At 46.6% G+C, this 144,179-nt stretch overlaps 2 protein-coding genes across 8 annotated transcripts; one reads left to right on the top strand and one right to left on the bottom strand.

Annotated features, from left to right (window-relative positions):
* Positions 1 to 23,605: 23,605 nt before the first annotated feature.
* LOC146338668 (uncharacterized) lies at positions 23,606 to 106,015 on the bottom strand. 3 transcript variants are annotated; one of them, XM_084814255.1, is made up of 15 exons: positions 105,743 to 106,015; positions 65,487 to 65,569; positions 59,481 to 59,654; positions 57,171 to 57,320; positions 54,546 to 54,587; positions 53,508 to 53,592; positions 52,775 to 52,852; positions 50,997 to 51,063; positions 39,628 to 39,816; positions 37,936 to 38,111; positions 36,109 to 36,270; positions 34,332 to 34,441; positions 33,394 to 33,583; positions 30,285 to 30,402; positions 23,606 to 27,969 (listed from the first exon to the last, which is right to left on the bottom strand). In XM_084814255.1, the coding sequence occupies exons 1-15, from the start codon at positions 105,827 to 105,829 to the stop codon at positions 26,288 to 26,290; spliced, it is 3,393 nt and encodes a 1,130-aa protein (XP_084670381.1). In that variant the 5' UTR covers positions 105,830 to 106,015; the 3' UTR covers positions 23,606 to 26,287. The 3 variants fall into 3 exon arrangements, with proteins under 3 accessions (XP_084670381.1, XP_084670380.1, XP_084670382.1); XM_084814254.1 differs by lacking the exon at positions 105,743 to 106,015 and having other exon boundaries at positions 59,481 to 59,622; positions 65,487 to 65,572; XM_084814256.1 differs by lacking the exons at positions 65,487 to 65,569; positions 105,743 to 106,015 and having other exon boundaries at positions 57,275 to 57,320; positions 59,481 to 59,498.
* A 103-nt stretch (positions 106,016 to 106,118) lies between these two features.
* Positions 106,119 to 139,701, top strand: LOC146338667 (uncharacterized). 5 transcript variants are annotated; one of them, XM_084813376.1, is made up of 4 exons: positions 106,119 to 106,656; positions 110,077 to 110,217; positions 110,690 to 110,798; positions 111,756 to 111,817. In XM_084813376.1, the coding sequence occupies exon 1, from the start codon at positions 106,198 to 106,200 to the stop codon at positions 106,624 to 106,626; it is 429 nt and encodes a 142-aa protein (XP_084669502.1). In that variant the 5' UTR covers positions 106,119 to 106,197; the 3' UTR covers positions 106,627 to 106,656; positions 110,077 to 110,217; positions 110,690 to 110,798; positions 111,756 to 111,817. The 5 variants fall into 5 exon arrangements, with proteins under 5 accessions (XP_084669502.1, XP_084669499.1, XP_084669498.1 ...); XM_084813373.1 differs by lacking the exons at positions 110,077 to 110,217; positions 111,756 to 111,817 and adding an exon at positions 137,171 to 139,701; XM_084813372.1 differs by lacking the exons at positions 110,077 to 110,217; positions 111,756 to 111,817 and adding an exon at positions 125,448 to 125,553.
* Positions 139,702 to 144,179: the final 4,478 nt, after the last annotated feature.

Genomic DNA, 144,179 nt, shown 5'->3' with positions numbered 1-144,179 from the left:
TCCTTTTCCAGTTTCCACAGTGCTTAAAGTCCCGGCTTAGCATTGCTGTAGCAAGGGGCTCTGCTGTTTCCACTGTGCTCTAATTGAATTATTTTCTTGATGGCTGGATGGAGTCTGAGTGGAGTCTGGGTTGGGTCTGATTACCTCATCAGTGTTCCTGCCTCCTCCACCATGTTTCCAGGACAATGGAAGGAGAAGCTAATGGAGGAGTACGGGATTTTTAAAAAGGAATCAGCTTTGCTGTGAAGAAAGGCTCCCCCCCCTTTCTCCTTTCCCCTGAAGGTCCAGATGCACCTGCATTTCAGGAGCAAGCCTCATTGAGCACAATGGGAGTTAATTCCAAGTAGACACACATACTGAGAAAGGGGGGGGGAGACCACAAAGAGGGAAACTAGCCCCCATTTTAATCCGGAGGACCTCGTTGACCACAATGGGAGTTACTTCTGACAAGACAGTAATGGGTTTGTTGTGGGCAAGAGAGCAAAACCAGCCCCCATTTTAACGCACAGGATCTGTATACAGAAGCTGTGAATGAGTTATGTCCTAAGGCAATGAACCAAAGCCTGAAGATCGCATTTAATCGCATTTAAGGAACTGGGCTTAAAAGTGTGCCATCTGAATTGAGGGAGAATCTCTTTTAAGTTCTGATGTAGGTATTCAAAGGCAAGCCTCATTAAGCACAATGGGAGTTACTTCTGAGGAGACACTAATGAGTTTGTTGTGGGAAAGAGAGTAGCAAAGACAAAGACGGAATTCAGCCCCATTGTAACCCGCTGGAGGGCTGTAACAAAGCTGCAAGTACTTTCTTCCTAAGGCAACGCATTTAAGGAACTGGGCTTTAATGTATGCCATTGGGCTTTAATGTATGCCATTTCAATTGAGGGAGAATCTCACCCTCATCCACCACAATGGGAGTTACTTTTGAGGAGATACGAATGGGTTTGTTGTGGGAAAGAGAGCAAAACCAGCCCCCATTTTAACACACAGGATCTCTATATGGAAGCTGTGAATGAGTTACATCCTAAGGCGATGGACCGAAGTCTTGAGATTGCACTTAATCGCATTTAAGGAATTGGGCTTTTATTTCTGTGGTCATTGAGAGGGCAAGCCTCATTCAGCACAATGGGAGGAAAACAAAACCTGACTGGAGTTTGCACATAAAAGAATGAGTACTTTTGAAAAAATGCACACAACCACACTTCAGTCAATGGGAGAAAATGTGTACACTTAAAAAATACATACATTTACTTGTACAGTTTGGAAAATGCACATGAAAATGTGCACAAATCTTCATCCTAAAGGATAAAAGCAAATCTGACAATCTGACATGGACCGGGTCAGAATGAGCTTCAATGTGGAATTCAGAGAACCTCAATGAGCTCACGTTCTGCTGATTCACACATCCCAACTGGGCCCTTAGGAATGTCTGAAAAGGGCTAAAAAGGGTCAAAGTCGAGCAGCGATGTCCAGTATTTTTGGTAAGTGTGCTACAAATGATATTAGCACTCTGGGATGCATTACAGAAGCCCTGCAATCCTGACTCCCACTCCCACGGTGTCATTTGCCTCTAGTCTACAGTAACGGGCAGCGGGCAGCAGCCATGGCAAGGCAAGCTGAATGCCAGAGCGAAGCTCACGGGTTCTCCTGCTCCTGTCCAGGCATGCCACAAGCTCCCAATTCCTATCTCCTGTGGCACCCTTGCCGTAGATTGCGATACACTATAATGCAGGGGAGGCAGACGAAGGCATTGCTTACCACAGCAGCGCCAACAGCCATCTTTCCTTTAAATCTAGTTCCTATATTTAAAGGAAAATATAATTATATTTTTACTATAAATCTATAAATCACATTCCTTCCGGCCTAGGCCTGGAATGAAAGCATACTCCCTTCCTGGTCCTGTTCTATTTTAGTGAATATATGTATATATACTCCAGTGTAGCTGAGCTCAGTTTCCTGGCAGGGTTGAGAGAGGGTGTGATAAGGAAATAAATACCCTGTTCTGGTGCTTGATTCAAAGAGTCTTTTTTGCGTTTTGGCCTTTAATCAATAACTACTTCCTCTGTTTTTTTTTTTTGCCTTGCAATTCCTAGAAACCATTTCCTTGGCGGCATGTTAAATGACACGAGGGAATCGGTACCCCGCACCAAGGTGTGCATAAACAGATATTGGCTGTAGAAGCAAAGGTCAGTAAAGGATCCTACCATGTGTAGCACTATGGAGTCAATGGAAGCATCCCCAAAGAGACTGAATAGCCAATAGGAAATGAGTTTCTGCCTGAGATGAGAAACGAGATTTCACGTCCTTTGCTCCAAGATGCTGGGGGACGAGGGCGGCAGTCCACGGACACGCCCTCTTTGCTGGGGCGGGAAAGAACAGCCCTTCACGGCTGGAATGCATTTCTTTCCTTAAATATGACCAGAGGGGAGACACTCACAGTTGGGTAAGTCCGTGAAGGAAGCTAGCAGAGAACAAATTCCTTCTGCATTGATGTCATGAAATTCATTCTGGAACTTCTCAGATAAACACAGTTAACCCTTTGCAAGGGAAAACGACTGCAGGCACAATATCCAGAGGGAAAAAGAATATGACAGAAAGTACTGTTTGAATCACAGAATATGAAAGAAAGTACGATATGAAGGTACTGTATGACACAAAGTACTGAACGAATGAATAACTTTATTGAATAAATCTTCTGACCATTTCAAACTTAATAATAGAAAAAAATGTTAAAAGACAACTTTACATTAAAATTAATAACATTACATTAGAATTAAACATTACATTAAAAATCAAAACATTATGTTGACATTAAAATATTACAATAAAAAGCACTAAAGGGACAAAAAAAAAAAAAACCCTAGAAGGCAGAAAAACAGCAATAAATAAAGCCCACACATTCATTTGAATCTATCAGCCAAACCATTTTTCCAATTCCTTTTTCCTTATACTGGCCTTGATTGCAAAAAGGGCAACCTGCTGGGACACAATGAAATTAGAGCCTCCTAAGAGAAAGAACCATTTATCTTTCGCTGACCAGTTCCTCATGTGGGTCAGGAATAAGGCTAAATACTGTTTCCTACAGCTTGAGTATAGATGACATTCAAGTAAATAGTGTGCCAGGACTTCAGTTACAGAACTACCACATATGCATAATCTGTCATTCAATGGGATGCCTCTGAATCTTCCCTGTGGCATCATTGTATCCATCATCTCAAATTGTAAATGTGTAAAGGCTACACGCTGGTCACTTTTCAGACCAAAAAACAGGCATTTCTCTTCATTGAATTGTGATTTGGCTTTGGCTAACCATTTAACTGCCCTTGACTTCGACAGGGCAGCTATATCCAACTAGGCTCTAATATCTGAAATCCTTAATTTGACTATATTTCTTAAATTGGTGCTAGAGATACTTAAAAGTGTTCAGACTGAAACCATAGCTTGGTCATATCTTTGTGAAGTTATGAAGCCATGATGTTTCCAAGGTTTTCGCCATCTGCTCTTGAAGACATTTCCTTGGAAGCATGGCTACACTCATCAGGCCCAGTTTGAACCAGTAATTAAATAGCCTGAAATGTATTTGATCTAAAACTGCCATGATTCTGAGTTCAGTTCTGAGAGCATATGCTGAGCAGATTGATGACACCCCTAAGATCAGGCGAAGGAAGCGATTTTGGACCCTTTCTATTTTCTTGCCATTGGACAATCCACAAACTTCTGCACCATATGTTAACACTAGCAGAACTTTTGCCTTGCCGTTGAGGACTGGCAAAACAGAACCGGGTTGTCTATAGAGCCTATTCAAAGATTGGGCACAAGCAGTTGCTTTCAGCTCATTTCTCTTTAGGTGCAGGGCCCAGAGCAGAGCAGAGCAGAGGAATCTGCTCCAGCTAGCCTAGAAGCAAGCAAGCTCCCAGAGAGCGAGCCATCAGAGCGAGCAAACAGGAGTTGGCCAGGGGAGTTGCAGTAGAAGAGGAGACAAAGGGAAAGAGTGAGACTCTGTTTTTAGCCTCCAGTGAGTAGAGGACCAAGCACAGGCTACTCTAGAACAATCAGAAAGCTAGACACAAAAAGGGAAAAGAGACTATGGAAGGACAAGACTCTCCAGTGGCGGTGTCCTGCAAGGTGTGTGCAATGTTTGTTTTCTTGCCTGAGAACAACATGGCCTACATGTGCAACAAGTGCAAGTTGATCACACTGCTGGAAGAAAAAGTAAGAGGACTGGAGCGGCGACTGTCAACCCTCCAGGGAATAAGAGAACACCAAGAGTTCTTGGACAGAACAGTGGAACTACAGCAGCAAAGTGAAGAACAGAAGCTTGAAGAGCAACAGCAAGCTGAGGCAGAAGAGAAAAATGCTCAGGTGAGGAAAAATGCAGTAGAGGATACTCCTTGGACAAGGGTGACAGTTAGGAGCAGAAGGACTAGAAGCCACTCTGCATCAGTGGAAGCAGTGGAGCTGTGGAACCGATTCCAGGTACTTGTGGATGAGACTGGAGGACAGCCTGCAGAGGAAGAATTACAGGGGAACCTGCATGAGAGTGAGCAAGAAGCTGAAGGTCAGTCAAGCAGAGGCAATGAAACCAAGGCCTACAACAACAAGAAGAGAAGAGGCGTAGTAGTGGGAGACTCCTTGCTGTGTGGGATAGAAACCCAAGTATGTCGTGAAGACCTGTGGACTTGGCAGGTATGCTGTCTCCTGGGAGGATGGATTAGAGACATGACTGAAAGGTTGCCTGCACTCATAAAGCCCACTCCTTTCTTCTCATCCATGTGGGAGGATCTATTCTCATCCAAAGAGGGTCTGTGAGCCCTGGCAAAGGCAAAGTACAGGTGGAAGGGGCAGGATTGCAGCTTGAGATTGATAAGCATATGGTCAAGGAACACCTTATTACTTTGACTAAGTTCAAATCTCCAGGGCCAGATGAACTGCATCCTAGAGTAATAAAGAAACTGGCAGAAGAGCTCTCAGAACCACTGTCTATTATCTTTGAGAAATCATGGAGGATGGGTGAAGTGCCAGATGACTGGAGGAGGGCTAATGTTGTCCCTAAAGTGCCGCATGATATCCTGATGAGCAAACTAGCTCGAAGTGGGCTAGATGAAACAATGATCAGGTGGATCCACAATTGGCTACAGAATCGGACTCAAAGAATACTCATTAATGGGATCTTCTCAAACAGGGGAGAGGTAACGAGTGGGGTACCGCAGGGCTCAGTCCTGGGCCCAGTGCTCTTCAACATTTTTATTAATGACTTGGAGGAGGAGGTGCAGGGAATGCTGATCAAATTTGCAGATGACACAAAATTGGGGGGGATAGCTAATACTATGGAAGACAGAAACAAAATTCAAAGTGATCTTGATAGATTGGAGTGCTGGGCAGAAAAGAACAGAATTAAATTTAATAGGGATAAAAGCCAAGTTCTGCACCTAGGAGAAAGAAACCAAATGCACAGATGGGGGATACGTGGCTCAACAATACTACAAGCGAGAAGGATCTTGGAATTGTTGTCGATCACAAGCTGAAAATGAGCCAATAAATGTGATGTGGCTGCAAAAAAGGCCAATGCTATTTTGGGCTGCATTAATAGAAGCATAGCTTCCAAATCCCAGGAAGTACTAGTTCCCCTCTACTCAGCACTGGTTAGGCCTCTTCTGGAGTACTGTGTCCAGTTCTGGGCACCGCGCTTTAAGAAGGATGCAGACAAGCTGGAGAGGGTTCAGAGAAGGGCAACGAAGAAGATCAGGGGACTGGAAACAAAGCCCTATGAAGAGAGTCTGAAAGAACTGGGCATGTTTAGAAGACTGAGGGGAGATAGGATAGCAGTCTTCAAGTACTTGAAAGGTTGTCACAGAGAGGAAGGCCAGGATCTCTTCTTGATCATCCCAGAATGCAGGACGTGGATTAATGGGCTCAAGTTACAGGAAGCCAGATTCTGGCTGAACATCAGGAAAACCTCCTGACTGTTACAGCAATACGACAATGGAACCAATTACCTAGGGAGGTAGTGGGCTCTCCCACACTGGAGGCATTCAAGATGAGGCTGGACAGCCATCTGTCAGGGATGCTCTGACTTGGATTCCTGCATTGAGCAGGGGGTTGGACTCAGTGGTCTTGTAGGCCTGTTCCAACCCTACTATTCTATAATTCTAAGTTATTCTTTCTCTGTGGAATAACCTTGGGTGGCTGGTGAAGATCAGGAAGAGGGAGCAGGAGGCTGTGTTATGCCAAGAGGCTGCCCTAAGACCTTGCCAGAGGAAGGTTATACACGCAGACAGTAAAAACCCAGAAGCAACCAGGAACACAACAGGAGGACCTTGGGCGTCAGAGGAAGACTCTGTGTTAAAACTGCACCTGGTTGTAAGGGTGTTTGGCTGGGGTGGAGGTTTAGGGAACTTGGCCTGTGGTAAAAGAAGCCATTAAGAGGCTTGTATTAGCAACAGGGTATCTAGAGTCCTTAAGAATTGTCACTAAGCCGTCTTTTGAAACCCCCAAAGTAAATATTAGTAATCCCTTATGTAATAAATTACTTGTTTAATAGTTCATTTTGTCTTTAGTGTTGATGCCCATCTCATGCCTATGTCTTATACCAAGCTACTGGGTTTTGAAGTATTCTAACTGAACTGGTGGCAGCAGAAAAGGGTCAGCTTGTGGAATTCTGAGTTATAGCAGCAGAGAGTTCCGTAGGGCCAGAAATATAAGAATTTGTTCTTAATAAGAAACCCCGTAGGTGGGATTGCCAAGTGAAGGAGCAGTGTTCCCAGAGGCGGCAGGAGTGGGGAGAGGAAATCCACACACACACACATGCGCGTGCAAATACACACACACACACACACACAGTGCGGGGTGATGGTGATGGTGTCTTCCCACACCCCTACATAGATATTAACATAAACAACATGAGAGATATTCAGGTGTTCAAGCTGCAAGCCACCATCCTACAGAGCAGTTCCACTGACCTTAATAAGGCTACACTATCTAGGGCCACTTGAGATTTCCAAAAGAAACAATACAACAGGAAGTAGAGGTGGAAGCGATTCATGCTTCTGGGAGACATCCAAAGGGATAGATGCACTTTCCGACCCGGATCAAGAGAAAAGGCATTTCTCCACAGAGGAAATGCTCATCTCCCACCCTTTCCAATGAGACCTAGATGTTGTCTCTAGGAGAGGAAGGGCAAGTCACTGATGCTTCTGCTCTCCTTGCTAATTCTGTTCACTGTCCAACTCCTCCCCAAAGTCTCCCTCCCACTGCAGGCTTCCATAAAAATGGTCTTCTGCCTTCGATACAAACTGCAAGGCAAAGTGACGGTTGCAAAGCTTCTATTTCATAAGATTTGGTGCAGAGGAGAGGAAGCCAGAAATTGGGTGAGGGTGGAGGTCAGTGTGACCTGTGCAGTGTCTCTTCATGAATTCCAGTTTCTCTCACTTTTTTTATTCTCAGCCTCGCCAATTAAAAGGGACAGCGAGATTTTAATCTGCAGTTACACCTGCATGGATGAATCTATCAAATAAATCTCGTTAAAGCTTGTAGCTCAGCTACTTTTTAATGGGAACGGGAGGTAATGGGAATGACCTGCTCCTACAGTCTATTATCATGACCTACACTTGGTTCAATAGCTCTTTCTTTAATAGCCTTTTCTAAAATAGTGATAATAAGAAATGAACAGCACCCTCCAGTCAAAACTGCACCCCGCTTCAGCACATAGGTCATCTTAAAAGCCAAAGGCCTGTCTGAATAAAAATGTTGTTGCCTGCTGGCGGAAGGACAGCAGAGCTGAAGTTAGTGTTGGAAAGCTGCTTAGGTGGCAGGGTGGGGCAGGAATGTTGGCCTCATTCCTGCCCTCTATCTGCCCACCCAACCAGCGCAGCCTTCCTCAACATGGTGCCCAGCATTGGCCATGCTGGCTGGGAATGGCAGCCCCACACATCTGGAGGGCTCCAGGTTGGGGAAAGACGGGATAGAGCCTCTGTAAAGAAGATGGGATGACTGTGATGGGCGCAGGGCCAGCAGGCACAATCCAGACCCCTCTTTCCCCGTGCAATTATTTCCCTTGGATCTGTCATCCACACAGGGCTATTGTGGGAGGAATTGCCCCTCTACAGTGGCTGCACTCCTTCAACTGGCATTCTACAGACAATGTGGATGGAACTGACAGTTCGCATTCCCATCACTTCCCAGCCAATCAAATCCACATGTGCACATGCCATGAAGGATTCTGATTGAAAGTTGCTTACCTGGAATGGCATTTGGACTTGCTGAGTGCTTTGCTGATAGCAGCAGAAGCCGAGCGCCTCCTTTGAACGATGGGCTTCATTTTCTGCGAGAGGAAAGTCCAGATTGGATAAGTATGCCACCAATGATCTACCTTAACATTGCTGAGGGCTAAACTACACTATGGAAAAAAGATGTGGTACAGTCAGTCCTTCCCAGGACTAAGGGCTCCACCACACCAAGCTTTTTATTCCGCAATTTACTGGGGCTTCTGCTTCCAGTTTCTATGCATGATTAAAGATCAGCTGCTTACACAACATGACATGTACTGCAAATTCAAGACAGCGAGCCGTGGATCCATGGGTTTCCCAATGGATCCAAGGGGGGGGGGTGTCCACAGTCGATTTGCTGAGAGCTCCATTTCAAGGTCCTTTGGGGCACATGACATCATGGCCATCCTGTAGCCAACCTGGAGCTTTTTGTGGAAAAACTGGATTTCTTGAGACTACTTTAAATCTGATTCTTTTCCTTAAGTTGGGTTCTCCATGGTATAGTTGTTGTGTGCCCCAATTCTCACATTTAGCTCGGGTATGCTAGCCCTGCCCAGGGTGTGCCTTTCACCATGACCCCTTTCAATGGGTGTTTCCTGTGTGTTTCCCATCCCTGCACAAACCAGTTAGTGTCTACTCAGAAGTAATTCCCACTGTGGTCAATGAGGCTTGTCCCCTGAATGCGCACTTCAGAATTTACAGAGATTCCCCTCAATCAAAATAGCACATTTTAAAGCACCAATTCCATAAAGACTATAAAGCGCTGTCTCAAAGCTGCGATTCTCTGTTTCTTGTCTGTTGTTTTTTTCCTTTTAATTGTCCTTTATTGTATTTCCATTACAATACGTGTACATTACCTAGCTGTACAACTTTTTTCAACAAATGCATAATAAATTGTACATCAATTTACAAGTTATCCATGCTATTAACAATTATAAGATGTACATATTTTATTCTTAAGAACAAATATATAAACTAAACTAAACCTTTGCTGCGATTTTTTATGTTTGAAAACATGCATTACAGTTTAATACATATACCTTCTTATTTGTTACTTTAATCATGTATAGTACCTTCTTGTGTTCTTATGATAACCACAGAGTTTTGTAGTAGGAGGGAACACTCCATCTTTTCTCTGCATTTTGTATAAACCATAAAATTGTACCATTCTTCCATAAAACTGTCCTTTTTTCTTTGTCCTTTTGCTAATTTAATATTATTTGGCAATTTTTCTAATAACACAATCTGCCATACTCTGTTGTACCATTCTTTAAGTGAGATTTCTTTTGGGTATTTCCATTTGCTGGCTGTCAACAATCCAGCTGCAGTTGTTTGAAATCTTATAAGCTTTTTATAAGGGCTGCCTTTGAAAACAGCCTGGAAACTTCAGCTAGTCCAAAATAGGGCAGCAAGATTGCTAACAGGGATTGGCCAACAAGATCACATTATACCAGTACTTTTCCAGCTGCATTGGCTGCAGGCCATTTCCGGGCCAAATTCAAAGTGCCGGTATTAACATTCAAAGCCCTTAACAGCTTAGGGCCAGGTTATCTGAAGAATTGCCTCCTCCCATATGTGCCTGCCAGGACTCTAAGATCATCTTCAGTGGCCCTTCTCCATGAGCCCCTGCCAAAGGAAGTGAGGTGGGTGGCTAACAGGAAAAGGGTCTTTTCTGCTGTGGCACCCTGTCTGTGGAATGAGCTCCCTAGAGAGGTTTGCCTGGCACCTACATTGTATTCCTTCTGGCACCAGGTGAAAACCTTTTTATTCTCCCAGGCAGTTTAGCTTCCTAGTCTTTTAGCTTTGGTGTTTTAAATCAGTATTTTAAATCTCTGCATTGAGTGCATTGCTGCTAGGTTTTATTCTGCTTGTATTATTATATTGTGGTTTTAATGCTTTTATATTTTATATTGTTTTATCCTGTGCTTTTTGGTTTTAATTTTTGTGAACCACCCAGACAGCTTCAGCTACTGGGTGGTATAGAAATGAAATAAATAAAAATGAAATAAAATTATGTAATAAATTCTCATTATTACCTTGAAATATTCCCAGTAATGCTAATTCTGATGTTTTTGATATGCTTCATCCTGTTATTTTACTAATTTCTAGAAAAACAAAGTCCCATATTTTCTTCACTTTCCCACAGTCCCATCACATGTGTTGTGTAGTGCCTAGCTCTTTACATCCCCTCCAGCAAAATTTATTGTTGTCTGAGTAAGATACGTTGTTTGGTTTATTGCCATTCGGAAGTAACTAATTTGCACCTTCGACTGTGCACAGCATCGGGTTAGAAAGGGGGCTGCTTTCCCATCCCTGTATTCCCAAAACAAACATATGTGTGTCTACTCAGAATTAACTCTCATAGTGTTTAATGAGGCTTGTCTTTGATGTTTACTTCTTTCTTTTTGGAAGTAATTAATTCGCAGCTTCACCCCTTTGCAGCATTGCATTGGGAGCTTCGGGGGAAAGGAGAAAGGGGATTAGAAAAAGGTCTGGTTGGAGCTAGGGTGCTTCAAGTATTCACAGGGTTAAGTCTCCTAAAGGCTCTGAAGTGCTTTGCCAGCTGTAAGGGAGTAGTTAATGGGAGGGGGGTGGAGAGAAGGAGAGTGCTTTTGGCAAGACACAGGAGGAAACCTTCCAGGATTTTTTAGAAGGAGAAAGGTGGGGGAAAAAAAGAGCCTGGACAGCGGGGAGAGCCTCTCTTATTGGTTGAGCAGCCCCTGTCAGTCAGATGACATTCACTCCAATCCCTACCTGGAAGTATGTTCTGTGAAATGACTTCTGCTGATGTGGTACACTCACTTGTGCAGCTCTGCATAGACCAAAGCACACCAAAGCCGATTCCTAGGAAAATCTGGTTAATCCTCCATTTGCTTGTCCTTCCATTATCATGGAGAAACCCCCCAAGTATCTCTCTCTCTCTCTGCAAAGCGGCACAAAGCTTCGTTGCTGTCAGTTATTTACATGGGGGTGGGGGGTCACTGTCATCTTCTTCCTTTCCCACCAGCTCTGCACTCACTTTGAGCCTCTCCTAGCCCAGCCAAGAAAACTCTCCCCCCAGCCCAGGTCAACAGGCAGACACATTGGAAGAAGGGTAGTGGGGGGAAAAGAGGGCAGTTGTGATTTTCCTGGTCTGGCCCAATGGCTTCTTCTTCCGAGGCTGTGGTTATAGTGGAACCGCACAATTACACATGGCCATTAAAGCAGATTTACATTTAAATAGTGCATTTTCTTTAATATTTTAAAAAGCAGGATAAAGTAAAAAAAAAAACCCTGCTGGATATGCCCTTGAGCTTGACAATATCATGAAGAGGACCAACAAACTTCTGTGAGCAACTCACCACGAGTGCACGATAAAATCCTTATGTGAAGGAGCCCACATTTGAATCATGCCCCACTTCAAAAACTCCATATCCATGGGAAGCTAGCCTGTTAGGGAGAAAAGTTATTTTCTCTGGACAGGGAGTTTTTATGTTGTTGTTCAGTCGTTAAGTCATGTCCGACTCTTCGTGACCCCATGGACCACAGCACACCAGGCCTTCCTGTCCTCCGATCTCTCTCGGAGTGTGCTCAAGTTCATATTCATTGCATTGGTGATGCCATCTAGCCATCTCATCCTCTGCCATCCCCTTCTCCTTTTGCCTTCAATCTTTCCCAGCATCAGGGTCTTTTCCAGTGACTTTTCTCTTCACATTAGGTAGCCAAAATATTTGAACTTTGGTTTCAGTATCTGTCCTTCCACTGAGCACTCAGGGTTGATTTCCTTTAGGATGGACTGATTTGACCTTCTTGCAGTCCAGGGGACTCATTTATTTTTATTTATTTATTTATTGCATTTATACCCCGCCTTTCTCCCTCTCGCAAGGAACTCAAGGCGGCTTACATTATCCTCCTCCTCATCAGAGTCTTCTCCAGCACACAGTTCGAAAGCATCAATTCTTCGGCGCTCAGCCTTCCTTATAGTCCAGCTCTCACAGCCACACGTTGCTACTGGGAAAGCCATAGCTTTGATTAAACGGACCTTTGTCGGTAAGGTGATGTCTCTGCTTCTTACTATGCTGTCTAGGTTGGCCATAGCTTTCCTCCCAAGGAGCAAGCATCTTTTAATTTCATGGCTACAGTCACCGTCTGCGGTGATCTTGGAGCCCAAGAAAATAAAATCTGTCACTGCTTCCATTTCTTCCCCTTCTATATGCCAGGAAGTGATGGGGCCACATGATCTTAATTTTTTTAATGTTGAGTTTCAGACCAGCTTTTGCACTCTCCTCTTTCACCCTCAACAAGAGGCTCTTTAGATCCTCTTCGCTTTCTGCCATTAGGGTGGTATCATCTGCATATCTGAGGTTGTTGATCATTCTCCCAGCAATCTTAATTCCGAGCTGTGATTCATCCAACCCGGCGTTGCTCATGATGTACTCTGCATATAAGTTAAATAAGCAGGGTGACAATATGCAGCCTTGTCGTACTCCTTTCCCAATTTTGAACCAATCGGTTGTGCCATGTCTGGTTCTTACTGTTGCTTCTTGGCCCTCGTACAGGTTTCTCAGGAGACAGGTAAGGTGGTCTGGTACTCCCATCTCTTGAAGAATTTGCCACAGTTTGTTGTGATCCACACAATCAAAGACTTTAGCATAGTCAATGAAGCAGAAATAGACGTTTTTCTGGAATTCTCTTGCTTTCTCCATGATCCAGTGAATGTTGGCGATTTGATCTCTAGTTCCTCTGCCTCTTCGGAACCCAGCTTGTACTTCCAGTAGTTCTCGGTTCACATACTGCTGAAGCCTAGCTTGTAGGATTTTGAGCATAACCTTGCTGGCATGTGAAATGAGCGCAATTGTACAGTAGTTTGAACACTCTTTGGCATTGCCCTTCTTTGGGATTGGAATGTAAACTGACCTTTTCCAGTCTTGTGGCCACTGTTGAGTGTTCCAAATGTGTTGGCATATTGAGTGCAGCACTTTCACAGCATCATCTTTTAGGATTTTAAATAGCTCAGCTGGAATACTGTCATCTCCACTAGCTTTGTTGTTAGTAATGCTTCCTAAGGCCCACTTGACTTCACTCTCGAGGATGTCCGGCTCAAGTTCAGTGACCGCACTATCATGGCTATCAGGGCCATTCAGATCTTTCCTGTATAGTTCTTCTGTGTATTCTTTCCATCTCTTCTTAATGTCATCTGCTTCTGTTAGGTCCCTGCCTTCTTTGTCCTTTATCATGCCCGTCTTTGCACAAAACATTCCCTTGAGATCTCCGATTTTCTTGAAGAGATCTCTAATCTTTCCCATTCTATTGTTTTCCTCAATTTCTTTGCATTGTTCATTTAAGAAGGCCTTCTTGTCTCTCCTTGCTATTCTGGGGAACTCTGCATTCAGTTGGATATATCTTCCCCTTTCTCCCTTGCTTTTTGCTTCCCTTCTCTCCTCAGCTACTTGTAAAGCCTCATCAGATAGCCACTTGGCTTTCTTGCATTTCTTTTTCTTTGGGATGGATTTAGTTGCTGCCTCCTGAACACTGTTACGGACCTCTGTCCATAGTTGCTCAGGCATTCTGTCTATCAGGTCTAATCCCTTAAATCTATTCCTCACCTCTACTGTATATTCCGAAGGGATATGATTTAGGTCATACCTGAATGGTTTAGTGGTTTTCCCTACGTTCTTCAATTTAAGTGGAAATTTTGCAACAAGAAGCAGCTCATGATCTGAGCCACAGTCAGCTCCAGGTCTTGTTTTTACTGACTGTATAGAGCTTCTCCATCTTTGGCTGCAAAGGACATAATCAATCTGATTTCGATATTGACCATCTGGTGATGTCCATGTGTAGAGTCGCCTCTTGTGCTGTTGGAAAAGAGTGTTTGCTATGATCAGCATGTTCTCTTGGCAAAACTCTATTAGCCTTTGTCCTGCTTCATTTTGTACACCAAAGCCATGCTTGCCTGTTATCCCAGTGATTTCTTGACTTCCTACTTTAGCATTCCAATCCCCTATGATTTAAAGGACATCTTTTTTTGGTGTTAGTTCTAGAAGGTGTTGTAGGTCTTCATAGAACCGATCAACCTCAGCCTCTTTGGTTGGGGCATAGGCTTGAATTACTGTGATGTTGAATGGTTTGCCTTGGATTCGTACTGAGATCATTCTATCATTTTTGAGATTGTACCCCAGTACTGCTTTTCCCACCCTTTTATTGACTATGAGTGCTACTCCATTTCTTCTAAGGGATTTTTGCCCACAGTAGTAGATATAATGGTCACCTGAATTAAATTCTCCCATGCTTGTCCATTTTAGTTCACTGATTCCCAAGATGTTGATGTTCAATCTTGCCATCTCATGTTTGACCACCTCTAGCTTACCTTGATTCATTGATCTTACATTCCAGGTTCCTAAACAATATTGTTCTTTACAGCGTTGGATTTTCTTTTCACCACCAGACACATCCACAGCTGAGTGTCCTTTAGGCTTTGGCCCAGCAGCTTCACGCAAGCCCCTTCGCCACAACAAGGTAGTGATCCATGAAGGGGGGGAGTTTTTATACCAACAGGCAATCAAACACAGAACCCCCACCTGCATTCTGAAGTTGCAAAGTTTCAAGGAATAAGACTAAATCAATAATGGGAAGACAATATGTGCGACGCCAAGGCTAATAGAGTTCTGTCAAGAGAACACGCTGATCATAGCAAACAGTCTTTTCCAACAGCACAAGAGGCAACTCTACACGTGGACATCACCAGATGGTCAATACCGAAATCAGATTTGTTATGTACTTTGCAGCCAAAGATGGAGAAGCTCTATACACTCAGTAAAAACAAGACCTGGAGCTGACTGTGGCTCAGATCATGAGCTGCTTCTTGCAAAATTTCGGCTTAAATGGAAGAACGTAGGGAAAACCACTAAACCATTCAGGTATGACCTAAATCATATCCCTTGGGAATATACAGTGGAGGTGAGGAATAGATTTAAGGGATTAGACCTGATAGACAGAGTGCCTGAGGAACTATGGACAGAGGTCCGTAACATGGTTCAGGAGGCAGCAACTCAATCCATCCCAAAGAAAAAGAAATGCAAGAAAGCAAAGAGGCTGTCTGATGAGGCTTTACAAGTAGCTGAGGAAAGAAGGGAAGCGAAAAGCAAGGGAGAAAGGGGAAGATATCTCCAACTGAATGAAGATTTCCAGAGAATAGCAAGGAGAGACAAGAAGGCCTTCTTAAATGAACAATGCAAAGAAATTGAAGAAAACAATAGAATGGGAAAGACTAGAGATCTTTTCAAGAAAATTGGAGCTATGAAGGGAACATTTTGTGCAAAAATGGGCATGATGACAAAGAAGGCAGGGACCTAACAGAAGCAGATGAGGTTAAGAAGAGGTGGAAAGAATACACAGAAGAACTATACAGGAAAGATCTGAATGGCCCTGATAGCCATGATAGTGCCGTCACTGAACTTGAGCCGGACATCCTCGAGAGTGAAGTCAAGTGGGCCTTAGGAAGCATTAGTAACAACAAAGCTAGTGGAGATGACAGTATTCCAGCTGAGCTATTTAAAATCCTAAAAGATGATGCTGTTGAAGTGCTGCATTCAATATGCCAACACATTTGGAACACTCAACAGTGGCCACAAGACTGGAAAAGGTCAGTTTACATTCCAATCCCAAAGAAGGGCAACGCCAGAGAGTGTTCAAACTACCGTACAATTGCGCTCATTTCACATGCCAGCAAGGTTATGCTCAAAATCCTACAAGCCAGGCTTCAGCAGCATGTGAACCGAGAACTACCGGAAGTACAAGCTGGGTTCCGAAGAGTCAGAGGAACTAGAGATCAAATCGCCAACATTCACTGGATCATGGAAAAAGCAAGAGAATTCCAGAAAAACGTCTATTTCTGCTTCATTGACTATGTTAAAGTCTTTGATTGTGTGGATCACAACAAACTGTGGCAAATTCTTCAAGAGATGGGAGTACCAGACCACCTTATCTGTCTCCTGAGAAACCTGTACGAGGGCCAAGAAGCAATAGTAAGAACCAGACATGGAACAAACGATTGGTTCAAAATTGGGAAAGGAGTACGACAAGGCTGCATATTGTCGCCCTGCTTATTTAACTTATATGCAGAGTACATCATGAGCAATGCCGGGTTGGATGAATCACAGCTCGGAATTAAGATTGCTGGGAGAATGATCAACAACCTCAGATACGCAAACGATACCACTCTAATGGCAGAAAGCGAAGAGGATCTAAAGAGCCTCTTGTTGAGGGTGAAAGTGGAGAGTGCAAAAGCTGGTCTGAAACTCAACATTAAAAAGTGAAGATCATGGCATCTGGCCCCATCACTTCCTGGCATATAGAAGGGGAAGAAATGGAAGCAGTGACAGATTTTATTTTCTTGGGCTCCAAGATCACCGCAGACGGTGACTGTAGCCATGAAATTAAAAGTCGCTTGCTCCTTGGGAGGAAAGCTATGGCCAACCTAGACAGCATAGTAAGAAGCAGAGACATCACCTTGCCGACAAAGGTCCGTCTAATCAAAGCTGTGGTTTTCCCAGTAGCAACGTGTGGCTGTGAGAGCTGGACTATAAGGAAGGCTGAGCGCCGAAGAATTGATGCTTTCGAACTGTGTGCTGGAGAAGACTCTGATGAGTCCCCTGGACTGCAAGGAGGTCAAATCAGTCCATCCTAAAGGAAATCAACCCTGAGTGCTCAGTGGAAGGACAGATACTGAAACCGAAGCTCAAATATTTTGGCCACCTAATGTGAAGAGAAAACTCCCTGGAAAAGACCCTGATGCTGGGAAAGACTGAAGGCAAAAGGAGAAGGGGACGGCAGAGGATGAGATGGCTAGATAGCATCACCGATGCAATGAATATGAACTTGAGCACGCTCTGGGAGAGAGCGGAGGACAGGAAGGCCTGGTGTGCTGTGGTCCATGGGGTCACGAAGAGTCGGACACGACTTAACGACTGAAAAACAACAAAATATGTGCTAGATGGAGGAGATTGTCAGGCTGCTTGGCCATAAGCAGCCGAGAGTGCTAGGTTGGCAGGAAGCGCAGGAACCAGCAGTCATGAGTCCCTGGGGAACGTAGCAGGCCAGTTTGTGAGGAAGACTCAGGGATACATCTGTTAAACCAACCAGACAGCAGCCTCAGTGGCTAGTTAAAAGTGTAAACAAAGCTGAAAAAACCCAATCAGTCAATGGGAAGTATCTTCTGAAAAGCCACATGTTCACATTTTGAGGCAATGCCTTCAGTGATTAAGCCTGTGGTGTTCCTGCCTTCTCCTAGTGAGAATCCCCTTCTCTAAGGCCTTTCTCACCCCCAGCAGGAACCATCTTCTCTCTCACACACCGGATTTCGCTACCACCAGGACCTTTACGACTCAGGCCTGTGAGGATACACACAGACTTTACTTCTAACCCTTTATACCTTCCCGTTACGTAGCCCAGGGCAGAAGTTGTAGGATATATAAAGAAAGAAAGCTTTATTGGTTATGGTTATAAGTTGTTAAATAATGAACAGGTAACTCTTAATGGCTCTATTAATGTATGTTCTCTCATATACCACACGCTCAAACAATCACTTCGCAAATCACCACAGACTTCTCTGTCTCTCTCTCAGTTCTCAGTCCTAAAATCCTGGCTCTCACAAATCCTAACTCTGATCTAAACCATCCCACATCAAACCCCTATCTCTGTCTTATCCCTCAGGAACGCGATCTAACTCTTTCAACCCAGAACACAGTTTTGTATTGCACATGTGCTTCCCCCGCTTCACTTTTTCAGCCAATCAGCTGCAAATCTACCATTGTTCCTGCCAGTCATCCCTCTCTCACCATAGATACACTCAGCATAAAACACAGGGATATAACAGAAATACCAAACCACAACCATGGACTTATAGCAGGAACACGTTACCATACTTTTTGTACGTGCTTTTTGGAACTCATTCACTCTGTCAGTAAATGAATGGCCTTTAGCTTTTTCAGACGTGACAAAGAGGTCAAGTTCCTGAACTACTCGGTTTCCTACTTGAATGCATGGCACTTTTCCACATGGGGTCATGTATGTTACGTTTGCCCTGCCAAACATGTGGACTGGCAGATTGTCAGTCTGCACAGAGGCCTTAATCATCCCTTTTAGAGTCCCTTTAACTTGTTCTCCCAGGCCCTCAGGTTGTGGGTTGCAAGCAGTAGATTCCAGTTGCTTGTTTCTGCTGTGCTTCCACACAATCTGCTTCTTGGTGTTGTCAGAGAGGGAATTTCTTGTGGTAAGGCCTGGTCCCTTATAGATGGTAAGCTATCGTCTGCACCTCCTGTTTGAATCCATTTGCCTCACCCCTCTCTCTCTAGGCAGTTAGTTTGGTATCTGCCCCCATGCCCGCCTTCTCCAGTGCATCAGCTGCTTCAGTGTTCCTCCTCTGCGACTCAGGCACGGAGCCTGTCAGCCCCGACACGTCGTCGCTCCGCGTTAGTGGGCTCAGGCCGGCTGCTGCCACACCACCCTCCTGACCTGTAGCGAAAATATATATTTTCTCTGCTGCTCCCATGATATCTCTCTCAAGTACAACTGGCTCGTCCTGGTCTGAATTCACTCCCATACTGTAAATCCCTTCCTTTCCCCTCCATGGGATCTTCACCTTGGCCAGAGGAATCTCACTTGGACTCCCTCTGACTCCTTTTATTTTCCCTGACTCATGGGGAATTGTGTTTGCTGAGGTAATTAAACCCTCTCTGATCAGTGTGATTTCAGCACCTGTACCCAGAATTCGCAGATATCTCTTCCCCTCCACCGAAACGTCTTCTTTTAGCCCAGAGTCAAAGTCTTGGGCCCTCTCAAAGCTAACCTGACGGAAATGGACTGGATGGTCTTATAGGCCCCTTCCAACCCTACTGTTCTATGATTCTATGAAATGTACATTCTGTACAGTGTCCAAATGGTTTTCCACAGTTTTTACCATTCTGACAGAAGATGGTGTAGGAGGGTTTTGTGAGCGTTCAGTACAGTTAAACTGTAAATGTCCTGTCTTTCCACACTTTTAACAAGTTCTTATTTCACTTTTATAGGTTTGTTGAAATGATCCTGTCACATTCTCTTTAGGCCGGGGAGTTGATCCCTTATCTCTCACTTGCTCCCTTCTCAGCCCCGTAGAGTGATCCCCGAACCCAGCTTGTTCGCCACAGTTTTCTCTGCGGAGTCTGCCCCCCCCCCCCCGTTCCGAGCTAGTTGCTCAGCAAAATCAGCCGCCTCACCAACATTTTTAGGGGTTTTATCTTTCACCAACAACCGGATTTCGGCAGGAAGCTTGAATAGGAATTCATCTAGAATCAGCAAATCTCTTATTCCCTCTGTTGTGTCTGCTTTGGCACTGCTTATCCATTTATCCAAGATCAGTGAGTTTAGTAGCACCCAACTACACATAAGGCTTGCCAGATTGTAAATGACAGGACCTAAACTGTTTTCTGAAGTAATCTGCTCCTAGTCTGAATCTTTTATAGACAGCTTCTTTGCATTCATCATAGGTCAATGCACGATCTGAGAGAAAGCTGTTATAGACCTCTGCTAATTCAGCTTTTATCAGACTGCAGAGATATTTCAGATCTTCTTCTCTAGGAATGTCCCACACGTGCTGCTTTTTCAAATGTTGAGAGGAAAACTTGAGGATCTTCACCTGCCACATAAGCAGTAAAATCCCTGGGAGTTATTCTTGGGACTTTAAGACTTTCTGCCTTTCCTGTTCTCCCTGCTGTTCCTTCCACCTCTCCTCAGCTATGTTTTTTCCTCTCAAATCTCAATCTCTGCCTCCGTCTCTAATTTCATTGCTTCTAATTTGCGCTGCTTCTTCCGGAAGTAACTTCAAAGTGCACTTTGCTGAGTACCGGTACAGAGGGGTTGGGAGGATTCCTCTGCCTGTTGTTATAATATTGAGCATGGGAGTGGGGAGTGGGAATGATGGAGAGCAAGCCTCAACCCTGCCATTTTAAAATTATTTATCCCTACTTGGAAGGAACGTGCCCTCTTTTGCAGTTCACCACCCGCAGGGGGTGAGGGGAGAGTGGCAGAGAGCAAGCTTCAAGCAGCAGGAGAGGGAACGAAGGAAGGAAGGAAGGAAGGAAGGAAGGAAGGGCCTTCCGCTTCTTCCTATCTGCACACTTTTAAATATGAATGGGGCCAGTTCTCTCCTTTCTCCCTTTGCCTTTCTTTGCCTTAAGGAACGAGGAGCTGGCATGAATAACCATGTCTACTCAGAAGTAAATCACATCTTTTCCATGAGGCCTACTCCTGAGAAAGTCAGCAGTTTGCTTTTGGGTTCTGTGTGTGTGTCCGTCCGTCCATCCGTCCATCCACACAGCATCCTTGTCCTTTACAGTAATTCCTGCAGTAACGCCCTTCTCCTCCCCCCTTCCCAATTCTCAGATAGCAGAGCTTTATTGATTTTAAGAGCTGATGGCCCCCAGATGACCCCTAATCCCACCAGGATGACTTCTTCTTCTTCTTCTTCTTCTTCTTCTTCTTCTTCTTCTTCTTCTTCTTCTTCTTCCAGCTGCTGCTCAGTCATTCACAATATCACTTTTCCAGAGGAGCACTGTTGTGCATTTATGGGGTGCCACTGCCGCTGCCTGAGCAAGAAAGAAGGGTGGGAGAATGTTTGCATGTCTATTGGGAAGTAACTTCTCCATTGCACGGGAGCAAGAAGGGAAAGCCTGTTTATTCAAAGCTGCAGGGGGGGGGAGCAGAGGGCTAAAAAATAGAGATGTGCAGATATGCAGCGCTTTATTGATTTTCAGCTGATGGTTCGAATGCATGCATACATGAGCTCAAAAAGTGATCATCCCCACCACCCCCAACCCCTCTCGTCCATTCCACTTGACTGAGCATGGAAAGGAGAACGGGGCGGAAGTAACTCGGTCTCCTCTTGACTTAACAAAGCATGGGAAGGCGGGGGGTGGGGCAAGCCTGTCTGTCACCATGTCCACAGCAATTTAATTCAAGTAATTTAATTCACCCCAATTTTCTCGGAGAGAGGGAGCACACAAGGAGAGGTGTTCACTAAATGTGCCTATTCAGAAGGAAGTCATGCACGTCGATTGCACTTGGCTGAGCAGGGAAAGGAGAACAGGGAGAGCAAGGCCCCGCTCATTTGCTGCTCTGCACCTACGTTATTCATGACGTTGTTCTATGTGGCCAATGCGGTCTCAGGTTCCCTTTGCCTAGTGCAAACGTTTTTTGGTGTTTTTTTAAAGGTATACATCACTTAACTGTCTACCATGTGCCACCAGAGAAGCAAACTGAATTAAGGAAACTCCGGATTAAACTGGATCAATGGATCATGTGGATGAGGCCCAGGGCTTCAGGCAGGGTTTTTTCCAGCTCTACCTGGAGAGACCGGGAACTGAATTTGGGACCTTCTGCATGCAAAGCAGGTGCTCTTCCACTGAGCTACAGCCCCTCCCTAGTCATAGCTTTGGCAATCTCATACTTGTATCCTGCAGCATGTCTTTGACTGGGTGGGATGTGCTCACACTAGTGAGATAAAAAGCAAATTCTCATACGGGGAGGTCTATGGATAGGTTCCCCTTTCAGGCTTTGGGCCGGACGCCCCCTTAGCATAATGCAGCCTGTTCACAGCTCGCCTTCCATCTGCAGTGGCAGTTTGCCTCCACCTGTAATGTGTGCTTGCAGCTCGTTGGCTAATGCAAACGACTTAGTACCACAACTACAGGACGTGAATATTCTAGTGAGCCAGGCACTGTGCAGAAGTAGCACCATCCCTGCCCAGAGCAAGGAGGTTGGGATTTACTCTGCAAAGACTTTACGCCACTCCAGTAACGTAGGGAGGGCCGAACTTGCTTGTCCTGCTGGCACCTCTGGCCTGGTGCTTCTTGGTTCTGATTTCTGCTTTTTCAAAACAAAATAAGACGGCAAATTGCCAGGAATTCAGATCAATGTTCTGTGAGCTTTTGTGGCACAAAAAACCACAGAATAAACAGTAACGGGGTGGGGGAGGATAACCCAAGTTCTGGAAGAGAATAGCAAGCGGGATATTGAAGCTCTGCCAAAATAGATCAGATCCGGTGACATGAGGCTGTACGCGTGGTGTGACAGGTTCAGGCGCCCTGAACTAACCGTCACCACACCCAGCCTACGTGAGTTTGAGGTGTCATCTCTGTGGAGGCCCATGCATGTGCACCCCAATGCATGTAGGCTGTTTGCCTTGCAAGATCATGGACAGACTTTTCTCAGCATATGTGTTTAATAAGGCTAAGGGGTGTGTGTGGTTCTCTTCCTACTGGAACAAGTTGGGTATGGAGCCCATTCTAAAACACCTCAGGCTGTTTTGACCACTACTTGTTTATAGGGGGAGTCAGCCTCGCTGATGCAATTCTCCAAAGGATGAAAAAAAACAAGTCTTCTTCCATGCCCTTCCTAGGAATACCGCTGCTTGCTTTCTAAAAACCCTCTTCTTTTGCATTATAACATTGCACCAGAAGAAGCATGAGCCAATTCAGTTCTAGCCTGGACTTATCCATTGGAGCAAGATCTTCCATACTAAAGAATCACTATAGATTAAGACCAGACCAGGTTTGTCTACATCCTATAGAATTAGGTTATAAAAAAAAGTTTTCCCAGAAAATAAATTGTTGGGGTGGGGGGAGGGGGATTAGATCTCAGCATGTGCGCAACAGATGCTCATTCTATGGGGCTGTTCCCAAACATTTGCTGCCTGGGTTGAAGGACAAGATCCCTCCACCCCATCCATCTACCAAACCTGACTAGAACGCTAGTTGAGTGATTCAGTCCAGCTCCCTTATGGACCTTGTCCTGCAAAGGCTTGTCCTGCTTACTTCTGGGTAGTCATGCAGAGACGTGCCTTGTTTACTTGTGGGACATAACGTTCATATCTACTTCTGAACAGAAATGGTGCTTGGGGTGTTATCTGAAAATGCTACTGAGTGATTCAGTCCTGCTTACTTCTGAATATATACTAAGAGGTTTGTCCAGCTTACTGGGGAGTTGACAGGCTGCTTATGCTTACTTATAGGTAGACATGTTTCCTACTACAAATTGGCAACAATGGAATTTGGGGGGGGGGGTTCAGCCCTGCCCACTTTTGATTGTGGGCCCACCCACCACTGGATTGTGGCCCCAGAGAGCTTCTCCAAACTGGAGCCCGGCCCTTCGGCAAAAAATGGTTCCCCACTTCTGCTGTAGCCATACACCTCTCCTTCCTCTCACTTACTAAGACTTGTGACTCTGTCTAGGCTCAGTCCTCAGTGATCTCTGAATGAACAGAAGGTGTCAGCATGAGGTCTTACAAACCAGCATCTTTAGCTAAGCACTGAACAAAAATGAGCAGGCATTTTCACAACTAAAATTGTGTTTATTTTATTGAATTATTTACAACCATAGCTTAGAAACATTAAAGAGAAGGAGACCACCTCTTTAAGGCGTTTATGTGCAAGAGAAATGACTGTGGAGAGCTTATACTTGTCCTCACACAACAGCCACCAACCAAGTGAGGCAGGAATTAAAACAAAAACAGAAAGGAGTGGCAGGGGTAACCTTTTTCTTCCTGTTTAAGATTCAACTGGGAAAATCTAGAGCAGCCAACCTGGTGCCCTTCAGATGTGTTGGACAGCACCTCCTCTGGCTCCCAGCCAGCCTGTCCAATGGCACCACGTTGGAGAGGGTGCTCTAGAGTGACTTATATGGACAAGACCGTAAGGATAGAGAGATCCTTCATTTGCGTTTAGGTGCAGGCTTGCAAGAAAAAATGCTTCTGAGGAGCTCATGAACATTATTCGGGATGAAATAAGGCTGCCTAAGTCAACAATGTAAGCAAATAAACACTTTTTATGGTCCAACTTTCTTTGTAGTATAGTCAAACTCTGAAAAACCTTGCATAACATTTGAACAAAACTTACTTCATAATCTTTCCACCTTTGCACATTTCTCAGTTTATACAATAATTATTTTCCTTCTTTCTTTCCACCAGTCCAAGATGGTTTCCTCTTTTTCTGAAAGTGTGGCCAAGTCATCACACTTAAGTGATGCAGGCTTACGCAGCTGGACTTGCTCCTGAGTAAACAGGCACAGGATCACCACGCTCTTACAGCACACTCACAGATTTGCTGCAGCACCACACAATTCAAATTGGGGAGCCACTGATGCTGTTCCCCTGTCAGTGTATCAGCTTGCTCATCCTGGCAGCCACCGCTTCTATTTTCCCTGAAATCAACACAGACTGTTCTCTGCACTGGGGGTCAGTACAAGCCAGTTTGCAGGATGCCTATCAAGAAACACCCTGGGGTATGCCAGACCTGTTGCTGTTAGTTACAAATTTATTTCAGATTGTCTCAGTACTGCTTTTGTATGATTTCTGTGCATATGTGTTTCTTCTTCCCTGGATTGCAGGATATAGATTGTGTACAAATACAACCACCAATAACTTTGATGTAACAAAGTTTTTAAAAGGTGAGGGGGGGCCTTGAGATACTTTTATAGCACAGACAAATAGTGAGGGTTGTAGGAGGTCAGAAAGAACCCCTCTCATCCCCCTTTCCTTTAAGAAATTAGCAGAAGAAATTGTGTTGTATAAGTGACTGTGCAAACACAATTTGATGGAGGATGAAAAGGAGCATGGTTGAAAGGAAGGACATTCTGAGACATTGGTCTATACTGTAAAAAGATGGAACACCGTGAGAAAATTAGTATCTGTTTAACAAAGAACTAATTTCCATATGAAGCAACCCAGAATCAGGGCAAGCTGTAATGCAGGCTGTGCAAGTCATTTACAGTGTTTCCAAGTATTACAATTCACAAGACATTTGGCCATCTGGAATACCCCAGGAGAGCATCAATAGGCTTACCCCACATAGAAAACAGCCAGCTCATTATACCAAGATTAGCAGACCAACAAAACTCTTACTTTGTCACATACTCACATAACTACTTTCATAGGTCCTTCAACATTATGCAATACCAAACCATTCTAGGACCTCAAAAAAGTGATAAAGAATTAATTTGCATCCTCACCCAGAAAGGACAACACTGAAATGTCAAACTCCCACCCACCCCTTCAAAGTTTTCCTCATTGCGGCCACAACTGGAATAAAAATGTCTTATGGAGAAAGTATGGAGGAGCCACACTGGACATCCTATTTCAGAATGAGAACGGGGTTGTTGTGAACGTGGTGCTCAGCTCATAAGAAAAGTCAGTGAATATTCAGCTCTTTGAGATTCCTTTGAAAATCCTAGGTAAAAAAGTGAAGAACATACCCACTGGGATGTAAATTCCACTAAAAACTATGGGGCTTGCTTTCATGCAAATGAGTTCAGGGTTATTCATGTTGACATTCCATATTTAGCCCACCTTTCTCCCCATCATGGGCCCATGGCAGGTTTTACCAATTCAATAAAATAAGAGCAGTTTTTTTAAAGCCACACAATTAAAGGCAAAAGCTTGCAGCAGCAAGCAAGATTGAATGGAGAAACATAAATGGGAAGAAAAATTTGGGAGCTGAGTTGTAGTGAATCTTTTATTTCAGTTTCCACGTAACACTCTATTAAAAAGCAAAATATTAGCAACATATTTGTGGCAGGTTTCAATGTGCTTTAAAAATCAACACCTTAAAAGGGCGATTGTATTAGTTTAGCCTCAGTGTTCCTGGGTTCATGGAGACTTTTGAATGGAGCTGAGCAAAAGCTTTCATTCTAACTGGTGCAGCTTTTTCCTACCTGCTCACCTCCCTGTGACTTGAAGCTGGAATGCTGCATGCCGTCGCCAGCAGTGCATTTCAGGCTTTGTGTGGAGTCCTGCCTCAAGCTAAAAAAAAACTTATTTTCCTGTTCTTTGGTTTGTGCAGAAAAAAAAACTTAGGTGAGAAGGAAAGCTACAAATGACATATGTGGCCGTCATTTTACACCTGTGCTGCTGACTGAGGCAGCCTGTTCAGTTCTTCACATCTCATATTTTACAGGACACTTCCACATACAACCCTCCCTCCCTCCCTCCCTAGAAGACACAAAGCTGTGGCGTGGCGCTCCTAGACAAATGTCTCTTCGGCAAACATTAAGCTATTATGCTCCTCGGCTGGGGCGCTGGGACAAGGCTGGCTTCTGAGCCACTCTGCCCTGCTCCGGAGAAGTTCCTTCTCCACTGTTTCTGCCCCAGTTGTGCAGTAGTCCTTGGAGCTGTCCTGACTGAAGTACTCCCGGACCGTGTTGCGAATGGCGGCCGGGAGGAAGAGGTGGAAGGTGTGGCTGAACGCACTGCTGCTGTCCTTGCTGGCTGGCCCTCCTTGCTGAGCTGGGGACCCTGGCTCTTCCACAAGACGAGCACTTTCAGGAATCAGAACCTGTGCTGGCTGGCTCACTGGTTCATGGTGGTACCTCCTTGAGATGGACTGGAGGACCAAAGGAGTGTTTTGCCCATAAAACACTGTCTGGGGAACATGAACCCTTACAGCCTGTAGGCTCTTGGGAGCACTTTGGCTGCTGTCGCTGCTGCCACCGGAGCTGGCACTCCTGTTGCTGGTAGCCACCTCCTCCTCATCTGGTCCCACTGGGGACTCCCTTGGGCTTCTCTCTTTTGGGGCCATATATACTGTTATCTTGGTGCGCTTCAAGCTTTCTTGACTGTGAGAGGCAGTTTCAGGGCATTTTAGCTCTATGTGCTTCACTGATTTCTCCCTCTGTACTTGCTGGTTCATCAGAGTAGAGCTCTCGGTATTACAGACAGAAGTGCTGTAGTCTAGGTTTACGGAAGAGCGGCTCCCAGGAGCGTGAGAGAACATCTCCGCGTGTCTTGCCTCTTCCTTGTCTTCGTCCCAGTTACTGTCACTGAATGGGCTTCCGATGGCCCTGATGGGCACAAAAACCCTCCCCTCCCCTCTGCTGCAGTCGCTCTCCTGGTCCTGCTTCTCCATGCAAAAGTCCACACTGCAAGACCCTGGAGGCAAAGGAGAGGTCAAGGGCTTGTGCCATTCCTTCAAGGCCCTCTTTGCCACCTTTGGAGACAAGGCGTGGAGCCTGGTGGAAGTGCCAAACATAAAAGGCAGGGCTGAGACTTCCGTGGGGCTGAAGGCAGATGACTCGGAGCAGTAGGAGAAAGCGCTGTCCAAGGAACTTAGCGAGGAGGCTGAGGGGGAGGTGGTGGGGGATGACAGGCTGGAGAAGCTGGACCTGCTGGAGAGGCTCACTTTCTGAGGGCTGAGCTTCTTGGGCATGTTGCTGCTTGGAGGGGATCTCCAGAAACTCTGCCTGGCTCTGCTCAGGTGAGGGCTCAAGCCTTCCTCAATCAGCTTCTGGCTCTCCAGCTGCAACTGCTTCAGCCTGCGGATGTAATCGCCGTGGCTATGCATGATGGTGGCATCGCAGCTGGACTGCCGGGCCACTGGCTCGTGGTCCTGGGCGGGAAGCTGAGAGCTCAGGCAGACGCTGGGCTCGGAAGAGCATCGGTCCCTTGCTGGGCTCAGGGAGCAGAAGGAGCCCCCCTCCTCCTCCTCCAGGAGGCCATAGCTGTCAGCGCTGGCATTCTTCCTGGCTTCGCTTTGGTAGCAAGCCGTGATCTCGCTAAACAGGTCCCAGTCTTCTTGTTCCTCACTGAGGAGCAACCCACTGGACACGCCAAACAGGCCATTCTCTGCTTCAAGCGCATAATGCTGCTTTGCTCTTTCCTGGTAGGAAGCAGCATACTCCATCTCATCCGAGGAATCATTGTGCTGAACTGTGGGGTGAAGAAGCCACATCAAGATCACTTGGAATGTGCATCTTCATCACCTAGCCACTTAAGGTTGTCAAGGGTCTCACCACCAGATCATCTCTTGGATCAGGGTGCAGAACCTCAGGCTCAGCATCCAATCCAGCCCTCCTGGGGTCCAAATCCAGCCCTCTGGACTTCCCCAGAGGGCTCCACCCTCTTTCCCAAGACCACCCATCATTCATGGTTTCCCAGCTTGCACAAAATTCCCCTCCCCGCTTTCTAAAATGTTGAAATGCCTCCCCTAAAGCTTTGTTACTGGCAGTAACTACTTCACACTAAAATATCTTGGTATTTGGAGGGTTTGACCCCACCCCTTTTGCCTTCAGTCACGTTCATAACTGGAATGTGGCTCCTGAGATCTTCTCCGAAATGGAATTCAGCCTGAAAAAGATTCTGCACCCCTGTCTTGGATGCTATGATCTAGATCCAGACCAAGTTACTTCGACTTGGGTCTCATTGAAATCAACAGGACAAGTTCGTTTTTAGGGGTTACATTTAATGGTAATTGTATAACCAGTTCGCACACACACACGGGCAGGATGGCATCAGAGCAGCTTCCCTGTGATCTGACACCACGCTGTTGGGAAGCGGACATGAATTAAGCAGTGATGTGGGTAGAGCTGATCATGGGATTCTTTCCTATCCAGTTGGAATCTCTCCCTCCTTCCTGGCAGAGTGCTGATTGGATGGGAAAGACTCGCGCAACTGGCTCCCCTCCACATTCACAAACAGTTTCCAGCAGAAGGTTGTGACATTGACACGTGACTCCTCTCGCACCTGGGGGGTGGGAGGTGGACTTCAGTGTCCAATTATATATACATTACTCATTTTTTTAAAAATGGAACATTCTTTATTTTTTTAAAATGTGTAATCCAGAACTTGTCTCTGGTAGCAAAATTCCATTTTTTTATGATACTGGCAGCCTCCTTACATTAATGGAAATATTTGGGTTTTATTTTGCTTACTGCTTCTGTCAGTTAGTTATGCGAATACAATCATCATGGGCAGAATGCTCATTTGTATTACAAATGCCTCGCCTCTTCTCTTCCATTACTATCAACAACCAGACATTCAAGAGGCTCTTTCAACCTTGCACATGAAATGCATGAAGGGCCAAACTACACAAGACATGGAATATCCATAAGTAGATCATCTGCTTTAAAAGTCAGGAGTAGGGGGCTCCGAATTTGACAAGAGCAACGGTGGTGGGCGGAGAGGTGTTTAATTCTTCCCCTGACTCGATTTCCCTAATCTCAGTTGCACCCCACAAACTGGTATTTGCCCTACTGGGGGGGGGGGGGGAGGAATAGAGGTACAGATGCAACTCAGATGACACAGTGGCTGTGGCACACAACTGTTGCGCTACCTGTACCACCTCCTAAGAGTAGCTCCCCCCAAACTGCCTGTTTAATGCTACTTAGGGAAGGTGATGTATGGATGCAACTGAGCTCAGACCAATTGTCCATCTAGACTAGGACTGTTAGAGCATCTGTCCAAATTCTCAGCCTCTACTACACTTCTTCAAATTTTGCAATGCAATTCTCTGCTCAAAATCTGCATACAAAAATGTGCATTTTGGAGAAAAATGAATGCACACATTTTAAGGACAAATGCATACAAAAATGTGTATTTGGGGGAAACGCATACGAAAATGTGTATTTTTGTGGGAAATGTGTACAAAACTCATATATTTAAGGGAAAATGCATATAACTTCAATGTGATTTTTTGTGCTTTTTTAATGGAAGAAAATGGGATAGAACAGACTTATAACTGAATACATGCAAAACTGAGACAGACCAGAAACAGACTGATCCCGCTTAAGCACCCAGATAATCTAAACACTGTTGTGTTTAGATTATCTGGGTGCTTAAGTGGAGTTATCCCCAGTAGCTGGAATGGTGGAGACAGACAGTAAAAGAGGGAAGAGTTCCCATTCTTGCCCTGCTCCTCTCTTCCACTGTCCACAAGAAGGTTTCCTTTTGACATGTCTAACCTTGTTCTGTTTTAACCTAACCTAACCTAACCTAACCTAACCTAACCTAACCTCACCTCACCTCTTCCTCATATTGAGGCATGTGTGAGGAATACAGGGTTTACTGCTATTTGGTTAATGCTTATCAGGAATGATTATACCACTGCCAGTTTGTTTCTTGCTGGATTTAGACTGTTGTGGATTGATATATATTGTTTTAAGTTTTGGACTTGAGATGCTTTGGGCATCCTGCAAAGATGGAATCTAAATACTGTAAATGACTTAATATCACAGCCATGGCCTTACCCAGTAAGTCATCCACACTTTTGGACTTCTTTTTATCTGGCCTTTGGAACAGTGAAGCAATGTCCCCTCCAAAGATGTCAGATGAATTTTCAATTAGGAACTGCACCAACATGGCCACCTAACAAAGGAATCAGTTGCCAGGGTTAGAACAGAGAAAACAGCTTTGCACGCTGTACTTGGGATAGTGATTTGAAGAAGACAACGTAATGCCTACAACAGCCTTCCCCAACCTAGTGCCCTCCAGATGGGCTGGACTACAACTCCCACCATGCCCAGCCAGGATGGCCACTGATAGCAAGGACTTGTAGTCCAACACATCTAAAGGGCACCAGGTTGGGGAAGGCTAGTCTAAAATTTAGCGTTATTTTAAGCCAGGGTTCCTAATGTTTTTGGACCTGTGGGCACATTTGGGAATTTGAGGAAGTGCTCACCATAAAATGGCTCCCATGGAGGATGAGCCTACTTACATAATGGCTGCTGTGGGGGCCTGGCTATTTATTTATTATTTGTTTATTTGATTTGTACCCCGCCTTTGGGGAAATAGCAAGGCAAAGGGGTACAGGGGAGAGAAAAAAAGTGAGGCTAGAGGCTGGGAGTGGAGAGAAATAGCAAGACGAAGAGAGAGAGAGAACAAGTTAAGGGATGAGGAAAAGCTGAGAACGAGCTGAGGTTAGCAAGGGATGCTAAAAGCAACAAAAAAAAAGCTTTCTTCAGCTACGTGCATAGTAAAAGGCAGAGGAAAGAAATGGTGGTTCAGCTATTAAATAAGGATGGCAAAATGATAACAGATGACAAAGAAAAGGCAGAAGTGCTCAATTCCTACTTTGGCTCAGTCTTCTCCCGAAAGAGGGTCTATGACCCCCCTGGCAAAGGCTGAAGGGGCAGGATTGCAGCTTGAGATAGACAGGCATATGATCAAGGAACACCTAATCACTTTGAATGAGCTCAAATCTCCAGGGCCAGATGAAACAGAGTAATAAAGGAACTGGCAGAAGAATTCTCAGAACCACTGTCTATTATCTTTGAGAAATCATGGAGGACGGGTGAAGTGCCAGGTGACTGGAGGAGGGCTAATGTTGTCCCTATCTTCAAAAAGGGGAAAAAGGAGGAACTTGGGAACTACAGACCAGTCAGTCTGACATCAATCTCTGGGAAAATTCCGGAGCAGTTGATAAAGCAATCCATCTCTAAGCACCTTGAAAACAATGCAGTGATTACTCAAAGCCAACATGGATTTGTCAAGAACAACTCCTGCCAGACGAATCTGATCTCATTTTTTGATCAAGTAACCTCCCTTGTGGACTGTGGGAATGCTGTGGACATAATATACCTCAACTTCAGCAAAGCTTTCGACAAAGTGCTCCATGATATCCTGATGAGCAAACTAGCTCAAAGTGGGCTAGATGAAACAACGATCCGGTGGATCCACAGTTGGCTACAGAATCGGACTCAAAGAGTGCTCATGAATGGGATTTTCTCCAACTAGGGAGATGTAATGAGCAGGGTACCGCAGGGCTCAGTCCTGAGCCAAGTGCTCTTCAACATATTTAATAATGACTTGGAGGAGGAGGTGCAGGGAATGCTGATCAAATTTGCAGATGACACAAAATTGGGTGGGATAGCTAATACCCTGCAAGACAGAAACAAAATTCAAAGTGATCTTGACAGACTGGAGCTCTGGGCAGAAAATAACAGAATGAAATTTAATAGAGATAAATGCTAAGTTCTTCACATAGGAAAAAGAAACCAAATACACAGTTACGAGATGGGCGATACTTGGCTCAACAACACTACAAGCGAGAAGGATCTTGGAATTGTTGTAGATCACAAGCTGAATATGAGCCAACAGTGGGATGTGGCTGCAAAAAAGGCTCTTTTGGGCTGCATTAATAGAAGCATAGCTTCCAAATCCCAGGAAGTCCTAGTTCCCCTCTACTCAGCACTGGTTAGACCTCATCTGGTGTACTGTGTCCAGTTCTGGGCACCATAGTTTAAGAAGGATGCAGACAAGCTGGAGAGGGTTCAGAGGAGGGCAACGAGGATGATCAGTGGATTGGAAACAAAGCCCTCTGAAGACAGACGGAAAGAACTGGGCATGTTTAGCCTGGAGAAGAGAAGACTGAGGGAAGATATGACAGTGCTCGTCAAGTACTTGAAAGGTTGTCACGGACAGGAAGGCCAGGATCTCTTCTCGATCATCCCAGAGTGCAGGACACAGAAGAATGGGCTCAAGTGAAGGGAAGCCAGATTCCGGCTGAACATCAGGAGAAGCTTCCTGACTCTTAGAGCAATACAACTATGGAACCAATGACCTGGGGAGGCGGCGGGCTCTCCCACACTGGAGGCCTTCAAGACGAGGCTGGACAGCCACCTGTCGGGGATGCTCTGACTTGGATTCCTGCACTGAGCAGGGGGTTGGACTCGATGGTTGTGTAGGCCCCTTCCAACCCTACTATTCTATTATTCTATGAGGCTGGGGGTGGAGAGACAAAGAGAGAGCAAAGGGGAAAGGTCTGAGTGGACAGAAGAAGATTGGGAGGAATCAGGAACTCTTTCCTTCTCGTCTGCTGAAAGCAACTTTTTCCTTCCTGCTTGCTGAACAGCTGATCAGCAGCAGGTTCAGGAACAAGAAGGAGAAGCTGGCGCCCTAATGTTTTTCAAGGTTTTTAAAATTAAAAATAACATCTTGAAGGAGGCAAGGAGTGCAGAGCTTTGCAGGTGCTGTTGGGGTCCCCGCAGGCACCACTGCACTGAGGACCCCTCTCTTAGGCTTTCTTCAACTGCGTGGGTGAGGACTGAATCGCACCATCAGTGGGCTCATATTCTAAGGCCTCCTCTCCAATATGCTATTTTTATATGTGCAGAGTTTACCAGGGGGTGGGGGTGCTCAAATGTCCGATGGCCCCACCTGCTGTCTGGAGCAATACAGTCCAGCAGTGGCTGCATCATGTGGCTGCCAATTGCCTGTTTCAGCTTTGAGGAAAGGGACCATAAGATTAACAGACATTTTGGAATCTGATTAATCATAGTTCACAACCAGTCATTTGTTTTTGGAACCAAAGGAAAAAGAAGCTTCAAAAGGGGGTGGAATCCCACACAGGGAGCTTGCCTTCTTTGTACACTTGCTTTCCTCCTCAGGCCCTGTTGGACTGGGAAGCCAAAGCATGTTGGGAGCGATGCAGAGGGCCAGGTTAAAGGCATTCATCTGATTCTCGGCAGCATTCTGCTCAATTTGATGTAAGACTCCAAACAGGTGTCTGAGCAAGATGAGGTTGGCTTCTGGGAGCTGATTCACTAAACTGCCCAAAGAAAAGAAACAAAGGTGATGCAACGCACAAACCAGCCTTCTCCAACCTGGGGAATGCTGGAACTTGTAGTTCAACACTTCTGGAGGGCACCAGGTTGGAGAAGGCTGACATAAACAAAGATATAAAAGAGTTCCCTGGGAACTCAGGTACAATTTTCATGGCATAACCACAATTCAGAGCAGGGTGCCTAAATGTATTTTGCCTGACATTCACACATTGATTGAGAGTTGGAAGGAATATTTGCCAGTAATTTTGAATGTAACCTTTTGGAATTGGGAATTTGAAACCTGGTTGATTTGACTTGGGTAGGTGTTTCCAGATGAAGGATTGGGTTCAAGTTTTCATTTCCCCAGAATCCACAGGGGCTCATTTGTAGATCAGTTTATATGAAGAGCTTTCCCTGAAGGTAAAAAGCTTGCAGGACAGTCAACTAGAAAAACAGCAATAATTGTCCCAGAAAGCATTAAACTAAGGCCCACACTGTGGGGTGGCATGTTTGCCATGACTGATGCCTTCACAGTACAGTCTTGCAAGAGATTATGCATGTTGTGATGTCACTGAGCTCAGAGCACAGCCTCCCCTTGCCTCAAGCAGAAGCCCCTGGGGTGAAGCATGGGAACTCTGAGTGTGATGATGTCTCATGAAATGCACACCTGGACATTGTTCCCTGCAATATCCAATTTAGGCCGATAAACCTACATATATTGCTCAGTCTCAAGGCGGACAAGCTGGAACAAACCTTTTGATTGCTTCAATCTTATGTGCTCGCTTTTCCTTATCCATGGCTTCCATCCACAGTCTGTGCATGTCTGAGGATAGAACACTGTCAGGTATATTTCGCAGAAAATCCTAAATTAAATATACACATGCAGAGTAATCTGGTCAGTCGTGAAGAGTAATTGAGTCAGTTTTGAGCTTTGTTTTATAAATAAGCATAAAATACTTGTTTGCTTTTAAACTCATCGTTTAGAATGACAGATGCATCATAAATGTGCTCCATGTGGTCTGGTGTCACAGAGTTGCGGGCAGTACTATGCAGATGGAAGCATTCCATCCAGTGCAGTTGTTGCTGAATACACCCTTGGTGTCATTCTCCAGGACTCTGTGCCCTGCAGGCTTAAGATATCCTGAAGACAGGGACACCAACTCTCATGTGGGAGACAGTGCTGTGATGCTCACCGTCTTCAAGTAAACATATCAGGTGCCTCCATAAGAACAGGTTGCACTACCATGGGAGTGACGAGTACAGAGTCTTCCCTGATCTGCACAGAATGGTGTGTTAGGTGTCTCTAATCTTTCTACACAAATTCTCCCCACTTCACACTTGTTTACTGTTGTAAAATATACTGTTATCTCAGGTCTACCCAATTGTGACGCATCAGCTCATGTTCAGCATGAACAACAGCCTACTGGTGGTTTGATATATCTCTTGTTTTTCTGCCTGCCTGGGACTTTCAAAATGTGTTGAAAGTGTGTGTGTGTGTGTGTGTGTGGCAGGGGAGGTTGTAAGTGCCTGGCAGGCTCAACTACATGGCTAGTGGGCTGTGTTTGGCTTGGCAGGTCAAAACATGCGTAGGCTTGTATTATCTCCTGTCATTTGGACACAAACTGTGATTGCTTTTTTCACCTTCTTTTTCCATCCACTTTGAGGCCATTGCCAAGCCTTGTCACTTCTTAGCCAACACCTCCAAGATCTCTCTTGTCTTTCTGTTGTTCTGCCAAGATCCTTCTCGCCCATCATTGCTCTTGCAACCTCTTTCTGCCCTCCATGTCAGGACAGAGTCACACAACATTGGCTGCCTCTCAGCCTGAGGCAGCCAAGGTTTTCAGCCAGCCCTTCTTGACATCCTCCCTCATTAGCCTGAGTACACTGCTGCCAGGACCTGAACTCAGTGCAACTGGCTTTTGGCACACCAGTGCAAGTTACGATGTGTGGCTTTTGTAGCATTTGGCCCCAAAGCTGAGCCAAGCTGAGCTGAGAGGGTTGCGACTGGGGCGTGTACACAACTAGGGCTGCAATGACCCCCCACCCCCGCCACCGCCCTCGAAAAATGTTCACTTGTCCTGATGTTTTGCCAAAATTCACAGCAAAATTTGTTTTTAAAAGTGAATCTTGGTGGCAAGTTATGATGTGTGGAACACCCCCCTCCCCAACTTCCTGGGCCAATTAATATAGCTAATCTTATAGAAACTATTTTAGTTTTCCTTGAAATTCCCAGGATGTTTCACCCAAGCAAGAACACCCAAATTTGCTCTGAGATTTTAAAAATCAGAATTCAACAATTCTGCACAGAATCACCTTGCCGTATGTTGACGATCAGCATGGGCTGACTCAAAACCACTATTGCCACAGGCAGGTGGAGAGGATTCTGGGAATCGATTTTCCATTCACTCTGCTTCCTCTACTCTTTAAGTCTTTGCATCCACTCCCTGTCACTCTGCACAGCAACTTTTAAGTTCCTACCTAGTCCTTATATTCAAATGCTATTGAGCACTGATTGTATGGACTAAGTTACCGTTATGACTGCCGCTGCCACGAAGACAGATTCCCCATCCACCTGGACGTCATCTCCAGAGTTGAGTTTCTCTTTCACTTCCTTGCAAATCTTGGCATTGGCTGAACGCCTGAAGATGCCCCTTGTGGAGGGACCTTCGTGGTACAAGAGTTGGAGAATATCCTGAGGGTGGTGAAGGGAAGGCCAACGCAGTCAGAGGAAGGCTCACCAAGGATGATTATCTGCTTTAATTTGCGACTTAGACAAATTGGTTTAGGCTGTCACAACAAGCTACAGGGGGATGTGGCTCATCACTAATCGCGAAGGTTTTATCTAAGGATGGCACAGAATTCCGCCATGGATTCCAGTGAGGCCAGATTCTTTAGACTCTGGCCCCCCGGAATCCATGGCAGAATGGCATCCTGCCCCCCCCCCCCCCCACGGATGGAACTAACCTGGGGCAGATGCAGCGGATTCGGTGGTGGTGGCGGCGGCTCTGGCAGCTGGTCTCCTGGCCGGCCGCGGCCAGGCTGCTGTGGCTGCCATTGGCGTCCTTCCAGCTGTGACAGGCTACGTAAGTATTTACGTAGCCTATCACGGCTACCCCCCCAAAAAAAACCCCAGCGTATGCAAATGGCGGCAGCTACGGCGGCCGCCATTTGCATTCCCTATTTTTCGCCGTTCTAGCCTACGTAAATATTTACGTAGGCTATTACGGCGAAAAAAAGGGGGAACGCAAATAGCGTATTGGGCACTATTTGCGTTCCTTTTCCCCCCCGTCGTTCTAGCCTACGTAAATATTTACGTAGGCTAGAATGGTGAAAAATAGGGAACGCAAATGGCGGCCGCTGTAGCCGCCGCCATTTGTGTATGCTGGTTTTTTTTGGGGGGGGGTTAGCCGTGATAGGCTATGTAAATACTTACGTAGCCTATCACGGCAGCCTGTCTGGACGCAATGTCCGCAGCAGCCCGTCTGTGGCCGGAACTCCGGCTGCGGACAGGCCTGGCCGGCTGCTCCACGGAGCTGCCGCGGAGTGGAGCCGGCCAGACAGGATTCCAGGGGGGAGGACCGGATCGCCTCCCCCCCCGTCGAGGATTCTGGGGGGAGGGACGGAGCACCTCCCCCCCCACCGTGAACACAATCCGCGGAAAGGTAAGTGAGTTTCGTACATCCCTAGTTTTATCAAGGAGGCCTACGTGATGGAAGAGAGAGATCAAGGTCCAAACTATATGTGAAGGCCAAATTCATGTGGTTTGCCCTTGAGTGCCAGATTTTTCTTTTGGAAATAGCCAGCATGGGGAGTGGGGGTGGGCGGGAGGCTTTAACCCTTCACTCATTGTGGACCCTGTCTAGATCAGACGCTGTCCCATGCCTACAATTTGAACAAAGAGCAACAAAAGCTACACTGCAGACACACCCATCTTCAGGAATACTTGAGCATTGCTTGAATTGCAGACTAGGTCTGCCTACCTCTTCAGCTGCTACCACCAGGGCTATTGACCACCCAATACAACGATGCTGGCGGTGTATGTCCTGGCTTTCATCTTTCCTTATGACACAATGTGGGCACACAGCTTTGCAGACATGTGGCATCCTTAGAAAACATGGAGGCCAGGGCTTGTGTGCTGGCAACTACCCCAAGCAGCAGAGAAACAGGCATGGGGTCCATGGGAGATGGGCAAAGGAGGAGAGGGTTGAGGAAGGGACAACCTCTTGGACAGTGTGGTGAAGACCCTCAGAAGTTTGATGTGGCCTGAAAGCCTCCTGATCAGGACAGAAAGAAAAGGGGCCAGATAACATGACTCCGAACTGGTATGTGAGTCTGTATGTCAAGAGTCCCATCTCACCATAATTGGCTTAGGAAGACTTCCATCAGAACAAACAGATGTCAGCGACAGGCCAAAAAGCTTCCGTGGCGTGGTTGGGGACTGTGACACTGGGCTGCCAGTTGGGGTGCTGATACTTCGGCGGAGAGCCCAATCAATCAAAGATTTCTTCCTCTTGGTGTGCTTCTGCAAAGTTTCTGAAAGCGGAAATGCCCCGTGGATTTCAGGACCAACCTTTGCAAGGATGCTCAATAACAAGACAGACATGGCACACGAACCACCATCAGATCCCCAACATTTTTAAAAACTGAAAACCAGCCACGGGGGGGGGGGGGGGGGCCCTCTCAGTTTGATTGAGACAACGGTGCTGAGGGAGGGAGTGTCCAATCTTCCCCCCACGCCTTTCCCACATGGAAACCTTCCTACCCCTGAAGCTGTTGTTTACCCCCACTGAGGAAAGAAACCAGGCCTCTGTATCATGCCTTTTTCCCTAGAAGCCGGGGTGGGGTGATTTCGATCAAGAAAAGGGTGTAGGGGGAAAGAAAGAGTTCAACACACACACACAGCACTACTGACCTACTGTTTAAAATAAATGCTGGGAGACCTGTGGTCAGGATGAGTCTCCTGCATGACATCTGTAAGTAAAAGGGTGCCTGATCTTTCTGTTTCTCTTATACATAAATTATTTGTGGCCAAAACTACACATTAAACAGCCAAGTTGTCTTTCCAAATCCTGGCTGCCAATGTTCTGCTGCAATGAAGATGTGGCGGAGGGTTATTTGCAGCTGATCTCCCCCCCCAATATTTCCACTGCAGCCGGGGGAAAGGTTAAACAGTCCTTTTGGTGTCACATTTGGTGCCACTTTTCAGAGTGGAAGTACCAGAGAGAAGGATCACGGCTCAGTGGTCCAGTAGTACACACCTTGTGAGGTCCCAGGTTCCATCCCCGGCATCTCCAGTAAGGGGTGGAAAAACTCTGGTCTGTAACCCTGGAGAGCCATTGCTGCCAGTCGGTGTAGACAAGGCTGAGCTAGATGGACCAAGGGTCTGACTGGTATAAGGCAGCTTCTGATGTTTCCAGCTGTGGTTTCATTGCATGAAGCAACCGGGTAATGGGTATGAGGTGGCATTAGAAGGAGCAGGCAGAAGTACTCCAGAATTTGCATGAAAAAAGTCATATTTATTTTCTAATTTGATTCACACACTCCACCCCAACTATCTCAGTTCTCACTAGAGGTCGCAAAGGCTTTTGGCTATATGCAGTACAGCCTTGTTATGTTCGTTTATCTCCAGCAGCAATGATGCTATTGGAATTTGGTGAGTTAGTTAAAAAAAAAGAGAAGTGTGTAAACAGAATTTGAAAAGATGATAATCTTATGGCTTTAATTCACCAGAAATTTTAAAAAATCCAGTGAAGTATAATTTCAAAAGCAACATTTGTCCAAATTTCAAACAACTGAATCTGAATTCTGAAACTGCTGGAATGTGAACCACTGAGAAATGTCATTTCAGTACTAAAATGTTCCTCTAATAGAACCTGTGGAGGTATTATAGCAGCCTTCCCCACCCTGGTGTCCTCCCATGCTGGCTGGGGATGACTAGTGTTGTAGTACAATACATCTGGAGGGCACCAGGTTGGGGGAGGGTGTGTTATAGCAAAGGGTGACAAGCTGAGTTCCCTATGGACCCTCCCAGCAACTCCAGATTGTTTACCTCCTCGCAGTTGCACTGGAGCATGGGGCCTGGGTCTCAAGATGAACTGACATGGTCTATCCCTGGGGTGCTGATCCAAGAGGGAAGTTTCATATTCATCAGCCAGCAGCATATTGTTGTTGGATACTTGAAGCTGGTCCACAGAGTCTCGCAGGCAGCCAAGAATGATGCTGAAGGGATGCTCATGGCCTATTGCAATGACAGGTAAGAAGAATCTGTTTGCAGCATCTGCTGGAAGTTGCCCCTCACTAACCTGGGGATAACTAAGCTTGTGAGATGAAATGCTGTGAAAGAACTTACCTGTCAGGACTCGAATCGACAGTGGGTGAAATGAATGACCTGGGGGATGTCAGGCAGGAATGTGTCCTATGCCCACCCCACCGGGATTGCAGGGATGACCACCACACCAGCCAAAGTAGCCTCCGTACACCAATAGGCCAGAGCACATTGGCTGATAGTTTCTGAGTCTGGTTTGCTCACTGGTCTGAGCAACTAAAAGGCCTGTTCTTGTGAACTTCAAACTGCTCTGGCTCACCCCAACCTGAATGTCACGGCATCAGACTTACTAATGTGTACAGTGTCGAATGGCAACAGGGGCCAATTGTCACTGCAGCTTTTGACTAGGAGTCCAAAATCAGTCTGATGTTCAAGAGGGAGAAAATCTCTGGTTGATGCCCATATCTGCCTGATCCTTGTAAAGCAGATAAGAAAGCACTGAGTGCCCAAGGTGTAAATACTAGTTTGCATCCCCATCTTAACCTTTGCAGAAATATAACGGAGATATCCTGCTCTGGAACCATTCCTGTAAAAGGGGGGCTTCCTGCAGTGTTATCCTGCAGCTCTAAGGACGGCCCCAGGGTCCCGCTTATGGGCCCAGTGATGGTCCCTCCCTCTTTCATCCGCACCAATGGCTGCGCCAAGAAGGGGAAACGTTCAGGTGCATCATTGCCAGTGGCTGCTGTTGTGCCAGTGCTTGGGCCCAGCACCCTTCCACCAGGGCGTAAACAGCCTTGGTTGCACTAGTAGCTGACTTAAGCCAGGGAACTGGCCTGTGGGGTACTGCAAGGTTCTGTCCTGTCCCTCTGCTCTTCAACATCCACATGAAACTACTGCGGGAAGTGATTTAGCAGTTTGGGCTGGAGTGCCCTCACTATGCAGACAACACTAATCTCTGCCTCGTTTCCATCTAATGATCCTAGGGAGGCTGTTGCATGTCTGACCCAGTGTCTGGAGGCAGTGTTGAGACGGACGAGGGCAAACAAGCCGAGACTTAATCCAGACAAGATGGAGGTACCATGGGTAGGGAAACAGACCAATCTGGACAGAGGAATACATCTGATCTTAGATGGGTTGCGCTCCCCCGGAGGGCCAAGTGTGCGGGTGTGCTCCTGGGCTTGGAGCTAACTGGGAAGCTCGGGTGGCAGTGGTGGCCAAGAGTACTTTTGATCAGCTTAGGCTAGTATGCCAACGTGACCCTATCTAGTGAAGGAGGATCTCGCCTCGGTCATTCATGCTCTGGTGACATCCGGGCATGACTACTGTGATGTGCTCCACATGGGGTAGCCTTTGAAGATGGTTTGGAACCTTCAGTTGGTGCAGAATGCAGCCAGCCGGATACTGGTGGGGGCTGGGCAGACTGATCATATGACACCACTGTTGTGCTAGCTGTATTGGTTGCTAGAGTGTTTCTGAGCCCAGTGTAAAGTGCTGCTTTCAACCTTTACAGACTTAAATGGCTCAGGCTCAAGTTACTTGAAGGGCCGCCTTCTCCCATACCAGGCTGCCCACGCTTGGAGGTCATCAAGGGAAAGCCTTCTCCCTTGCCCGCTGTATTGGCCCCAGGAGTGTAGCCAAGTCATTTGTACTGTTAGCGGGGCCTAGAGATCCATAATGTTTGCTTAAGTTCACTACTGGTGCAATTCCCATGCTAGTAAGCCTCTGAGCATGTGCAGATGAGTCAAAAGGCCGATAACAGCCTTCTCAGAACATTCCTCGCTAATGAGGAGAATGTCTTATCACTGATGTGCCTGAGAAGCAGAGCTTGTTTACCTTAAAGCTGCTGGCCGTGCCGAGAACCCAACACTGCTGGCCTGTGCCGGGAATGGACGCCAGGGGCGCGTGCTGCTGCTGTGCTGCCTCATTGCGACATGTAGAGTATACGACCCATTGTGCCCAATGGCTCGTGGTTCAGAGAAGCTGTCTGATCCAACCATTGGGTATGCCTGTGTGCTGTAAATTACCCAATAAAGTCTCCTTGTAAGTGAACCTTTGAGTCTGATTTATCACCATCTTGGCACCTCTACCCTAAGAGTTCAACGCCCACTGCAGGGGTGACACACCCGCCAGCAAGGACCGTTAGTCTGGTGAGTACAAGGGAAGGGGCTTTTCCAGTGGTGGCCTTTTCAGTGGTGGCCTTGGGCTTCTGCAATCACCTTGCATCAGGGTTTCACCAGGCCCCTTCTTTGCAGGTCTTCAGGGAGGCTCCGAAGACCCACCTGTTTTCGCTGGCCTTCCCAGAAGCTACGGGCTGCAGGTCTTATGGTGAAATCTGTTTTTATAATGTTTAATTGCATTTAATTGTATACTGATTTATTGCTTCTTTGTATACTTTGGTATGGTTTTCTTATCCTGTATGCTGCCTTGACAGGGTTCTACCCTTAAAGGCGGCCTAAAAATAATTTTAAATATATAAAGAAAAGAAAATTACAGTGGGAAGAACTGCCCTCCTATTCCACCTGGTCCTATGAAGAACTCATGTTCCAGGAAATTCTGTTCTATCTTCTAGCTACAGGTAGCCCTTGTGATTTGCACTGAAATAGTGGCCTACCCACTACACAGATCTCAGTTATTTGGATGAGTCTGGAAAGTTTCCACAGTTCGATTTTCTCTAAACGCTGCCACCCAGCCAGCAAGGGAGCAGAATTTGGAGAACAGAATCTGGCAAGTTATTGGCTGTGTCTTATGGGTATGGGTGGTAGAAAAGAAAAACGTTATAGAGCCCACTCAGAAGTTGACTGGCTTTTCACACCAGACTTTTTCTTGTTTTTCAGTAGCTGGCAAGCCTAGAAGATTGTGACCACCCAGGTTCACCCGGGGACTCCCTGGCAAGATGAAACCCTGGACCCAGATATCTCTGATCCAAGGCCAGTTTTCCTTATACCAGACCCACCATGGCTTCTCATGCATTGCTTCTTTTGCACCACTGGCTGCTCACAGGCTCAGGCCATTCACCTTTGCCAAGGAAAGTAATTTTGTCATACCCTAAATGAAATACCTGACTCAGTGTACTTCTGCAGTATCAGCGAGAGAACCAGTGTGGTGCAGTGGTTAGAGTACTGGACTAGAACTGGGGAGACCCGGGTTCTAGTCTCCACCCTGCCATGAAGCTCGCTAGGTGACTTTGGGCCAGTTGCTAACTCTCAGCCTAACCTACTGCAAAGGGTTGTTGTGAGGATACAATGGAGAGAAGGAGGATCATGTATGCTGCCTTCAGCTGCTTGGAGGAAAAGGTGGGATATTATAAAGGTAACAAACAAAACAAATAAAGCAACTATACTATAAAATTCTTATGATGGAGGGATCAGTTGTAGGCCTTGCAAGAAATATATTCTCCAACAGACTGGAAAAGTTGCTATGTGGCATAAATAACAGCCCAGCTTTCCTTAGGTGGTAACTACAATAGAAGATCTCTACCAAGTATTGGTATTGACCGGCCAGCTTTCTACACAAGTTAACAACGGGCATACAAGGGGACATGTAACATCCCCTGGTATCTTAACCACAATTAAGTGATCAAGCGCTTTCCTCCACACTCAAATTCTCCCTTCCTTCCCTTTTTAGTGCTAATCAGGGTTAATGTTACATCTGCACTGAGGCTAACACTAACTATGAATAGGTTGAAATCTACTTGGTTAACATTAACCACGGTTAACATTAACCACGGTTAACATTAAAGTCAGTGTAGATGTAATGGGGGGATGTCTTCATGGGAGATTTCCTGCAGATTGGGAGCGTTTTGAGATCATGTTCAGCACATGACGTTGTGGCCAGTGCACTGCCACCCAGCAGCTTCTGTCTTGAAAAGCCACATTATCGGAAAGTTGTTTTACTCTGTGTGTGTTTTCAGTGAAAGCGGTTCCCAGGCAGCTCCTGTGCAACATTCCTTCGCATTAACTCCTGGGCGTGCCTGTGTGACCTGGCAGTGACATAGTCAAGGGGTGGGGCTGCCCCTTCCCCTCACTTCTTTCCTTTTTCCCCATTGGCACTACTGTCCCCAGGGAGAGTAACTAGAGTAACTAGCCTGCTTTTCCAACACATCAAAGCGCTAGAGCCCTTTTTCAAGCCTTCAGAATCGTGCTGTGCTTCTTTTTCCCAGTGGGAATAACAGCCTCCATTTCCCCATTGAGATGCATGATTGTGCTTCTCTGATGTTTGCGTTACTTCACTTATCTGATGTCTTGTTAATTCCCTTCCCTGATATTGCGTTACTTTGCTTCTCTGATGTTTGCTTTACTTTGCTTCTCTGATGCTTGCAGTAAAACTGGTTTGGAAGCTATAACTCTGTGACAATTTGCAGGGATGGGGCAAAATTGGGGTGGTGAGGTGCTCTCATGGGGAGCCTTCACGTGCTGCACTGGATAATTGGGGATTTTGGCTTCTTCATGGAAAAGTGTGCACATTGGGGAAAAGGGGGTGGGAGCTATAACTCCCTGACTGCTTGCTGGAATAGGGTGAAATTACGCTGTTGGGGAGCTCTCAGGGGGAGCCTTCAGATGCTGTTGGGGATTTCAACTTCTTCATGGAAAAGTGCACATAACATTTCTGAACTGTGAAGTAGTTATTTTCCCATTGATAATAACATGGCAGCAAGGGGGAGCCTGGACAGGGGCAGGACACAAGCCTCTCTCATTGGTTGAGCAGCACCTGCTGGGTTGATAACGTTCAGGTCTACTCCACCCACCTGACCGTGAAGTATGTTGATTCCAAGCACCATGTGACCTGTGAAAAGCGAGGGTTTAGGTACGGTATACTCTGCTTGTCTGACTTTGTGTGTCCCTGACAGTCCAAAGCCGATTTCCTGAAAATGCGGAGAATACCCTGATGTGCTTCTCCTTCTGTTGTTGTGTAGATGGCCCCAGGGTTAAGCAATGAAAAGCGAAAGGTATTTGAATAGGAGGAAGGAGCACGAAGTGGGAGGAGCATGAGGAGAGTGAAAATTACATCTCACGTGGCTAAAGAGAAGGACAGGGAGAGGTTTCAACTTTCCAATTTCAACTTTTTTTTCTTATGGAGGTGCATTCTGTCATGCGAGTTTCAAGTGGTACAGCCCTGACATAGGTTTACCACTACTGTGAGAACTAGCTTAGGCCATTCCTTTCCTGGTAAGGCCAACCCTACAGCTTGAATATAAGGTTACATGCAAGCTTTTGGAGCTTGAAGAGCCAGCGAGAGAAAAGGATTCCGACACAAAGGATGTGATATGGGAATACATGCTGTGTAGAGGCAATGTAAGTATAAAGTTGCTTTGGATTTATGCTGCAGCATTGCTGTTATGTTTTGTGTGTGTGTAGAATTCGGCTTCACCCATTCGAGACTCTCAGTGGACATGAAAGGGCATAAGAGGAAGTCTAAAAGATGAAAGCAAGAGGAGAAGACTGTTTGGAACAGCAAACAGAAAGAAGTATGGCTGCTGTAAAGGGAGACCCTTTCGCCCTGGGAATTCTCTGCTAGGTTTGCTGCTATTGCTTTGATAAGGGATTCTGTGCAGGAATATACAGCTTGTTTGGGGGATCTCAATATGGGCTGAGCAGGCTGCTGATTCAAAGTCCCAGGCCCAGACATTCAAATGGCCATCTCTCCTCCCAGAGAACTCATAGCATTTTTTGACAACAGATGTCCTTTGGCAGATCCCTAAACTATCCAGAGGTCGCTGCCTTGGCTATGGAACTCTGACAGTCATAAAACTGTCCTCAGGGCTTCCCAGAAGGAATTCCATGGTGCAGGTCATTTTCCTCTTGGCCAGAGCTATAGATTTCATCAACAGGAAAGGCTTCTGGCTTTTGGTTTGTTCTGGTAGTGTTGCTAAAGAACAACCTCTCTGTTCTCTTTCAGGCCATGTGATTTTGCATAAGTCTAGTTCATATGGTCACACTGTACCATTGACTTTAATTCAAGGCTGTATGACAAGGAAGGGGAACCTGTGGCCCTCCAGACATTGCTGGACAACAACTGGTCAATCCCTGAACATTGGCAATGCTGTAATCTTAGGGCTGCAGAAACAAGAGTGTATCGGTGAGAAGGATGCAGTGTATCCTTCCAGGGAACTTCCAGGGAACTGTAGTCCTTCCAGGGACTACAGAAGCAAGCAAGCTCCCAGTGGTAGAAGAGACAAAGGAGACAGAGGCTAAGAGGTAAGTGGGCTGCAGGAAGCCCAGGGGGCTGCCCTTTATCCTTCTGAGTGGCTGTGAGCTCACCAGGTGCTTCTGGGAGCTCCACCTGAATTGGGTGTGTGTGGCCTGAGTACTGCCAGCAGCTGAGTGGGCAGGAAGCTTCAGTCTGTTTCCCGCCTCCCAGCTGAGCAGAGCAGAGCAGAGTGTGCTGCTCCAGCTGGTCCAGGGACTACAGAAGCAAGCAAGCTCCCAGAGAGTGAGCCACCAGAGCGAGCAAACAGGGGGAGCAAACAGGAGTTGGCCAGGGGAGTTCGGCAGGGGAGGTCAAGGGGGAGGCCCCTAACTTTTGTTTTCTTTTTTAACTAACTTTTTTTTTCATTTATTTGTCTTGTAACACACACTTCCACACCAGTGGGACTCTGCTTTTAACCTCTACTGAGGTTAAAACAGGCTAGTCTAGAACAATCACAAAGCTAGACACAAACAGGGAAAAGAGGCTATGGAAGGACAAGACTCTCCAGTGGTGGTGACCTGCAAGGTGTGTGCAATGTTTGTTTTCTTGCCTGAGAACAACATGGCCTACACCTGCAACAAGTGCAAGTTGATCACGCTGCTGGAAGAAAAAGTAAGTGGACTGGAGCGGCGACTGTCGACCCTCCAGGGAATAAGAGAACACCAAGAGTTCTTGGACAGAATGGGGGAACTACAGCAGCAAAGGGAAGACCAGAAGCTTGAAGAGCAACAGCAAGATGAGGCAGAAGTGGGAAATGCTGAGGTGAAGAAAAATGGAGTAGAGGATACTCCTTGGAAAAGGGTGATGGTTAGGAGAAGAAGAAGTAGATGCCACTCTGCACCAGTGGAAGCAGTGGAGCTGTGGAACCGATTCCAGGTACTTGAGGATGAGACTGGAGGACAGCCTGCAGAGGAAGAATCACAGGGGAACCTACATGAGAGTGAGCAAGAGGCTGAAAGTCAGTCAAATAGAGGCGATGAAACCCAGGCCTACAACAACAAGAAGAGAAGAGGCGTAGTAGTGGGAGACACCTTGCTGCGTGGGATTGAGACCCAAGTATGTCGTGAAGACCCATGGACTCGCCAGGTATGTTGTCTCCCGGGAGGACGGATTAGAGACGTGACTGAAAGGTTGCCTGCACTCATAAAGCCCACTGACAAGTATCCCTTTCTTCTCATCCATGTGGGAACAAATGATACTGCCAAGCGGAGCTACGAAGAAATCACGTCAGACTTTGAAGCTTTGGGAAGGACACTCGAGAACTTTGGGGCCCAGATAGTTTTCTCTTCCATACTTCCACTAGTTAGAAGAGGGATAGAAAGGGAACGAAAAATACTCCGGGTGAATGACTGGCTACGAAGGTGGTGCTGATGAGAGAGATTTGGATTCTGGGACCACGGGTTATACTTCCTGGAAGATGGGCTGTTGGCAAGGGACGGGTTACACCTCACAATGGATGGGAAGAATGTGTTTGGCCACAGCATGAAGAACTTCATCAGGAGGGCTTTAAATTGAATCCTATGGGGAAGGGAGATGTAAAGTTGGGGGTAACAATGAACGTAGGCTCATGCACTGCAACGGAGAGAACAGCTCTAATAGCGCCCAATAATAGTCTTCAGACACATGTAGGAAGAAAGCCAGACTATGAAGCACATGGTCTTCGATGTCTATATACGAATGCCCAGAGTATGGGAAACAAACAGAACGAACTTGAACTCTTAATACAAGAGGGAAATTATGACTTGATAGGTATAACTAAGACTTGGTGGGATGACTCTCATGACTGGAATACAGCAATTGAAGGATATAACTTGTTCAAAAAGAACAAGAGGAACAGAAAGGGAGGTGGGGTTGCACTGTATGTGAAAAATACATATCTCTGCACAGAAATACAGGAGGATGAGCTTGGTAGTCCCATCGAGAGCATCTGGATCAAAATAAAGGGAGCAAAGAATAAAAGAACCTGATGATCGGAGTCTACCATTGGCCACCCAATCAAGAAGAAGACGAGGATGAAACTTTTGAAAAGCAAATAGCCAATGTTTTAAGGAAGCATGATGTAGTAGTAATGGGGGACTTCAATTTCCCCGATATTTGTTGGGAGACAAATTCTGCAAAACATGGCCCCTCCAGGAAATTCCTGACTTGTGTGGTGGATAACTTCCTCCTACAGAAGGTAGAGGAAGGAACTAGAGGATCGGCTATCCTTGACTTGATCCTAACCAACAGAGATGACTTAGTGGATAAAGTAGCAGTTACAGGAACTCTGGGGGAAAGCGACCATGTTGTACTTGAGTTCTTGGTCCTAAGGGAAGCAAAAGCCAAGTGTAGTCAAATGCCTACCCTGGATTTTAGGAAAGCTGATTTTAATAAACGCAGAACAATGATCAGTAAGGTCCCATGGCAAGCGACGCTAACGAGAAAAGGAGTCCAAGATGGGTGGGAGCTTTTAAAAAAGGAAATTCTCAAGGCACAATTACAAACAATTCCAAAAAGAAGAAAAGGCGGAAGACAACAGAAGACGCCAATGTGGCTTCACAAAGAGCTTAGAGATGACCTGAAAACAAAAAAGGACACATATAGGAAGTGGAAAGAAGGCCAAGTAACAAAGGAAGAGTACAGGCAGGTAGCACAGAATTGCAGGGATGGCGTCAGGAAGGCTAAAGCTGAGAACGAGCTGAGGTTAGCGAGGGATGCTAAAAGCAACAAGAAGGCTTTCTTCAGATATGTGCATAGTAAAAGGCAGAGGAAAGAAATGGTGGTTCAGTTATTAAATAAGGATGGCAAAACGATAACAGATGACAAAGAAAATGCAGAGGTGCTCAATTTCTACTTTGGGTCAGTCTTATCCCAAAAGAGGGTCTATGAACCCCCTGGTAAAGGCGAAGTACAGGTTGAAGGGGCAGGATTGCAGCTTGAGATCGATAGGCATATGGACAAGGAACACCTAATTACTTTGAATGAGTTCAAATCTCCAGGGCCAGATGAACTGCATCCCAAAGCAATAAAGGAACTGGCAGAAGAACTCTCAGAGCCACTGTCTATTTCTTTGAGAAATCATGGAGGATGGGTGAAGTGCCAGATGACTGGAGGAGAGCTAATCTTCAAAAAGGGTAAAAAGGAGGAACCTGGGAACTACAGACCAGTCAGTCTGACATCAATCCCTGGGAAAATCCTGGAGCAGATGATCAAGCAATCCATCTGGAAGCACTCTAAAACAATGCAGTGATTACTCGAAGCCAACATGGATTTGTCAAGAACAAGTCCTGCCAGACAAATCTGATCTCATTTTTTGATCAAGTAACCTCCCTTGTGGACCATGGGAATGCTGTAGATATCATATACCTCGACTTCAGCAAAGCTTTCGACAAAGTGCCCCATGATATCCTGATGAGCAAACTAGCTCAAAGCGGGTTAGATGAAACAACGATCCGGTGGATCCACAGTTGGCTACAGAATCGGACTCAAAGAGTGCTTATCAATGGGATCTTCTCAAACTGGGGAGAGGTAACGAGTGGGGTACCGCAGGGCTCAGTCCTGGGCCCAGTGCTCTTCCACATTTGTATTAACGACTTGGAGGAGGAGGTGCAGGGAATGCTGATCAAATTTGCAGATGACATAAAATTGGGTGGGATAGCTAATACTTTCGAAGACAGAAACAAAATTCAAAGTGATCTGGATAGACTGGAGCGCTGGGCAGAAAACAACAGAATGACATTTAATAGGGATAAATGCCAAGTTCTGCACCTAGGAAAAAGAAACCAAATGCACAGTTACAAGATGGGGGAGACGTGGCTCAACAACACTACAAGCAAGAAGGATCCTGGAATTGTTGTCGATCACAAGCTGAAGATGAGCCAACAATGTGATGCGGCTGCAAAAAAGGTAAATGCTCTTTTGGGCTGCATTAATAGAAGCACAGCTTCCAAATCCCGGGAAGTCCTAGTTCCCCTCTACTCAGCACTGGTTAGGCCTCATCTGGACTACTGTGTCCAGTTCTGGGCACCACACTTTAAGAAGGAGGGCAACAAAGATGATCAGGGGAATGGAAACAAAGCCCTACAAAGAGAGACTGAAAGAACTGGGCACATTTAGCCTTGAGAAGAGAAGACTGAGGGGAGATAGGATAGCGCTCTTCAAGTACTTGAAAGGTTGTCACAGAGAGGAAGGCTAGGATCTCTTCTTGATCATCCCAGAGTGCAGGACACGGAATCATGGGCTCAAGTGACAGGAAGCCAGATTCCGGCTGAACATCAGGAAAAACTTCCTGACTGTTAGAGCAAGACGACAATGGAACCCATGACCAAGGGAGGTGGTGGGCTCTCCCACACTGGAGGCGTTCAAGACGAGGCTGGACAGCCATCTGTCAGGGATGCTCTGACTTGGATTCCTGCATTGAGCAGGGGGGTTGGACCCGATGGCCTTGTAGGCCCCTTCCAACCCTACTATTCTATGCTTCTATTATTCTATCCCTATTGAAAGCAACATGGACTCAAGTCAATCTGCCCCACCGCACCCCACCTTACTAGAACTACCAACAGCATCTCAAATTCCATCTCTGCAGAATTTAGCTGCACTCCTAGTCCAGACCTCTTCCACTGTAACGTGGTGTGCCTTCAACTGTGTGCTTTTCTTATCACTGTATGGAGGCATACGATCGGCTGGCAGTATTCTGCTCATACATAATTCCTGGCCAGTTCCATGCCCTATAGACATTATTCCAGAGCATTACACTGGATTAATATATTGCATCAGAACTGCCCTTCAGTGATGAGCCAATCCGATAATGCGTGAACATAGCTGTGGATGTTATGATAATAGCTATAGTTTTGTATCCTGGATATAAATGTAATAAATAAATAAATAAATCAAAACAAATTAACTGCAGTAGATTTCACTCAAATTGCTTATGAAATTAATAAGCATTGAACTACCCCCCATTCATTCAAGCAAAGAGGAGCTCTTACCAATAAGAGGATACGCAGGGTTGTCCCTTCCTGATACTACCCAGAGGTGATAGTCACTTGGCCTCCCCTGTGAACGGAGAAACAGAAAGAGGGGTGGACATCAGGTTGTGGGAAGGAACCAGAGCAGCTGGACAGAGAGCACTAAACAATGGAAAGAGGTATCAACAAATCAGGCTGGGGGGTGGGGGGTGGAATCAGGAAGCCAATGACTGTAAATCTCATGGAAAACAACCGAGGGACAGGCATCTCTGACATTCAGAGGAAGGGGAAAGGTTCAGCCGAAGGAAGGAAAGGCGGCCAGAAAGATACACGTCATACCTAACACTTTACAGCATTCATGTAAAAGGCTCAAAGAGTGGACACATCTGGGCCAACAAATGTCTCTTGGGTCCATAACATACACTAAATAGTCCAGCATCCCAGTCACTTACAGACTACAAAGCTGGCACCACTTGCTGAGCTGGCAACAGCTCGGGCTAGTGGCTTTCAGACTGGTTGCCTTTTTATGTGATCTGCCAAGGAACCGCTGAACATTACAGAGGTTTCGGGGAGCACATTCTAGCACACACACTCTGGGTAAGGGCTATGTTCACTTGCTCTGTGTGAAGTAAGATCGCACCCTATGGTCCCTAGCAAGTATGTGAAAGAATATTACACACACACACACACACACAAACACGGTCACTGAAATACATATGAATCTCAGAATGAAATGTAACTAATAAGTAGCAACAGCGAAACTGAAGGTTCCCCAACAGCCTCTGTGGAAGACAGCTGAATTCTGTCGAAACAGATGAGTGGCCATCAGCATATCATGCACAGTTCTTTGGGCTGCTGAAATTCATTAGTGTGTCAGCAGATTTCAGTACCTTTGTTTTTTTCTTAGATTTAAATAATGCAAGAGAAGTACATGCTAAAAATCTACATAATATAACATTTAAATCATGTTAAATGTCCTTTAATTTCCCACCTCACGTATTTCATGTCAAAGACCTAGGATGTATTGGGACGAAAAATTAACATGGGGTATTCTTTTCTAACTTTGTTGTTTTTATTATGTTTTGGTGTTTTTAATGGAAATTGGATTTAGCTATGTTATATTTTCTATGTCTTCATCATTTTGTTGTAGGTCACCTTGGGTTGTATTGAGAATGGTGACTAAGAAATACTATTACTACTACTACTACTAGTCATAGTAGTAGTAATAGGAGGCGGAGTTTTATAGCATGGGTGGGCAACCTATGGCCTTGCAGATGTTTTGGCCTATGCCACCCATCAGCCTTAGTCAGCATAGCCATTGGTGAGGGATGATGGGAGTTCATCTGGAGGGCCACAAGTTGCCCACACCTGCATTGGTGATTCAGTGTCGAGCACCCCAAAGGAAGAACTTTTCAGGTGGACTCAGCAGAGACAGTAGTATTGAAAGTAGAGACAGTAGTAGTGAAACCAGCCCTTGTTTAGGCCAAACCACTTCATCCCCTTCCCAGTTGGAGCAGCACAGGACAATGCTTCTAGATAATTATTTTTGGGATATATATGCGGGGCAATCATACTTGCTTCGCAAGTTTTCTGATTCCTAGGAACATTTCAACAAGGATGTGAAAGCATGCCGCCCAGTTTCCTCCTTCCACCGGCTTGCCCCTTCGGCTAAGTTGGGTCACCTGATCTATTGTCTCTCTCTATGAAAGAGTGTGAGACGTTCTCCATCCCCCTACCCCAAAATAAGCATTTCCAGTATTGCTGAACCATCTTGAACGGGATATACAGTTTACCCTTACAGGAAGTCCCAGCTGCTGAGCTGCCTTCTTGATGACATTGTCTGCTATTTCCATGTTGGAGACGCTTACTGCAGTGTTCTAGGTACAATGAATAAAGATACATTTAGGCTCTACTGAGGTGGCAGAGAGGACTCAGCACTGCTGCACAACTTCACAGAAGAACAGGACAAGGGTTATTAGGCCAGGCAAGTGATCCCCCATGCAAGGACAGTGGGGAAGAACATATGCAATTGTAGTGACACATACTTGGATTACTTTTTGCAGGCACTGGGGAATTAAAGCAGGGGTGCACAGTCCCCTGCCCCCCTCCCAAAATCTGGTTCTTTCCATAGAAGCCTCATTCCTAGGGCATTCCCAGAGCATCCTTAACTTAATTAATTCATGAAGGACTTAATTCTAGAACATAGTTAACATTAATGTTAACATTAATGTTAATTCATGAACATTAATTCTAGAATTAAGTCCTTCTAGAACATAACTGCCTGTGAGGGAGTCAGTTTTTGTGGCAAAACACACTTCTAGTCCCAGAGACACTTTAGGGAACAGCATAGCCCCTGTGAATACAGCTGCTGGCCATCCCTGCTCTGGATGTAGATTTAAGGTTGGAATTTTTAAATCTCGGGGAGTGTTTCCAAGGAGCTAGAGTGAGGCAGTGGTTCCATTCTGCTACCTTTCAACTGATTGCTGCTACCTCCACTTTTCTATTCACTTGTTATTTTTCACTGTTACTCACAGAGGAGCTGTTTTCACCATCCATCAACAAAATCTGCATGGATAGACTTTTTGGATATTCGATCCGCTTCATTTCATTGATGTGCCTGTAATTCAGAAGTCAGTCATAAGACAATAAATTCCAAGGTGCAGAACATAACATATGTGGAGATGTGGATGAGTGGAGAAAGGTACTACAAATGGTGCTAGAGATCAGTTTAAGGATACTAATTTTCTGGGGGTTTCTTTGATTTCACCCCATGTACAGATTCTAATGGGTGTGCATCAAGTGTGGACGGAGCCTTCCACTGCAATCCCGCCCACTCCCATGTGTTTACTGTCCCTAGAGATGTATGAGCAATTTGTTTCAGTTCATTTTGGATCAGAATTTACCAAGTTCACACGTCCCAGAACCAAATGCAAAAAAAATGTGTACAAAAACTGCATACTTTTGAAAAATGCACATAAAAAATGCGTACTTTTGAAAAAATGCACACAACCACACTTCGGTCAATGGGAGAAAATGTGTACACTTAAAAAATACATACATTTACTTGTACAGTTTGGGAAATGCACATGAAAAGTGCACAAATCTTCATCCTAAAGGATAAAAGCAAATCTTGTAATCTGACATGGACCGGGTCAGAATGAGCTTCAATGTGGAATTCAGAGAACCTCAATGAGCTCACGTTCTGCTGATTCACACATCCCAACTGGGCCCTTAGGAATGTCTGAAAAGGGCTAAAAAGGGTCAAAGTCGAGCAGCGATGTCCAGTATTTTTGGTAAGCGTGCTACAAATGATATTAGCACTCTGGGATGCATTACAGAAGCCCTGCAATCCTGACTCCCACTCCCACGGTGTCATTTGCCTCTAGTCTACAGTAACGGGCAACAGGTAGCAGCCATGGCAAGGCAAGCTGAATGCCAGAGCGAAGCTCATGGGTTCTCCTGCTCCTGTCCAGGCATGCCACAAGCTCCCAATTCCTATCTCCTGTGGCACCCTTGCCGTAGATTGCGATACACTATAATGCAGGGGAGGCAGATGAAGGCATTGCTTACCACAGCAGCGCTGACAGCCATCTTTCCTTCAGTTCAGGTGAGCTGAAAATTAGAAGTAAACACAGAGGTAGGGTGGTGTCAAATGGCCTTTGGCTTCACAGCTCTGGATCACATATATATTTAACTATAAATCACATTCCTTCCGGCCAAGACCTGGAATGAAAGCATACTCCCTTCCTGGTCCTGTTCTATTTTAGTGAATATATGTATATATACTCCAGTGTTGCTGAGCTCAGTTTCCTGGCAGGGCCGAGAGAGGCTGTGATAAGGAGATAAATATCCTCTTCTGGTGCTTGATTCAAAGAGTCTTTTTTTGCATTTTAGCCTTTAATCAATCTCTTCTTCCTCTGGTTTTTTTTGCCTTGCAATTCCTAGAAACCATTTCCTTGGCGGCATGTTAAATGACACGAGGGAATCGGTACCCCGCACCAAGGTGTGCATAAACAGATATTGGCTGTAGAAGCAAAGGTCAGTAAAGGATCCTACCATGTGTAGCACTATGGAGTCAATGGAAGCATCCCCAAAGAGACTGAACAGCCAATAGGAAATGAGTTTCTGCCTGAGATGAGAAACGAGATTTCACGTCCTTTGCTCCAAGATGCTGGGGGACGAGGGCGGCAGTCCACGGACACGCCCTCTTTGCTGGGGCGGGAAAGAACAGCCCTTCACGGCTGGAATGTATTTCTTTCCTTAAATATGACCAGAGGGGAGACACTCACAGTTGGGTAAGTCCGTGAAGGAAGCTAGCAGAGAACAAATTCCTTCTGCATTGATGTCATGAAATTCATTCTGGAACTTCTCAGATAAACACAGTTAACCCTTTGCAAGGGAAAACGACTGCAGGCACAATATCCAGAGGGAAAAAGAATATGAAGAATATTACAGAAAGAACTGTATGAAAGAACTGTATGACAGAAGGTACTGTAGAATCACCACAGTCATTTTTAACTAAAGTGACATTAACGTTGAATTTAGGCAGTGGGGGTGGTTCTGGTTAAGATGGTAGTGTAGTCGGACACGTTTTGTCTCGCTCCTCCATCCTGCCTCATTATCCTGGTAATTGCCTAATTTTTTAGCTCTCACTAATGGGAAACATTGAATTCAGGGGGTTCCCAGGTGAAATATAAGAGGGCTTGCAAAAGAACCCAAACAGGTGTTCAGTCCATAATGATCTGCCATGTTAAGATTGTTTTAACCTGACATTGCTGCCTTGTTTTATTGTTTCAATTGTAATTCTGTTGTGAAGCTTTTGACGTATTTTGTCACACTGATAGCAATGTTCTGTTGTCGTTTTTACATATGTAAGCTGTTTGGGGCACAGATCTTTGTGAGACAGCAGAAGATAAATTGAATAAATAAAATTTTCAGTAAGATTAGCAACATTTCTTGGTGGGATGGTGATGGTCTATATATCCTATGTTGTTTAGCAAAATTTAGAAACTAGAAACTAGCAAAATATTTCAGGGTTTTTGTTTGTTTTTTGCACATCTGAGTGTAGTACAAAAGATAGCTAGGAAAGAATAAACCCTCATAGACAAAATACTATAAGAAATTCCACAGTTTTGTCAGGGCAATCCTACAAGTATATTCTCCATTTGTCTTTGTACCTCATTCCCTGGCAAACAGCTTCCACATGGTTACCTATACTAGCCTAATATAAAAGAACAAAACATCTATCATTATGGTGGTGGCAATGGTGTGTGTGTGTGTGTGTGTGTGTGTATGTGTGTGTGTGTATATATATATATGTGTATGTATGTATGTATGTATGTGTGCGTATATATATATATATATATATATATATATATATGGGGGTGGTATCTTACAAGGACCTTGTGGGGTATAGTGCAACACTGTGGCATTGAAAGTGACTTGGGGCTTCTTCACACGGAGCTTTTATCCTGCTATCGAGATTGCTCACTCACGGAAGTTTGCAGGTCCTTTAGATGACATCGTCAACCTCCAGGGCGTCTCCCGCACTAAAGGACCTTTATTCCATATTTAAATACATCAGAGATAATGAGCTATCAAATTACCCTGCTTGTGTTCTGCTTGAGTTCCCTCCAGTGAAAAAGGGAAAACCGCAAGAAGAGGAGCAAGACCAATGAAACATATGGAAGACTCAGATAAGGGGAAGAGGGAAGGGGAAAGGGGAGGGGGGGAAGGAAGCACGTGTAAAGGGAGTCCATTGGGATCCTGCATTTAAAACAGAAGCAGAAAGCCCAATTTTAAATGTGGGTTTTTAGGCTGGTGTAGGGATGCTCTCAGTGTCAGGGAAAAGGGAAGCTTTTGCACTCCCCCTGAACCCCACGCCTCGCCCCAGCCAAGTATGTTTCGCAATTGCAGCTCTTCCCTTTTCAATGTAAGGGTGGTGATTTATTCATCTAGGAGAAAGTACAAGGATACATTCAGGAGCAAGGTGATCCCAGCCACAGAGGCTCCTCCCTGGGTGTTATTTCTTGGTCACACTGGAGTAGGACAGAATGCCCAGAGCAGCCTTTCCCTACCCGGTGCCCTCCAGCTGTGCAGATATGTTGGACTGCAGCTCTCAGCATCCCCCAGCCAGCATGGCACCAGGCTGGGGAAGACTGATGGAGAGAGACACTGACCACAGCAAGTCATTACCTGTAAGTGACAACGTAGTTGGTGGTGGGCCAGCCAATCACAAAGGATGTCTCAGGGTTCATCTTTTTCTCTGACACTTCACTGAGGCAGGAGCTTATCCATACCTCACTCAGGTGCACCTGTTTCTTCAGCTTCAAGCTGGAAGAAGACCTGAATGCCAAGCCAGAGATAGTTCATGTTAATTATCTTGGCAGGAGAACGGCACATCATGGGTACTAGTGTGTGCTCTGTGATGGAGCACATGCATTCATGAGTTCACGCTCTTCATTAACAGCATGGATACTAACTTCCATGGGGAGGAGAGAGAGCACCTACCTTTGTGCTTTGTCTCCCAATGTAACCGCAATTCAAATGCTGGGGAAGGTCACTGGGGTCAGGATTTAGGTCCAGAAATGCCTTGGGTGGCTCAGAGCTTGTTAAGGGAGAAAACTACAATAGATCAGCTAAGCTTTTGTAATCTGCCCAGAGAACGTTCTGTTATTGGGCAGACTGAAAAGATAATTAATAAATAAAGAAGACACCTGTCCACTTTGCAGGTGGTGAACTGTTTTATTCCAGCGTGCTTTTAATGCATATATCTTCTACTGCTGCTATTGTAATAATATATTATTAGTTTATACTTGTAATTTTGCTGTTTTATTTTGTACATTGTGAGCTGCTTTTTCAGCAAAATTTCTGCAGAAAGGTAGGATATAAATCACTGCATTAAATAATAAAATAGATAGTAAAGTAGTAACAGAAATTGTTCCATTATGCACTGCTAGTATCTTGCATAGGGAGCATCTAATATTGTGATCTGTCAAAATTTCCCCAGACGGATTTGGAACTTCATAAAAAGAGGCACCACCCTTACTATGATTTTACTTAGTGCCACCAAAGTTGATCTGGAAAAATATTGCAGCATTTCTTCTATAGCACCAGGGCCGGCGTCAAGTGCAGGCATGGTTGGGCACCTGCCAAGGGCCTACACCGCAGCAGGGACACACTGACAAGAGCCCCCTGGTCCTGCTCCTCCTCTTCACCATTGCAATCTGCCTTGTTCACCTACCTCCCGCTGTGGCCGAAACAACAGTGGTGGTGGTGAGGAGGAGCAGGAGATGCCACGGCCTGCCTGCTCAGTGGTTCCCTGCTTGTCAGACAACCAGCTGGTAGCAATGAGAAAGAGGAGGAGCAGCCAGAGCAGCTGGTGACAGTGGCGGTGAGAAGGGAGACTCAGTGAGGGAGGGGGACATGGAGCGGCTCTTGCCAAGGGCCCTCCAAAACCCAGAGCCAGTGCTGCATAACACCCCCCACGCCCTTCCTGATCCACTTTTTTTCAGTAGGTTTGTTGAATTGCAAGCTTATTTTATTAAGAAATCAGACTGAGTGCACATTGAGCACTTCAGTAATTTTATGTATTTATTGTTAACTTTAGCAATGTCTTATCCCTCCCTTCCCCTTTGGAAATTGCCTGAGGCAGATAGCAACACATCAGCAAACGATCTCAAAAATAATTACAATGATGATGATGATAACAACAACAACAATGCAAAATGAACTACTGAGGCCTGTTTTTAACATGTCATTTCCTCATCCTCCCCGCTGCTGCCCAGCTTCCATTGCCTACCCTCTAAGCAAACTCTTACATAGAAATCGTTCTTTTCTTCAAGAGTGATATTTTGCTGTGAGGTGATATAATGGATATCACATAAATGCAAGACCGTGATGCCACCTTTCTATAAGAACGGTCTCAAAGGTGAGCTAAAAATCCCATTGACCAGAATATTTGAGAGGCAAAAGTTGGCTAGATATGTAGAATTTGGAGAGCTCCCTTATAAAAAGCCTCATTCATTCATTCACTCATTTCATTTAATTTCTATACCCCCCAATAGCTGAAGCTCTCTGTAGTCAGTAGTCAAACATATGCTTTGCATGTAGAAGGTCCAAAGTTCAATTTTCCACTTTAAAAGATTGCATGTAGCAAGGATGGAAAGGCGTTGAGACCTTGGAGAGTTGGACCCATGACCATTCAGAGCAAATAGTACTAGGCTAGTTTGTTCAAAGCAATTCCTCAAAAGATCTGGTTTCATAAGGGAGGCTTGTAAGATAAGCCTCGAGATAAGTAGAAGGAACATTTCTGTAAATTGGATGAGAGTGCGATCCAATCCCCACCCTCCTCTTTCTACAGGCTACACATGTGCCACAACAATTTCCATCAATATGTCTGGCCATGTGGACTAGTATCGTTTGCAAGGCAGTCATATAAGGCCTAGGTGAGCAATGCATTGACTTAAGTAACAGCTGGTGGATCCAATCCGCACTCACACTTACTTGGACTTGGCAATTATTAGCATATCGCTGAAGAGGAAAAAGTGTCGCTCTTGTGTCTGTAAGCCCAGAGTGAGCTGTACGCGCTCGTCCAAGATGGAAACTGGATGCGGGTTACCAAAGGCCCCAGCTGGTAACCCATTATCTGGATGGGATGAGGAAAAAATCATTTCCCTGCTGGAAAACATAAATTATCAAATGAATTGTGATGGTATCATTACTTTTGCAAGAAATACTCTCAATCAATTGCTGACTACCAACTTCCAGGAGAGCGTATTCTAGTTCACCCAAAATAGGTGCAGAAATCTGTTGTTTCACTAGTATTGTGCTTAACGTAAGTGCAGTCTCCTCTGAAGCGAGTACTGTTTGAAGCTGCCTAATTCGTTTATACAAACTGGGTGACTGAAGGGCATTATGAGCCATACAGGGCTGAACCATAAGATTAGTAACAGGGTGCAATCCAATAGCAAGAAGGGTTCGGGGATCAGATATCTGAAGTCTGGCCACCGGGATCCATTTCAGATCAGACCCAGATCTCTCTGGAGTCTGGCTGGCATGATTTTTATTCCTCCAAATCAACCCCCTTTAACTGCCCCAAAGTCTCCTGCTCCCTTACATTAAACTGCACATCCCCCCCCTTGTTGCCCCCTAGGCCCAGAGCCCCCTTCCAGAATCCTAAGCCCACCTTCTCCATGGAACTTTTGGTTTAACCCTTCATTCTTCATCCTCACTGTAATTTAAACCCATTTGTTCACTTTCCTCCCCTTCCTTTGAAGTCCCCTGAATGAAAATTTAAACTGTAAGCTCCTAAGGGCAAAGACCATTCTTGTATTATGTTAAGCACAATGCACACAGTGTGGTTACTTTGTACATAAAATGATAACGATAGCAAATGAGAGTGGTTCAACACCAGTATTATGGCTCCTTATTCCCGTATTTACACAGGATTGTGGATTAGGGGCCAAATCTATCTAATGCTGTAGTCACCATTTGTTCTTGTTCTTAAAAACAAATCAAAGACCAAATACCAAAACAAAAAACAAAAAAACCCAACAGCACAAGAGAAAGCAAAAAAACAAACTATAAAACACCAGTGATGCTGTGACAAATCCCAAGGGTCAATCCATCATGGGAAATGTAAAGTCTCCCCTCTGCCTGGCCTCCAAGAAGTGGTTCTTCCTTGCATCCAAATAAAGCCAAGAATTCGTTTCTCCTATTTGAGAAAATGGGTGAAAGCTGGGAGAGCGAAAGGTTTTTCATGGGTTGCTGGATCACAAATTCCTATCCTTTAATTTAAAACCACTGGAAGCTGTACAAATAATTTCTCCAAAGCAGAGCAGTTAAGTGTGACGTTAAATGAAAAACGACACTCTCGTAAAATGCTGTTTGGTTCTGAGTGTAAATCATTTAAGTTTTTATCTTGAGTTGAAGAAAAAATATTTATTTCAGCTAAACAAACTGCCATGAAAAATATTATTTATGAGGGCATTTTTGGAACCAGACAGAATGAGAGCAAGGTCTTCCTTTATTCATCATCTCCTTGTAAAGGGGGGGGGGGTGTCTCTAATCTCCGTGATGGTTTTCCCTGTTAAAAGGATGGTACATTGAACATATCATTCTACAGCAAAACCCAGAAGACCAGTGTGATTGCAGCTAAGATACGTTAGCGCCCAAGGGCAAAACATCCAAGATGGTGCACTGACGGTGGTGCAGTATATCAGATTCCAGTGAGTACATGGGGCTTACTCCCAGGTAAATGGGCAGAGATTGCAGCCTCAGGGTGCTTCCAGATGAGGCTTTTATGGCACCATCCCCCTGCCTCTTTCACAGACATTTATTAGGATCCTGATGTCATCATCTTCTACTCTTGGCCTTCCTGTGTTTCCTTACTGCTGCTTCCATCTTTTTCCTTAATGCAGAAAATCCCTAAGGGCTGACTTCAATTTCGGAGGAGCTCTCAGGGGCCACATTCCAGTAGTGGAACTCAGTACGTTTTGGCAACCAGGTCGAAATTCTAGCTTACACACGTGCGTGTGCACACACACACACGGCAATTGGCAGACCGAGGGGTCAAAAAATTGCCCCAGTCCAGGCAGGGTAGGAGCCAACGGTAGAGCACCTGCTTTGCATGCAGAAGGCGCTAGGTTCAAACCCCAGCATGTCCAGGGAGGGCTGGGAAAGATGCCTTCTGTCCAAAATCCTGGAGACCCGCTGCCAGTCAATGTCAACAATACTAGAGCAGGTGGACCAATTGTCTAACTCAGTATCAGGCAGCTTCCTGCATTAGTAGGCCATTTTCCTGTTCAGTTGCCAATCCTACAATTCTCCAATCTGTTTGTGTCTGTCTCTAATTAGACTAACCTGGCTGCAAGATATGCTATGCTCCCCTGATTGATCCCTAAAACAAATTCTATTTATTTTCTTTAAAAAACTAAAGGAATTAAAGGAATAATTCTTTGTTCCTTTAAAATGGGAGCAGCAGCATCTAAGGCTCAATTTATGTTACCTTTTCAGCAGTGTCACACAAGCGCACGCACAGACACACACCCATTGCATTGGTAGCGTCTGGTGTTCTGCATCATGTCCATCACTTGGATCACGTGGGTATTTCGCAAGCCAGGGCTGGACCTCCATGTGAGACCACTGGTGTTGGAGTGGGAAGTACCCAGGTGATCCAAGGCCCATGTGCTCTATTGCTCCTGTTGATTACAACAGATCTGTCTGTCTCCCACATTGCTATCTTAATGGTGCCCTACATCTACCTCCAGAGTCAAATTGGCACTTCTTCTTCCCTCCTGGTTGGACTACCTCGATTTTGTCTCTGTGTGTGTGTGTATGGGTGCTTGGCTTTCTAGCCCATAGAACTGAATGGCTATATTTCCATCCAGTGAAAACACAAAACAAAACAAAGAAACATCCTACATGGGCTCCTCCAAATCCCCTCTCACTTAAGCCTTCTGAAACTGATTTTATTGGGGGTCATTCCAAACTTTCCTAGTGTCCATTTTGACACTTAGTGATGGTTCTCCATGGCTACATTCTTTGTCAGTTCTTCAGGTTAAGATCCATCAGATAGATAGATAGATAGATAGATAGATAGATAGATAGACAGACAGACAGACAGATAGATAGATGATAATATGGTGTTCCCGTCTCCATTTTCTGTCATGTCACTCTCCTAATCTCAGGCTATTGACCATTGCTGCTGAGATGGCTAAACAGCAACACATCCATCATTTATTTACCTGTCAAATTTTGAAAATCTGCTGAAGAGGGAGGGCGTTTTCATCCCTGAGGTTTAAAGCAGCCATAGCTGCAGCCATTTTTTTCATGCAACTGCAAAATCGCCATTGGCATCTCCAGGTACGTTCACATCACAAAGATACCTCTCCTCCTCTTACTCCCCGATATGACCAACCGTCAGACAATAGACTTGGTCAAACATCTGAAGGATTTCAGATGAAGAAGTGTGTCCACGCACATAGACAGTGAAGAAATGCCTGTATATAACTTGTTGTTCGGGAAGGTTTACTTTGTGTGGCCTCCGTGAAGCTACGGTGTGTATGAGTAGGCTCGCTCTGTTTCTGTCCGAGGCCTGTGTAGGCGCTCCTTACCGACATTCTGAAGCGGGGTGGGGAGAGGATCTCTTTAAATACTGTTAGCAGGGGCCTGGAGCAGGTAAATTCCATTCTGATTGGCTGGGGATCCTGGCAAGGTGGGAAAGAGCAGCGGGGAAATGACAGTTAAGGAATGGCAGTTAGGCATTATGGAGGGGGGTGGGGTCCGTGGCAGGCACAGAGGGAGGAGGTCTGCTGGCTGGTGTGTGGTGTCGTAAAAAGGACTAGGAGAAAGCCAAGGTGTAGGTTAATTACTGAAGCTGCAATATTAAGTTATTCTTTCTCTGTGGAATAACCCTGGGTGGCTGGTGAAGATCGGGAAGACGGAGCAGGAGGCTGTGATATGTCAAGAGGCTGCCCTAAGATCTTGCCAGAGGAAGGTTATACACGCAGGCAGTAAAAACCCAGATAAACTGTCCAAGCAGCCAGGAACACAACAGGAGGACCTTGGGCGTCAGAGGAAGACTCTATGTTGAAACTGCACCTGGTTGTAAGGGTGTTTGGCTGGGGTGGAGGTTTAGGGAACTTGGCCTGTGGTAAAAGAAGCCATTAAGAGGCTTGTATTAGCAACAGGGTATCTAGAGTCCTTAAGAATTGTCACTAAGCCGTCTTTTGAAACCCCCAAAGTAAATATTAGTAATCCCTTATGTAATAAATTACTTGTTTAATAGTTCATTTTGTCTTTAGTGTTGATGCCCATCTCATGCCTATGTCTTATACCAAGCTACTGGGTTTTGAAGTATTCTAACTGAACTGGTGGCAGCAGAAAAGGGTCAGCTTGTGGAATTCTGAGTTATAGCAGCAGAGAGTTCCGTAGGGCCAGAAATATAAGAATTTGTTCTTAATAAGAAACCCCATAGGTGGGATTGCCCAGTGAAGGAGTGGTGTTCCCAGAGGCGGCAGGAGTGGGGAGAGGAAATCCACACACACACACATGCGCGCGCACATACACACACACACACACACACAGTGCGGGGTGATGGTGATGGTGTCTTCCCACACCCCTACATAGATATTAACATAAACAACATGAGAGATATTCAGGTGTTCAAGCTGCAAGCCACCATCCTACAGAGCAGTTCCACTAACCTTAATAAGGCTACACTACAATAAATACAGTGTCGATTGCAAATTTAGGGCCACTTGAGATTTCCAAAAGAAACAATACAACAGGAAGTAGAGGTGGAAGCGATTCATGCTTCTGGGAGACATCCAAAGGGATAGATGCACATTCCGACCCGGATCAAGAGAAAAGGCATTTCTCCACAGAGGAAATGCTCATCTCCCACCCTTTCCAATGAGACCTAGATGTTGTCTCTAGGAGAGGAAGGGCAAGTCACTGATGCTTCTGCTCTCCTTGCTTATTCTGTTCACTGTCCAACTCCTCCCCAAAGTCTCCCTCCCACCGCAGGCTTCCATAAAAATGGTCTTCTGCCTTCGATACAAACTGCAAGGCAAAGTGACGGTTGCAAAGCTTCTATTTCATAAGATTTGGTGCAGAGGAGAGGAAGCCAGAAATTGGGTGAGGGTGGAGGTCAGTGTGACCTGTGCAGTGTCTCTTCATGAATTCCAGTTTCTCTCACTTTTTTTATTCTCAGCCTCGCCAATTAAAAGGGACAGCGAGATTTCAATCTGTAGTTTCACCTGCATGGATGAATCTATCAAATAAATATCTTTAGAGCTTGTAGCTCAGCTACTTTTTAATGGGAATGGGAGGTAATGGGAATGACCTGCTCCTACAGTCTATTATCATGACCTACACTTGGTTCAATAGCTCTTTCTTTAATAGCCTTTCCTAAAATAGTGATAGTAAGAAATGAACAGCACCCTCCAGTCAAAACTGCACCCCACTTCAGCACATAGGTCATCTTAAAAGCCAAAGGCCTGTCTGAATAAAAAGGTTGTTGCCTGCTGGCGGAAGGACAGCGCAGCTGAAGTTAGTGCTGGAAAGCTGCTTAGGTGGCAGGGTGGGGCAGGAATGTTGGCCTCATTCCTGCCCTCTATCTGCCCACCCAACCAGCGCAGCCTTCCTCAACATGATGCCCAGCATTGGCCATGCTGGCTGGGAATGGCAGCCCCACACATCTGGAGGGCTCCAGGTTGGGGAAAACCGGAATAGAGCCTCCGTAAAGAAGATGGGATGACTGTGATGGGCGCAGGGCCAGCAGGCACAATCCAGACCCCTCTTTCCCCGTGCAATTATTTCCCTTGGATCTGTCATCCACACAGGGCTATTGTGGGAGGAATTGCCCCTCTACAGTGGCTGCACTCCTTCAACTGGCATTCTACAGACAATGTGGATGGAACTAACAATTCGCATTCCCATCACTTCCCAACCAATCAAATCCACATGTGCACATGCCATGAAGGATTCTGATTGAAAGTTGCTTACCTGGAATGGCATTTGGACTTGCTGAGTGCTTTGCTGATAGCAGCAGAAGTTGAGCGCCTCCTTTGAACGATGGGCTTCATTTTCTGCGAGAGGAAAGTCCAGATTGGATAAGTATGCCACCAATGATCTACCTTCTCATTGCTGAGGGCTAAACTACACTATCAGGAAAAAAGATGTGGTACAGTCCTTCCCAGGACTGGGACACATCAGAATGCTGGTGGAGAGACACACATTTGAATTGTGCCCCACTTCAAAAACTCCCTATCCACGGGAAGCTAGCCTATTTAGTCATTTATTACATTTCTATACCACCCAATAGCTGAAGCTCTCCAAGCGGTTCACAAAAATTAAAACCACAAAGTGCAGCATAAAATACAATATAAAATATAATCTCTTAAAATTACAGTGTAAAAGTACAACCAGAATAAAACCTAGCAGAGAAACAGAGAGTTAAAATACAGTAGCAGATTTAAAACAACAGAGCTAAAAGACTAGAATGCTAAAATCCTTGGGAGAATAAAAAGCTCTTCACCTGGCTCCAGAATGAGCACAACGTAAGCACCAGTTAAACCTCCTTAGGAAGCTCATTCCATGACCAGGGTGCCACAGAAAAGGCCCACTTCCTGGTAGCCACCTGCCTCACTTCCTTTGGCAGGGGCTCCCGGAGAAGGACCGCTGAAGATGATCTTAGGGTCTGGGCAGGTACACTTGGGAGGAGACAATCCTTCAGAAAACCTGACCCCAAGCCATTTATGGCTTTGAATGTTCATACCAGCACTTTGAATTGGGCCTGGACATGGACTGGCAGCTAATGCAGCTGGAAAAGTACTGGCATAATATGATCACATTGATCAGTCTCTGTTAACAACCTTGCTACCCTGTTTTGGAGCTGCTGAAGTTTCTGGACTGTTCTCAAAGGCCATGTTTCCATGAAAATGGAAGGACGAAGCAAAAGAAGAAATATTGGAGTTTTCATGGAATCTGCAGAGCTCCACGAAGGACTGCACTGCACCATTATAAATCCCTGACGGAAACATACTTTCAGGTGGGGGTGGGGACTGGAAGTGAACGTCACCAGAATGGCAGGGGCCTGTCAACCAATAGGAGAGACTCTCCCCTCCAGGCTCTACTCCCCTTAATGGCAATCTTGGGCACAAGCCTCATTGACCACAACGGGATTTACTTCTGAGCAGACTTCCCAGACCAATGCCCCATTCCACCCATTTTTTCCCTTTCCCTCTAAATACCAGGTTACCGCATTAGCAGGCACCCCTGAATAAATGCACTATTGCGCGATAGCACAAATGCATGATAGTGCATTTTCGGGGACAAACCTAATTGACTACAACAGGCGTCAGCAGGCACCCCTGAACTAATGCACTATCACATGATAACACAAATGCGCGTTAGTGCCATTTCACGATAGAGTGATGGAGCGATACCGAGATACTGACATGGAAGGGATGCACCTTAGCACGTAATATACAAATGCTGAACTATGAAGTTTGCGAAAGGGGACCGAAGGACACAAAGCAATATTAGCCATGCGTCCTCCCCACTTGTAGTTCTGGGGAAGCGACCTGAGATAAAACTTATTTTCAGGCTGTAGTGGGAGCACTTGCTTGCCCACAATAGCATGCTTATACGCACTAGTGATGTTTAGGGATGTACGAAAGTCACTTACCATTTCGTGGATCTGCTTCGCGGTGGGGGGGGAGGCGCTCTGTCCCTCCCCCCGGAGTCCTGCCCAGCCGGCTCCGCTCCGCGGGGATTCCATGGAGCCACTGGCCGGCTCTGCTTGCAGCCGGACATCTGGCTGCTGGGCAGCAGGGACACAAATGGCGGCGGCCATAGCCGCCGCCATTTGCGTCCCTGTACTTAACCGTGATGGGCTACATAAATATTTACATAGCCTATTACGGCAAAGTAAAAAAAAAAAGTGTACGTAAATGGCGGTGGCTACAGCGGCCGCCATTTGCGTTCGCTATTTTTCGCCATTCTAGCCTACGTAAATATTTACGTAGGCTACAACGGCGAAAAGTAGTGAACACAAATGGCGGCCGCCGTAGCCGCCGCCATTTGTGTACGATGCGCCCGGCCACGGCCGGCCAGACCAGCCACCGACGCCACCACCGCACTCGCCGCACCTGCCCTGCCGCAGCACCCGCCGCCCCGCCCCGGTTTCACGTAGATGATGAACAGCACAGGGAATAAAATAGAGCCCTGTGGAACTCCATAGCATAGCTACCAAGGCATGGAGCAATAATCCCTCAGCACCATCTTCTGGTGTTGGCTATCTAAGTAGGATCAGAACCACTGCAGCACAGTGCTTTCAACTCCCAGCCCAGACAACCTGTCCTGAAGGTTACCATGGTCAATGGTGTTGAACGCCACTGAGAGGTCAAGAGAATCAACAGGGTAGCACTCCACCTGTAACTTTCCTGGCAAAGGTCATCCCATAGGGCAACTAAGGCGGTTCCCTTCCAAAACAAGGCCTGAAGCCCGATCAAAGCCTATTAGGGAGAACAATGACCTTCTCTGAGCAGAGAGTTTTTTTTACTGGCGGGCATGTAATCCCCAGCTACATTCTGAAGTTACAAAGACCAAATCAATAATGGGAAGACAGTATAAAAATAGATCTAGGTAAAAATGCAACGAGCTGGAAGGAGACTATGCAAGATGGAGGAGTTTGTCAGGTGGGAAGAGCAAGACCCAGCAGTCGTGAGGCCCTGGGGAACCTAGCAGGCAGGCAGGCTTGTGAGGAAGACTCAAGGATATGTCTGTTAAACCAGCCAGACAGCAGCCTCAGTGGCTAAGATAAAGCATAAACAAAGCTGTAAAACACCTGATCAGTCAATGGGAAGTATCTTCCGAAAAGCCACATTTTCGCCTTTTGAGGCAATGTCTTCAGTGATGAAGCCCTCTTGAGAAGTGCCTTCAAGAGTGTGGGTGCCCCCATGGAGAAGGCGTTAAAAATGGGACCCAGATGGAGAAGGAACACCTGGCTTTCGGGGGTGTAGTTGTGCAATATGCTGTTCAGAAATGGTCTTCCAAGGAAGGGCCAGGCCTGCTGTAGCAGTGGAGATCTGTCAGGTGCTGGAGTGATTGGATTGAAACCAGCCATCTCCCCTCCTCTGCATTACTCTTTGGTGGCCAATCACTGGACTTCTAATCAAGAAAGACTTTTTTTTAAAAGCCCCTTGCTTCCTGTCTTTTGTCAATCTGCGCTTCTCTCAATATTTGTTTGTTACATTTATCTCTCGCCTTTTCCTCCAAGGAGCCGAAGGTGGAGCCTCCTCCTCTCCATTTTATCCTCACAACAACCCTATGAGGTAGGTTAGGCTGAGAGTCAGTGACTGTCCCAAAGTCACCCAGGGTGTTTCATGGCCAAGTGGGGACCTGGGGCCCCAAAAGCCATTTTGATCCAGCCAGTTTTATGGGGCTTAGACAAGGACACCAGTATAGATGTGGCTGCATATGTGAGTAAATATCTGAAGAAGCTGACTTCTGAAATTAGGTTTGCTTGAGGTCTGGGGCAATTGTTGACTTGTATGTCACCTCAGGTACCATGTGACACAGAAAGCAATTTGTTTTATATATACATAAATAAATGTACATAGCTTTATTGAAATGTTCTTGTCTCAAGCCAACTTCTCAAATGCTCAGATCCAATCTGGACTGGGTTGTTCATGGCATTATCCCCTGAATGATTTATTTAAAATGAATAACAGAGCTTTTCTCCTACTGCAAGTAGGCGATGGCGGGGCAGGGGGTGGGGAATTGTGACTGGAAATTCAGCAGGGTTAAAAAGGGTTTAAAAAATGAAAAACTTCTCCTACACACACAACACAGTCTCCGTCAACCCCCCCCCCCCACTACACACACACATGCTTTTTATTTATTTTGTAAAGATCACACAATGGCCAACAACATGAATAAAGTAATGTCTCCTCTGACCCTCAGACAAGCACGGACCTTTTTTTCTAAAAGGTCTAGGAACAGACTTTTGCTGCAGGTGGCTCAAGTAGACCCAGGAACTTTAGGCTGTCACTGCATTAGTATCAGCACTTTGTGGGAAGGCTAAGGGAAGAGGGAGGCGTCTTCCAGGTGGCATTTTCAGAAGTACTGTGATAAATCCCTAAAACTCATCAGTGTGTGTGTGAGTGTGTGTGTGTTTTGCAATCCTAGGGGGATTTTTACACCAGCCTAAAATCCTGCATTTAAAATGGGGCTTTCCGCTTCCGTTTTAAATGCGGGACCACAACTGATGCCCTTTACACGCGCTTCCTTCTCTGTAGATGGCCGTTCCCATAGCGTTGTTTCCATGAAGAGGCATTACACACGCTCCCTTTCCCTCCCCTTGCACATTAGTGGTGGATGGGGACTGACACGCTGACAGCCCCCAGACTGATCTCCCTGGGTCCCGCCTCTCTCTTCCATGCTTTTGGCCAGTCCCTGCCACTCAGCCCCCCTGCTGCTCCTCCGCTCTGCCCCACCCCATGCGCTGCTGCTCTGCCGCTCTGCTTTGAACAGGCAGGCTGAAAATGGCAAGGAGCCAAAATGGCGCAGGCACGGGAAGGCTGAACGCCCATCAGACCTTCGTCACCACCTTCGACATCATCGCCACGGCCCCAACGACCACACTCAGCGCTTCATTCACTCTTATTTGTGAATCCATTTGTGCGTATCTGGAAAAATACCCCATTTTTTCAGTTTGATGAAAACACAGGATAGGTGAGAGAAAGTAGCTGAATAACGACTGGACAACAACGACGTCATGTAATGGACCTGGACAATTCAGGGAGTGAGCAACCATGAATGCGCAATAAAGTTGAGGTGTAGAGATCCCCATAGGCTGCAGCTCCAAAATCCTGTGGCTTTTCCCATGGTGACAGCAGCTTGTGCAAGAATTTAGGAGTGAGGAAGATCAAGAGGCATGTGGAGAGTTTTCTCCACATGCACACTTGGATTCATGTCCCTCTGTACCTCAGGTTGTGCAATCATTTGTACATGTGCAACTGCAGTGGGAGAAATTGCCCCTGGGGTAGGTGGATAATGCACTGGAATACCATTCCTTTCTGTATTGCTTGCTGTGCATTTCAGAGGCATTCGATGCCTGCATGGCAAGTCATTTCCCCTAATCTACCAGCACTCAGCCTTAGTTAATTACTCCCATATACTTCAAGTAGCTTTTTAGTAGATTACATTGAAAACAGTGGCACTTACTTCCTAGTCCACCCATGTAGGTTCTGGCTATAATCCCATCAGGCTGCAATTCTCCAGCCTTGTGCTGCAGGGACTACATTTTAAAAAAGTACAATGGTGCTATGGTAGCATAGTGTAATCCAAAAGCAGGGGAAATCAAACTGGCAAGTTTTGGCAACCAATGACAGTCGAAGAAATGGGTGTGGACATTATTGCCCACAATGCTATGTTACGCTCACCAACAAAGTGAGATGCACAAAAGTGTGGATGGTCAACTGCAATTCCAATTGTAGCTTACAGCAGATAGGACACCCGCCCCCTCTCCCTCCCCCCAAGTCTGGAAGCTCATGTCCTCAAAACCTCTTTGTGAAACAACTCTTTGTTGAACAGAAGCTTGAAGAGCAACAGCAAGCTGAGGCAGAAGAGGAAAATGCTGAGGTGAGGAAAAATGCAGTAGAGGATACTCCTTGGACAAGGGTGACAGTTAGGAGCAGAAGGACTAGAAGCCACTCTGCATCAGTGGAAGCAGTGGAGCTGTGGAACCGTTTCCAGGTACTTGAGGATGAGACTGGAGGACAGCCTGCAGAGGAAGAATCACAGGGGAACCTGCATGAGAGTGAGCAAGAAGCTGAAGGTCAGTCAAGCAGAGGCAATGAAACCAAGGCCAACAACAACAAGAAGAGAAGAGTAGTAGTAGTGGGAGACTCCTTGCTATGTGGGATCGAAACCCAAGTATGTCGTGAAGACCCATGGACTCGCCAGGTATGCGGTCTCCCAGGAGGATGGATTAGAGATGTGACTGAAAGGTTGCCTGCACTCATAAAGCCCACTGACAGGTATCCTTTCTTCTCATCCATGTGGGAGGATCTATGAGGGTCTCTTCTCATCTAAAGAGGGTCTGTGAGCCCCTGGCAAAGGCAAAGTACAGGCGGAAGGGGCAGGATTGCAGCTTGAGATTGATAAGCATATGGTCAAGGAACACCTTATTACTTTGACTAAGTTCAAATCTCCAGGGCCAGATGAACTGCATCCTAGAGTAATAAAGGAACTGGCAGAAGATCCACAGAAGAAGATTCTGGATCCACAGAATCGGAATCAAAGAGTGCTTATCAGTGGGATCTTCTCAAACTGGGGAGAGGTAACAAGCGGGGCACCGCAGGGCTCAGACCTGGGCCCAGTGCTCTTCAACATTTGTATTAATGACTTGGAGGAGGAGGTGCAGGGAATGCTGATCAAATCTGCAGAGGACAAAAAAGTGGGTGGGGTAGCTAATAATACCTTGGAAGACAGAAACAAAATTCAAAGTGATCTTGATAGACTAGGGAGAAAACAACAGAATGACATTTAATAGGGATAAATGCCAAGTTCTGCACCTAGGAAAAAGAAACCAAATGCACAGTTACAAGATGGGCAATACATGGCTCAACAACACTACAAGCGAGAAGGATCCTGGAATTGTTGTCGATCACAAGCTGAAGATGAGCCAACCATGTGATGTGGCTGCAAAAAAGGCAAATGCTCTTTTGGGTTGCATTAATAGAAGCATAGCTTCCAAATCCTGGGAAGTACTCGTTCCCCTCTACTCAGCACTGGTTAGGCCTCATCTGGAGTAGTGTCCAGTCCTGGGCCCCACATTTTAAGAAGGACAATTTTAAGAAGACAAGCAGGAGAGGGTTCAGAGGAGGGCAACAAAGATGATCAGGGGACTGGAAACAAAGCCCTACGAAGAGAGACTGAAAGAACTGGGCATGTTTAGCCTGGTGAAGAGAAGATTGAGTGAAGATAGGATAGCACTCTTCAAGTTCTTGAAAGATTGTCCCAGAGAGGAAGGCCAGGATCTCTTCTCGATCATCCCAGAATGCAGGACACAGAATAATTTGCTCACGTTACAGGAAGCCAGGTCGAAAAACACGAAAAACATCTTGACTGTTAGAGCAATACGGCAATGGAACCAATGACCTAGGGAGGCGGCGGGCTCTCCCACACTGGAGGCGTTCAAGACGAGGCTGGACAGCCACCTGTCAGGGATGCTCTGACTTGGCTTCCTGCACTGAGCAGGGGCTGGCCTCGATGGCCTCGTAGGCCCCTTCCAGCCCTGCTGTTCTATGGTTCTATGAAATAGGTACACAGGAAGCTGCCTTATACTGAGTCAGGCCACTGGTCCATCTAGCCCAGTATTGTCCAGTGACTGTAGCAATGGCTCTCCAGGGCTTCAGGCAGGGTTTTTTCCAGCTCTACCTGGAGAGGCCGGGAACTGAATTTGGGACCTTCTGCATGCAAAGCAGGTGCTCTTCCACTGAGCTACAGCCCCTCCCTAGTCATAGCTTTGGCAATCTCATACTTGTATCCTGCAGCATGTCTTTGACTGGGTGGGATGTGCTCACACTAGTGAGATAAAAAGCAAATTCTCATACGGGGAGGTCTATGGATAGGTTCCCCTTTCAGGCTTTGGGCCGGACGCCCCCTTAGCATAATGTAGCCTGTTCACAGCTCGCCTTCCATCTGCAGTGGCAGTTTGCCTCCACCTGTAATGTGTGCTTGCAGCTCGTTGGCTAATGCAAACGACTTAGTACCACAACTACAGGACGTGAATATTCTAGTGAGCCAGGCACTGTGCAGAAGTAGCACCATCCCTGCTCAGAGCAAGGAGGTTGGGATTTACTCTGCAAAGACTTTACGCCACTCCAGTAACGTAGGGAGGGCCGAACTTGCTTGTCCTGCTGGCACCTCTGGCCTGGTGCTTCTTGGTTCTGATTTCTGCTTTTTCAAAACAAAATAAGACGGCAAATTGCCAGGAATTCAGATCAATGTTCTGTGAGCTTTTGTGGCACAAAAAACCACAGAATAAACAGTAATGGGGTGGGGGAGGATAACCCAAGTTCTGGAAGAGAATAGCAAGCGGGATATTGAAGCTCTGCCAAAATAGATCAGATCCGGTGACATGAGGCTGTACGCGTGGTGTGACAGGTTCAGGCGCCCTGAACTAACCGTCACCACACCCAGCCTACGTGAGTTTGAGGTGTCATCTCTGTGGAGGCCCATGCATGTGCACCCCAATGCATGTAGGCTGTGTATCCCCAATCCGTACCCTTTATTTTTCCAGGTAAGGAGCGCACAGTTACAGCCCATACACATTGGGGTGTATATAAATCAGGTTGGATCCACACCCATAGAAATCAATCAGACTGCTTAGCCATGGCTAATGCAAGTCCCGTTGATTGCAATGGTCTAATCTAAGCATGACTAGTCTTGATCCAACCCATAACCTTTTGTGCAAATGGCCCTCAAAAGCATGGAGGCTGGGTGCAGCAGAGGTGGTGGAGGTGACAGTGGATGTGGTCTCAACTGTCACTATCATGTATGCAGCCTACATGTATAAAACATCTGCAGAGGGCTTCTGTGGTTTGTCTAAGGCGATCCGGTGTACTCCTTAACTGAGAAGGGATCTGATCTCAGGTGTTCCTTATTCAAGCCCTCCACATTCCTCATTACATAACACTGGCTTTCAATAGCTCTGCAATGGCTGCAAGTTTACTGTACCTTTATTTATTTATGACATTTAGATACCACTCCACATCTAAACAGATTCTTTCCCATACTAGCAGGTAAGAATTCTACCACTGGACAAGCACACCAACGAGTAAAAAATGACTTGCAATGGGACAGATGGGCCTTGTTATGAGCATCATAAAGTGGATAGTGCATTTGTTAAAGTGAAGACAACAACAGCCTGAGTTAAGAGGAAAACTTTCAACTCCCAAGCAAGTATCAGCCTGGCTTGCTGATGTGTTCTATGCAAGATCATGGAAAGATGTTTCTCAGCATATGCATTTAATAAAACTATTGGGGGGGGGGTTGGTTCTCTTCCTATTGGAACAAGTTGGGTGTGGAGTCCATTTTAAAACACCACAGGCTATGTTTTGACCACTAGTTACTTATAGGGGGAGTCAACCTTGCTGATGCAATTCTCCAATGGATGTGAAAAAATCAAGTCATCTTTATGCCCTTCCTAGGACTACTGCTGCTTGCTTTTTAAAAAACATCCTCTTGTTTTGCATTATAACATTGCACCAGAAGACGCACAAGCCAATTCAGTTCTAGCCTGGGGTCTGTCTTCATGGGTGATTTGCTGCAGATTGGGACTATTTGGAGGTCCTTTGCGGCAGATGACATTGTGGCCAGTCCGCAGCCACCCCACAGTTTACCTGTGGGGGAGCCACATTTTTGCAGAGTACTTTTACTCTGTTTAAAAAAACACACACACACAAATTGGCTTCCCTGCGGTTCAGCTGCTGTGTGCCCATCCTTCCACTTTAAATTCAGTATGATAGGGCATTGCTAGGGGTGTGTCTTTCACCTGGCCATGACCTACGTAACTAGCCTGCCTGTCCAACTCCTCAAAGCGCTACAGCACTCTTCCGAGCCTTCAGGATCGCACTGTACTTCCTTTTTGCCAACGGGAGTAACTAGCTTCCATTTCCCAGCCCATCCTCCTTGAGAGTCTTCTCTGATGTTTGTGTAACTTTTGCTTCTCTGATGCTTGTGTTAGTTCACTGCTTCTCTGCATGGAGGGAAAGGGCTGGCTGGAATTGCCTTCCTCTGCTAGTGCTGCTGCTGCTGCCTCTGCCAGCCGCCGCCTCCCTCTCCTACATTCTTTCGTTTTCACTGTATCGTGGTATAGATACAGTGAAATACTGGGGCTACAGGCTCCCACTCTTTTGGCCGCCTCCTCTCACTAGATAGCCAGTAGTTGAAACAGCGCAGCTCCAATTTTCCGGAAAATCCAGATAATACTCCAACATGCTTCTCATTCTGTTGTTGTGAAGGTCCCCCCCTGGACTTCTCCAGTGGGGCAAGGTGCTCCATGCTAAAGAATTACAATAGATTAAAACCAGACAAGGTTCGTTCTACATCCTATTGAACTAGGTTTAAAAAAAACAAAACCAGAAAATAAGTTTTTTGGGGGGGGATTAGATCATAAGATGTACGCAAGAAGAAGGACAAGATCCCCCTGCCCCCAATCCATCTACCAAATCTGACTAGAATGCTAGTTGGATCTTACTTCAGTGCTGGCAATGTGGCGGCAACATCCAACACACCTGAGAGCAACAGACTAGCTTATGGGGTGCAGGGTAGGCTATCCTCAACACTTCAATGCAACATGCTGTCCCTAAGTATCTGCCACCTGAGGCAGCTGCCTCACTCTCTAGTAGAAGGGCCAACCCTGATAAAATATGTATAGCATTTTATTCTCTGCTCACATCACCCAGCGCACCATCTCCAGCTGCAGCTAGGGAAAATGACACTCTAGAGCAGCCTCCCCTAACCTGGTGCCCTCCAGATGTGTTGGGAGTACAACTCCTATCATCCCAGCCAGCCACTAGCAATCTCCATGCTTTCCAGCTTCAGCTTTCCAAACCCCCCTCTTGGACATAGATCCTGGTGTGGTTCAAAGAACCCCTAAGCGTTGAACACTGCAAGGGAGGATCAGTAGTGGTAGGCAAGCTTCTTTCAAGGAAGCTGGTCTGCCATTACTGATCATATCAAGTTCACCAGGGAAATCCAGTATCCATATTTTCTTCATGGGAACCCAAAGAGATGAAGTGGTTAAGACCATTGGCAAGCCCTTTAAATTGCAGGATGCTTAGGGGCCAAGACTGTGTTTGTATACAGCACCAGGCCAGGCTGCCACAAGGTTACCACATCAGGGAATTGACCCACAAAGTGACAGGAATGAGCTTTTCTTGTAGCCTGTACCAGAAAAGAAGATACGCTTTCTGAAGCAGAAGCACACTTCTTCTGCAAGATAGCATGAAGAATTTCTTAAATAATCCAGTCCAAAGCACATTATTTGGATTGTTTTGAATGTCAACATTTGTCATTGCTGCTGCTGCTCTGTTGTTATTCTTGTTGTTTAAAGCTAATTTCTAGCCTTAATTGTGGAAATACATTTGAAGAGTATCCAAGAAAGACCAGCTAGGGTGCAATCCTATGCATGTTTAGACAGGAAAAAGTCCTACAATTCCCAGCATTCCCTAGCCAGCCATGTTAGCTGTGGAATGCTGGGAGTTGTAGGGCTTTTTCTGTCTAAACATGCATTGGATTGTATGTTCAGGGAGGGAGGAGGGGTAATTCAGTCTTTGGGTTGGCACTATTGGCTCCCTTCCCAAAGAGACCCAAAAACGTAAACATACAGAGCAGGTATTCTTATGCAAAGTTGCAAATGCACCTATCTTTTATTAATATGTGGACTTTGTTTTCAATGCAGGCTTTGAATTTTAGCACTGAGCTGTAAATGATGCCCAGTGGTTGCAGCAGAACAGAGCTAGGATTCCATCCCTTTCTTGCCTATTTCGGTTATATTTGCAAAGCATCCGTTCTGGTTCATTACTAGCACTGAGATGAGGACCTGCCCTAGTAAATATCATAAATCATTGCCACAATAAATGAAATGTTGCCTGATCCCTAGTCTGATTTGAACTGGTTGCTGTCCACCTGGAAAGCATTTGTCTTTGTCTATTAAAAACGTCATGTCTGGCAGGTGACCAGGTCAAGCAAACCTACGGGTCCGGCAAGGTGCTTGTTTCCATCCTTCCCTCCCATTTCATGACTCCCACCACAGAATAGGAACAGGAGATATGGTTCTGGAGGAAGCTTTCCCAGTTCACATTCCTGGAGCTTCTCCCAGGGACAAGGCTCATGCTCCCTCTTGCACTGCCCTGTTGCCATGGTGAGAGATCCACGTTTACTCAAACATACTTCGAAAGTGCTTGAAAACTTGCAACACTCTGCACTGTGTTTGTGCATTACTCATCCTAAAGCTGCCAATTCCAGCTTTGTATTTCTTGGCACGGGGAAACTTGAGAGCCTAACAGCCTCATTCCAAACCCATGTATGGCCTGACGCTATCAATGTGGCCTGGCAAAGTGGGCCAGGATTCCTTCTTAGCCATGATCTTGGCATGGTCTCCAGTGTTATTATCCAGACCATTAACTTAAGACAGAGCACAAAAACACCCCAGCACACCTGCCCTGCTCAGTACAGAAAAAGTTTTCCTTCTGGCATTATTAGGGACAGAACAGACGTCAAGCAAGGCTTGCAGAAAACCTGATCTTTGTTAACAAATTCTTAGTTAGTCCATGCACTCTTAAAGAAATGAGAGGTGTTTGCATGTAGAAGGGCCCTGGTCTGATCACTGCCATCTCCACTTAAGAGATCTCAGGTAGCAGCAGGATTGCCAGCAGTGGGATGCAGTGAGGTAGGAAATTAACAGAGCAAAGAATGAACTACCCAATTACAATATTTTAAAATAATCTAAAATATGCTTAATCATAATTCTTCCAACACCATATCTCTATGCAACCAATTTAGGATCTTCTCTGATGTGTTCAGCATTTTTTTAAATGGGAGATTGTAGAGGCTAGATTTTATCCAACCCAACAGAAGCCTCCAAAAACAAGTGGTTGTCTTGGCTAGCATTGTTAGAAGACACACAATTATATGAGCAGCCACTCATGCTATCAGCTTGCCACATGGAGTTCTGGACATGTGTTAGCCACCTATGTGAAGCAGGCCTTGTGAAAGGTTGTTAGACACACACACCCTGCACATTTAGGATGTTTTGTTTTGCCATGTTTGCTTGACACAATAACCCAGAATTAAGAAATTCTGGGTTATTGTGAATGAGTTTGTGCTAGTGCATGCCGCCCAAATGCTACCCCCCACACACACACCACATGAGGGCCAACACTTTAAAAAGTCTCGCTGCTCTATTCAAACACGAGTTCCTCTAGTCAGGGCTTGCTCCAAGTTTTTGTGTCTCTTGTCTTGGGCAACAGAGCACACCTTGAGCCTCGTGGTCTCTTTGGGCAACAGAGCATCAATGGGCTTTTTGGCCCCTCCCCTTCGGCTGGAACGGCAGCTCAGGAGATTGGACCTTGCAGCTCAATTCCCCAAGGAGTTAAAGGCAGTGTCTATGGTTTCCCTCCTATCCATTTGATCCTGTTTACAACAACCCTTTGAGGTGGATTAGACTAAGAAAGTGACTGGCATCCCTTGAAAAGGCTCTATGTGGGTCCCCATCAACCTGTGAAACATGGGTTCTATAAACAGACCTGAACCTGAGGGCAAAGTTGTGACAGTTCATTCAACTCAGGGCAGGCAAGAGGAAATGAAAGTCAGAGGAAATGAAATTCAGTCAACAAAGCTAGTTACTGCTGCTTTCCAGCACCTGCAAGAATAATCTTCTTCATCGCTTTCTCTTTCATTGGCTACCTATCTCAATCCCAGGGGAAAAGGCACAAGAAGGTGTTTCTTTCCATGCCTCAGTGGCGGGCAATCATTTCAATACTTTTAATCACAATATAGAACAGAGCTTCCATATTATTCCCAAACGTGTAACATGCTGAACAGCCCCTTTTTGTAAGCACGTGAAGGCACGTCTACACTGTTAGCCTTCTACCTCTGCTGGAAGTTCCTGAACCAGTCTTGAATCCAAAGTGAGTGAGTGATTACATCAGCTAGACCCAAGTGTCTTTACATCTCTGATAGTGTAATATCACAGCCACCCTCTGACAGTTACTGCTAGGCTCCCTCTGTCTGGAAGCACCCACACACAGCGAAAAGCATGGCAGTATTTCCCAGGGGCGGGGAGGGTGGCCAAGGTGGTGGCATATATTGCCTCACTGCACGGCAGACATCAAAAGGTGTTTCTTAAGGGCACATCTACAACACAAATGTATTTAGGTTTCAGACCAGTTTAACTTGCAAGCCTTCCCTGCAAATAATCCTGGGAGTTGTCATTTGGTGAGGGGGTGGAGAATGGTTTGTTAGAGATCTCTACCACCACTGACTCCTCACAGGACTACAGTTCTCAAAGTTTTCTGTGGAGAGCCTTGTTTGTTTGTGGTCAAGTTGGCAACCCTAAGAAAAGCAGAAGCATTCATTTTTCTATGGCTCTCCCAGTCTTCAGCCTCTGCTCGGGCCATTAGATATCTACAGGGCATCAGTAACAAAAGGTTATGTCATCTGGAGGCAAAGCACCAGCTTAATCTGAAGGAGATTAGCCATAAATATTTATCTGAGCTACTTTGTACTAATTTGTCTTCACTTGGCATTTTTAATGAAAAAAAATCCCCTGATAAAACAACTCCATCTAAACCCAAACTTTTCTGGAAATATGCAGGGTCTGAAGTTACTAAATCACATCTGAAGGAGACTTTGAAAGCTTCATTTTTCTTTCCAAGGAATGGAAGATGATTTGTTTATTTCAAAATGTCCTCAAAATAGGGATGTACGAAACTCACTTACCTTTTCCCGGAATCTTTTGTGGTGGGGGGGGGAGGCGATACGGTCCTCCCCCCGGAATCCTCGACGGCTGGCTCCGCTCTGCGGCCAGGACGCGGAGCAGCTGGCCAGGGCCGTCCGCACCTGGATTTCCGGCCATGGATGGGCTGCTGCGGACGCAAATGGAGGCCACCGTAGCGGCCGCCATTTGTGTCCAGCCATGCAGCCGTGATAGGCTACATAAGAATTTACGTAGCCTATCACGGCTAACCCCCCGCCCCAAAACCCAGCGTACGCAAATGGCAGCGGCTATGGAGGCCGCCATTTGCGTTCCCTATTTTTCGCTGATTTATCTTACGTAAATATTTACGTAAGATAAACTGGCAAAAAATAGGGAACGCAAATGGCGGCTGCCGTAGCTGCCGCCATTTGCGTATGCTGGGTTTGGGGGGGGGGGGTTAGCCGTGATAGGCTACGTAAATTCTTACGTAGCCTATCATGGCTACAAGGATGGCAATGGCGGCGGCGGCAGCCCGGCCTCGTCTGGCCAGGAGACCAGCCGCTGGAGCCGCCGCTGCCGGAACTGCCGCCACCGAATCCGCCGCATCCGCCCCAGGTAAGTGCCGTCCTGGGGGGGGGGGTCCGTGGGGGGGGCAGGGGGCCGTTCTGCCACGGATTCCGGGGGGCTGGATTCTAAAGAATCTGGCCTCACTGGAATCCGTGGCGGAATTCTCTGCCATCCCTACCTCAAAAAGAGGACATCGGAGGGGCGGAACCTGCCTGTCAACAGCCTGGCTCCTTGTTGCTTTCCTTTTTTCTTTGTGGGAGCTGCGGTGAAGGGATGAACTTGGCTCTCTCACTCATCCTGTTGCACTTCTTGCCTTGGCTTCCCAAAAACTATTTATGCCAGCAAGGTTATCCTTAGGATTTTGGAAGGCAGGGGGGAGTGGACAGCTAAAAACATGCCCTCAAAAGGACAAAGGCCTTAGATAAAAGCCTCAGGAAATGGACTGTGTTTGTTTAGCAAAACCCAAGAGAGGATTCCCAGGGAGGGACCACCTCCCAGTGCGGCCCAGCAGGAGATGCCAGAACAGCTAGATCATGCCCTGGGGACATCCATGGAGGAATCTCCACAGCAACAGGTTTAGTTCACTCTCCACTTTCTTGCAGTTTTTACTGGAGTCGAATCTGCTCCATCTGGGGGCCCACAGAGGTCAAAAAACCCAGATTATCCCAAAGCTAGCCTGGGGCTCTTGGTGGGTCACACGCAGTTTAGTGCAAATTGTTTGGGTGGATACTGGGTGGAGTCTCGTCTACATCATCATTTAGAGAGCCTGTTTCCACCCTCCCACTCTGACCTAGTTCCACCCCTTCTGCTTTCTCTGGCCAGTGTGTGTGTGTCAGCGCCCTCCCCCTCCCCACCCTATGTCTGATCTTCCCCACCCAATTTTAAAAATGTATTTTCCCTTTAAAAGCGCGATAGAGCAATAGCACAGGACTAAATGCGCAGCAGCAACTCCCTCACATTACCGCTTTAGTGGGATCACTCAATCACTTTAGGTAGCCTGCTTTCAATCTTTAACATTCCTCCCTTCTCTGCATATTTACTCAAAAGTAAGAAATAAATCACACTCCCCTGCAGTGAAAGAGTTAAAGGCTAACTGTAGTAACTTGCCCTAAAGCGCTCTTTCGCTTTTCCATTGCTTTATCACTGTATCACGGTAAGGATCTTGCCTTCTCATTGCAAGCAGGGGAAGGAGAAAAGGAGAAAGAGGAGGTGGGTGGAAGCAGTAGGCAAAAGTGCACACATGGGGAAAAATGGGGTGGGGAGCAATAACTCTTTAGCAGATTGCTGGGATGTGGCGAAACTGGGGTGGGGGAACCTAGAGATGGGGAACATTGCAATCCTACGCATCTCTACTGGGTTCAGTGGGGCTTCCTCCCCTGTACGTGGGTTTAGAATTGCAGTCAACATCTCCCAAAGGAGTTCTGAGAAACAAAAAGAGGAGCATTTAATGAGGAGGAGGAGGAGGAGGAGGAGGCGAATCCCTTCTAAAATGGGTAAGCTGAAATCTGAATTTGAAGACCGAGTTCGAAGCAAATTACGGGGATACAGCAAAATTGGGCTGGGCGGGGAGCTCTGCAGGGCTGAGTTCACAAAGAAGTCTTCAAAGCCTTTAACTCTTTCACTGCAGGGGAGTGAGATTTATTTCTTACTTCTGAGTAAACATGCACAGAAGGGGGGGTATGTTAAAGATTGAAACCAGGCTAACTAAAGTGATTGAGTGTCCCCACTACTATGAGGGGTTCTTTGATGTTCTGTAGTTTCTCAGCTATTATGTAAAATCCCATCTCCACTTTATCGCCTTATCGCAGTAATGTTCTTTCCAGTTTACGGGAGCGTTCCTAAAGTAGTAGCAGTCAGGAGCCTGAACAGGGGCAGGAAACAAGACTCATCAGGTTCATGATGAGTCCTGGGCCCAGTGCTCTTCAACATTTTTATTAATGACTTGGAGGAGAAGGTGCAGGGAATGCTGATCAAATTTGCAGATGACACAAAATTGGGTGGGATAGCTAATACTTTGGAAGACAGAAACAAAATTCTTGATAGACTGGAGCGCTGGGCAGAAAACAACAGAATGACATTTAATAGGGACAAATGCCAAGTTCTGCACCTAGGAAAAAGAAATCAAATGCACAGTTACAGAATGGGGGATACTTGGCTCAACAACACTACAAGCAAGAAGGATCTTGGAATTATTGTAGATCACAACCTGAAGATGAGCTAACAATGTGATGTGGCTGCAAAAAAGGCCAATGCTCTTTTGGGCTGCATTAATAGAAGCATAGCTTCCAAATCCTGGGAAGTACTAGTTCCCCTCTACTCAGTACTGGTTAGGCCTGATGTGGAATCCTGTGTCCAGTTCTGGGCACCACACTTTAAGAAGGATGCAGACAAACTGGAGAGGGTTCAGAGGAGGGCAACGAAGAAGATCAGGGGACTGGAAACAAAGCCCTATGAAGAGAGACTGAAAGAACTGGGCATGTTTAGCCTTGAGAAGAGAAGGCTGAGGGGAGATAGGATAGCGCTCTTCAAGTACATGAACGGTTGTCACAGAGAAGAAGGCCAGGATCTCTTCTTGATCATCCTAGAGCGCAGGACACGGAAGAATGGGCTTAAGTAACAGGAAGCCAGGTTCCGGCTGAACATCAAGAAAAGCTTCCTGACTGTTAGAGCAATACGACAATGGAACCAATTACCTGGGGAGGTGGTGGGCTCTCCCACACCGGAGGCATTCAAGTTGAGGCTGGACAGCCATCTGTCGGGGATGCTCTGACTTGGCTTCCTGCATTAAGCAGGGGGGTGGACTCGATGGCCTTGTAGGCCCCTTCCAACCCTACTATTCTATGATTCTATGATGGAGCAGCAATGCGCTATTTCAATGTTGAGCTTTTAAGGGGATTTTTTTTTAAGGTAGAGGCTGCAGAGCAGAGCATACCTATACTTTCAAGGGGATGGCCGCCAGAGGTTAGTGGTAGACAAGGCCAAGTAAAAACCATGAGGTAGCTCAGAACTCCTGAACAGCCAGCTGCAAAATGGTGGAAACATCAGGGAAACACAGCAAGGGGAAACATTGGGGGAACGCCCCTTGACCGGGGTCAGTGAGGTCACAGCCTGGTGAAAGACACACCCCTGGGCAGGGCCAATATGCCAAAATAAATGCAGGGGGTTGTTATACACTGCAACAGAAGCGCAGAGAAGCCAAATTAAGGAAAACAATTGGACTAAAAGTAGTCTCAGGAAAACTGGTTTTTCCACGAAAATCTCTGGGATGGCTGTGACGTTATGTGCCCTGAACGATCCCCACAGCAAACTCACAGTAAATCACTTGTGGAGACTCCCCGCAGGTCTCCGATAGCAATTGCAGTGGTCTTTCCTTCTCTCTCTTTATGAGCTTGCAGCAGGGAGAAGGCAAGCGGCTAGAGAGTCAAGAATGATGGGCTTGGGTGTAGGTAGGGCAAAGGGGCTGAACCTACGCACAACATCTTTCCAGGAGTCCAACCATAGTCTCAACAGGAGTTGCACACAACAGGTTACAGTTACAATGCAGCAACCAAAGCTAAACCAGGCTGGTCATTTGACACACAAAGGCAGATACACCCACACCCGCTGTCCGAAGCACACACTTTAAAATGTAAAGTGAACGGGTTAAACTGGTGTTTGGAACAGTGTGTCCCATATACTCCTTGGCCTCCAACTCCCTGTTGAGCATGTTGAATGATTCTGAGAGGGTCGAGTCAAGCAAGTCTTACTGTATTGTCTTCTTCTTGTATCAGTCAGGAAGAGAAAACTGATCCATGAATTCTAGTCGACATGTACAACCAGAAAGGGGCTGAGGCTTTCCCCAAAGTAAACAGTGATTTTTCTCCACAGATGCTCAATGACATTTGCAGCAAATCCAGTGGAATGCGGTTGTCTGCCTTGTGAAGCCATTTTTTTGCTTAACGTAATATGACAAAATGAAACAATCAATACTAAGAGGTTTTTTTCTTTTCGTTATCAACACTAGGCCTTTAAAGCCGTTAGGAATTAGGGAATCCATTCAAAAACTAAATGGAACTGTCAAAAGCAGCAGAAATAGACTTTGTGTCTTCTGTCTGGACCAGCCTTCCTCAACCTGGAACCCTCCAAATATGCAACTCCCATAATTCCCAGCCAGGCCAGCCAATGGCCATGCTGGCTGAGCCCAACACATCTGGAGGGCACCAGGTTGGGGAAGGCTGGAATAAAACATGTCGCTTCTGTTCTATCGCTGCTGCTATGCTGTGTTTTGAAGTAATTTTATGCACAATTCTAGACATGTCTACTCAAAAGTAAGTCCCACTGGGCTCAGTGTGGCTTATTCCCAGGTAAGCGGGTAAAGGATTGCATCCTTTATCTTTGGTATTTTTAGTGATTCTTGTGATGTCTGTTTTTAGGCTCGGCTGCTTTTATTTGATGGTTGTTTTTAATTGATTGTTTTATTTTGTTGCTGTTTTTATGTGGATTTTGGATTTTATTTGTGTTTTTATTATATGTCATCCTGAGAGCTATAAGCTACAGGGTGACTAATAAATTCTAGAAATAAATAAATAATATCTCATCAGAATGAATTCTTCTTGGTACACTCTCCCACCCATACTGAATTTTGACCACAATTGCATGGTGGATTTTGGTTACAAATGGCAAACGTTTCAATTTAAAAATCTGTTTTTTTTTACTTCATCCATCAAAATTCAAGGGCTTTGTTGACATAGCTCAATTATTTCTGCAGGCATCAAATACTAGCACTATTTTGCAGCTGTCAAACACTAGTACTATTGCACGCCAACTGTCAAATACTGTCAAATACTAAATATCCCATTCAGTGCTATTCTAATTCCTGCTGTAGGCGAACCATTAAATAATGTGAGATGCTAATAGTATTGCATGTCAGTTATTGAATATTGTCAAATACTAAATGTCAATACATGTCAGTTATCAAATATTATGAACTACCATTGGATTCCAGCCATCAAATACTTCAGATAGCATTGTACACCTCCTATTAATTACTATCAAATAAATATCTTTACGTACTGTCAAATACTGTTAAATATCAACTATCAACATCAGGTCCTGAAATTAAATACCATAAGATGGTAGATACAGATGACATCAACTACTCACAGAATATTCTGCAAACATTGGAGCATCCAGCAAATACCGAGACTCAACATCAGTATTCACAGAGGAAAATTCTTAGGATGTTTTGGGGAAAATGAATTTGTTTCAGCTCTGTAGATTTGGCTGTGAACACCAGTATGCTTTACTTTCTTATAATGAATGTGGCACAATCACACTGTTATCCATATTGCCAAAGAAGATGTAAAAAAAAAAAAAAAAGTGTAAGGAAGGCTGCACATCTATGCACACCTACCTGGAAGTTAGCCTCGTCGGACACAGTGGAGCTTGCTTCTGAGTAAACATGCGTAGAGGACCAGGCTGCTCTTCGAACAGAGGGTAAAACATCCATTTGATAAATTACTAAAGGTTACCAAGTGGAACAGAGGTAACTACTGTAAGGCCAGATGTGTGTGCAAGAGAAGGGGGGTGGCAAGAGTCTGCGTATAAAGTTGGGAGGGAAAGTGAACTGGATTTTTCTGTATAAAACTTCATCTTCAGGCCAAGGTAAATTCTGAAATGAGGTGTTTTTTAAGAAAGCAAACAAGTATTTCATTGGACTGAGATTTGGCAAAATGAACATTTTTGTGTAGCAGCCAATCTTGAGGGCTGGAAGAATGTAATACATTCCTTGGGGCCTTTCTCAAAACCCATTTTCTTCCTGCTAGCACAACCTCTCATGACTGCTGCCATTTTAAAGACCAGAAAAGAGGAGATGGGTGGACCCACAGGATTCTTTTACTCTGCTGTGTGCAGGTCTGAATGTGGATGAGCCACAAAAAATCACGCCAAGTCAGAAAATTCTTTCCACATCGATGCGACTGTCCCAGAACATCTGTACATTGCAGAGGAATCTGGGTGCAATAGGGTGGGGTGGGGGCTCTCAGTATGAGTGCAGCCTGCTGGTGGGCCTTGCTCTGCTCCCACCTCAATAGACAGTGCGATCAAGGTAGCATGTCCAACACTCGCCTGCAATTGTACATTATTAAGAACATAAGAAGAACGCCGCTGGACCCATTGAGTCCTGCATCACGTTTGCTTCCTGCAGCAGCCAACAGGATATCTCTGGGAAGGCCACAAGCCAGGCAGGAAGGGAAGAAACCTTTCTTGCTGTTGCTCCCTAGCAACTGATAGACTGCCTTGGAACATGGAGATTCCACCATGACTGTTAACCATTGGTAGACCTCGCCTCCTCCACGAATGTGTGTTTTCCCCCTTTAAAGCCCTCTGCGCTGGTGGTCATTGCTGCGTCTTCTGGCAATGGGTTGCATAAATCAGACTTTCCCAATCTGGTGCTCTCCAGATGTGTTTGACTACCACTCCCACAATCCCCCAGCCATTATGGGACTTTTACTACATCACACCTGAAGGGCGCCAGGTGGGGTAATGCTGCCATAAATTAATGATGCACTGTGTAAAGAAGAACTTTCTTTTGTGTATCCTGAATCAACTGCCAATCACATTCTTTGAATGATCCCAAGCTGAAGTATTGGCAGGGATTGCCCGTTTCCTTATTTATGTGTCCATTTACATCCCACCTTTCTTCAGTAGAGCTCAAGGGAGGCTTCCGTTTCCTAGGACGCCTCCCATCCTGACACCCACCTGCTTAGCTTCAGCACTGTGGCTACAATGTCTGCCTTGAAACTCTAGTGCCATTCATGTGCCCAGTGATTCACAGCAGAGGTACAGAACCTCATGCCCGGGAGCCAAATCCAGCCCTCCCGGGGCCCCAGCCTGGCCCTCCAGGGCTCGCCAGACAGCCACATCCGCTTAGCCTGACTGCACTCCTTTCCCCCAGCCACCCACGGTTGGGTGGTTTCCCAGCCTGTACATGGTTTCCCCCCCTTCTAAAAGGTTGAGATGCCTCTCCGAAGGCTCGGTTCTTAGCAGTGAGCACTTTCAGCTAGAAGAGGCTGGCACTTTTGATATTTTGGCCCTGCCCCTTTTGCTCCACTTCTTTGCTTTGCCCTTTTTGCCTTTGGCCCACCCACCACTGGAATGCGGTGCCAAGAACTTCTCCAAAATGGAATTTAGCCCTCAGGCTGAAAGACGTTCAACACCTCTGCTTTACAGCCTAATAACAGAAAGACAGGTTGCTGCCCTGAGGAACATACCGTCTAATCTATTGTAAACATGCATTGCTTGGGGACAGCAATATTAGCACACGAGTTGGCTTTTGTGGATGCCAGGATGCCATTATGGATGTTCTCATCAAGGAACACTGAAAAGCTTCAGACGAAGCCCAGGGTTCCTAATCAGAAAACCGCTGCATTACGCAGTCAAGATGAAGGGACCAGCAGCCAAAGAGCAGCTTTAGGTTCTCCCAAGGGCTTGGACACGGCCAGTGGGATTTCTGTTCCATTTGAACAGTAGAATCCTGAGCATTGCTACAAATTGCATGGTCTGCTCTTTAGTACAGCCCACACATCACTTGAGCTCATAGAAGTGGTTGTGCAGGCCACTGAGTCCTGGTGATAGAGCGGAGCAAGACTGTCCACAGCAGATTTTAGTTGAATTTGCCTGTAATACTTTAGGTTGAAGTTCAGGTTCTGAGGTCAATAAGCCATGTCGACACTACAGAATACAAACCAGTTTCATGCCAAAGAACCCTTGGGAACTATCGTTCTATAAACATGTGAATATAAGAAGATCCATGCTGGAACAAACCAAAGGCCTATTTCATCTCACATTTTGTTCCCACAGTAGCCAACCAGATGCCCATGGGAAGCCCCCAAACAGGTCCTGAGTGCAAGAGCACCCTCCCACTCATGGTCCCCAACAACTGGCACTCAAGAGGCATGCTGCCTCTGACACTGGAGGTAGTACATAGCCATCAGGACTTATAGCCATAAAGGGCTGCAACAAATATTTTTCAGCATCCTCACAAAACTACAGTCCCTTAAGTAGTTTGGGAGAAACCATAACAATTAAACTGTTTCAAAAGCAGGATAAATCTGTCAAACGAAGAGAAGTCAATGCCAAGCCAGTATTTGGCCCACGGCTTTGCGTATCTAGCTATGCGCAACACCGTGCATCTACTGGCCTCCATGGGTTCCACATTGTATCTCATGGTATCTCGGAAAACTGATGTGGTCCAAAGCATCTGGAAAAGAGACTTGAAAAGGAGCCATTCTCCCAGAAGTCCGAAGCAGTTACTTCTGGGGTTGATCAATTCCAGCCTTCCCATCAACAAGCTGATGAAAATAAAACTTCTCTAGCAATATTGGAAGTGAATCTGTCCTAACTGATTGATCTCGTTGCCACAGCCAATAGAAGCATTATTCCCACGAGTGATTCTGTGATCAAGGCCCCAATCAGGGGATGGCTTCCCTTGCGCTCAGGCCTGCCTGTGCACTATGTTTCTTTACCAGGAGGGTGTGCTGTCTGAGGCTGGGGTGGCTAGCACAAGGGGCAGGACCTTCTTGAGAATTCCTCCCATGGTGTGGCAGTGCTTTGCCAATGGAGCTTGGTAGCCCACTCAGTGATGGTCTTCAGGAAGCAGTTGAGGACTATTTTATTCCATCAGCATATTGCACTGAAAACATCTGGATCTTCTTCTGTTTTCATTGGGACGCTTTTTGGCTGCTTAGGTTCGATGATGATGACCTTTCTATTTTTGTCTTAACAGAACTGTGGAACTTTTATTGATGTAATGGTATATTCTGTTGATTGTATTTGCCATAAACAACCCTGAGAACTTTTTAGAGTCATTGGGTAGGAAATAAATCTCTGCAATAAATTAACAAATAGAATCCACAGATCCTTTTTCTCCTCCTGTCACTTCGACCATATCATTCCTCTGTACCATGAACTTTACTATCTCACAGTAAACTTTTGTATAACATTTTAAATTCCATCTTTAATTTGCCACTTCTGATCTTTTATCTCTTTTTCAGCTGAATGTTTCTACGATTCTTTTGCAATTTATCTCTTTGTTAAACCATTTTTGCTCGCTCTCCACCCCCTACCAATATTTGTTCTGCTGCTTCTTTGGCTGTATTCAATTGACTTCCGAAGACTCATCGCTTTCTTCAGCTTCCCCTAATTAATTTTCTTTTACCTCTCTTTGGCGAGCTTTTAAACACCCTGTCCTTTCCCATTCCTTATCCTTACATCTCACATCTTTTAGAACCAAACAACATGTGACACAGGAGAGATCTGGGATAAGATTTCCTGATGTATTTTTTTACAACTTAAAAGTGGGGGCAGGGGGTGGATTAACAGCACTGGGGAGTCGGGTGTTCTACCCTTTCCCTCCTGCATCATTTTCCTGATCAGAATCTCCCCCTCCTTAAAAAAGACATGCATTTCAGCTCATGAGATATGATCCATGTTTTCGATTTGGCGACATTTCCATGCTGATTAAATCATTTAATTTGCAGCTTGGTGGTAGAAAAGAGCTTTCAACCAGACAACTTTCTGCATCTGGTTTTCATTAGAGCGGAACATTAATCCCTTTATGCTTTATAAGCATCACACAACTACACAGCTCCGATTTGCTAAATAGACTTCGAAGAGGTGGCTGGTGGAAAAAATGGGCTAATCAGACTCTTACTGAGCACATACCATGAAAGGCGGCTTTAGATGACTCACCTGTCTGACAAAATAGGGACATCGTGAATATCAAAGAACAAATTCCACCAAGCCCTCCTTTCAGTCCTCATGGGGTGCAAAAGGAATATTATTATTTAATGATGTATATGAATCGTTTACAGTAAATAAATGTCAAAGCGATATAGGAAAACAAGTCTTCATACAGAGGACAAGATTACCTTCCTGAGAATGCTTGTTGGAAAAGTTGTGTTTTCAGTAGGTGCCAAAACCCCAAACGGGTTGGCGCCTGCCCTAGGGAGTTCCAGCGTGATACTAAAGGCCCTATTCCTAGCCATGGCAAACTGGACCTCTAAGACCTTGGGTACCATCAGGAGGATATCTCCTAATGAGCATAGCAACCATGCAGGTCAGTAGAGGATCAGTAGGAAGAAGCAGGAGAGGTTCATTCTTTCAGAGTAGACAGCCCAAGCTGTTAACCACTTCACTACCTCAGCTCAGAGAAGTTGATAATTGACCTATAACCTTTCCCTCTCCAACCCACACTCAACAACATAACACAATGAATTAAAAGCTTTCCACATTGGAACCACAGTACTGGGAGGGAGGGAGGGAGGGAGGGAGGGAAGGAACCTATTTACAGATTACTTCTATGGAAGTAAATTCCATTGTTCTATGGAAGCCTCCTTCCTTCCCAGTATTCTTGACCCAATATGAAATGTTTAGGAAACTTTTAATTCAATATGTTACATTGTTGAGTTTTTAATGTGATTTTACAAATTTATTGTAGGTTATGGTTTCTTTTATATTGCAACCTGCTAGGACAGCCTACTGTTAGTCATGCCACTGGAAACAAACAAACATCCAGCTTATACATCACCCAGAGGAACTGTGGAAGGAGATCTTGCAGCTATCTACAATCATTCCTATAAAGATCAGACATGACAATATAATACAAATGTCCCAGGTGAGTCTATTTTCTACTTGGACAGACCAAGTATGAAAGGAGAAAGATGCTCTCCAGAGCATCCAACACCGGCTACCTTTGGAGACAGAATTCCAGGCAAGACTGCGGTCTCCTCTTGCATAGCAATTTCTCTCTATTTATAAAAGTCAGTGGGAAACCTGGAGGAAAATTCTGCTGAATTCTGCTGCAGGCTCATGGATTATTTTTCTTTCTTTCCTGGCGTTTTTGGGTCAGTATCTAATAGCTATGTAAAAGCCAGATCAGCCCAAATGGGGGGTCATTGTAGCTCAAATGTTGGGTGCGGGTTTCTAATACATTCTAGGGAACCTAAGCCTATACTCGGCACTGAGAACGGGGGGGGGGGGTGTTTCCACAACAATGGAAGAGAAGCTACTGGAAGAATACCAGCTTTTTAAAAAGGAATCAGCTTTGCTGAGCTTTGGTCCATGCAGGGCTCCTTGAGCGAGTGCTCCGCACCAGTAAAAATCGCTTCATAGAACATACTTCCTGGAGGGGTTGGGGTGAATGTCATCTGACTGGCAGGGGCTGCTCAACCAATAAGAGAGGCTTCCCCTCCCCACTCTCCCACCCTTTCTCCTTTCCCCTGAAGCTCCAGATGCACCTGCATTTCAGGAGCAAGCCTCACTGAGCACAATGGGAGTTACTTCCAAGTAGACACACATATGTTTGTGCTGGGAAAGAGTGGGGGAAACACAGAGGTGGGAAACCAGCCCCCTTTCTAACCTGATGCTGTGCAGGATCTCTCTAACAAAGGTGCAAAGTAGGTACTTCCTAAGGCAATAAATCAAAAATGGAGAATTGGAGCCTCGAGATTGTGCTTTAGAGCATTTAGGGACTGCATGGAATCATAGAATAGTAGGGTTGGAAGGGGCCTACAAGGCCATCGAGTCCAACCCCCTGCTCAATGCAGGAATCTAAGTCAAAGCATCTCTGACAGATGGCTGTCCAGCTTCATCTTGAATACCTCCAGTGTGAGAGAGCTCACCACTTCCCTAGGGAATGGGTTCCATCGCCATACCGCTCTAACAGTCAGGAAGCTTTTCCTGATGTTCAGCCGGAATCTGGCTTCCTGTAACTTGAGCCCATGATTCCGTGTCCTGCACTCTGGGATGATCGAGAAGAGATCCTGGCCTTCCTCTCTGGGACAACCTTTCAAGTACTTGAAGAGCGCTATCCTATCTCCCCTCAATCTTCTCTTCTCAAGGCTAAAGATGCCCAGTTCTTTCAGTCTCTCCTCATAGGGCTTTGTTTCCAGCCATTGTGCTTTCAACTGTACCATTTCAATTGAGGGGAATCTCCATAAATTCTGATGTGGGTATTCAGGGGACAAACCTCACAGAGCACAATGGGAATTACTTCTGAGTAGACACACATATGCCTGTGCTGGGAAAGAGGTAGGGGGAATGGAGGGATGGGAAACCAGCCCCCTTTCTAACCTGATGCTATGCAGGATCTCTATAACAAAGCTGTGAAGTGGTTACTTCCTAAGGCAATAAACCAAACAATGGGGAATCAGAGCTTTGAGATCACGCTTTAGAGCATTTAGGGAATTAATTGGTTGGTTAATTAATTAATTAATTAATTAATTGACACCAATTGGTTTGTGCAGGGATGGGAAACACCCTTGACCGGGGTCCCGGTGAAAGGCACACCTCTGGGCAAGGCCAGCATACCGAAGGTCAATGGGGGGTTGGGGCACACAGCAACTATACTGGGGAGAACCCGACTTGAGGAAAAGAATCAGACTTCAAGCAGTCTCAGGAAATCTGGTTTTCCCCTGATAAGCTCTGGGGTGGCTGCTGGATGGCCACGAAGTCATGTATTCCTAATGACCTTCAAACGCAGCCACCTCACAGTAAATCACTCATGGAGACACCACCAAGGTTTGTAAAACCTGTAACCCACCAAGTTACTTGTAGGTCCTTGAGAACACACACACACTGCCCTTGTAGCAGGTTTATTGGGTCCTAGGCAAGCCACCAACCAGTGGGCTGCAGTTAGCTTGGTGGGTGATCAGTTATGAAGGTTTAACTAGAACATTTATGTTGATGACCGTTGATTTTTTCCATTCATCAGCATCTTTTTGCAGAACTGAAGGCAGCAGGATTCCATCACTTCATTCCTGAAGCTGTTGGGTACTTGCCCTCTTGAGCCACAGTGTGCAAATAAACAGTTAATTATTTGTTTATTTGGTTATTTATTTGGGTTTCCATTCTACCACAGTGTTAGTGCTATCTCAAGGGCAGCTGACGCTATTTAAGGCTAAAAATATGACCTAAATTCATAACATATCAAAATAAAAATCTCCCACAATCAAAAACCCTTACTGAAGCCCCCAGTAACTATTATCTAAGGTAACAAAACAAACAAAGCTTTCCTAAGCTTAAAGAAACCAAACATTTCTCTCTCACTTTTCCACACACACTACACCCTTTTGTCCTTCTTGCTCTCTCTTTCCCTTTTCTGATACTGCTGCTGGCAGCTCTAAAAACAGAACTACACCCCTTCAACATTTCAATGGGAAACACAAAAAATAAGTTATATCACAGGAAAAAACATCCTGTTTTCTTTTGGAATTTGTCTCTTGATGGTTGCTGCAAGCTTAACCCCACCCCGTCTGTTTTTGGAGGAACTAATTATTTTCGGCATCAGATTCAGATTTTTTTTCCAGACACTTTTGTCAGCCTTATCAGTCTGTTTATTTCCTACAAAGGGCTTAAAAGAGGGAGGCTATTGGAGGATCGAAAATTTAACTGGACTAGAATAGCGTCTTGGTATTCTTTCTGTAAAGATGCCAGGTTGCAATCACCAAAACTGGGGGTGGGGAATCCAGATGGATGGTGGGTGTGATTAGAAAGACATTTTTCTCCCTCAGTCTCTTAACAGGAGAATGTGGGGCAGCGATACCAAGCAAAGTTGACTGACAGTCAGTTCAGGCAAAGCGGACCAGGGGCGCGTGCACTCGGGAGAGAGAAAGTACCGCTTTAGTCAGTGGATAATTGACTTGGAGAATTTGCGGCCACAAGATGTGATTATTGCCACTGAGCTCGGCCACAAGAGCGTGTACATGTGTATTTTGTAGCTTGTACGTTGTGTTTGGGAGCATGACCTCAGCACTTGTTCTGGGAAAGGCTGCACAGGCAAGGGACCCATGGCAACTAGGAGACAAGGATCTTGAGGGGACTGTGCTAGGCTACTCGCCTTTATTGTAATTGAAGTGCATCACGTGCAGGTCCTCTGCCCTAACTGAGTTAAGAGGAGTTGCCCTTCCACCGTAGACAAAGCTTGAGAACTCCGGACACATGCAAATACCTGACTACCATGTGACCCCACAAGGGTAACTCAAATTGACCAGTCTAAATACTTCCTGGAAATAAGAATGTAAGAACATTACAAGAGCCCTGCTGGTTCAGACCAGGGGGCCATCTAGTCTAGTGTCCTGTTCACACAGTGGCCAACCAGCTGTTGACCAGGAACCCACAAGCAGGACATGAGTGCAACAGCACCCACGTTCCCCACCCATGTTCCCCAGCAACTGGTGTACATGGGCAGACTGCCTCTGATACTGGAGGTAGTGCACAGCCGTCAGGACTAGCAGCCATCCTCCAGGAATTTGTCTAACCCCCTTTTAAAGCCATCCAAATTGGTGGCCGTCAACACATCTTGTGGTAATGAATATCATAGTTCAACTATGCGCTGTGTGAATACAGTCCAATCCTGAAGCATCCACACCTCAAAACAGAGCAGCAAGTTAAAAATACCACCTGGGTACCTCTCATGGTCCTTTTTGTTCTAAGAACCTCAGAACGGCTTTTGTAACCCTTAGCCAGAGAGTTTCAATACCCTCAAGAAGCCTGGCATCTCTGGAAGGCTCCTGTTCTCCCCACAGAGTCAGACTACTGATTCCTTCGTTTAAGCTCATCCTGAGTCCACACAAAGTCATAGGGACATAAGAAGAGCCCTGCTGGGTCAGGCCAAAGGCCTACTTGGCATTATGTTCCCACAGTGCTCTCTGAGAAGCCCACAAGCAGGACACCGTTCCACTTGTGTGCCCCAGCAACTGGCGTTCCGAGGCATACTTTCTTTCCCTGATAGGGGTGGTATGCCTCTGAAGCCCTTTTGTGCTCTTTGCCTGACCTCTGTAACTGCCCTTGAGACCAACTGCTCAGTCCTTGATTGTGGGACTTGGCATAGACATTCTGCTGCATGGCACGGCTCCAAGATCCAGCCGGGGTTCATTTTGCTCGCTGCCTCTTCCTTCTTCCTAGCACTCTCCTCCCCACTAGAGCTGAACCCACATTCCCCTCTTGCTTCCACCACCTTCTTGCCTTGTGTACTCACTTTCTCAGGTAGAACTGTTTCCTGATATCCCCAGATAAAGCTTCCTGACTTGTGAAGCACTCCCCATTGCTGCCTTCTGACCACATCTGTTTCAGCGGGAGCTTAGTTGCTTGGCCCAAGGGATGCAAGAGGGGGGCTCCATCTTGTGTGCTTAGCCACATTCGTGGGGTGCAGATCTGGGTGGCATACCCTCTTGGACCTATGGGGCAGTTCTGTCTCTCAGGAGAGCAATGGGACTATTGAGGTGCAGACTTTGCATTCAGTGGTTTGCCTTCTGGGGGTGACGCTGGGAGCCTCAGGCATTTGGTTGAGGTTTTCCAGGGTGCTGAGCCAGGTGCAACCCAAAAATCTAGCAAGCTTCCCTCCCTTGCCCACACTTCCTGGTTCCCTGGCCTTTTTCCATTTTCTTTCAGGTCAGTCAGGGACCCAGGAGAGACATTGCTTTACAGCCCTCTGTTCTAAATTCTGCTTTTTGTCCTATATTCCACACCACGTGGGGCATAGGATTTGCTAATGCTCAGCCTGTCATTGGTTCCCCATCATTGTCTGTAGCAGTCCCCATGGGACTGACAATATGTTCAGACCAGGGGCTGAAACTGCATGATCCAGAGGCTGGAAGAAGCCAGAGTAGGCGGTGCGCCCACTGTGCATTTCTAAGCGAACAGGATCGACCAGGAATTGAAGTCCTTTGATTTCCTCTTTCTTTGAAAAAGCGAAACACGCCCCCTTTGGTTTCATGTCTTCATCTTTCTCCTGGTATTTCTCTAAAATCTATCAATTCTGCCCCTTGCATGGCCCTCCCTGGGTATTCCCAACTCGAGGTATTCCTGTTGTGTTTAGCAAGGCCAGCTTCAAGGGCAGGCATGGTTGGGCACCTGTGAGGGCCCACACCGCTACATGAGCCCACCGACAAGAGGGCCCCGGAGTCGTTTCTCCTCTTCTCCATTGCGACCTGCTTGTTCACCTGCCTCTTGCTCTGGCCCAGGCAACGGTGGTAGTGAGGAGGAGGAGCGGCAGATGCCATGGCCAACTTGCTCGCTGGCTGTCAAGTAAGCTAGTGGGTGCGGTGATGAGAAGAGGATGAGGAGCAGTAACAGTGGCTGGCAATGGCAATGGGAACCTTGCCTCATTGGGGGAAAGGGCCCATGGGGGGTGCCTTGCCCAAGGCCCTCAAAACCCTGCGACCTGCTCAGATGCTTCGGCCACCTAGAGGCTCTCTGCTCCTTGTCTGGCACAAACCGAAAGTCCTCAGTTCCACTTTCCCTTACTCTAGCACCGTTATTAGAAAACAGTTTGCTGGTCCAGTGTTAGGGGTGGCATGCAAATAAATGTTTCTTTCTGTAAACGTTTGTAGCGAAATAAAACTAGCACCATTTACTCTTACGCTTGGTCAATGAGCTGATTTCCTCATCTCAGTCTAGCGCTGTGTATAATCTACCATGTGCGCACCAGACCTCAGCAAAAGAGGCATGGTGTACACATGGCAGATTATGCACAGTGCCTAGTAGTTTGGTATCATTTGACTATGCATGTATAGATGGGAGTTCACGTGCAAACAAAGAGATGGGGAGCAGTCCTGGTAACATGATCACCACTGGTTTAGATGATCCCCCCCCCCCAGATTATTGATGAGCTAAATGGAAGCCTCCTATTCAGAGAAATACTGACCCCAGAACTCCATGTTATACATGCTGTGGAGATGCTGCTGGAGAAAGCATCCCATGTCAAGTTCTCTGTAACTTCTGGGAATGTGTGATGGCACGTCATCACACTGTCATATGTCTCAGGGATATGACCGTGAAAAGGGAGATGTGTGTTTGCATTGAGATAATGTACTTCAACCAACTTATCTCTAGGTGTAAAATGGCCTGAACCCCTTCAACCCATAAACCAGAAACTTATCTTAGCAACTTTGCCAGCTGTTTCTAATAACGACACCCAGTTTGTATATAAATAAACCATCCCAAGCAACACAGCAGAACCATTGGCAGGCGATCGTCATGTTTCCCTTCAGGGGGCCTCTTGTGGAAAAGGTCTAGTTTGTTAGCATACAATTTAGGAAGGAACCTTATTTAAAACATGTTGCATTCATTCTTTTTAAGCTGGAGAGAGACAATGGTCTTTAAGTACTTTGAAAGTGGTTTAGGAGAGGGATTGCTTCCTATGGTGTACACACATGGTTCTTTTCTCCTGCTGGCACCTCTCATCAAAAGGGTTTTGCAGGTTTTTGAATCAATAGAAAAACCTGAAGAACCTGTTTGTCCAGAAGTGAAAGGAGGATGAATGTCCACATCACAAGCAGCAATCCATCTTTAATACTACCTTCAACTCTGAAAAAAAAAAAAGGTCATCTCTCTCCAAAATTTGATTGGACTCTTCCCAATGTTTCAGTGTGAAGATATACATTCTCCTAGTTCAACAAAGAATGCAACTTCATGCTACACTAGCTATAAATCAAGATATCAAAGAACCATCTTCAAATTTCTCTCAGAATCACTGCACATTTTTCCCAAGTTGGCTCTTCTGGTTGCACCAAGTCTTGATGTACAGTCACCAAAGCTGCAATCTTCTGCATTATGCTCCACTAAATTCCATGCTTGTTATATCCCTGTCATTGGGTGCAACACACCTTTGCGCAAGACCTCTAGTCCAAAGCTCCTCGCAGGCCCTAATACATGCATGGAGCTTCTATGACCCTGTGGAGCTCCTATCCATTTTAATAGGCTTTGCACAGGAGAACATCCCAATGGATCTGGCCCATGCTCTCCAAAGTCACTGTGTTGCAGAATAACCTGTCTGGGGAGTTTTTCTGTATACCTTGCCAAGGTGTCTGTTCTCACAACTGTGACCACCATTTCTGAGGGGAAAACAGATCTAGCCAGAGTTGACACAAGGCTTCGCAATATCAGGATTGGATTACTGCCATGTGTTCTACATGGAGCCACCTTTGAAGAGTGTCTGGAAATGGCAGCTGGTCCAAAGTCAGGGCTTTGATTGGAGCCAGTGGGGGGGGGGCAAGGGGGGAGCAACTGACTCCACTTTTATTCATTCATTCATTCATTCATTCAGTCATTTCATTTCTATACCGCCCAATAGCCGAAGCCCTCTGGATGGTTCACAAAAATTTAAAAGTAATGAAATAAATAAATACACTTTTATACCAGCTTTGCTGGCTGTCTTTGCTTTAAAACCTAAATCATCATAGGACCAAGATACTTAAAAAATTGTCCCCTTCCACGCAAATTTGCCCACTCACAGAGGTCATCTGGGGAGACCCTCTTGCATGCCCTGCCATTGGCTGAAGTGTGTCTCGTGGGGACATGGGGAGAGGGTCTTCTCTGTAGCTGTGCCTAGACGTTGGAACTTCCTCCCAGGCACAGGGATCCATCTGGCCCCCTTCCTGATATCATTCCACCACCATCTAAAGCCCTTCCCTGGCTTTTGGCCTGCTGCATATATGATTTTGTTTATCATTCTACTGCTTGTTCTAATTTCGATGGGTTATTTGATGTTTTAGTTATTGGTTGCTATTTATTTTTGGTTATTGTTTTGAGAGGTACAGTCCCCTCTTTTTGTAAGCTGGCTTAGAAGCTTTTGCAAATGGGAAGGTGGGATCTAAATTATTTTAATAAACAAATCAACAAACAAAGAAGGCCTGGCTGCACTGTTCCCTGCAGATCTTTGGGGCTCAGATCCGACACACTGCATGTACAATCTATCCATGGATGCTCTCCAAGTCAGGTTGACCCTTGATTTTCTGGAAAGCTTCTAGAAAGCCTCATAGAGGGGGCTCCCCGCTTCAGAAATTCACCCTCAACATGAGGAGGGCAACAAGAATGGCGACTGGGGGGAGGGGAATGTGCATTCTCGCCCTCCCCCGTCCTCGTGGCTACTGTGCACAACCCATACTGGTACCTGGGCAAATCTGTGTGGTTCACCCAGGATGGATACATTTTGGGGAAAACAGCTCGATTTTATATTTTTTAAAATGGAGGATCTACAATTGTCTGCAACTTTCTTCTTCCCAGCAGTCCTAGGGGCACTGACACCTGAAACCATCACATCACCCAGCAGAGCCCAGTTTGAATGTCAGCAACCCTTCTCTTCCATTATCATCTTAAGACTCTGACCATACAGACATCCTGACAACATCCAGGCAGTCTTATCTCTCCCCCTGCCCCCACCAATCTACATTTTACAACATGTTGCCTGTTGAAGGGATCACGAGATTTCGAGAGCTTGCACATTTTTTGCCATCTCTAATCAAGGTATGACACCAAATAGACTTTAGAATACATACTGGTATGGTGCTATATATACCAATAGAGCAGCAGAACTACTAGAAGGTGAAGCATCCTCTTAAGGAGAGCCATAGGGAGACTTCACAAGGCAGGGAATAGTGCTGAGAAGTCTCTTCTAAATGTCGGAATGGGGCAGCAAAAGCAAAGGAGGACAAGGGTCTTCGACCCCGTGGTAAGGCAGACAGCTGGTGTAGCATAGTTTCAGTCTTGCTTCTACTTGAACTCACCAGGCAGCCTTAGACCCGGGAGAAGAGCTTTTCTCTCTTGCCAGAAGCCTGAACTGACCACTTCCAGAGGACTTTTGAAAGTAGGCCAAAGGCTGCATGTGGCTTGAGAGGCACTAGTTGCCCACCCTTGCCTTATACTGTTTGTCTTCAGTTATTATCAACTTGTATATTTGTAAATAAATCCGGATTATTACAAAAATACTGTATGTCTCCAGTCTTCTCTCCTTCCAAAGGAAGCCAGACCCGGCACTTCCCACCGCTTGGGGAAGTGGGGAGTGGGTAACAATAGGATAATGACATCAACTTCTTTTAAGTGCAGAGTTTTGCTGATACACAAATATGTTCTTGCACATTAGTAAAACACAACATGAATAGAATCTGCTTATGTTTTTGCAGTGCTTTATCAATATGCACACAAGAGCATATGTGCACAGGTAAAAATTAAAAACTCCACAAAAAAGAAAGCAATGCATATGATCTCATCAAGATTAATTTACAAAACAGTTTCATCACTGCCAAATGTAGAGGTGGAAAGATAGGAATGAACGGAAGGTACAGAAAGAGCGTTATGTAAAAAAAAAGAAAAAGAAATAAGAAACAGGAACACCGGGAAATTGCAAATATATGTTCCACTTTGGAAACAAAATCAGGTAATTTGGAACTCCAAATCTGTGGATTAAGATGATGAGCATTTTGGAAGCATCTCCACCTTGGACAAGCCGCTCACCCTCAGTCTCCTACCTCCCATAATATGGGGATAACAATGCTGACCTACTTTGAAGGATTGTTGTAAGGATTACAAGATAATGTGAACATGTGAAAGCTCCACATGAATGCAATGTAATGGTATTATTAAGAAGAAATTTGGACAGGTGCATGCTTGAGAAAAGCCACACCCCACGTTTCTCCTTTGCCTCTGGTCAATCTACCTAAGAGCTTTGGCAAAAGACTGCCAAATGATCAGGCAATACGAGCGTGGCCGGTTCTTGATGTGCCGAAACCAGGTGACTTTTTTGCCACGTGGGGATAAACATTGCTAATCCCTGCACATCGAGCTGCTGTTAAAAAGCACAGGAGCAGATGCTGGTTAAAAAGTTGGCAAAAAATCGCAACTTCAGGTATAGCCTGATGGGATCTGAACTAATGGTGACTGACCAGGAAAGAGATCTTGGGGTTGTGGTGGACAGCTCAATGAAGATGTCAACCCAGTCTGCACCCGCTGTAAAAAAAGGCAATCTCCATGTTAGGCATAAATAGCAAAGGGATTGAGAATAAAACTGCCAACATCATACTGCCCCTATACAAATCTATGGTGCAACCACACTTAGAATACTGTGTGGTTCTGGTCACCACACCCAAAAAAAGATATCGTAGAGCTGGAAAAGGTGCAGAAAAGGGCAAGTAAAATGATCAAGGGACTGGAGCATCTCCCCTAGACAGCTGGGATTGATTAGCTTGGAAAAAAGGAGGGTCAGGGGAGACATGACAGAGGTCTACAAAATTATGCGTGGTGTGGAGAATGTGGATAGGGAGACATTTTTCTCCCTCTCTCAAAATACTAGAACCCAGGGTCATTCTATCAAGCTGATTGGTGGGAGATTCAGGACAGATAAAAGGAAGCACTTCTTCACACAGCGCATAGTTAAACCATGGAATTCGCTACCACAGGAAGTAGTGATGGCTACCAGTTTGGATGGCTTTCAAAGGGGGTTAGACAAATTCCTGGAGGAAAAGGCTATCAATGGCTACTAGTCTTGATGGCTATGTGCTACTTCCAGTACCAGAGGCAGTGAGCCTACGTACACCACTTGCTGGGGAACATGGGCAGGAGGGTGCTGTTGCGCTCATGCCCTGCTTGTGGGTTCAAGATCGACAGCTGGTTGGCCACTGTGTGAACAGAATGCTGGTCTGGATGGACCCTTGGTCTGATCCAGCAGGGCTCTTCTGATGGCTCTTCTTAACCCTACTTCAGGATGACAGCATCAGTGTAACAGAGCTTTACTCCTTAAAATATTAGGAAGATGCAGATCTCTTGGATATCTGGCTGCTTCGGCTGTCCTATTCGGAAGCAACAAGCTTCTTGGGAACAGCAGAGAACCCCTGCACCGGGTGCTTCCACGTGAAGGGGAGGCCGCCTGGGAGATACAAAGCTGCAGCCTGACTTGGCCTAACTCAACTCACAAGGGCCCACAAATTGCCTCCTAGAAGCGGAGATCACATGGTGTGTCAAGAAGGCCACAGTGGCCAAAGTGGCAGGCTGTGAATCAAAGCTTCTGGGATGCAATCGTGGCGAAGGAGAGAAAAGGAGAAAGGGGAGAAACAGCACAGCGTGCTGAAGGTCCTAGGAACAAATGAGTGTTGCTGACTTTCCTGGGGGGGACCCACTTGGCCTACTCCAGAGCATGTGCTGGTAGTTGGACTCCCAATCTGCAGGTAAAGGCTGCACAGCAGGAGAACAGATGTGATCTCCTGCAAAGCTCATCAAGCTCTCTCCAAGACACAGCTGTGGTGGCCGTTTGAGAAGCCACCTGCCCCTGTCCCTCCCAACGCCCAACAGATGGGGCAACAGGCACAACTGCTGCAGGTGCAGCTCTCCCCGAACACAGATGTCTGGGGAGGAGATGCTCAACCAGTTGGGAGTTCTGCCTGATCATCGCCCATTAGTCACCCAGAGCCTCGTTCGGGGGCAGCCCTACACCAGCGACCCTCGGAAATGTAGGCGTGCTGTGGTTTGGCTTGCAGGAAAGGTGGCCTGCAAGGTGATTGCAGCCTGAAACTCTCAGGAAGTAAAGCTCATTAGAGCCTGGTGCACCCTAAACTCCTCACAGGAGGTGCCCTGTTCTCAGAATGGTGTGTTCAAAAGTCTCTGAGAAATTAGCAAGGGCCGCCACAGAAAACAATGGCGGTTGAAAAAGCCAGGGCACACAGGTGCTTCAAGGCCAAGCTCCCAGTGAGGTGGTCAGCCCTGGCTCTGTGCTTTACCATGCCAAACACCTCAGAGGTATAGGCTCACATCACTGACTACTCCTCCATACAAAATATTTTCCCACACACAGAGTCAAACAGCATGTCAGGAAGAAAACTAAGCTAGAGACCTTCCCCGGGACAACTGGTCTTCTGTGCACAGGGAACATTTTTGTATGGGGGAGCCTTCAACCATGCGAGTCCCCACCCCTTCCCCCAAAGTGGTACAGTCCAGACACAGCTTGACCTGCTCAGTGAGAATTATGACCCCCAGTGTCCCTATTTGCCAGTCCAGTTTGATTTTGAACTTACAACTGAAAACTTTCAGCTTGAAATTTGGGGAGCTGTGTGTATGTGAAAATGGGACCTGAAATCAGGGGCCAGTTTTGAGGAAGAACAAAATGAGGTGAAGGGTTTATTTGTGTCTGGGGCTGGGACGGGGGGAGCACAGTTTGGTGCAACTTTTTCTTTGTTTTGTTTTTTCACTGCCACTGCTATTTGGCGGTGGTGGCAAAAATGGAGGGGGTGCTCCTCTTTGCTCGCATTCCCCCCCCCAATGTCCCTGGAATGATGCTACCTCATACATGGCATTGTTCCATGGGGCATTTGGTGGGGAGGGTGACAAGCACCAGTGAAAGACACCATTCCGCCCCCACCACTCTCCAGAATGACCCTGGAACAATGCTATATCATCTCCTAGGGTGATTCCAGGAGCATGCTGGGGGGAGGGGGACATGGCAGCCCCCAGCAGGTGTCTACAAAGATGAAAGACTGCAGGAGACTGGTGAGTTTTGCCTCTACCCCGAATTTCACACTCCCCTGCAAAATCACCCACATGGCCCCAAATGGGGCAGCAAAAATAGGGGTGGGCTGGCATTTCATAACAGCACTAATGCAAACTACATGATGACACACACTGTCTTCATCCATTCAAATTAAGGAAAGTTTTGCCACGGACTTCTCTAGTCTCTTGATAACACCTACCAGTTTTAGTGGGAATGTTCACACATGTACCTGTGTGCAGGAAAGTGGTGTATATGAGCAATATGTGGAGTAAAGATCATTGGACTGTAGAACCAGTGGGCCCTTGCTCCGTTTTCATGTATGGACTAAGCGCATCCAGAGTTTCTTATTTTTACGTATTAAGAGAATCACCTGAGAACTCTAGTCTTTTCTAGGACCCCAAATACTTCTGCTTACTATTATATGTACATATGTCTGTATCAGTCACCATTGGCAGCTGGACATTTTAGCATTTGAAACAACATCTTCTAATGTTTTCACAGCACCACTTGACCTGCAAGAATCCCTGCCTTCCCTCTTTCCAATATTTGAGGGCTTGCTTCGGGGTTACTTTCTGTAGTAATAAAGAATAAAAATAAATACATAGCATCACAATGAAATAAAAGGTCCCGCCACAGTTGCTTATAATTCACCCCACCTTGAAATGCAGCCACTTCTGGAGTGGAAAGTGGTAGCTGGAGACACGGATTTTTGCATGAGCATGTCCATTTGAACTTTGGAGGCATCGTAAGTCAAGATATACACAGACATCAAAATGCCTTCTTTGCTGAGCCCTTTCATACACAGCTGGTGTCCCCTTAAAACATGTGGGCTTTTTGTGTGTGTCTGAGAAAACTCCCTGGAAAAGACCCTGATGCTGGGGAAGACTGAAGGCAAAAGGAGAAGGGGACGGCAGAGGATGAGATGGCTCGATAGCATCACCGATGCAATGAATATGAACTTGAGCACGCTCCGGGAGAGAGCGCAGGACAGGAAGGCCTGGCGTGCTCTGGTCCATGGGGTCACGAAGGGTGGGACACAACTGAACGACTGAACAACAACAAAATAGAATACATCCATACTCTTAATCATCCCCATCAATCTCATTATCCAGGAAAGTAACAAAAAAAAGCCAACTGCTTCATGCTATTGTTTTATGCAGCCTAACGGTCTTTCCACACATCGCATTTTTCAGACGGGCATTTTCAAATGCAAAGCGTCAATGTGACACACAGGTGCCCGAAAACATGCCCATCGTTCCGATATACTCTTCTGGGAACAGCGAATGAGCTCTGGGTTGACTCGACTTGGGGATCTGTGTGAAATGGCCCTGAGATTTTAAACCAAGAACAACCAGCCCGTGAAAATGCCGTTCAGCGTCGGCACGCAACAGCATATTCACGAGATACCAGCGAATACCTGCAGCGCCTCGGCCCCAGCAAACGCCCCGTACCAGACACAAGCCGCAGCGCCGCCCGCTCCGGGGCTCGCGCGTCACACGTGCAGCGGCGCACGGGGACCGGCCGCCTGTCGGCGCCGCGCGCGGGCAGAGGCGATGCCTGCGGGCGAGAGCGCCGGGCAGGTCCGGTGCTTGCGCGCCGTCCGCGCACCACGGACCGCGGAGCCTGGCGCATGGGGGCCACGGCACCAGACGGCTTTCAGGAGGCAGCCGAGGGCTCCGCAAAGCCCGGGCTGCGACCAGGCAGCGGGCACGCGCCGGGATTCGGACGGGGGAGGCCCAGCGCCCAGGGAAGCGGCAGGGGAGCGGAGCGCGCTGGGCGGGGAGGGGCGCGGAGGAGCCGCCGCGCCCTGGAGAAGCGCGGCCGGCCGGGCGCCGCCACGTCCGGCCCAGCCCGCGCCGGCCGCTCCGCCGCGCGCAGCCGCCGCGTCCTCCGCGCGGTACTTGCCTGGCTCCGCGGCTGGGGGAGCGGCCCGGCTCGCGCCGCCTCCTCGCGCCGCCCCGGCGGCAGGTCGGCCTTCTGCTGGGGAGTCATGCTGGGGCGCGGGCGTCGGGGGCTCCTGCCGCGCGCCGCCGGGGAGAGGGGGCGGCCGCGGGGGGCACGGCCAGCCCGCCGCGCCCGCTCGCCCGCAAGCCCTCGGGCCGGCCGGGGCGGGTGTCGGCCGCGCGTCCCGGCCCGGAGCTCGCGCGGAGGGACTGGGGCAGCTCGACGTGGCCCGCGCGCTTTTCTCCCCGCCAGCCACGGGGGGGGGGGGGCAGCCGAGTAGCTCCTCCTCGCCTTGCCTAAATAAGGGCATCGATTCGGGCGAGCGGCCCCGGGCTGCGCTCTGGAGCACCGCGGCGGCGGAGCCGGCTGCGCGGGGCGGCGGGAGCTGCGCGGGGCTGGGCGCAGCCGGCCCCGCGATGGCGCCGAGGTGGGGCTGCCGGGGCCGGGGCGAGGAGCAGGGGCGCCCCGCCCCGGGACACCGAGCCGGCGCCGGGCAGTCCGGGAGCCTTCCCCGGCCTGCGCCCCCCGGGTCGGCTGGGCGACAGCGCCCGGCACCCCCCGGCCGGCGCGGAGCTGCCGTCCAGCACGTGGCACGGGCCCAGGCTGCCGGCGGAGGCTCGGCTCGAGGGGAGCCCGGCAGGTGGGGCGCAAGGCGGGAGCGGCGCAGCGCCAGGAGCCGTCGCCAGGACGCCGAGGGCGCCGCAGCGGACCGGGCGGGGCCCCCTCTTGCGCCCGCGCCCTTGTGTGAGCTTGCGGGGAGGGAGGCATCGGGGGTTTTAAGGTCTTCCGTGGCCCTGCTGGACCGCTGCCCTGTGGAGAGCGATCGATCCGTACACCGCGAATAGGAAACTGGGCAGATCAAAAGCATAATAAATGTAAGTGCTATTATTATGAAGGAATGGAGCTGATTATTAAAGTGACTCTCCCTGCTGAGAGGCAGTGGGTGTCCATTATCAGAGGTCGGGGGCAAATACCTTCTCCATTATGCCCGGCTTGCGAGGTTCTGGGAGGCCTCCGGCTGGCAGCAGTTGGGGACAAAATGCTGGAATGGACAGATCTTGGGCTGATCTAACAACGAGGGTCCAGTGCAGCCCTTAAAGCTGGTGTGTAATATTGATGGAGGAGTGACTCCCGAGGCCCCCAGGTCAGATCTTGCCTCATTCCACATGGATGCCCTGAGTGGCCTGCGGCTTGCCTCTCTCCTCAGCAGTTTGGGGTTAATGATCCTGCCCTACCTGATAGGGTTGTTGTAACAACTACTGAGGGAATGATATTAAAGGCAAAACTGAAGCACTTTGGACACATAATGAGTAGACAGGATACCCTGGAGAAGATGCTGGTGCTAGGGAGAGTGGAAGGCCAAAGGAAGAGCGGCCGACCGAGGGCAAGGTGGATGGATGATATTCTGGAGGTGACGGACTCGACCTTGGGGGTGCTGGGGGTGGCGACGGCCGACAGGAAGCTCTGGCGTGGGCTGGTCCATGCAGTCACAAAGAGTCGGAAGCGACTGACCGAATAAACAACAACAAAAACAACTACTGAAATAATGATTGTGAAACATTAAATAATGATATAAATAACTGTTAAACAACAACCACAACTATAGTCATAATGAGAAAAACAAACCGACAAACACAGTGCTGCTCCCTCCCCCAGCAGCAACTACAACAACATGATTGCCAATAATGAGTTTGTGTCACCCTCCTTCCAATGAGTTCAGGGCAGAGTTTGTTGCCCTGTCTTCACTTTATCATCACCACAATCCTGTGAGGTAGGTAAGGATGGGGGAGAGAAACAAGGTGAGTTTCATGCTTGGATGGGAATCTGAACGGGCTCTCCTTGGTACAAGTGCTCTCCGCTGCACCACAGTGGGTCTCTTCCCCACTCCCAAGTTTTGTGTACATATTGCAATGGGATTCCTTTCAAGGCACAGAGATTCTTTTCTCCTGCAGCAAGGCTATCCCCACTTCCACAAGACTACCCCCAGTATGTGTGGACAGAACAGGCCAGTACTGCAGATGGATCGGAGCCTACAAAACTAGGAGGTCACCTCCCATCACCTGACTCCAAGCCACGTGCTGGAGCTGCTCTCTGGCAGGCAGGAGTCCCACTGGAGCTGTAGCAAGTCAGATAAACTCAGCAAGATTGTGGAACTCCCCAAGGGTTGAGGAGGCTTTGCAAAACCGCCATTGTCTGCTCCCCTCACCCCCGCTATTGCCATTCTTCCTGCTGAAGCCTCTTCCCTTCCTCACCACACATTTCAGTTATTAGGAAAGCAACCTGGTCTTCATTAGAACAGCAAAGCCTTCCCCAGCAAATGCAGCCAAGTAATTCCCATGCAGTATTCTTTCCAGATAAACTCAAGATGTGAAATCCGAATGAGGGGAGAAAAGAGACAGAAGAAATTGTACCACTGATAACGCCAAGAAGAATGTCATGTTTTGCGTGGGGGGGGGGGAGGAAGAGCAGAAAAAAAAACTTGTACCAGCATCGTATTGGAGCAGAAGAGCCAAGCTGCCCTCCTCAACACGTCATTTCTCTCCCTTATTTATTTTGTATGTTTTCATAATACTTATATATACCGATTAATATAATAAAATCTTTAATCTTACATATAACTATTCAAATCACATTTAAATACACTATTAAAAGCAATTTCAACTACAATAACAATACAAATCACACTTAAATACACTGTTAAAGCAATTTCAGCTGCAATAACAATACAGAGCAATACACAGAAGAGTGAGACGGGGCCACTCACGACACACACCCCGAAACAGTCTGCAGGGCCAAAGGGGTCCCCGCCAGCAGCCAAACTCAAACGCGCGGCCTCAGTAGCAAAACAGCATTTGTTCACTGCAAGAACTAGGGGTGTGCAACAACGTTTTCCACAATTCCATTTGTTTTTGTGATTAAAATCCTCATTCATTTCATTGCTCTTTCATTAATTTCACATTCATTTTGATACACATATTTGTTGTCATTTTCTCTTCCCTTTTTGTTCATTAAGGGTGCAATCCTATGCGTGTTTAGACGGAAAAAAGCCCTACAACTCCCAGGGACTACTGGGAGCTGTCGGGCTTTTTTCTGTCTAAACACGCATAGGATTGTGCCACAACAAGTCCTTTAACAATTTGTTTTTGCTGCCCCCTGCGGCAGGAGTGACAACGGAGCTCCTCTCGGCCTCTGCTTCCTAGGAAACAGCTGCTGAGAGGATCTCCACTGCTGCCAAGGAAGTCAAGTCCCCCACCCCGAAATGAGCGACAAATGAACTAATAAAAATGAGCCCCATTTTTTCCTGCATTCATTGCTCTTGGGATTTCTTTTGTAATGAATGAAAATCGATTCAGTTTTCCATTCATTACAAAATGAGCACACCTCCCCAGGAGAAGCAGCAGAGTTGTGGCTCACCAGTGCTGGGTTGAGCAGGACACCCTCAACGGCGCCGGCCGCCCTCAGGGAGCCGGCCTTCTCGCCGCCACCACCACCAGCTCCCCTTGCGCCTCACCCTCTCTCTCACTGTTGTCACCACTTGCTGGCTTGGCAGGCAGAGCCAGGAAGTGTCAGCAGGGCCATCTGCAGTAGGGCCCTGGACCCGTGGGGAGCGCCCACAGCCGTCGCCCTCTCCATGGGAGTTGCCATTTTCTTTTGAAATAGCGACTCTTCTTCTTCCTGAAATTAAATGTTGTGCAAATGGTGGCCATAAGGCCATCATGTATGCAACATTACAGGTGTAAGGAGCAGAGGGCTCATGCAACTGGGCGGAGGGAGGGTCGCACAGCTGGGTGGGGGAGCTTGCATGGCTGGGGGGGGGTGATTTGGATGTCCGAATCTTGCTTTGGATCCAGAATCCGAAGCGGGTCAGAACGGGTCCAAATCGGGCCAAGGCAGGTTGGGGAAGCTCTGAATCGGCCGCTGAAGCAGGTTGGGGGGGCCCTGCACAGCCCTCAGCTACAGTTCATCCCTGGCCAATGGTCAGGAATGCTGGAAGTTGTCGTCCAAATATCTGGAGAACACCAGTTGGGGAAGGCTGGCCCAGCGTTTCGAGAAGACTCTCCCCACATGCAGACCTGAGAAATTTAACTTAGTCTTACCAAAGTCTGCAAAGAAATCCCCCAAATTTGCTTTGCAAATTTCCCACATAGATAAAAGCTGCAACTGCTGAACACTGGACAGTGTTTTGAGGTAACCAGCTGTGACACCCAATTCCCCGTATTTCTCTTCTTTCATGCCATCCTGCCTTCCCCGCCTCCATTAAAAGACAAAGCATAACGTATGCTCTTTGTTTGCAGTATGGTTGGAAATGTCAGATGATAAGCAGAGAACACCTTGATGGGAGAACCGGGCTCGCGGCTCTGCGGCAACGATTCCTCCCTCGTGTCTCTCTCAGAGGCAAGCAACAGAAGAAGCCACCACTCACTAACTCATTGCCAGTGAGTGGGATTGCTCTCTCTGGGTAGCCAGTTCTGCCTTCTAAATGCACACTACACTCTTCCCACCCTTTTGGACATGTCTGCACTACAAACCTCACTTGCTTTAAACTCTGTCATGGTCCCCAAGAATCCTGGCAACTATGAGGGTGCTCAGAAGGTTCTCTTGGAGGTCCCTAGGTCCTAGGGAGAGAGAATCACAACTGGTAGCTAGTTTTAGGTCTATAAGGTAGACTAAAACCCTTTTAGATTCTTCAGCTGGTAAAACAGATCAAATAAATGACTCCTGCATATGAAGAGTACAAATGTTACGTCAGTTTTACAAATTCTTATCATAACTCTGGTTGCTCTTTTCCCTTAGAGAGCAGTTAACTGATGAGGAAGCAGGCATTTTAATTTGTCTAAAGCAAATTGCTTGTTCATATGAATGTTAAAGGATTACAGATTATGACTTACTCCCTCCATTCTTTTCTAGGGTGCCTCTGTCCGCACTAGAGGGAAGGGCCATTTCCTCTCTAGAAAGAAGAGATATTCACTAAACTGTCTCCATACAGGCCCAGTGCAGATAACCAGCTTGCCAAATGGTAAGGGGGGTTGGGGCATGGATTTGCTCTGACATCATGTACGTATATCAATGAAAGCTTGGTGTGATTCCTGTCTTGCCATGCATTCTAATGTATGGTAAAGATGAGAAATTATCAAATGGTAAAACTTGCCCGTATTAGCCACTTCATTAAGTTGATTGTCTGTGTCAATAAACTGTGACAAATTACACTGAGGCCATCTCTACATGAGGGTAAAATCCCACACCCTTACCAGGGCTTCTGCTTCCAGGTTCTTTGAGGGATTAAGATTGGCTCCTTTACATGGGCTGGCTGACACAGGTTGTTTTTCTGGGATTTTCTTTCTCAGCAAGTTCTATATGTTTCATTATACAGCCACTAGGTGGCGCTGCAGTATAGCAGAATTGCGCATTTTCATGAGGCTTCTATGGTGGGATATAGCAGGATATAGAGAAAATACTAGATTTTCCTTGTCATGAAAAAAACCGTGATAATGGTTACAAAGGGTGGGAAAGGCCCTGGAGGATGACAATGTCACGTAAAGGCCCTGCAAACTTCCGTGACTAACCAATCTCAATCGCAGGATAAAATCCCCATGTGAAGAAGCCCTGGGTTAATAAAGACTTTTATTTCCACACACTAGGAGCCCTATTCAGGTGTTTGGATTCTGAGTAAATATGTGCGGATGTTAGTCTCCCCCCCCCCCCCGTCGCTATACATGGAGGGCAACTTTCTGAAGGGCAAGGCCCCCTCTATTATTTCATTTACATGTACTCCAGCTTAGTTGCAATTGGATACTGAAACTATGGGTTCTTCCAGTCCCTTCCAGGGGTTCTCTTTATTGTATTGTTTTGTGGCCACAACATGGCTTCATTCTTGCATATCCAGCCACAGCTGGATCAAATTGTCAAGTAGAAATTAAGTCACCCAGCCCCCTCAACCGCCTTGCCACCCTCACAATGCCACATGTCCTCCCAGGTCATAGTTCAGCTCCTTATGAAAAGCCCACAGTCCCTGAGCCAAGCTCAGTTTCCTTTGAGCCCTCAGAGCGTCATGAGGAGACCTCCAAGGCGACCTCCAAGGTAAGCACACATTGGAATAAGGCCTGCTCCTTTCCTCATCTGAGGTCACAGAAGGTGCTGCAAGTAATGGGTGGGGCATAGAAGGTAGGAAAGGAACGGAGGAAGAAAGCCATGATCTGATGTGCTGCATTGGTTTCCAGTTGTTCCTGCTGCTGCATGTGGCATTCTGCCGCATGCATCGTGATTCCCATCTTCGTTGCTGTCATTTCTGTTGCTTTCTTCAAGTACTTGAAAGGTTGTCACAGAGAGGAGGGCCAGCATCTCTTCTCGATCATCCCAGAGTGCAGGACACGGAATCATGGGCTCATGTTACAGGAAGCCAGATTCCGGCTGAACATCAGGAGAAACTTCCTGACTGTTAGAGCAATACGACAATGGATCCCATTCCCTAGGGAGGCGGTGGGCTCTCCCACACTGGAGGCGTTCAAGACGAGGCTGGACAGCCACCTGTCGGGGATGCTCTGACTTGGATTCCTGCACTGAGCAGGGGGTTGGACTCGATGGCCTTGTAGGCCCCTTCCAACCCTACTATTCTATGATTCTATGACTCTGTAGTGTCCTGCTACAACCATTGGCATTCCTGCTGTTCTGTGTGGTGTGCTGTGCTGTTTGGCTTGTTTGACTATGGCATTCTCCTGTGTGTTTGTGATGTTTGCATATGATGTGCTATGCTTTGAGGAGAGTTCTGACACGGGGGAGGGCTCATGTGATCAAACGCTGGTCCATACACTTGTCTTCTCACAGACATGTAGTGTTTCATGTTCCTGAAGCGTGCAGTCCTGAATATTTCATTCTACCACAGCCTTCTTCAGCCTGGTGCCCTTCAGATGTGTTGGACTATAGCTCCCAGCATCCCCCAGCTAGGGGATGCTGGGATTTATAGTCCAAAATATTTGGAGGGCACCAGATTGGGGAAGGCTATTGTACAATGTTCCCTGCACTCATCCATGGAATTCTATGTCTAACCTGCGTCTTGCAGGTTCAGCTTCAAGGCCAACAGGGAAGATAATGACAGCCACAGCCATCATGACTCAACAATAGGCCCACTGAGAAGTAGTATTTAGTTCAACCTGTGCTTGGGCTGTACTACTTTGGACTCTGGGTGTGGGCTTGCAAAAAAACAAACATAAAACTCTCTGAGGAAGCCTAGCCTACAGCCTAGGGGCAGATCATGAGATCTAGGCCTCAGCAGGTAGACCTGACAAGGCAAATCTCTTTCCCCTGGATCCTTGTCAGGCCTAGCTGAAGAGATGCCCTACACACCACTTGACCTGATGGTGCAGGCTCAGCTGATTGCCTGAACTGGAGCCCAGAAGGATTTTTTCCTCTTGACCCCCGTGAAGGTTTGAGGCCTACAGAGAAAAAGGAAAAGGAAATGAAAAATGTCAGGCATAGAGGCCTATTTGTTGTTGTTGTTGTTGTTGTGAGAGGGTATCCCTGAGAGGAGTAGTTTCATTTCCCTGGTTAATGTTTCATCTTCCTGAGTTAAGTTTAATTTCTCCAGGTTTGAAACAGTACTATTGGTTTTGGGGAGGGAGGGGATAAAAAGGCAGAGAGAGCCAGTGACAGGGAGGGAGAGCTCAGAGAGAGAGAGAAGACCAGAGCCTGAAGAGAGAGCAGGAAGAAGCAGCCCGGAGAAGTCTAAGTGCAGCTAGGGTGGAGGAACTTGCGTTTTGCAACCTTTATTTTCTCTTAAATAAAGTATTCTGTATCACTCAGCTCTGTTCTGTAAATACCCTTAGGGAGCAATTCTGTGGGGATAGGCGGCCGCCTCCGAACACAGAGGCAACCACCTATCCAATACAGGGCAGGAAAAGTGTGGAGGGGATTGTCTCCTCCACACTTCTCCTGCCCTGCATTCGTTTCATCTGATTTCGGCTGTCTAGCCATGGGAAGTTGGAGTGGCAGCGGCGGCAGCTGGACGACATATAGGATGCGTCCTACCGGCATTTCCGCCCTCTCTGCCCCCAGGAATGCCCCTTTTACGCCGGTCCGCACTGCTTTTACGAACGCAGAGCCATTCAACCATGCCTATGAGGCAGCGTGGGAGGGGTGAGGGTGGGTTCTCCGAGAACCAACTTATCCTATGGCCACTTAGCCGCTGACTAGCAGCCATAGGATTGCGCCCTTAGTTGTAATTTGCTTGCTTTCATTAACCAGTAGACTGTTGTGGTTAATACCCAGGTGTCTGAAGTGCCTATCACCTCACGCCTACGGCCTAAACCCCACGTTAGTGGGAAGGGGAAGTTTAAAAGAAGGAAGGTGGGACTCTTAAGGAGGCAAGAGATCCTTAAGGAGTTGCTCAGGGGGTCCAGGTCATAAGGGGAACCCTGACAACCCCAAATTGGCCCAGAGGAAAAACAGGTTTCCCTTCTCTGCACCGCCTTCCTCTTGGGCTGCTGCACCTTGGCTTGTAACTCAAGGTGAATTCAGATGAGGGTGTTCTAGGGACTACCCTTCAGAAGGGTCCAGCCCAGTCAGTCAGGTGTTTGATGGATAAACTTGATCATCCTACTTTAAGAAGGTTTAATAAAGTTGTGATAGTTTAAGCACATCTAATGTTGTCTTGCCTTTCTTCCTGGGTTTGGAGGCAAGTCTCCTGCATAGTATATACTTAAGATTCCAGTGTTCAAGGGGACTAAGACCCACTGAAATCAATGAAATTCATCTGGGATTTTAGGATGCAGTGGGGAGCACCGGACAATCCCCTTCCCCCACCCACTTTCTCTTGTGGAAGATTCCATTGTGGGTGAAATTTCTCTTCTGAGCTCTCCAGGGAAACATTTCTGGGTGGAAATGTACTCATAAGTCAAGACAAACGGCACTTAAAAGCAATCTCCAAAAGTAAATATAACCAGAAAGCGAAGATGGAAAGACATTTAACATTTCCTCCATGGTTGTGAATTACTCATTATGCAAGTGCAAGAAAGAAAGAAGAGAAAGAAAGGAGAGAAAGAAAGAGAGTCGATCATTGTTGCAACCCAGATTGAAAGAGGAGGCTGATGCATTTTTGAGAGTTAAAAGTGGCATATTAGGTGGCATTGTTGTTGCTGTTCTTATGCGTTTCTTTTGTCCTGCTATCATCTCTGTTGAAATTTGAGGGGGTCAGCTCATCTCCCCATCATTTTTAGGATGCTTAGAGGGTCTCTGCTAAGCTAAACTGTCCTGCCCCTCCAGTGAACGTATTTGTCTGCTAGCATCAGTCTTGCTCTTTACGTCTTTGAAGTCTACCCCAGCGCTCCACACACTCCCACCAGAACTCTGCCATTTCACGCAGTTCTTGCTTTGTGTTTTAATATTTTGGAGGTGATGCGCTCATCTTCCCTACAGTGGAGCACACACCTACGCCACTACCAGGGGGACACAAAGGGACCCTCTGCCTGCACCATCTCGCCACCATCACTGTCAGGCACTCAGGTGTGGGGAGCTGTCATCTGAACAGGGCCAAGGAGGGCTTATAAACCCAGCAGCCACCCTTGCCAGCCTCTTCTGGATCTCCTTAGCCCATCCTCTGGTTCCGCGTGGGATCAGCTTGTTGCCAGGGGCCCCTGGCATGGATTTTTTTTTTGCTGGTTGACTAGACTGGCATGATGGAACCGCCGGGGGTGTGTGTTTTTTGCCCACTTCTCACTATTATTCTGTGGGATTGGACGCTAGTGCTGGCGGGTGACTAAAGAGCTAAATGGGCTGCTCACAGGACCTGAAGCAGGCAGGGTAGGAAGCAGCTTATGGGCAGCGTCAGTGGTGCGCAGCCAAAAGCAGCACGGCCATGAAAGGGGATTCATTCAGGGCCTTCGGGGCTGTGGGACCCAGGGACAGAGAGGAACCCCTTTGGGGCTCCTGTGGATCACACCCCCAGAGTCTGGGGGCCTGGGGAGGGGGCAGGGCGGAGGCTCAGGCGGGCCCCCCTCATCACCAGAAGGTTGTGGTCAGGCGAGATGGGAGCGGCGTGCCCTCAGTGAGGCATGGAAGGGGGCTGTTTCAAGGCCCTCTGCTCCCGCCAGTCCCCGCCCAGCCCTGCACCATTGACAGCAGATCTGCACTGTTATAGTTATGGCCCCAACGGATGTGTCTCACCTTTGTACTCCAGGTGTGAGTAATGCAGAGAATGGATAAACTGTTTTTCTGCATATTATTTCCAACTCGTAAATAACATTCCTTGTAATGCATGGATTATTTGGCATTTTAATTCTGATAAAGTCTGTATATGAATAGCAGTAAAAAACAACAACACCCAACCACATCTTCATTCATTTATGCTCCACACCCCACGAGTGTATCTTAGACTCGCACCAGGCTTAACCTGGCTTCTCTGAGAGTGAATGTGGAACTTACATTGGCCGGAACATTTGTTCGCTTTTCTTCCACATTCTCTCCCAGATTAACCAGGCATTCCTAAATGGCACAAGTCATGCAAGGGTGCCTCCAGGAGAGGCATTTATCCTGCTATCACCTGCCTCAAACACAGACTTTCACAGGAGCTTCCGACAGCGAGGGCTTCCAGGTGTACCCCTCCCTTGCTTTCTCACCACTTCTTCCATCGTTTCTCTTACCAGAAAAAAATCCGTTAAGGCGGGAAAGCACAGCGCCTTTGGATTTGTAGCGACGGGCCCTCCGCCCGGAAGCGCCCCACGAGATTCTGAGCTGCGCTTCTTACAGCCCTTCAGAGCAGACCGGCCCAGGCACCAGGCAGAATGGGAGGTGGGAACATGGGCTGCACTACTGCAGACTGCAGGTGGGGGGCATATTTTTGAATGCTCCCCTATGTGAAAAACTCCCTGCAAGTAGAAAACTAGTACAGCAAGGGGGAGGCTGGGCATGCCCCTCCCCAATGTGCTGATTATTATTTTTGCAGGATTTTGAAAAATGTGAAGGTGCATTCAATAGTGGTAACTCCCCGCACCTGCAGCCTTTCAGTGGCACAGTCCACTAACTACCACTCTTCCCCCCACCCCCCTTAAGATTTCAGCACCTCATTCTGCTGCATGTATAGACCAGGCATGTATGCAAATCCAGGCAATAGAATCCAAATGAAATCTCCGCGGAGGTGCTTGCACACAGGGTGGGTGTCAAAGGCAGCATGGTTGGGCATCTCCCGAGGGGCCCCGCCCCAGCAGGGGCCCATTGACTGGAGCCCCCAGGACTCGCTCCTCCTCCCCACCGCTGCAAACTGCTTGTTGGCCCGCCTCTTGAGCTGGCCCAGACAACAGTGGTGGCGGCGAAGAGCAGCAGCAGATGCCCCTGCCCGCCCGCTCCCCGGCTCCCTGCCTGCCGAGCAAGCCAGACGCAGCAACGACGGGGATGAGGACGAGGAGCGAGCGCAGCTGGCGACAACGGTGGCGAGGGGGGTGTCCTGCCGACATCCAAGCCTCTGGACTTTGGAGCTGAGAAAGGGTGCGAGAATTTCACTGAATTAGGCAAAGTCTTGATGATTGTTGCTGTCAAGATCTGCATCAAGCCCTCAGGATAGGGCAGGATGCACATGCATCTTAATTTTAGACACTAACAGCAAAAGTCTGCCTGGTTGGAAACTTTACTGAGAGGAATTGGGGCCTGCAGTGATGTTCCTTTGGTGAAGTCCTTGCAGAGCCAGAAGTGTGCTGAATTATGAGATGCTCCTCCTTCCCAGTGATGCCGCCATTCTCAGGCTTCCCTATAATATGAGAGGCAAACTGCGACGTGCAAGAGAGCGGTCTTCTGACAAATTGCTGCAGACTTGAGATGTGCTTCTTCAGCCCCTGTAGAGGTCTCTCCAAGATCCACAGAATGAATGCCTTCCACCCTGTCTGTTTTGGCCACTGCTGCTACCCATAGCAGCTGCAACCCCCCCAAATGTTTATTTTGCGATTTGGGCATCTCACCAACGGTCACACCCCAGGAAGTTTCCTCCTTGTATCCCAATCAGTTTGGGATGTTTCCAAATGACTGGCCATTTATGGGGAGACTGTGCGCTTCCCAAAGAACATTTACTGCAGCCGCAGCTCTTCGTTGTCTCCTTAGCCATTCCCCTGCTCAGCCGCAGAGGCGGGATTCAGCACCGAGAATGTCCCATGCCATTCTGACGACGGCACCCTGTGGGTGCACTGGAAAGGTTCGTGCCAAGGACCACAGATTTATGGCTCTTGCCGCGTCCACCAAAAATGTGAAGCAGGCAGAATATGGAATCGCTCCCTTCTTGGATCAACCCGCTGCTACGCAGTCCTCGCTGAAAGCAACTCTGAGCAGCCAGCACTGTGGTTAAGGGAGGATCCCAGATTCCTAATCCCCTTCCTAAATGCTTATCCCATCCAAGAATCAAAGATTTTGGATACACTCCATGCCTTCAGCTTCTGGCTTTTCATTAAAACGTATTTGTGCTTAAGACAAAGCACAGGACTCCTGTGGAAACACGGCACAGTTCCCAGCTGGATTAAGTAGCTGCTGGCGTTTTCTGTGTGCTGCTCCAGCCTGAGCCCAGTAATCATACATCACATCTCCATTCTCCAGTTGCTTCAAAATCTTTGGCGATTTGAGGCACTACAATTGCACCAGGCATCCATGCCTGAGGACCTGCATGCACCTGGGGCACAGACAGGCAGATGGCTTGAAGGCCCAGAATCTGGTAGCACCCAGAGAGAAAACTGGTGGTCTCTTTGAGCAAGCAGTTGCCCAGGCTAAGGGAGGACAGAACCGGGAAGCTTTGCATCCGTCTGTGGCACCTGATCTGGTATCACCTGATCCCCTGGCCCTGGAGAACTCTGGGATGTTCTGTGACTATCCCATCCCATCCCAGTTGGAATCGCCTGCCTGACCTTCCTGCCTCAGGCCAGCAGTCTCAATGGAACAGGGAACCTGATGCACAGGGCTCCCATTCCAGCTCCACAGCACTTGACAATTTGCCCCTCTCAAAACGTGGAGGCACAAGCAAGCCTGCTAAGTGGCTAGAATGTCACTAGCCCAGCTGGGCTTCCATGCTCCTGGCTGATTCTTGGAACAGGGGAATATGAGGCTGGGTGCAGATAGGGGGGAGAAAATAACTAGGGCAAGAGAGACGGCGTTCCCTCCTCTCTTGTGCATGGCTCCTCACCTGCACTCCTCTCAGACTGTTTTGTTTTAGGTGCAATCGTCCCCAACACAAATTCAGATTAAATGGGGACACTCCTGCATGCCCTTTGGGAAGCCAACATTAACCAGAGTTCTCAAATGGGACTTAAGCGCATCCAGAGGTTCATTTTAATATGATGTGACAATGGCCATGCATAATGCTGAACCCATGTAGGAGGGAGGAGGGTGCAAGGGAGGAGGGGTAATGGAAGGGGACTTGCATTACTGCAACCTGGGCATCATACCTAGCTGCCCCTGCCCTCCATTTTTACATCTGCGCTGCATTAGGTGTTGTAAGCATAGAACCTGAGCATGCTAGTTATGCTGGATTTAAGTCACATAGTGTAAGTCTGAGGTTGTATATGTGGCATTGAAGAATATGCAGTGTGTGGTATGAATTTAAAAAAGGAGATATGGTTAAAAAAATAAAAGAAAGCTAATAACCTGGGAAGAAGATGCTTAGCATGCTAGGCTAGGAAACATGGCAAAGACCCATGGATATTTTAGATGATAGAAAACCCTGGTAATGCTATACAGATGTTACATTCATCTCATTGTGGGTGTAGACAGGATGTGCTTTTTTGAGGTTATGAGTCTTATAGCCTGAAGCTGCTCAGTTCTTGTGGGTGTGGGCATCATAAAATTCCCAAGAATTGTAAAGCGAGATAGAATTTTAAAAATATAAGTGAAGACGTTAATTTCTCAGTATCTAGCAGCAGTGTAGAACCATAGGATTGGAAGGGGCCATTTAGGCCATCAGGTCCAACCCCCTGCTCCTTTTTAGAGCATCTCTGCTTGGACACCTCCAGCGACGGAGAGCCCACCACCTCCCAAGGCAGTCAGTTCCACTGTCTGGCTGCCTGGAATTTTTCCTGATGTTCAACAGGAATCTGCTTTCCTGTAACTTAAGCCTGTCATTTTGTGTCCTGCAGTCTTGGTTACAATAGAGAACAGGTTGCAGCCCTCTTCTGTGTGACAACCCATCAGATACTTGAAGCGTGCCATCATATGAGCCCTCAGTCTTCTCTTCTCAAGGGTAAACATGCTGGTTCCTTCCATCTTCCCACATAGGGCACAATCCTACGCAATCGTTTCCTGTGTTTCTAGTCCCCTGATCATCTTTGTTGCTCTTCTCTGAACTTGTTCCCATTTACCTGAATTCTTCTTGAAGTGTGGTGTCCAGAACTGGACAAAGTATTCGAGGTGAGGTCTGACCAGCACAGAGCAGACTGGAAATTTACTTTCCGTTATTTAGAAACCACCCTTAAAAGCAGCCTAAAAATAATTTTAAATAAATAAATATACCTCTATTGATGCAACCTACAACTTTTTTGCAGCCACATCACACTGCTGATTCATATTCAGCTTGTGATCGACTACAACTCCAAGATCCTTTCCACATGTACTATTACCTACCCAGGTATTCCCAATTTTATACTTGTGCATTTGATTTCTTTTTCCTAAATGAAGAAGTTTGCACTTATCTGTTGAATATCATTCCGTTCACTACTGGAACTATGATGGGCTAAAAGGGTCATTGCCCTGAACTCATCCTGGACAGAGGTGCAAAACAGACAACAAAGATCATATAATGTATCCGCAATAAATACAATGTTAAATACTTTTACAAGTTTTTGTCATCATGAAAAAAAATGAGTATGTTTCAAGATTCTTATGAGGCTTTAAGACTAAAAATAATGTTGCAGTGCATCCCTCTGCAAAGTACGAATGCACAAGTATTTATGCAGCCTTAAAGCTAGGTGACCCCTTCATGGATCACTGCCTTGTTGTGGCGAAGGGGCTTGCGTAACTCAGTGAAGCCATAAGCTATGCCGTGCAGGGCCACCCAAGATGGACAGGTCATGGTGGAGAGTTCTGACAAAATGTGGTCCACTGGAGAAGGAAATGGCAACCCACTCCAGTATTCCTGCCAAGAAAACCCCATGGAATGTATCACAAGGCTAAAAGATATGATGACGGAAGACGTCACCTTGCCGACAAAGGTTCGTATAATCAAAGCTATGGTTTTCCCAGTAGTAATGCATGGCTCTGAGACCTGGACTATAAGGAAGGCTGAGCGCCGAAGAATTGATGCTTTCGAATTGTGGTGCTGGAGAAGACTCTTAAGAGTCCCCTAGACTGCAAGGAGGTCAAATCAGTCCATCCTAAAGGAAATCAACCCTGACTGCTCATTGGAAGGACAGATACTGAAGCTGAAGCTCAAATATTTTGGCCACCTAATGCGAAGAGAAAAGTCACTGGAAAAGACCCTGATGCTGGGAAAGATCGAAGGCAAAAGGAGAAGGGGACGGCAGAGGATGAGATGGCTAGATACCATCACCGATGCAATGAATATGAACTTGAGTACACTCCGGGAGACAGTGGAGGACAGGAAGGCCTGGCGTGCTCTGGTCCATGGGGTCACGAAGAGTCAGACATGACAACGACTGAACAACAAAAGCTAGGTGATGAGTCACACCCTTCCGTACAGTTGCAAAGTCTTTATTTGAAGTGAACCACTGATATTATTGGAAAGATTGTAGTACAGTTAACATTTCCTGTGTTCGGTCATGATGAACATAGGAAGAGCTGTGCTGGATCAGACCAAATGCCTGTGTAGTCCAACGTTGTATTCCTCAGTGGCCAACCAGATGCTTCTGGGAAGCCCACAAGGAGGACATGAGGGCAATAGCAGCCTTCTGGTCATGTTCCCCAGCAACTGGTACTGAGAGGTATACTGCCTCCAAGACTGGAAGTAATATATAGCCATCTGGACTAGTAGCCATTGATAGCCTTCTCCTCCGTGAATCTGTCTAATCCCCTTTTAAAGTCATCCAAGTTGTTGCCCATCACTACATGTTGTGGTAGCAACCAGCATAGTTTAACTGTGCGCTGTGTGAAGAAGTTCTTTTTTCTGTCCTGAATCTCCCACCACTGAGCTTCATTAGATGAGTTTGGTTTCTAGTATTAGGAGAGAGGGAGACATCTTTCCCCCTCTCCACTTTCTCCACAGCATGCATAATTTTACACCTCTATCATGTTCTCCCTCACTCGTTTCTTCTTAGCTAAAGAATCCCAGACATTGTCATCTTTCCTCACAGGGGAGTCACTCCAGTCTCTTGACCATTTTTGTTGCCCTTTTCTGCACCTCCAGCTCTACAATAGCCTTTTTGAGGAGTGGTAACCAGAACTGTACACAGTATCCCAACTATGGTTTTACCCTAGATTTGTATAAGGGTATTATGATACTGGTAGTTTTTATTTTCAGTTCCTTTCCTAATGATCCCTCAACATGGAATTTGCCCATTTCTCAGCAGCTTCATATTGGGTCAACATTTTCATTGAGCTGTCCACCACAGCCCCAAGATCCCTTTCCTGGTCAGTCACCACCTGGTCAGATCCCATCAGCATATACATGAAATTAGGATTCCCCCTCCCCCAATGCACTTCACTTTATAGTTATTTACATTAAAACACATTTGCCATTTTAATGCCCATTCCCACAGTTTGGAGAGATCTTTTTGCAGGGCTTCGCCATCCCTTTTTGTTTTAACCACCATAGATAATTTGGTATCATCAGCAAATATGGTCACCTCACTACTCACCCCTAACTACAGATTTATGAACAAGTTACAAAGCCCTGGTCCCAATAGAGATCCATGGAGGAGCCCACTTCATACATCCCTTCATTGTAAGAACGGTCCTTTTATTCCTATTCAACTCTCTATTCTTTAACTAGATACTGATCCATAAGAGGACCTGTCCTTTTAGCTTTATTCTGTGACTGCTAAGCTTGCTCAGGAGTCTTTGCTGAGGGACTTTGTCAAAAGCTTTTTGAAAGTCTAAGTAAATAATGTCTCCTGTATCACCCCTATCCACATGCTTATTTATACTCTCGAGAAATCTCTGAAGGTTAATGAGACAAGGAGCTTTTCTACACAAAGCTGTTAATCGGCTGTTCATCTACTGTATCTACTTTCGGTTTCGTGGCAGAATTGAGATCTGAGCACTACATGAGGAGCGTTTCCTTTCCTGCTTTTTCGCTACGTAAGCTCTGGTGGCACTGTGGAGAGTAGCACAAATAGACAAGAGAAATCGCGCTTCCTTCACTTTCACAATTAAATGGCACATTTTGCTTGCTGTAACTCACAGAAAATGCTAGGTAGACACAAAAGTGAAACTGGAGGGTAATGATGTTGTCTAAAGAACCTGTAAAATGACTGTGAGTAGGGAATGACGAGCACACGATAAATGCCTCGGGTAGAAAAGCCCAAGGCTTGCCTTTGCATGAGCTCTTAGTTCAGCCATAACCACCCTTTTGATTACTCCACTTACGCTCAGATCCACACTCCTACCCAAACAGCCTGACATTGGATCTGATACTGGATTCAATCCCAAAGAATTTAGCACTGGACCTGGTTCGTGTATGGCTGTAGTTTTTGAATGTATACAGGCTAAATGAATTGAGTAGGAAAAAGATATTGGCCCTGTTCAGACAAGCATGGGGGGAGGGTGGTTAGGGTAACTACAGAGGGGGAATTAGCGAAACCACGACGCACATGCCCGTCACACGATCAGGACCCACGTGGTGCCACGTGGTTCCTGTAACCACCCCACCCCATAGTTACCGTAACTATTCTCCTCCGCCACCACTGGTGATCCCCGTGGCCCTCGTGCTGTGAAAACATGCACGATGGTTGCTTTATCTATCGCTATGCAATGGCGACCAGAGAGAAAGTCCATGCCAGCTAGAGTGTCACCAGAAGTACAGGACACTCCAGGCCGCCATCTCTGTGGTCGCGGTCTAGAAATCACCAGGAGCCCGTTTTAACCACCGGAGAGCCCACCACATGTAACAGTAAGCCACCCCAGTGTCCGTTAATCTTGCTGCAGCGGGGTGGCTACCCGGGGTGGTTCTTGAACCAGGGTCAGTGGGTTTTTCTCCCCCCACATGATACGCTAAGCCAACATGGTTAGTGCAAATTCCCTAACCATCGTGGCTTAGCGTTACGCATGAACAGGGCTGATGTGTTTTGGTGGACATAGAATAGAAGCAATCTGTTTCAAGCAGTGATTTCACATAGACAGAGAAAATGGCAAACACTTAAGATGCAGGTTTGTATTAAAATTCTACTACTCAAATTCTAAGGCTGGCCTTGCTTAGGGGTGTGGAAGAGCTGTGAAACAGATACTTTCCACCTGCCTATTGTATCTTTCCATCCACTGCCACTGCCTTCCCATTCAAACTCCCCCCCTCTTTTCTCCCGTCTCTCACTTGCCTCTGCAGCACTATTTCCAATGGTTATTCCAGCCCTTTAATGCCAAAGCAGGCGGCCAGGGTAGCCCAAAAAGCAGTGCAGTGGTGATGGTGTGGGTGGGCAGGGAGAGGGAGGGAGCAGGTTCACTTTGCTGTTTGGTGCTCATTTGGGGTGTGTGGGGGAGATTGCTAGTCCTACAAATTACACTTGTTTCTGGGTCTGAGCCCAAGTTTTGGAGACAAGTAATGCCATCAAAGATTAAGCACTGATCTGCAAGATGCCACATGGACAACAGGAAAATGGTTTCCCCGTTTATAACCGTGGTCTATGGCTCAGGCCCCAGAAAACATGGCTTACCTTCCTCTCTCCAAGTAGAATTATACATGGAATGGAACAATCTGAAAATAGTCTGACTGACAATCCCTTCTGAGCTATATTGATTCTCCCCTGGGGACACTACCGGATTTGATAAGTTCACATGGAAATAAATCAGTTTTTCCTAAAAGGGCAGGCATTAGTATTTGGCAGCGGCTGGTGCAGGCAAGTCAAAGCAGGCGAACGGAGCTGGCGACAAAGGTTTCCGGGCAGGCAGCGTTGCAACAGAAGAGCACTTCCTCCTGGCTCAGTGACTGCGCTCTGAAGTATTTAGCAACACAAGGCAAAAAGGGATTCAGAGAGACAAGGAAACTGTTAGTACGCTCTTCTCATCCCTGATGCATTGTAGGTCCTGTGATGGGAACTGGTGTAATGGCCACCACAGTAGACCTTTGCGTGATGTCAGAGGTTTCCTCTATAAGATGTGGAGCAGTATATAAATATTGTAAATAAATAAATAAATATTTCTCTGTGTAAGTACAATTCGTTAAGATTTTAATATGACAGTTTGGGTATGAATGATACCTACTGCGAGTCTTGTTTTTTATGGGATCAGAAATTCATGGTATTGTCACACACACACCCCACCCTCTCAGTGGTGAAAAAGTTACAAAGAGAGAAGCACAATGAGGGAGAGGGCATTTCTACATGAGGTTGTTATCTCACACCTTTACCGAGGCTTCTGCTTCCAGATTCTGTGCTGGATTAAGAACGGCTCCTTTACACATGCTTTTTTCCAGGGGGTTTCTTTCTCTGCCTTTCTATATGTTTCATTATACAACCACTAGATGGCGCTGTGGTATAGCAGAATTGAACAAGTACATAGGGCTTTATTACACATTTTCTAAATAATAGCAGACTTTCCTCATTAGGAACAAAAACTATGATAATGGCTGCAAAGAGTGGGAGATGCCCTGGAGGATGACGACGTGATATAAAGGACCTGCAAACTACCATGAGTGAGTAATCATGAGTGCACAATAACTTTTTATTAACTTTGCCAGGATGTAAGTCCTATTAAACTTACTAATGGCACAATCCTATCCAGATGTCACAAATCCCATGGCCCCCTCTATCCCATGGCACAGCCATCTGGGAGTTGGTAACCTGAGAAGCATGCCTGCCCCTATCTGAACTGGCTTGTGGAAATGCCTCCCCCCGTTCTGGCTGCTCCTCTTCTGAATCTGAGCTGCTAACTTTCTCCCTGCGCTCAGAATCAATCCTGATCAGATAGTCAGTAGCCTCCGAACTTGGAGGCTGCCAATTATCCAATGCAGGGCAGGAGGAAAGCGGAGGCTCTGCGCTCCAGCCACCCTGCATTTCTGCTGGATGGGCAGTTTTGCTCGTCTAGCAGCAGGGGAGGGAAGGAGGCTGGGGCAGCCATAGGAAACAGCGTAAGGCAGCCACCCCATTCTCCTCCCCTCCGTGTCCCCAGGAACGCCCCCCCTTTCCCCTCTCCATGCTCCATTTTCTGAGGGCAGAGAGGCAGCCAGTGCAGTTCTCTCCGGCTGGCTACAAGGGGGCAGCGGAGGGGTGGGGAGCACGGTTTCCTGGCTCCCAGATTGGAGCCCTGTCTCCAACCTCGTAGCCAGGAAACCGAACAATCCTAGGGCCCCACCCAGACACTGCCTGGGTGGGGCCATAGGTGCATGCACTTTCACGGTCCATTGGAACAAAGGGTTTCATGCTGAAGTTAATGTTCTGTTTGTACCCCACCCCTTCCCCGCAGTTCATAAACAGGCTGTACCAACATGACCATGGCATAGGCTGTAGCTCGGTGGCAGAGCCTCTGCTTTGCACACAGAAGGTCCCGAGTTCCACCCCTGGCATGACCAGGTAGGGCTGGGAAAGACTGTGTCCACATCGTCAATTTGAGGGACAGTCAACCAATTTATGCCAAGAGTGTCTGCATATTGTGGAGGGGACAGCTCCTGAGAAGCACGTCTGCATTATGCACCTCTCCTGCTGAAGAGGGTGGGGCATGTGTTGGTCTGGGGGCTTCCTTGGGTAGGCCACTTACAAGCCACTTACTTGTGGGGTGCCACAGGGTTCCATCCTCTCCCCGATGCTATTTAACATCTATGTGAAGCCGCTGGGGGCTATCATCAGGAGGTTTGGGGTGCAGTGTCATCAATATGCGGATGACACGCAGCTCTACCTCTCATTCAAATCTTCACCAAGGTTGGCCGTAGAATCCCTGTCCAAATGTCTGGAGACGGTGAGTGGCTGGATGGGGAGGAATAAGCTGAAGCTCAACCCTGACAAGACCGAGGTACTTTTGGTGGGACACAAGAGGAGGCTGGGGGATGTTGACCTGGTGTTGAATGGGGTACGGCTACCCTTGAAAGACCAGGTCCGCAGCCTGGGGGTCATTTTGGACTCCCAGCTGTCCATGGAGGCTCAGGTGTCAGCTGTGAGCCGGACAGCGCTGTATCAACTCCATCTGATACGGCGGCTGTGCCCCTTCCTTCCCGACCATCTGCTCCCATCGGTAGTACATGCCCTGGTCTCCTCTCGTTTAGACTACTGTAATGCGCTGTATGTGGGGTTACCCTTGAAGACGGTTCAGAAACTGCAGCTGGTACAGAACGCGGCGGCTCGCCTGATTAAAGGCAGCCGCCGGCGAGATCACATCACTCCAGTGCTGAAGGAGTTGCACTGGTTACCAGTTGTTTTCCGGGCCAAATTCAAGGTGTTGGTTTTGACCTTTAAAACCCTATATGGTTCCGGCCCAGCCTATCTTAAGGAGCGCCTCCAGCAGCACCAGACAGGCCGCTTAACAAGATCAGCCTCGGATGGCCTTCTCTCTGTCCCATCAGCCAGGACAGCTATGCCTTTTCTGTGGTGGCCCCCACTCTGTGGAACTCCCTCCCTAGGGAACTCCGTCATGCCTCCTCTTTAATGAGCTTCCGTTGTGCATTAAAAATGTGGTTGTTCAGGCAGGCATTTGGGGTGGGTTAGGGTATTTTAGAAAATGATTTTATTGTAGAATTTTATTGTTTTAAACTGTTGTATGTTGTACATCACCCAGAGTGGCTGGGTGACCAGCCAGATGGGCGATTAATAAATTTAATAATAAATAAATAAATAATAAATAGGCCAGCCCCTAAGCTCTTCCATCCGTCCTCTAAGGCGTTTGGAAAAGACGTGACGTTTGTCCGTTCGAAGAAAAATCAGCCCTCCTGAACTTTGGCCACCCTCCTCAGACTGCTGCAAAGTTTTGCTTTGTTTCTTGACTGCAGCAGACAACCTCTTCCTCAGAGACACCCAGTCTTTGCCTCTCGTGCCCTCTCCCACACACCTCTCTCTCTGTCATGCATGTGTGCAACATACAGAAGAACCACGAGAATTCCCACCCCCTGTGTCTTCCCTTAAGCTGCTGCATTTCCATTCACAACCAGCATTCGTCTTTTTGCTTTCAAATGATCTCCGCCCCCTACAACATATGCTGAAAGAGTATGCACGCAGAAGCCCATCTACACTGCTGGTTCAGTGCAGAGGGAGAGCGCAACAGCATCGGGGCCATTTGTGACAGACGATGTCTTCACCAAGCTGCAGCCACCCCACCCCTTCCCTCTGGAAGAGACGCATTTTCAAAAAGTCATTTAGTGAATAAATTCCTTAAACCCTCCTGTGTGTTTCCACTACAGTGTGCCCCCCACCCCACATTAAATCCCAGGCGTGCCTTGTTTCTGTGACCTGGCAGTGACTTGGTCGGGGGGGGGGACTGCCCCCTTTTCCCCCCACTTTTGGACCCAGGCTTCCTTTCCCACTTAGCACTACTTTGCAGTAGTGCTGTTTTTCCATTCACAATAGTGCAGTAGCTTGCTTTACCCATTCACAAAGGTCGCCTCTTTCCCCCCATTCAGAATAGCACAGTAGCACTGTTTCAAGCTTTCACAATAGCGGAGTAGCCTGCTTTACCCTTTCATACTTGGCTACAATCTCTTCATCCTTTTTGAATCTGCTTGGGGTTGACGTTATCCACACTGTTCTCCTTTAAGAGTGAGGGGAGAGACTCCGGGAGTTTTGTATTAACAATATTGCCAGCCAGCGGAGACCTTTCTTGAGAGGAAGAAGAGGGAGTCCGGGGCAGGTGAGACACTCCGCTGTGTGTCCCACGCCAGGTCTGCCAGTCCCCCCCCCCAAGAAAGAGCTGAAAGGAAGACTTTAGGCTGAACCTGGAGCCGGCACCATCTCTGGACACAGCAGCAGCCGCCACCAAGAGCACGACACGAGAGAGGAGGAAGCGGCAGGTGCCCTCTTTCGCTGCCCTTTTGGCGAGCGCTCTTGTCCTGCGGTTGCTTGAGGTGTGGCGATCCAGGCGAGGCACCGTCCTCTAGCCCCAGCCTCCAGCCCCCGAAGCGACTCCTGCCTTGCCCCAGCAAGCGGCTGCCTAGAAACAAAGTTCTCTGGCTTCTCCCCTTTCCTCCTGCTCTCCTCACCTTCCCGCCGCCTCTGGTGCCTTTGAATGCTACCGCAGCTGCTGCCGCCACTGCTTCACCACCGCCTCTTGCAGCTGCTGGCCTGGAAAGGCAGGCCGTGAGCAGCCTATCCAAAGCCATCTGGGCAAGAGGGGAGGGAGAGACTGAGTCGTCTGCCCAGAATAGCGCAGTAGCGCGGTTTCAAGCATTCACAATAGTGGGGTAGCCTGCTTTACTCATTCGCAAAGGTAGCCTGTTTTCCCCGTTCAGAAGAGCGCAGTAGCTCTTTTAAATCTTTCACAATTTCCCAGGGGTGGATGAGGAGGGAGAGGTGTGGGGTGAACTTGGGCTTAATTCAGTGTTTCCATCAAACATCCGTGAGCAGGAGAGCATGGAGAGGAGCTTGGAACAAGCCTCTCTCATTTGCTGAGCAGCACCTATGCAGTTGATGACGTTCAGTTCTATTCACTGGACTCTGCCCACCCAACCCCAAAGTAAGGTGGAGTAAAGTGCAGTTTGACCTGTGAAAGTGGGTTTTTAGGTACTGTGTATCAGGGGTATCATTAAGGAGGGTCCACCTGGCCACGGATCATTTTTAGCTGTGCCCTGGATCTTTTGAGCTGTCCCAATTGCCATTTTTTTACATGCTCTCTTTGACTTGCATTGGAAAACAGAAACAGCCATAACTTTTTGAGTGTGTATGATATATAAATGAAATGTGGAGACCTCATAGCCCCCACGGATCTGATTGAACCTGCCCAATTTCAGACAGTTACGTCCAGTGGCTTTTGTGCTAGTCACAGGTAAAATTTGCTATTTCCAAGAAAATCTGTCAAAGCAGAGCTATAATTTTTGTGTGCTTTCACATAAGTGCATAGAGTTTGGGGACCTGGCAGCCCCAATGCAGCTGACTGAATCTGCCAAATGTCAGAAAGTTAGACCTAGTAGCTTTTGTGCTAGCGACAGGTAAAATTTGCTTTTTCTAAGAAAATGTGTCAAAGCAAAGAGCTATAATTTTTTTGTTCTTCCATATAAGTGCATGGAATTTGGGAACCTGGCAGCCTCCATGGAGCTGATTGAACCTGCCAAATTTCAGGAAGTTAGGTGTAGTGGCTTTTGTGCTAGACACAGGTACAATTTGCTATTTTCAAGATAATGCGTCAAAGAGCTATAATTGTTTTGTGCTTCCACATTAATTCATAGAATTTGGGGACCTGGCAGCCCCTATGGCGCTGACTGAACCTGCCAAATTTCAGACAGTTAGGTCAGTGGCTTTTGTGCTATCCATGGGTAAAGTTTCCTTTTCTCAAAGACTAAAACAAAAAGTAAAAACTGTCAAGCCACACAGGGGATGAGAGATCCTAATCAGAAGGTGTTTAAGGTGACCATTAGGAGGTCACTGTCCCTGATCGCTGGTGTAGGTTTTTTCTGAGGTGCAAAAACCCTCTCTCCCCCTACTTTTCTGCTCTTACATGCCCACTGTTGGGAGCTTGCCTGCAATGAAATTTTGAAGCGGGAGAAGGAAGGGAAGAAAGAGCTCCATGTGAAATACTGGTATTTCACACAGCATCTGATTTTAGTGCCCCAAATTGGAACCTTTGGCTTCTGCAGAAGTTTAGTAGGTTCAGTACAGCAAAGGATCCAATCAGCCTCCACAACTTCTTTCTCCCCCTCCACTTTAATTTCTCCTAAATAGCTGTAGGACTCAAATTATTCCAAAGGGAGGGTTAGGACTATGTGGTGTCACGATTGAGAAACTGCTGGGGCTTTTTAAAAGGTTCTGCAGTTTTTTAAAAAAGCTAGAAAAAGCCCTCAGCCACCTCACCTCATAAAGTTCATTTAAGTACATGCAATCCTTACAAACCCTCCACAGACTCCTAAATTCCTCTGAAGTACTACCTCTCTGAAAGGAGCCACTTGGCTTAGGGAATTCTCTCTACCCCCACTCCCGCGCACATTTCCAATCACCATTCTTCTTTTCTTCTCCCCTCCCCTCCCCTCCCCTGTTTTTTCTTTCTTTCTTTCTTTCTTTCTTTCTTTCTTTCTTTCTTTCTTTCTTTCTTTCTCTGCTTTATTCCATGCAGAACATATCTTGGGGAATTCTTAAAGAGAATTCTCTTCTGCGGGCAAGAGAAGTTCTGAACTGTATTTGACTATATACAAACAGACAAGAGGGTTGGTTTTTCTCCTCCTCCTCACTAAAGCCTTTGAGAAAAGGGGGTTCACATGGTTGCAGAGAAACAAATCTGGGGCTGTTTTGTTTGTCAGTTGCCATTATCCAGCAATAGGAAGGGCTGCAGCTCAGTGGCAGAGCACATGCTTGATATGCAGACGGTCCCAGGCTCACTCCCCAGCATCTCCCGGTAGGGCTAGGAAAGAATCCTGCCTGAAACTTTGGAGAGCCGCTGCTACCAGTCAGTGTCAACAGTTCTGGGCTAGATGGAACCAGGGTCTGACTCAGTATAAGGCAGCTTCCTATGTTCCTATGAACAGAAAGCTTTAATAATTAAAAAATAGGAGGTTTTGGTTGTTTTTTAAGTGGAGGGGAGATAAATACTGCTAATTTGTACAATCCTATGGAAGCCTACTCAGAAGTCCCATTATGTTTAATGAGGCTTACCCTCAGGAAAGTGTGGATAGGATTCCAACACAAGCTACTTTTGCAGGGAGGTTTGCACCTTGATGTTCTGCATAAATAAGTCCGGAGTTGTGAGCGTGGTACTGCAAGCTTAATACAGTGCCTCCCCAATTCCGTCTAATGAATTGACCACCCTTTCAGCTCAGTCCTATGCATGTTTTGTCATTTGTGGCTTTGGGTTTTTTGTTTGTTTGTTTGTTTGTTTGTTTTGCATAAACTCTAGCTTCAGTGGTGAGGGAAAGGCATTTAGTACATGCTCAGAGTTTTCCCATAAATTAGCCCTAGTTTTGAAAACAGACTCCTGGCGAAGTCTTGGCACAAATGAAGTTATGGGGAGGAAGGTACAATGAGAGCTTGTGCGCAACAAGGAGGAGGTAGACGAGAGTTGCACAAAACAAGACATCTGTTTTTATGAGGAGTTGCTGGAGGATGGTAGGATGAGGAGGGATGGCTGCATAGAGGGGAATAGAATGGGTAGGGGGAGAATGTAAGTGCTCAGTGGTAAAAGAAAAGCATTCTACATATGCTCAGAGGCACTCTCTATTTAAGAATATAAGAAGAGTCGTGCTGCATCAGACCAAGGCCCATCTAGTCCAGCATTCTGTTCACACACTGGCCAACCAGATGCCCACGGGAAACCCACAAGCAGGACATGAGTGGAATAGCACCTTCCCACCCATGTTCCCCTGCTGCTAACATTGGTGAAATGTAAATGAGTTCTAGTCATTCTAAATTTGCATGCAGGTATATCCTTCAGAAACTTTGCAGGTTTCTTGCCTGGGGACTAGGGATGGGCGGATTCCCTACCTGCTGGTCTGGGTGGGAATCCGCCCTTGTGGGGAGGTGATCCGTCCCTCCCCCTGGAATCCATCTGGGCCGGCTCTGCTCCATGGCAATCCCACAGAGCCGGCCGCCAGGTCCGCATCGCTGGCGATACAGCCGGCCACCATTGCCGTGCTGTATCACTGGGCTAACTCCGGACGCAAATGGCGTCCACTACACCATTTGCATCCCTGTTTTTTCACACAATAAAAAAGTTATTGGCAGTTCCCTTTAAAAGAAAATGAAAATATAAACCCTGCACCTATTTTTATGACATTGGGCAGGTATAATCCCCTTGTAGGGGGCTACTATGCCTGAAATGATCACCCAGTTCTGATTAAGAGAAAAAAAGTTACAGTTTTTTTCTAATTTCCCATGGTAGTCAACAGGAAGCATAAAGATTCATTTTTCCAAACCTTGACCTTTGGTGCTGACCTGAAGTGGTCTGACAAATTGGCCAGAGCAGAAGCGGGATGTTTTCCAAAATGCTGAATCGGGGTCTCAGTTGAAGTGGGGTGGGGGGGTCAGTGCATACTTCTTGTGTATGTATGTATGTATGTATGTACGTAAACTATACACACGCAAGCACACGCGCGCACACACGCACACACACATATTAGAGGAGCGCTTAGACTTGGATATATATTATATATATATATGCAAATTTGTGTTATGGGCCTGTGCCCCGGATCTTTTAAGACCCTAGCAACGCCCCTGTTGTATACTCCACTTGTCCTGCTTCGTGTGCCGCTGACAGACCAAAGCGATTTCATGCAAATCCAGGTATAACCCCAACGCGCTCCTCATACTGTTTCCATGTAGGTTGGGCACCTTTCCCCACCTCTTCCTCTCTGTCCCTCTGCAGCAAACGCAAAGCCAGAGGCATCCCCAGTTATTGTCCACGCATGCAGCTCGCAGCTCGCAGCTGCCCTCTTGTTTTCCCACAATAGTACTGGCAAACCGTCAGCTTTGGCTCAGTAGCAGGCGGTGCATCAGGGACCAGAGCTCGGCTGCAGCATCTTTCTCCTAGCCTGCAGCACTTGGTTCTCCTGACTGAGAGCCACTGTCACCTTTTTGGCACCAGGCAAAGATGTACTTATTTCCCCTGGAATTTGGACATTAGTTATGGTCCAGTTGTTGTGGGCTGCTTTTGTGATCAGGGGTAGATTTCGTGTCTTTATGGAAGAGCACTTTTCATATTCTACATGCAACGGGAACAGTGGCCTATTCTTCCCCTGTTTACCCCTGCCTCCACTCTTTCCTCTTCCTCTGTTGTCTCACCTGGGTTGAATTTTAGCTTGTAAGCGCCCCAGGGCAGGGACCTGTCCTGTGCATTAACTTTGTAATGCACCATACACATTGAAAGCATAAAAGTTCTAGTAGCTTCATTTATTAGGGATCAATCCTATGGATGCTGGCAGGGGAATTCTGGGAGCTGTATGACTTGTTCCTTTCTAAACATGCATAGGATTATGCCCTTATTCATTTATTTATAATACTTATTTACTGCTAAATATTTTTCCATTTTTTATTGTGAGCTTTAACAAAACAAAACAAAACTAAAACATAACAAAACCAAATAAAGAACAAAATTAAAAAATACAACAACATATTCTAAAATCCTCAGATTCAAATATTACAGTATTCGAGAAGAAAAAAAAAGGGAAAAAATAGGTTACACATGCACTTCTGTAAAAGGAGACCAAATATTCAGATATAAGTCCATCTGCGAGTTACGCCTATATACCACTCTGTCAAATGTTGCTAGTGTTGTTAAGTCTTCAGTCCATTGTGTTATAGGCAGTGGGCTTTTATCCTTCCAATATCATAATATCAGTCTTTTAGGAACCAAAAGGGTGCAAAAAATCTATTTACGCTGACCATGTCATTCCAAGAAGCAGGTAAGTAATTTAAAAGAACATGTACATCAGTAAATATTAAAGAGCTTTCCAACACAAAGTTTATCCATCTAATAACTTCCTCCCAAAAGGAGGCAGCTGTTGGGTATTTCCAAAACATATGAATAAGAGAAGCATTGACGGAATTACACCTCCAATAATTTTACAAGCCTTTATTAAAAGGATGTTGTGGTGTCCAATAGACCCGAAACAGAAGTTTTTGCTGAATAAGGCGTAACCGAAGATCCATTGAAATGTCTGATACAGACACCAAGACGGCAGTCCATTGATTAAACAAAATAGGAAGTTCCAATTCCCCTTTCCATTCCTGCTGTAAACCACTTGTATCATATTTATTAATTGATGATAAACGTTTGTAAACATGAATGTAGGTCGATATATCTGATCAGCTTCAATGAGTATTTCCAATAACAAAGGAGACTTTGAAGCAGTAAAAGTAGCAGGACCGAATCTAGATACCAACAAATGTTTCAACTGCAAGTACTGCCATGCCGCTGTAGCAGGCAAATCAAATTGATCTCGCAAAGTTGAAAATAACAAAACCTCATCATCAACCCCCACTAACTGATCCAGGGTAAAGATCATTTTATCTGTCCAAGTCCGCCATAAAAACATTTTCTTACCAATTCTTAAATCTGGATTTCCCCATAAAGTCAGTTTAGCATGGGAAAATGGATCAGACTGTAAGTGACTTGACATTATAGGCCAAACTTCTCTAACTGCCCAAATTGTGGGAGGAGCTCTGTCAGCCTTGATAGGCTGAGAACCTAATGCCATCCACTTAAAAAGAGGCTTCAGACAAGTAGATTCCAACACTGACCAAGGTGGCAAATCTAATCTGAGTAGAAAAGACCAAAATTTAGTAGAGGTCAGCAAATAGGCTCGATGGTACATAGTTAGATCCGGAAACCCGAACCCGCCTTCATTAATTGGAAGTTGCATCCTTCTTAAAAATATACTTGGCGGAGAGGAACCCAAAAGAATTTACGAAACAAAGCATTAAGGTTTTGGAAATATTTGCCAGGTATAAGTATAGGGATCCCATGTATGACATAAATAATTCAAAGTATGATACTCATCTTAAGTGTATTCACCTTACCCCATAAAATCAACTTTAAAGTTGCCCATCTATCTATATCTCGTGAAATATCATTAATCAACTTGTTTAAATTTCACCTAATTATTTGAGATATAAATCTAGGAATAATTATTCCCAAGTAAGTCATAGACTCTGGGCACCGTCGAAAATGCCAATTGGCTAATACAGTAGAGTATACCCTATCTCCAATCGGCATTATTTCCGACTTTGACCAATTAATTGAATAGCTGAACAATTCACCAAAGGTATTAATCAGTTTCATCAAAGCTGGAACCGACAACTGGAGTCTCGAGATAAACAGCAAAATATCATCAGCATAAAGGCTAATTTTAAATTCTAAACCAAAATGAACAAACCCGTAAATACTATTATTTTGTCTAATAGCACACACCAGGGGTTCCAAAAAATTGAATATCAATGGGGAAAGTGGGCAACCTTGTCTGGTACCCCACCCAAGAAAAAGAAAAGCTGAGAATAAACCGTTAGTTGTTACTCTCGCTCTAGGAGCTGAGTATAAAATTTTAACGCATTTCAAAAATTCTATAGGAAAACCAAAATTAGTCAGTGTAACAGACATAAATTTCCAATGAATTTTGTCAAAGGCCTTTTGCACATCCAAGGAAATGATGGCCACCTGGTCAGTTCTGCTTAATATCATAAAATCTCAAAAGCAGTTGACATATAAACACCATAAATGCATTACAGTAGTCTATTAATTCATTCATTCATTTCTGTATTGAGCCTCACCATAACAGAAGTTCCCTGGGCAGCTCATGAACAAATATAACATTAAAATACAGCACAGAACAATTAAAAACACTGAAATGTAAACTGATAAGTCAGGTTAAAATGGTATTTAAAAGGCCTGGGTGAATAAAAAGTTCTTCAAAGCTAAAAGGCTAGGAAGCTAAAATGCTAAAATGCCTGGGAGAATAAAAAGGTCTTCACCTGGCACCAGAAGTGCTACAACGTAGGTGCCAGGCGAACCTCTCTAGGGAGCTCATTCCAAATACCGTAAAGATGGCACCAGGTGTTCCCCTCTGGGGAGGTTGTTCCAGAACTGGTGTGCCACCACCAAAAACGTCCTCTTCCTAGTGGATACCCACCTCACCTCATTTGTTAGGGGCCCTCGGATCAGGACCTCTTCAGATTTTAAGGCTGGGTAGGTACGTATGGAGAAAGGCGGCCCTTCTTTTCAGTACATCCCAAGCCATTGAAGGCTTTAAAGTTTTAAACCAGCACTTCAATGAACAGGCATAATGTGGTTAATAATCTTGGATAAACTGAACCATTTTCTGGATAAACTGCACCATTTTTAATGGCACCCCATGTACAGTGCTGGCAAAGCTCCAAGTGGGAAGTTACCAGGGCATGTGGCCTACCTGCTCCATGCAGCTTGCACATCAAAGCTGATGAAGTGCACATTGAGTCACAGAGGTCACTTGAACCTCTAAGGGCAATGATGGATCTGAACACCACACAGCTGGCTAGACTAATAATGGTTGCTGTTATTATGAGTACTTTAGCAGGCATTGGGGCTCTCTTAATAGAGAGTGCTTCAGCATGAGGCTTTTATAGTGCCATGGTCCTGCTTCATTCATGGAATTTTACGGGGAGTGCTAATGACATCGCCTTCGACCCATAACCCTTGCATGTTTTCCCACCACTTCTTCCTTTTTTTCCTTTACCACAGAAAATCTGTAAAAGAAAAAAAAAAGGAATTGTTGCTCAGCGCCTTCTGATTGCTAGCGCTAGGAGGCCCTTTAGTTGTACCGGATGGGGCAACTGGGCACTCTTTTCCCACATGTGTCCCCGTGCCAAAAGCTTGATAATGCAGCGGCCCGCTATGTGCAGAAGAAATGGATGCAAATGGTCATCGAAGTCAAGGGAAGGTCTTGGCACCACCACAATGGCCCTGCAGGCAACCTTGAGACAGCCCAGAGCTTGCAGGCCACAGCTGACATTAATCTAGGCTGGATTGCGCATGAGTCAGCAGGGAAAGAGCAGCCTGCAAGAGGCTTTGGGATAACACTTTAATTTCCTTCGGTAACAGATGAAGGGTTTGGGCACACATCCCTGCATTTATCTGGGAAGAAAGAGTTGTGCACATCCTGGTTTTGGTGTTTGTGGGGTGCGCATGCGTGTGCAGCTGATATCCTATTCCTAACCAGGATCAAGAATTTCCCAAGGTGCCCCTGTGAACTTTTGGCTTCTGTCTGTGGTATCTCCCATTCAGTTTCCTTTGAACAATGTTTTTACCCGGCACCAATGCCTGCGCGCCCACCCAGAAGAAGGAGTCAAGACAATGGTGTGGAGTAGGCTAGGGCCACATTTTATTTAACTATTGACATGAAAACTGGTCTGCAGTGAGGTCGACAAACTGTGTGGAAATGGGGTACGGCAGGTGTCCCTGTGCTTGTTGCAGCTCAAAGCACACAAGGCAAGGAAAGGACTGAGTGAAATGTTCATATATCTATCCGCTGTGAAGCAGGTTAGCATTCTTACCCATTCCAATTCAGCATCGTTACTGGAATGAGAAACCACTGACATAATCCAATGTACTTTACCGCACTCTGGTTTGGTGCTCCCCCAGGGCTGGCAGCCTTTCATTCTCCGTTTATTATTTCTTTCCCATAATGCAGAACCCCAAATGCTAGGCCGCAAGCAAGCTCCAAAAGATCAAGAAGACTGATGGTGCTTCTTTAGTTTCATAGAATTTAGAATACACATGATATAATTGATGTTTTATATCTATGGCTTCAAAATAAAAATTGTTATGTGGTTGGGGCAAGTTTAAATGACCTTTCAGGGAACTCTTACAGCTCGGTGGTTCTGACTGTAGAAGGATTCATGATTTTCCTGGGAAGCCCTTCCCTGCTACAGAATGGGAGATGGCCAGACCTGCCCAGAGGTGCCTCTAAGAGTTACCTGAATGGAAGATGAGCCACTGTTTTGTCATACTAGGTCAAGGGGAGGGGGAACACGTAGCCTGTTGTTTAAGCAGCCTGTGCTGGACCTGGGTTTGAAGGGAGGCAGAGAGCTGGCTTGGCTCCCTGCAGGGAATCCTGTGGTGCTATGGGTTCCCCTAGAGCCTCTCTCTTGGGTCTTGCTTCCTTCTATTTGCTTGTGGGTGATTTTAGCCTCCTTCCTCTTTCACATTTGCAGTGCAAAGCAAATGCATGCAGAGCACCTCTGCAAAATGCCATTAAGACTCTCCCTCTATAGCCTTGAAGGGATCTTGGTCAGCCATCAGAGCTCTCTGCTGCCAGCAGCTGCACAAAACTGTCGCGTGCCAAGAGCGTGGGAGTGAAAGGCCAGCAAGAGGCCCTGGTCTTCTCTGGCGTCGGGGCCTTTTCAGGTTCCTCTTCAGCCATCCGCACTCCGGGTGCAGACCGGAGGGGCGGGGCTGGCTGTGCAGGCCCACTCCTGCATCAACATGGGAGCGCCCTACATGCAAGTAATGCGTGAATAGGGCCGCTGTTTAATATGAAAGACAGCCAGGTCCTGAACAAAGGGATGAATGAATTGCAGCTGCTTCCTCCACTGAAGTGAATGGGGCTGCCCTGGTAGAGGGGAGAGCCCCATAGGTCTATTAGGGTTGTGCTGCCTAGAGCAGCAACCTCTCTGCCTAAATCATGTCATTGGACTGGGGTGATCTATTTTTTCAGTCTTGGCTTCAGCACACTGTGATCCTTTCTTTCTTTCTTTCTTTCTTTCTTTCTTTCTTTCTTTCTTTCTTTCTTTCTTCACTGCTGCTGGTTAACGTTTGACTTGTCAAAGAATATCTTGGGAGCATCTGCCATTTCCTATTGCACAGGGAAAGGGTTGGCTTCAATTGAAAAATTGAAAGGGGAATGTTATTAGAATGGCACTGACCTCCACTTGTCAGCATGGTAGTCAAGGGGACAAAACTGCAGGACTTCTGAAGTATATTTTGACCTGTGAAATACATTCAGTATAATATGTTGTTTTATTATTTTTGCATTGTTATAAAGTCAGTTTATGCTTCGTGTACCTTTAAGAGCAGCCCCTAGCAGGGGAGAGGTGGGCCCAGAAAACCAGGAGGGCCCTGGAAGTACGAAGGCCGGTGTGTGCTGGAGTGGAGCTTCAAGAAGGAAGGCCTAGTTTGTGTTCCAGAAGACTACTGTAAATAAAGCATCTGTTGTGTTCCTAAGCTGGATCGCTGTCCTCTCTGGAAAATACTCTGCCCAGCTAAGCTGCTGGAGTAGGCCAAAAGGCTGCATGACACTACTGTGGCACAATTATGTGCCTGTCCTCCTGAGCCATTACTTGCATCCCGCTCCAGTGAGTGGACTTCAGGGTTCTAGTGAAAAACAAAGTAGATCCTGCAAGTCTAAAGTCTGCCCACCCCTGAGTTACAGTGTCCTGGGAGTTTGAAATGTCCCCCACTGTTTTTTTTTTAATATTGCCGTTTCTGATGTTAGATTTGTGCCTGTTTCTTCTTTTGCATAGAGACAGGCCTGTTTGTCTGATGTAGAATTCAGAAAATGCTGTTTCTTTCTCCAACTTTGGTTCAAATTAAGCTTTGGCAAGAGCCTCCCATCTATCCCTCCACAGAAGAGTTGGTGTTCAGGTTCCCTGCAGTTCTCGTTCTGAGCCACGGCTTCACAATCTCAGTGCGCACAGCAGTTGAAGTGTGTGACAGATCTATGTACCGAGCCAGGGACAGGAAGTGTGGCTTCACTCCCACTTGGAAAAACAATTCACCGTCGGGCAGGCAGGAGCTCCGCGTCTTGTCCAATGTAGGTCAAAGTGTGTGCTTGGCCTACAGAGCGACAGCAGGATCCCGTGGACGTCTTTCCTTTCCCCATTCCCAGGCATTCCCATTTATATCCCCAGCGACGGAAACAGAGATAGCGTGTACGGTGTCAGGGGCAGAGGGGTTCAGGAAATGTCTTTACTCTAAAAGTATGCAGCATGGTGACCCGCACCCCGCCCACCCCCAGGAATTGGGCTGGGTTTCCTGAGCCATTTGAACTGAACAGCCTGCTCTTGAAGCCTCTGCCTTTTATTACTCCAGCCAGGAAAATGAAGAGTGAAGATCTCTCGGAGCATAGGAAACGGCCACTGGGTGCATCCAAGCTCTGGAGAAGTACAGGAGATGGCTAACAAGGGCAGACGCCTCGGGGCCTGCATCGTGGCAGAGGCCTGGCGTCCCCAAGACACCTGTTGACATAGATGAGCCCAGGTCCTGCAGCCCCAGAAAGGACACCAGGCCTGCAGCCCCCAGCGTCCCCTGCACAGCCCTTCCCACGCTGAGACGGAGAGGAGACTAAACTTGCCAGTGGCCCAGGAGCCGAGCAAGAGGGACAGCTGCCACCAGGGTCTCTTTATTCCATCGGTGGCCGTGCACACTGACCAGTGGTGCAGCGAGGTCATTTCAGACTCTGGACTGAATGGTTGGGGGGGGAGGTGCTTTTGACAGCCAAGCGTATTACTTCAGTTGTGACGTGCACAGATAAGATTTCCCAGCACCCCAACTGCCATTCCATGCTTTAGAACTGCTTCTGCATTCCTGGAATGTTGGGGCAATGACAAAACTGTTGCCATCCCTGATTTAAAAACAAACAAACTCTGAGCATGTGCAGTTTTGCATTTTAAACTCCCTTAAATCATAGCACTGTTGTGACTACAGGAATAAAATGGGATTGGCTTCTGCTGCCCTCATCACAGGCCACTCTCTGGGTGGTCATTTGGGGGGCGCCTGGGCTGTGGGGTGCTGGACTTTTTCCCTACGGTCTGGCCCTAGGTGCACCGTGACACTGACCGCCATGCCTCGCCACCTCCCTCCTCTCCCCCACTTTCCGGGCCCTTCTGAGATGGCTTCTGGCCATTGGTTCCAGCCACCACCTTCTCTTTTCTCCCACATGGTAATCCATGACCTCCCAAAGTACATCCTGAACTTTGTAGCCAGACCCATTAAAATTGGTCTTTCAAAAGTCAGAGTTTTCAGTGGGGAATTTTGCAGAATCTTTCTCACGTAGGCTGTGGAAAAATGAATCCCCCCCCCCCGCCCCGAGAAATTGCTCGTATTGTGTAGCTTACTCTGCTTCTGCTAGGCATGGCAGTGGACAAGGAGCAATGCCTCCCCGATCACTGGAAATTAAGGCTATTCACGCACTGCACTGGTTCAGAAGATGAGCTGAACTATTGTTGTTGTTGTTATTAATTTGATTTATACCCTGCCGTTCTACTAAAAATGGTACTCAAGGAGGCTTAAGGTAAAGGTGTCCCCAACCAGTCGTGTCCGACTCTAGGGTGCGGTGCTCATCCCCATTTCTAAGTCGAAGAGCCAGCGCTGTCTGAAGACGCTTCCGTGGTCATGTGGCCGGCATGACTGAACACCGATGTGCACGGAACGCTGTTACCTTTCCCACCGAGGCGGTACCTATTTATCTACTTGCAATGTCTTGCTTTCGAACTGCTAGGTTGGCGGGAGCTGGGACTGAAGACGGGAGCTCACTCCGTCACGCTGCACTCGGGTCTCGAACTGCTGACCTGCCGACCTTCCAGTCTGCAGTTCAGCGTCTTAACCACTAAGCCACGGCGGCACTTCAAGGAGGCTTACAAAGTAACAATTTAAAATAGTTTAGAATCATAGCATAGTAGGGTTGCAAGGGGCCTACAAGGCCATCGAGTCCAACCCCCTGCTCAGTGCAGGAATCCAAGTCAGAGCATCCCCGACAGATGGCTGTCCAGCCTCGTCTTGAATGCCTCCAGTGTGGGAGAGCCCACCGCCTCCCTAGGCCATTGGCTCCAATTACCTAGGGGTGAATTTATTAAATTTACCCCTAGGTAAATTTATTAGGTAAGTTTATTAATAAACTTACCCCTAGGTAAGTTTATTAAAACAATAAACCACATTAAAATACAATTAAAGCATAATCATTACAGAATAAAACCCACAGAGCCGCTCACAGGCCAAAGGCCTTCTTGAATAAAGCGGTCTTTGTCTGCCAGCAGAAGCACAACAGAGAGGGAGCGACCCTGGCCTCCCTTGGGAGGGTGTCCCACAGCCTGGGAGCGGCCACCAAAAAGGCCCTCTCTTGTGTCGCCTCTGATGCTGGCGGTCTCAAAAGAAGGGCCTCTCCAGAAGATCTTAAGGACTTGGTTGGTTTATGTGGGAGGAGGCGGTCTTTCAGGCAGCCTGGTCCTAAATAGTATGGGGCTTTATAGGTCATAACCAGCATTTTGAATTCTGCCTGGACACAGACTGGTAGCCGGTGAAGCTGCTGTAAGAAAGGAGTCACGTGCTCCCTGTAACCATCCCCAGTCAACAGTCTGGCCACAGCATTCTGGACCAGGTGAAGTTACAACTCCAACTGAACTCCAACTACAACTCCCAGAATTCTGGGAGACGTAGTCCAACATATCTGCAGAGCACCATGTTGGGGAAGGTTGGCTTACACACCATCCTCATAGGCTAAATTTTGCTTTAAAGAAGACAGAAGAGGAGACTGAATTCTGCAGTCTGAAATTCTCAGGAAAGGGGAATTCTGCAGTCATGGAATGGACACAGCCATGCCTGCAACTAAAGCAGTATTTTCACTGCACCTCCTGAGCTCATAGTTGGTGCACAGCCACAGGAGAGAAATGTCCTTCGAAAAGCTGTGGAGCAGTTTCTCCCCCAGATGTCCCCATGCCAACACGAGAAAGCTGGGGGTGGCCAGCCTGCCCTTGATCCTGCCATTGCGTCTGGTGGCTGTATGAACAGGCCTCGAGCCAGGAGAGGCTGAAGCGCACAGAGGCAGCAGGAATCAGAAGCAGGACATGAAGTCCTTAGCTATGGGTGGAAGTGGAACTGAATTTGATGTAGGGCATGGGAATCTGAACTTTGGCCAAGTCTCTTGTCTCTGAGCCTCATCAGGTTGCCTTCTGTGAAATGGATGTTGGAGCAGAAAACTGTGGGTTCAACAGTGGTTTTGTTTTTTGGAGCTCAGACCCCACCTCTGCCTTGTGTTTAAGTTCTTGGAGAAGTTACTTTTCTTTTAGCCTCATCAATTTGTCTTCTAGGAAATGGGTCTTTATGACTGGCCACGCCTACTATGGCAGCCATTTTGTGAGAGCACCCACTACACTCTCTTAAAATTCTAAACGTCAGGGGTCCCCAACCTTTTTGTCAAGGGTCCCCAACTAAAGTAAAGTGCATGAAAAGCTAATGTCTTCCCCTCTTTTTCAAGTCGGTGATAGAGGCAGCATTGCAACCCAAGCCCTGCCATAGGGGAGAATGGGTAGTTTAAAAAATTGGTGAGGGAGGAAGGTTACTGTTGAGACCTCTTTCAGATATGTATATTTTTATGAAAGGGGGCAAAATATAATGGCTTCCAGTAATATAGCAATAGCAGGTAATTCTAAGATGTAGCACTCATGTTTGAATTTTTCATACAGATGGAAAATGTTATTTTTGTGATTTACTGCCAATAATTACTTAGCAGCACTGGAATTCCAAAGCGCAGTGAGACACCCATGTTAACCCTTTCTAGGCTGCCCTGATGCATCTTGGAAAGAATGGGAGCCTTCATTGAGCTCTGGGCTAAATAAAGACATGAGGCAGTTGGGCCGGTTGGCTTGCTCCACTGCTTCCTTGGAAGTTCAATAACTGGGGAAAAGCAGTTGCTTTAAATGCAAAACATCAAAAGACATAAACAACCTTTTGAATTTCATTGAAAAATCTCTGAGCT

This window comes from Heloderma suspectum, chromosome 9, assembly GCF_057233095.1.
Source record: "Heloderma suspectum isolate Gila_16-S chromosome 9, 16-S_ref, whole genome shotgun sequence".
Taxonomy (NCBI): Eukaryota; Metazoa; Chordata; class Lepidosauria; order Squamata; family Helodermatidae; genus Heloderma; species Heloderma suspectum.
Note: the sequence above shows the minus strand (reverse complement) of the source record. Positions and strands in the feature narration are given on the sequence as shown.

Excerpts from the sequence above, each read along its gene's own strand:
- LOC146338668 (XM_084814255.1), bottom strand. The coding sequence starts at position 105,829 with ATGACTCCCCAGCAGAAGGCCGACCTGCCGCCGGGGCGGCGCGAGGAG. Across the intron at positions 54,588-57,170 it reads AACTACGTTGTCACTTACAG|CTCACCTGAACTGAAGGAAA; the intron begins GTAATGACTTGC and ends TCTAATTTTCAG. Across the intron at positions 52,853-53,507 it reads ATGGTGAAAACAGCTCCTCT|AACACTGCAGTAAGCGTCTC; the intron begins GTGAGTAACAGT and ends CATTGTACCTAG.
- LOC146338667 (XM_084813373.1), top strand. The coding sequence starts at position 106,198 with ATGGCGCCGAGGTGGGGCTGCCGGGGCCGGGGCGAGGAGCAGGGGCGC.